The 105,675-nt window shown below is 39.6% G+C and overlaps 2 protein-coding genes and 3 long non-coding RNA genes across 7 annotated transcripts; 2 read left to right on the top strand and 3 right to left on the bottom strand.

The window, feature by feature from the left end:
* Positions 1 to 2,959: 2,959 nt before the first annotated feature.
* Positions 2,960 to 34,031, bottom strand: mapkap1 (MAPK associated protein 1). 2 transcript variants are annotated; one of them, XM_028026588.1, is made up of 12 exons: positions 33,772 to 34,030; positions 32,605 to 33,065; positions 18,310 to 18,399; positions 15,523 to 15,671; positions 14,105 to 14,277; positions 13,816 to 13,992; positions 13,293 to 13,402; positions 11,207 to 11,314; positions 10,765 to 10,905; positions 6,804 to 6,929; positions 4,272 to 4,369; positions 2,960 to 3,718 (listed from the first exon to the last, which is right to left on the bottom strand). In XM_028026588.1, the coding sequence occupies exons 2-12, from the start codon at positions 32,885 to 32,887 to the stop codon at positions 3,596 to 3,598; spliced, it is 1,578 nt and encodes a 525-aa protein (XP_027882389.1). In that variant the 5' UTR covers positions 32,888 to 33,065; positions 33,772 to 34,030; the 3' UTR covers positions 2,960 to 3,595. The 2 variants fall into 2 exon arrangements, with proteins under 2 accessions (XP_027882389.1, XP_027882390.1); XM_028026589.1 differs by lacking the exon at positions 6,804 to 6,929 and having other exon boundaries at positions 33,772 to 34,031.
* A 2,078-nt stretch (positions 34,032 to 36,109) lies between these two features.
* Positions 36,110 to 55,879, top strand: LOC114150245 (uncharacterized). Its single transcript, XR_003596691.1, has 3 exons — positions 36,110 to 36,727; positions 38,134 to 38,138; positions 55,869 to 55,879. It is a non-coding gene; the product is annotated as an uncharacterized LOC114150245 (long non-coding RNA).
* LOC114150247 (uncharacterized) lies at positions 41,313 to 42,911 on the bottom strand. Its single transcript, XR_003596692.1, has 2 exons — positions 42,879 to 42,911; positions 41,313 to 42,515 (listed from the first exon to the last, which is right to left on the bottom strand). It is a non-coding gene; the product is annotated as an uncharacterized LOC114150247 (long non-coding RNA).
* Positions 51,814 to 55,249, bottom strand: LOC114150244 (uncharacterized). The gene is made up of 2 exons (XR_003596690.1): positions 54,258 to 55,249; positions 51,814 to 53,065 (listed from the first exon to the last, which is right to left on the bottom strand). It is a non-coding gene; the product is annotated as an uncharacterized LOC114150244 (long non-coding RNA).
* A 1,132-nt stretch (positions 55,880 to 57,011) lies between the features above and the next one.
* mvb12ba (multivesicular body subunit 12Ba) lies at positions 57,012 to 94,570 on the top strand. 2 transcript variants are annotated; one of them, XM_028024717.1, is made up of 10 exons: positions 57,012 to 57,261; positions 62,641 to 62,763; positions 63,227 to 63,334; positions 72,419 to 72,515; positions 79,577 to 79,706; positions 81,593 to 81,730; positions 83,963 to 84,057; positions 88,831 to 88,886; positions 89,226 to 89,285; positions 92,694 to 94,570. In XM_028024717.1, the coding sequence occupies exons 2-10, from the start codon at positions 62,653 to 62,655 to the stop codon at positions 92,703 to 92,705; spliced, it is 807 nt and encodes a 268-aa protein (XP_027880518.1). In that variant the 5' UTR covers positions 57,012 to 57,261; positions 62,641 to 62,652; the 3' UTR covers positions 92,706 to 94,570. The 2 variants fall into 2 exon arrangements, with proteins under 2 accessions (XP_027880518.1, XP_027880516.1); XM_028024715.1 differs by having other exon boundaries at positions 57,013 to 57,261; positions 92,683 to 94,570.
* The last annotated feature ends 11,105 nt before the right edge of the window (positions 94,571 to 105,675 follow it).

Raw genomic sequence — 105,675 nt, 5'->3', positions numbered from 1 at the left:
AGAAAAGAAAAGTAAACACTCTTCAAACCTGCCAAAAAACCCCAAGTCACTACACAATATATTTAGTGACTAGAATTTTATATATAATAGAAAGGTAAATCTGACTGGTATCACCCAGTGAGAAATAAAGTTCACATCCTTTGATGAACCTTTGATGGCATTTTTACTACCAGCCCTTTACTAGTAAAACATATTAAGAGATGCTCTCTTTGAGAGGCCCCTGATTCCTGAGGGTTTTTTTTACATTCAAATTCATTCTTTACCTACAGTTTGTTAAACTCTGTAATGGGTAAGTTCCTTTTAATTTCGCCACTGTGTGTGTTCAATCTTCGTATGGGCCAGACCATTAGAAGGATATACAGCATCAGGTAAAGTAGGGCAGACCTCCATCTTCTTTTGTGAATTCTGGAACTCCTAAAAGACAGTAGAGGCTCAAGTGTAATATAAGTGTTATTAGACAAGATGTATGTGGAAGGAAATTTAAGGTAAAACATTTCCAAATGCAATTTACAGATAAAGAAATAGTTTAAATAGCAGATAAAGGATTTGTTGCATTTTGATGGATTTGGTTTTAGTAAGATTCAACTATAAAGGTTCATAACCTGGGATCAGTGAAATAAGCTCTTTAAAAAGTCCATCCATTTTCTGCACACCCTTGTCCCTAGTGGGGTCGGGCAGGGTGCTGGTGCCTATCTCCAGCAAACAGGTTGCCAGTCTGCAACACAGAGACAGACAGGACAAACAACCATACACACACACTCACACCTAGGGAGAATTTAGAGAGACCAATTTACTTAACAGTCATGTTTTTGGACAGTGGGAGAAAGCCGGAGTATCCAGTGAGAGCCCACACATGCACAGGGAGAACATGCAAACTCCAGGCAGAAAGACCCCTGGCCGGAAATTGAACCCAGGACCTTCTTGCTATCAACTGCGCCACTGTGCAGCCTTCTTTAAAAACTGAATTTGAATAATCCTCCATCTCTGCCCTTTATTCTTATGACCCACAAATGGAAGTAGAAATATTAAACAATCTGTACTTGGTCAATAAGCAGTTTAAGTAAGACAGCACAAACAAGCTGATATAATGATGGTGAAGTATGCATTACATCAAACTTGAAATCTAAAGTGTCTTATATTCAGCAAGTCTAAATGTTGAGGGTCATAAAGGAAGAGGCCAGCAGAGGGCAGTGTACCTGCTTTTAAACATCACTACAACATGCATGTTCCTAGTTACTAGCAGTTACTCCTGTGACCAACTCACTGGTAACAGCTAACAAATAAATGCCCAACGACCGGAAACCTGTCGTTGGGCCTTACATCAATACAATGTAATCACATTGAAAATAATTCCCTGATGTTTTTGCCCTTCTAAAAATTCAGTCAATATTTTCCATAGTTAGACTTGATCTTGATAAGCTACTGTATGCACTTTTTACTGTATTATAGAAAAATAAACCCACAAGGTCAAATTTAGCTAAGGGTGAACAACCCATAATAATCTGAACTCAAACAGAACTAAAAAAAGATTTGCAGTTTGTTTCCCCTGGTGTTTGTTACTACATATAATCCATATACTTGCATTGATATGTATTGTTATCCAAATCCCACTGTTATAAATCCTACAATATCTAGAAAAGGCTGATGTAAACGACCATGTTTTTTTAATCAGAACTCCTGCATTGCATTTCAATATTTCCAACACACACATACATCTAATGACTGCTGGACAGCTCAATTAAGGTTAATTTGACAATTGTACCTCGCAATTTGCATGAAGGAAGAGGGAGTGTCATTATTAAAAAGCACAGAAAACATTAGTTGCAATCTGTGCAATATCAAGGATTTGACTACCTCCAGCTTTTCAGATGAAATCTTCTTCTATTCTGCTCCTTCAGGGACTCTCTGCTCCAGCCTCCTGAATCAATGACTGGCTGGTTAGCAGGCCTCTGCAGAGCTGGCTGACTGACAAGGGAATTCAGCCGCTTGATTTAGGCGTGGTAGGGGTTTATCTAAAATATGCAGGAGAAGACTGGAGGTGGACACTCCTGTGCTAATTGATAATTAACAAGTACAGTAAATCATATTTGAAAGAGAGATAAAATAATTTTGAACATTTTCATTTTGTGAATATGGATTACTATGGCTAAGAAATATTAAAGCAATTTTGTTCATGTGGTATTGATGCCAGGAACAAAGTAGACTTCATGAAGCGAAATGGAACATTTCTTACATGATGGATACAGGTGCTGCAATTTTTGTACAAGCTGATACACATTTCTTCAGCAGAATTTTATACATTCATGTATGACATATATGCCTTGTGAAAGTATTCGGCCCCCTTAAACTTTTCAACCTTTTGCCACTTTTCAGGCTTCAAACATAAAAATCTAAAATTTTTATTATTTTGTGAAGAATCAACAAGTGGGGCACAATCATGAGGTGGAACAAAATTTATTGGATATTGTAAACTTTTTTAGTTTTTTTAAATGGGAAAATGTGGCGTGCAATATTATTTGGCCCCTTGCGTTAATGCTTTGTAGCGCCACCTTTTGCTGCGATTACTGCTGCAAGTCGCATGGGGTATGTCTTTCAGTTTTGCACATGGAGAGACTGAAATTCTTGCCCATTCTTCCTTGCAAAACAGCTGGAGCTCAGTGAGGTTGGATGGAGAGCGCTTGTGAACAGCAGTTTTCAGCTCCTTCCACAGATTCTCAATTGGATTCAGGTCTGGACTTTAACTTGGCCATTCTAAGACCTGGATATATTTATTTGTGAACCATTTTATTGTAGGTTTTACTTTATGTTTGGGATCATTGTTTTGTTGGAAGATAAATCTCTGTCCCAGTCTCAGGTCTTTTGCAGACTCCAACAGGTTTTCTTCCAGAACGGTCCTGTATTTGTTGATTCTTCACAAAATAATTAAAATTTTAGACATACATACACACACACACATTTCTTGGAAGCAGATCTTGGGGTGTTAATGGAAATTTTGCAAACCGAGAAGATTCATCACAATTAAGAAGAACAGAACTTCACAACAGTACAGTTGAAAAACCTAACAGGCAATGCTGTTCTAGACAGACAGGAGTAAAATGACTGCAAAATGTGGGTGATTCAAGGAAGAAGTGGAAAAAAAAGCCAAACTGGCTAATATAATTTGATGTTATTTAATTTTCTGATTATAAAATTTGTATATACTATACATAAAATGATGAGGATTCAAATCTGTTAACAAAAGAGAAGTGAAACTAATGTTCAACGTGTAACTTTAACAACTTGCTTGAGCAGTACTCGCATACAGAGGCAACAAGTGAAGAATCAGAGCACAGCAGCTAATCTGTCCAAAAGTCAACATGCAAGTTCCTTCTAGTTATGAAATCTGCTCCTTCATTGGGCTACAGAGGTTTTCAATCTGCACCAGCTGAAGAACAACTTTTGTTTTCTGCCATATCTTTAGTCTTTAACTTGACTTTATATCAGATTCTACATCTGAAATCTTGAACTACATCCAAGATGCTCTTTGTACAGGAGTGAAAGGCGTCTGGCCGATGGACCTGTGTAGCCTCAGTGGAGTGGTTTCAGAAGTGTGCATCTACTGCCCAGTTTTCTTCTCCTTCTGGAAACTAAAGCTTGTCCTGCGGCTAAGTTTGCGTTGCTTTTGGGCAAAGTAATCTGCCCGGGAGGTGCTGGCCCGAGACTCCAGGATGTAGTTCACCTAGCAAAAGGAAAAAAAAAAAGTGATTAGTATTTCAACTTTTTAGTCATAAAGTTTACCTTAGACTTAGCAATTGCAATGATTAACGGGTTAGGCATTAGCTAAAGAAATATTGTTAGAAAACCTTTGTTTGTTCCTCACTAAGAGTAGCAGTAATTTACACACAACTTTGTCTACAGTGCAGATAATCACAAACAATGGAAGGACTCTGGAACAATTTCAGTGATAACGATGAGGGGAAAGAACTGGATAACTGAGCTGAATAGCTGTGAACTGTTTATGTGATTCTATAGAATGTTGATTATTGTTGAAAGGATTAATTTAAGATACTTTTTTCAGGCACTACAGAATGAAGCTGTGAGTCAGGACAAAATTCCAACCTTCTGACCAAAAGGTTGGAAGGCTGGGAATTTGGGTGGGTGCAAGTCACAATACGGTCATGTGTGAATAAATCATGCAACCAGAGATGTAGTAGATCAGAGTGTATATATGAGCACGCCACACAGATTACAGTATAGGAGCTGCAGGGTCACATCATTCATGTAGAACTCACCTTCAGCACAATTTCATTGACAGTAGCAGCATCAGACTCAAAGTACAAAGCCTTGTAGTCATGGTTGCTGTGATAAGTAATCTTAAAAATGGCATGACCTGTAGAACAGAAAACACGTTCAACTGGTCAAAAAAGCACACAAATCAACCAGTCTCTCCTTGTCATACATCATGGGTCATGCATTTGTATAATTCCAGGAAAAATAAATAAATCAAAGATGGAAAATTAAAGAAAAAAAAATCTCTTATTGATCGAGTGGTTTCATTTGTAAGAATAACACACCCGAGATGAGAGGAAGTGGCATATCTAATAAAACTTTATCTGGATAAAACATATAAAAGCTAAGCTAGTGTAAATAGGCAGTATTTGTGCCAGATGTCAGAGAAAATGTAAGCCAGAAAACAAGGAAGGCTATTGCTTCTTATTGTTATATTGTGTACAGATTGAAAAGTCACTGCCTTGGTCTGAAAATGATGTCACATTCCTGTGAATCTACGAGACTTTAGTTGTTGTGGAGCTACCATTAGCCAAAGAACATAATGTTCTGTGTGTGTATTAATGAAAGCTATAACCATAAACATCTTGTACTACGGACACTTGTTCTGGTCAGGAATAAATATTGTTATATTAGTTAACTGATTGTTGATTTATAAATGTACAGAAAGGAGGTTGCAGCTCCAACACATCCAATTACGCAACATCATTCTAATAGGGCCTCTATTCCTCTCAAAGGCAGCTTTGAGAGAGAGGAATGACAGAAAGTTATGTTCTGACATACAGAAAATGTAACTTAGACTGAATTGATTGGCTACATATCAAAAGTTTGCTTATAACTGAGTGAAACTTTTTAGTCAAGGTATTTTAAAGCTGCAGTATGTAACTTTTATAAAATATATTATTTTACATATTTGTCATCATGTCATGACAGTATGGTATCAGACAGATAATCTGTGAAAAAAAACTGAGTTTATCTGCCTTCTCCCAGTTCTAACTGAAAACAACCAATCAGAGCCCGGAGGATGTTAATCACAATCTCATGTGCCGCTGCTCTTCCCCACACCTCTTCCTCTCTGCTACCGCTACAGCTTTTTCCCCATTCAGCAGATCCTGTGAAATCTAAAAACATCATCAGTGGCTGATGATGGCAGATAAACGGTTTTCCTGTAACGATAAAATGTTTCTCTGCCATTTGCACCTCATGCAGAGAGTACATGAGAGTTTGACAGCGTTGCGTTCCTGGCTCTGATTGGTTGGTCCTAGCCGAAAGCGGTGCATTTCTTCAGATGGCAATAAAAGCTGAAGGAGGAGGTAGATGAAGTCAGTTGTTTCACAGATTATTAGTCTTGCAACCTACTGTCATGACTGGGGGTCGCACAACTTAATATTTTTTAAAGTCGGACTCAACATGGTAAAAGTTCAGTTGACATCGACTTGTCACAGTGACGTCAGAAACGTAATCAAAAAGCATCTGACATTTTTGATATATATATATATTTTTCAAACACCAATGTTGCATGAGACCGTGAGCAGAATTTGATTTAGGGGTCCCTCTTGTTGCTAAGAACATCAGCACCAGACAGCATGTCATCATGGATTTAGTGAAATCTGGGACATGGGGCCTCGTTTAATTGGCCGAGCACTCAATTACAATTGTAGTTTACTTAGATGTATTTGTGAAATTTGCTAAAACTCAAAGATTAAACTAAGAGTATCAGATTCTAATTGTGGTAACAAAACAACCCAATTATAAAGATTGTTCTTTGAACTTTTACAAAGTAAACTTGCCAACTCCTTAGCATCTTAAATTTAAATGTTAAACAATTTAAAATCTTTTAATTTATCTATGCTGAAAACATTAAATCAAATTTGATATTCTCTTAGTTCACTTTTGCTTTGGGCCGGTGCTAAATGTGATCAGCATTACATCATGTTTTTAGAGCCACTAACTGATTACTTAATCTGGATTTATCAGAAGTGCAAATAATTGATATTTATTTTAAATGTATTTTTTTATTTTTATTTGTTGTTTTTAAGATTCTATAGTTGTGAGTTTAAGTATTGTCGGCAATGTATTCCCGTAACATATAATTACCCAGTAATATTTTACATTTCCTGTCAACTTAACATCTTTTAATACAAAACCCTGGTAGACCGTCTCGGTGAACCGACCACCAGGCTTAGCAAGTTTTCTGGGGGAAACCCTGAACAAATTGACAAAAATATAAATACAAAATTATAAAGGTTTCATACTGCAGCTATAAGGACTTCAAATTAGCCAAAAAAGGGGGAGTGAAATCAGTGTTCCATTACACAAAAATACAGTTGGTGGCCTTTTAGAATCATTAGGACCCAATCATTCTACTCTTTCCTATCCATGCCTAAAAAATGCTAAGACCTTCTGATGAGATGTGAAATCATTTTGCAGTTGTAATTACACAGTTCATTTCTAAAACATTACACAATCAGAAACCATCAATTTATAAGGAAGACCAGACAGGGGCTCACTTTAGAGAACCTCATGAGAACACTTACTGGGACTTCTCTCCTCAACAAGGTCACATGCACAAAGGTGGTCCGAGTCAATAGAGATGGGTTTTTGGCGAATCCAAAACTTCTGACTTGTGACAGGATCGATTTCCACTTTTTCACCTGAAATGCCTGCAAGGACAGTTTTGGATGGTGGAAATATTTAAGGTAAAAAAAAAAGCTAATAGGATTGGGTTATGTGGTAAAAGCACTTATTTTTAAGTAAACATTAAGAGCATGATTTATCCAGAGCATCTGCATAAAATCATAAAATCAAAATAAAATGTGAAAAACTCAATTAAAAGGCCAACAACTGTAGCACCACAGAGATAACGTGTCCTGTTGTAACATAAAATCTAATGGATCTGCAGAAGCACTGAAAAGCAATGTGCAATTTGTGGCCTAGAGACAATACCACAAGATAAGATGCAAATGGTCAACTAATTCTAACATCCAAACCCCCTACAAGCAACATAATTCACTAATGACGTCTGTTCACTTTAGCTCAGCAAATAAAAACAGCCCTGGTATATACTGTACATTGACTTGTACAAGACAGCATGCTGTGGATGTTGCAGATCTGCTGTGATGCAGATGCTTGTTTATAACAACAATGCAGACATGCCTGCTGCTGTGAGACTCCTGTCTGCAAACTGATCATTATGTTTGTCAAAAAGAACAGAACATTTATTGTGATTTATTGTGTCATCTGTATGTTGCACAGAAATTGTTTTCTGATATATACCGGTACTTGAAAAAAAGTCAACCAGTCAAAAACCAACCAGGCATGATTAAAACACTTGTGATGGGTGATTTGAGTACAACTGGAATAAAATAAAAGTAAAATATATTAAACATTCCTGGATAATTAGATTTATTCAGAAAGCTCTAAATGAAAATAAAGCCATGTAAAGTACAGCTGTTTTAATAGCTCGAAATAAATAGACGAGTCAGCTTTCTTTTAACTTTGAGAGATTCAGGTAGTATTTGCCGATTGATGGGAGTAACATTAGGTCACTGGCTGGGTCAGCAGAGAAAACTTGTTTTACACATCACACTAAAAACAAACATTACATAAAAGGTGTAGTTTGCAGGTGGGACCATCAAAGTTGGTCACGCTGACTACCTTCCTCAGTCTGCTATCTTCTTCTTCTACTACTCTCCAATTTGCATCATTTGCTGTTGACTTTGTATTCTCAGTTATTTTTCATGCCATTGAAGCTACACCCGGTGTTTCGTTTAGCTGCAATTTCTTCCTGGAGGAGAACATCGGCAAAGATAATGAGCCCATCATCTAATCAATCTCCCTGTCCCGCTATAAACTTTTTACTTTTTATTAACATAGAAAAAGTCTTGAAGCAGTTTTGTTTCTACTTGTGTATTCTGCTCCATCTTCTAAACATCTAAATAATACACAAAAATACACAAACAGTTAGATCTGCAAGACAACTCTGCCGTAGGGCAGAACAAAAATGGCGTAAAACTCAACTCCACGTTCATTGTGACATCTATAAAGAAAGACTACGTAACTATCATTTAACACTAAAACATGCAAGAGAAGCTTTTCTTTGCAGATGTCATAAACAAAAACATTAACAACATTGACAGAATCACAAACCTTCCTGTGACGTTACCACCTGAATTCCAATGTATTGCCGCCTGCAACCAGTTTTCCAGCTTCTTCTCAGAGAAAATTCAAAAAATCAGAGGATTAATCTGTACATCCACTATAAAGTCAGTACCAATGCTGTGCCCAAACAAAACAAATACAGGAAAAATGACCCAATTCCAACTACTTAATTATAAAACCCTACAGGAAATTATAAGTCAACTAAGCTCCAGTTCCTGCTGTCTGGATGTTTTACCCTCACATTTCTTTAAGAAAGTCCTGCCTGTTATTGCTGATGACCTGATCCAAAGAGTAAACTCATCGCTCTCATCAAGCGTTTTCCCCCAGGCTTTGAAAACAGCAGTAATCAAACCACTTATAAAAAAGAACAATCTGGACAAATCACTAATGCAGAATTACAGGCCGACCTCTGACCTCCCATTCATCAGCAAAGTTATTGAAAAAGCTGTGTGTAAACAGTTAACTAGCTTCCTAACTATAACCAACCTCTTTGACTCCTTCTAGTCTGGTTTTCGTGCTCACCACAGCACAGAGACCACCCTCGTAAAAGTGTTCAATGACATCCATATAAATACGGACTGTGGCAAAACCACAGTGCTGGTTCTGTTGGACCTCAGTGCAGCTTTTGACACTGTTGACCATGACATATTACTGAATTGACTGGAGAGTTGGGTTGGACTCTCCGGTCCAGTGCTAAACTGGTTTGAATCCTACATAAAGAACAGGGATTTCTTTGTTTCAATTGAAAACTTTTCATCAAAGAGGTCAAAGGTCACATGTGGGGTACCCCAAGGTTCAATCCTAGGGCCCCTTTTATTCAATATTTATATGCTCCCACTAGCTCAGGTTATAACAGGAAATAATATTAGCTACCATAACTATGCAGATGACACACAGCTCTACATTACGATGTCACCAGGTGACTCAGAGCCCATCCAATCACTGAACAGATGCTTAGAACAGATAAATGTGTGGATGTGCCAAAACTTTCTCCAGCTGAACAGAAACAAAACTGAAGTTATTATTTTTGGACCTAAAGAGGAACGACCTAGAGTTATAGATCTAGAGTCAATGCACAGCTTCAGTTATTACAACTGAAAACCAGCGATCAGGCCTGAAATCTGGGAGTAGTGATGGACTCTGACCTGAACCTCCAGAGCCACATAAAGACAGTTACAAAGTCGGCCTTCTATCACCTGAAGAACATTTCCAGGATTAAAGGACTAATGTCTCAGCCAGATCTAGAGAAACTCATCCATGTGTTTATCTTCAGTCGTATTGATTATTGCAACAGCGTCTTCACAGGTCTGTCCAACAAATCAATCAAACAGCTGCAGCTGATCCAGAATGCTGCTGCTTGCGTTCTCACTAAAACCAGGAAGATAGAGCACATAACACCAGTTTTAAAGTCCCTCCACTGGCTCCCTGTAGCTCAAAGAATAGACTTTAAAATACTGTTGTTAGTTTATAAATCACTGAACGGCTTCGCACCACAATACATTAAAGATCTGCTTTTATTGTATCAACCTTCCAGACCTCTCAGGTCTTCCGGTTCTGGTCTGCTCTGCATCCCCAGAACCAGAACCAAACGAGGAGAAGCAGCTTTCAGCATCTATGCACCACAAATTTGGAACAAACTTCCAGAAAACTGTAAAACAGCTGAAACACTGACTTCTTTTAAATCTCAACTGAAAACCCACCTGTTTAGAATTGTATTTGAAATGTAATCAATTACAAATTTATTGATGGAACTTGACTTAATGATTGATTCTATATTGCATTGTGATTCTGTGTTTGTAATGATGTAAAGCACTTTGAAATGCCTTGCTGCTGAAATGTGCTATACAAATAAAATTTGATTGATTGATTGAAATACCATGTGTAAAGACACACAAGAAGATGCACTCTATACTCCCAGGTCCAGGTAACGATTCCCCAGAGGAACAGCCAGCCCCTGGTGTCCTTCTTTCTGGGATGTAGACAAGTGTGTTCAATCATTCCAATTCTTTACCTATAACTTTAATTGTGGATTTTTTTTCTACATTTATTTGCATGTGTAGACTACTTGAGTTGTTGCTCATATGAACAGTCCTCTGGAACTATCATGTTCCACACTGCCCTGAGTGGAGACAGGCACAGAGTGAGTCTGTATCATTTTCCATTAGTTTTAAAAGTACTGCCTCCATCAAGAATCCTTCAGCATATCTTGTCATTATTGGTCAACGTTTCACACATTTAACTGTCTTTTTAAAACAGACTTTATACACAAGAATCAGTACAAACAAAAACATTTTCATATCTGGAAAAGACAGCAGCACCTCACTGAGTAGCATGTACCTAGCTGGACATCTGTAGTGAAACGCAGCTTATGAATCAAGCTGATCTTGAAGGACTTGTAGTGGTGACTGCTCAACATGTCTTGGACTGTGGTTATATCAATAGTAGGGTCCTCCTCAGAGCTCTCCTCACCTCTGGAGCCTGTAAAATGAATAAGCCGAGTTAAGAAAAGAAGTCTAAATAAAACACAAGAGCTCCTGATAATAAGATCTCTGCTCATTCACAAAACTTTCACTTTTCCTTATAGAGTTTTTAGTGGGCCTGCGTTTGGTCTAAACTTGCTATATACTGTATATATGGCATAGAAATTATTTGAAGAATATTTCATTTGGTGAAGCAGCAGCAGCCGACAACATTCTGGGATGGTGAATTGCCACAACAGTCACTGAAATGAAGTTTGCAGCAGACCTCATATTTAAACCTTCATGCCGAGTTCACTCACTGTTTTCTCTGACCAGGCAAAACTCCAGGGTGTTCTGGCTTTCCAGAGTAGAATCCAGGTCGACTGCAACATTCGGCTCCATCTGCTTCTCCAGACGATACATGGGCCCTGTAGGAGTGTCAAGGGATCACTTTCATTTACCATTCAGTTCCTTGTAGTTGTTCACAGTCTGTAAGTCAGTTGTCAGGGAATTTTTCTTGATGATTTGCATTAACTGTAAGGGCTGATTCATATATAGTGAAGGGCTGATTCACTATATCAGGCCTTCACACAGATACCTCCAAACAGAGGCATCTGTTTTGGAGTTTTTACAGTGCATACATTAACTGATTATTTCAAGTTTAAATGTTAGGGCAGAGGAAGCAAAGACCATGTCTTTAGTACTCAGTGGAGAAGTGTTCTCTAAAATGACTAATACTGCCTCTATATGCCAAATCAAAGCGAGCCACCGGAGTAGCTTGAGAGTATGAGGGAGCAATAATTGATGACAAATGGTACCAGTTGGCTGCAGAACTAAAGAGGATACAGTGCATCTTTGAAGCTCACGTGTGTTCCACAACAACTAACTGGATGTTTTTGGCGAAGACAGCAGAGACCGCTCAGATTTTTAAGAGTGGACAACAGCCAAACACCTTTTGTGTGGGTTGTTATGAATTGAAAAATAGACTTATGTGCACAACACACATGAAATGAATGAAAATGTCTAAGAAATTACACATGCTTCATTTAAGACTGACATAACCAAGTTCCACTCTACGCCTACTGTAGTCCTGAGAAAACAGCTGCCTGGGAGCTCATACCTACCCTGCTTTAACAAGGATCCTCTAAAGCAGGGGTGGGCAACTCCAGGCCTCGAGGGTCGGTCTCCTGCAACTTTTAGATGCGTCTCTACTTCAACACACCTGAGTCAAATAATGAGGTCATTAGCAGGACTCTGGAGAACTTGACTGCACTTAGAAGGTGATTCAGCTGTTGGATTCAAGTGTGTTGGACCAGGGAGACATCTAAGGACACCGGCTCTCGAGGACCAGGATTGCCCACCCCTGCTCTAAAGGCACTTTTCCACTAGCCCGTCTCTTACCGATTTGGTCCCAGTCATTCCCGACCAGAGTTATTTTTCATTAGCAAATCCGGCGCTGTTCTGCCCAGCTGTTCTCATGTATTGATACCTACTTCAGGGGTAGTACTAGCCACACCGAGCCGAGTACAGCACCAAACCAATTTGAGTTGGTTTGGTCTGATGACCTCACATCAAACTCCAAAACAACATTATAGTTTAGCTGTGAACAGCAGACATGCCATTTGCTATCAGAGAGCTGCTCAGTATGGAGGAACAATTATGAATTTAATCACAAGCAGAACCAGGAACACATGCAGAAAGTTTTGGAATGACTGATTTAACAGCGCTGCAGCAGCTTGTCTCACTGAGGAACAGGCAGCAATAAAGGAGAGAGAAACGGTTCTCTTAGAGCTGTAATTTTGCACCGACAGTGTGAAATGCCGGAACGACATAATATTAGCTTGTGATGTAAAATTTAATTTTCTTTGGATTCTTTCTTAAACAAACTTAAACATAAAATACTTGAAAATGAGACACCAGACAAGTGAATCACAGTAATGTCATCAGTCAGTGTAACGCTGAACTGATGCGGTGAAGCTACCAGTAGCAGGACCGCGGAGCTGAGACGAGAAGCTACAAACACTGAAGAGATCGATACAGTCTAGCCAAGCATGTTTAATTTTACACAGTACAAGTTTAACAATTTGCTCAAAGTCTAAATTGGTATTGTTGTGCATTTAAGGTGTAAAGTTTACCTTTGAGCAAACACCCCCCAAAGGAATCCCCGCTCCCCCCTTTTGCAAAAATTTCCGCCAGCGCCCCCTGCCGTCCTCTGAACGTCCCCCGGGGGGCGGTACCGCCCCCGTTGAGAAATGCTAGGTTAGAGTGAGACTTGCCAGTGCGAAAGAGTTTTTTGTGGTTACATTTTTAAAAATTTAACCCCAAAACAACCATCGCATCATAACGACCAAAAACAAACACTACGCACACCACACCAAGAACTTTGAGCGACCAAAGCATCATTACCTGACCCTTTCTGTGAACCCTTTCTCTTCTTGAGTGCTTTTTGGAGAATCTCCTTCATGGTTACTTTCAGACTATCCACAGGAATTAAAGAGAAACCATGAGCAGCATTTCTAAAAAGAAAAAGATGGAAACAGAGAGGTATGGACAGTCCAACTATAAATGCACAGCAAAAGTTTCAAAGCCTGAAAATGGCATCATTATTCTGTGTTAGAACAAACAAATGATGACTGATACCATCATCATTTGTTCATTCTAAAACACAACATTAGTTAATAATCAATTTTATTTTTAGTTCACTTCTAATATCAAATTGAGATGTCAAAGGACACATTCACACACTGATAATGGATAGTAGCAATAGCTGCCCTTTGGCAGTCTGACAGAAGCCAGGCTGCCATTTTGTGCCATTGGCTCTTCTGACCAACATCAGCAGGCAAGGTGCATGAAGTGCCTTGCCCAGTGACAAACAACCAGACTGGGTGGAGCGCCCTATAATATTGCTTCTGCACATTTTCATACTTACATTCTGACAAACAGTGACTGTCTAGAAGTCAAGCCAGGTGAAGAGTATTTCTCCACCAATGCTAGCGTGCTAAAGCCAAACTTATGGATTGGCTCATTGGAATCAAGTGGTGGGAAGTCAGTATCCACCTCACCATCATCCTCAGCAATGTGAAGGCAATAGGCCTCCACATTCTCACTGTAAGCAAAATAACAGTGTTAATGCCCTGTACATAACAACATAGGTGAACAGGAAACACTGTTAATGAAGAGCTTCAACATAAAACTATTTGGAATTTGTTTGTACTCACCTGAGTTTGGGTTCTCGTCCCTCGCTTGTGTACTGCCAGCAGATGAGTCCAATGAGGTCATGAACACGAGCGTTTGCAATGGTGACCACTGTCATCGGATGCACTTTCTCCTGAGTCATCTGCATTGAGAGGTAGACATCTATCTTCTTGGTAGCTGTGGTACCTATGTGACCCTTCAGATAAAGAGAGAAAAGACTGTATATTAGGGGTGCACCGATTTCCTTAATATTGGGTGATCGGTGATAGGCCGATTGTTTTTTTCTCCATTTTTTTCTCCGAAGAGTTTTTGCGGCGCTAGTGGCTCGTATTTTTTCGACAGTAGGCAGACAGGAAGGAGGGTGAGGAGAGGGGGTAAGACATGCGGCAAAGGTCGTCGGGACCGGGAATCGAACCCGCGATGTCCTCGTCGAGGACTAAGGCCTCCAAACGTGGGGCGTGCTAACCCCCTGCTCCACCACAGCACGCCCCATAGGCCGATTTTTACATGTGAAGCAGATCTTATCCACCGATGTCATCAACCTCGGCAAAGGTCTAAAAATCAACCACTGTGCTTTTCTTTTCTCCCGTGAGAAAGGTTTGACTGACAAACTGGCCGACCAAGTCATGTCTGCACATTTACAGTTAACAATAGTCACCCCATTGTTGCCAATTCAGGAACCTTCTTGATATATTGAGCAACATTTCAAACAAAAATTGGTATCAACCAAAATCGGAATCAGTAAGTTCGGCTTTTTAAAAGATCGGTAATCGGTGATTGGCCAGAAAACTGCAATAGGTGCATCCCTACAGGTGATGCTGAAAGAAAACATCAAAATTTTGTATTTACTCTATGTAGTATCTCTCTTACAGCATGTAATGTTTAAAAAAAAAAAGGCAAACTTTGCTACAATGGAGTTACTAAATAAATACAATATTTTGATATTTAGCTCACCACCATCAGCATGTGAATGATTGAATGTACTTTGAAGAGCTTTGGGGTCCTCTCAATTTGATACAGTGCTATTCAAGTACAGAGCATTTACCATTTAATGGAGTACAACATCAACATTTTGTTTCTAAATATAACCGAATAAAGTGCATAAGTTACAGCTAATGAGTCAGTGTACCTTAACTTGTTAAAAACTGGTGCAGCTTAAAAACAAGTTTCACTTATCAAATTTTTAGAACTTGGACAAAATACTTATTGATAAAAATTTGAAAAATAGTATTAGATTCCATGGCACCGTCATGTTCTTCGTTTTACATTAAACAAAGATATACATTTTATTTTTTACAAATAATTACATTAGCAGCTTATAAAATGCATTTAATAAGCTGAATAGATGTCATTATTTGGCAGTGATCAAAGCTTCATCGCAGTTTCATCACAAACATATACCAAAGCCCTTCAATCAATCCATGGCTCTCCATGAGCTTACCTTGCCATCAAATTTAGAGTATTCATTAAAGGGGTTGTTGAGCTGCTGTGGACACTGTTCCAGCCGTAGTGATAAGGTGGATTTGGCCCCAGCTGTTCGCGGCCTGTCTTTGTAGTCCCGCTTTTCAAACAGAGATCCCAAATCTTCCGCTGGACAGAAACAAAAAAGCAACAAAATTTGGAAAAGAAAAGAAAACAACATTCAGCAAACATAACTCAAGTAAACTCAAAGAATTAAAAAAGATCAGAGTAACTTTATTCAGTCTTAACTACCTAGATTGGCAGCCAACACACTCCTATTTCTTTTGTACATTTACACATAAGCTTTTTGTTTAAATATGTACAGGAAACAAATCCTAAAACAGATAATTAGGTCTACTTTAAAAGTGCATTTTGATTGGCTGTATACTACAGAAATAAGATTGAACTTTTGCCCTGTAATGCATATAGTGGCTTTTCAAAGTGCAATTTTAGAGTGTTCACATGCACATTAACAAATTACAGCTTACTATGTTTTCACATATAATCTTCCAAACATATCTGCTCATTCTTCAGTTGGTCTGTGCAGATTAAATGTCACATTATAAGAGATAAAATGGCTGTGAAATAATTTATCATGGTCTCAAACAGTTGGAATTTTCACCAGGGTGTTTACACTTTTGTGAACTAAATACAAAATACTTAATGTGTCTGTGTTTAGTTCTTGATATTTGTTTTATATAGTCTTGATGCTGCACAACTCAGTTATAGCTTAAATGTACATTAGCTGATAAGTTTCCACTTAATTTTATTTAGAGATCATGGGGAATTATCATTGAAGGAACAAGTTTTTAATAATAAGGCTGCACCAATTGCAGTTTTCTGGTCATTAAAAAGCCTGACCTGCAATTCCGATTTTGGCTGATACCGATTTTTTTTGTCTGAAATGTCACAAAATGTAGCAAGAAAGTTGCTGAGTTGGCAACATTGGGGTGATTATTGTTAACTGCAAACCTGCAGGCATGAACTGGTGGGCTGGCAAGTAAGTAAAGCTTAATTATAAAGTGCTTTTCACAGACATAAAATCACAAGGCGTAGTAAAATAAAAATCAACCTTAAACTATGCAAAGCATAAAACAAACATAACAATAAAATCATGACATAAAAGCCTGGAAAAATAAAACCGTTTCCAGTTGCTTTTCAAAAACATCCACAGTGTGCAAAACGGAGCAGCAAGGGAAAACTGTTCCACAGTCTTGGGGCCACTAACTGAAAGAGCAACCAAGGAGCAACCAAGAGATGTAGTGTTTGGAACGAAGACCACGAGCAGCAGAGAATTTAGTTAAAAGCTGACAAAGATGATCTGGAGTCTGACCATTTAAAGCTCAGTACATCAGCACAAGTACTTTAAGACGAATTCTAAATTCGACCGGTAGCCAGTGTAGAGAATATAACCAGAGTGATATGACTGAATTTACTGGATTTGGTGAGAAGTCTAGCTGCTGCATTCTGTATTGATTGCAAACATGAAATTGGGAACCTATCCAGGCAGGTAAAAATGGCATTACAGTAGTCCAGATGAGATGACACAAAAGGATGAATGATTTTCAACTCTGGAGACCTATTTTAGAAAATGGAAAAAAAAAAAAAAGAATGGAAAAAAAGTCTTAAATCCGATCTTTTTCTAGTGGGCCAAAAAAATTTTACTCAGCTGATTTTTACCCGTTAAGCTTAGAAAACCAATTTGAGGTTGGTTTTCTAAGGCTTGGGTGGTTGCTGAGGCAAAAACTTGGGCATGGGAGGAGTTTGGAGAAGCCAAGGAGAAAGACTTCCATACGGCTTCGAGGCGATTCTGGTCTGCCATCCGGCATCTCAAGAGGAGGAAGCAGTGCAGCACCAACACTGTTGATAGTGGGGATGGTGTGCTGCTGACCTCAACTCGGGATGTTGTGGGCCGGTGGGCAGAATACTTCGAAGACCTCCTCAATCCCACCAACATTGAGGAAGCTGAGCCTGGGGACTCTGGGTCGGGCTCTCCAATCTCTGGGGACGAGGCCACCTACGTGGTTAAAAAGCTCCTCGGTGGCAAGGCCCAGTGGGTGGATGAAATTCATCCTGGGTTTCTTAAGGAACTGGATGTTGTAGGGTTGTGTTGGCTGACGCGACTCTGCAATATTGCAAGTACATCAGAGCCAGTTTTTCTCTCTCTGTTTTTTTAAATTTTTATTTATTGTTATATAAAAATTAAAGACAGATTAAGAAGAATTGTTAGGTGTACCTTGGCAAGGAGTTGGTAATTATCCTGATGCTGTATGTCCAGTTGTTGTTTACAGTGGTCATTATTACTATTATTATTATTATTATTATTAATATATTTTCTTGTCTTGTTATGAGAGTTAGTTGTAACAATTTTGTCTATGTAATATAATTTATTTGTTGGCTCTTTAGCCCAGTATATTGATCAAGCACATGAATATTATAATATGGTTTTAATTACAATTTTCATTGAGTCAGTAGTAATATATTTCATTAAACTGAAATAAGAAGTAGGACTGAAAAAGTGTTCACTTCTTCCTACTCCTTTTCAAACAGAAAAGTAGTGGTACACAAAATATTTTGTTCTTGGTTATGTATGCACATGTATCCTCTGTCCTAATGATTGCTTTTTTCTTGTTTTTAAAAACCTGTCTGAAGTAAATAAATCATATCAAATTTAAACCAACGACCTTCTTGCTGCAAGACAACAGTGGTAACATGGATTTGCTCAAATATTTTGATATTGGAAGCAGAAAAATTGAAGGATCCATACCAGAATGAGAGCTTGTCCTTTCCTTCCACTGAACATTTTTACATTTGATTTGATTTTGCCGTTCTTTTCTGAGTCTTTCAAGTCTTTGTGCTGCAAAGAAAAACAAATTTTACATTTCTTTTACATGCAAACATTTCCAAGCTAGTACAAATCTGTGGAATAAAATTCATAGTTTATGTAAATCACACCATGACAGTCACAGTCGACTGAACCATTTACATTAAAGCATCTTCAGTTTCTACTAAAGCCACATTATCCATCTATGTAATAACTATGAATTAAAATATCTAGTTTAAAACAACAAATTAAAGATGCTAATGATTGTTTTAACTTTAAGGAATAATAACCCCAATACATATTTACATTGTATAAAATGGACACAGTACAGTATACAAACAGTGTACACATTCAAATGTGAAATACAGTGGAGAACAGCAATGTCTTGATTTTGGGCATATACACAAAAACATCAATTATGTCAAGAAACCCCCCCCAAAAAAACATAGGACTTATTACCAAGGTATTGGTTTACCCCACTCATCTTACCAGCAGCACCAGGCTTTTCACAGCTTTCCTGTTGGAATCCTGATGAGACAGCCACCACAGGTCAGTATTTAAATCTAAGTGCAAAACCTGAGAGGAATGTAGAATACTACCCCATTCCCAGAACCCTGAGCTTCACACCACCAAACAGTTTACAACTATCAAGAGAGTCAAAAGGAAAGGTGATCTCTACCTTTGGACTCCCTCGTGGCAAAACCATATTCACCTTTTAAGGACAAGTCGCTTGAGGCAGATTTAATTCTACCCCTTTAATTGGGGCTCACTAAATGGAGATTTCTGCATCACATCAAATCAGAGATGCACCGATCATTCAGGGAGGAACTAGGCCAGTTTATTCTGGTCAACTTTCACAGGTAGACCATTTTGGTCCTGTCAAGAGTCAGAACCCCTTTAGGACTCTGAAGCTTTACCTTCCATTGCCTTACACATGCTTTGAACTTTTTCTCCATTTTGTTACATTATGGATTCAACTTCAGTGCATTCCACAATACGTTGTACATAATTTCAAAGTTGAAAATAAAAAGTAAAAGTAAAACCTCATTGTGTATAAGTTAACAAACCACTTACACATGCTTTTTCGTATCTGCAGATTGGCTCAGACCCAGTGAGACTGGATGGAAAGTATCCGTAAAAATCAGTTTTTAACTCTTGACAGAAATTTTGTTGGATTTAGGTCTGGACTTTTAATGGCTACTCTGTCATATAAGAACATGCTGCGATCTAAACCATTTAATTACTTAGTTGTGCTAGTAACATAGGGAAAGCGTGATCCAGGTGTAGTAATTTTCAGTTCTACATGTAGACCAAAAAGTTGACATTTGTCCAGAGCAACTTCCTTGGCTTGTAGCATACTACAAACAGAACTTCTTATGGGTTTTTTTCAGAAATTACTTTGTTCTAGAGTAATAGGTAAAGTTCAGATTTGTTGAGTGCAAGACTGAAAACCAATCATCTCACCTGACCTTTGCAGCTAAAAGATATATACAGCATGGAATATATAATTTGCTAACCTAATCCTGCTTTAAACTTCCCCACAGCTTCCCTGACCTGTCTACAGTGTTCCTTGGTCATGATGCTGGTTATTCTCCATAAAACCTCAGAGGACAGAAACACAGATTAAATTACACAATAGTAAACTGTACTTGCTTAGGTGACCTCTGGAGAAGAGTTTATATTTTGAGTGTAATTATCAGAATACAGCTGAATATTAATGCTGAATATTAATGCAAAACACTCAATGTTTTTCTTTTCAACTTTGAATTTCTGCATTATCTTGATATAACAAATAATATCCCAGTAAAATATATTTACGTTCATAGTTTTAACATGACAAAACAAGACATATTAAAAGTTCACAGCATGTAAACATTATAAGAAACCGTGAATGTGTTGCATCACAGTCAATAACAAAACAGTCAGTGCGATTCCATTGTCTGCATGATCAAGACTCCAAATATGTACTTCATACAGACTGAAATTACTGTAGTTTACAATGAAAACTGGGTCCATTTGAAATAAAAATCTATTGGGTCAACCAGATTTGAACCATTCTATCGGTGCATCTCTGCATCAAACAAACCCATATCCCATCTTAAGCACAATGATGAATGATTTGAGGATTAGCTTAAATGGCAGATTTGGTATTCTGACAATCAAATAGAAAGTCTTACACTTCTCATCATGGTATCAAACAGGTTATATTGTAAATTCAATGACATTCAGGCAACAGCTTCAAAATTTGCTGACTGAATCAATGAGACCATTTCCAGGTATACTGTCTAAAGACACTTTAAAAGAAGGGAGTTACTAAGCAAAAACAGGGAAACCTGTAATATGCTAATATTTTACATTTTTGTGTATTAAATACTTAAGATAAAATGAGACAGGGGTTGCATGCAAATATGCTTGTCTAGTTTGGGTTATTCTATTCTTTCTTCATTTGTCAAGATGAAAGGTCTGGCAGGTCAAGAAAACAGCATTCATAATATCTCACAATTTAGAATCAATTCTTTCTCCACTTGATCCAAACCCACCATATGCTGTTCATAAAGAATAACAAAGCAGAAGCAGTGTGTGAAAAGGTACCTTTGATCAAGCTGGTTCCTCAGTGGTAAATTTATGCTGTAATATATTCATACCCATGGCAGGTTTAGCTCATAAGTTAGCTTTAATTTTACAAACACATTTTTTCTGACTAGAAGCAGAATCAATGTTTGTACCGCCCCAGATTGACTCAACGCTTAACCCTCCTGTTATGTTCGTTTCTAGGGCACAGCAAAAATGTTCGTGGGTCAATTTGACCCGGGGAGTGTTTAATCATGCCATAGTGTCAGAAACCAAAAAATTCCTCCAAAACATTTTTGTATCTAATTATTAACTCCAATACTAACCATTTCTATCAATATTTGTGCAATGATGTTTTTTTATTTCTCAGAAATTAAGGATCAGTGACAACAACCTACTCATTTACTTATTTGGACATAGAAAATGGAATTTACATTTTTAATGTCCACTGAAAAGACACAAAAAAATATAATTTTCTTGAAATGATCTTTGGTAATTTTTTCTATATTACACTTCTTTTTTTTTTAATGGGTGATCTTTATAATTGAATTTGAGACACACAAACTGTTCAGGGTCAAATTGACCCGCTGATTAAAATCAAGACAAATGAGTCATGCAGAGAGTATTTATGTTTCCCTCCACTTCTGCTGAGTGTCACTCAGTGTGGGTGGAGTTTGTCCACAAGAACAGAAAATATTCCTGACAAAAGTTGTCTGCTTTCTCGCAGTTTCCTAGTGAAGTAAAGAGAGTGGTGAGAAAGTGGGCGTGTGTGTGTCGGCGTGTGCAGGGTTGTGTGTGGTGAAATATGGTTCATAGCTGCAAGGAAACATATAGAAATGGACATTTTTAATCTTTTTTTGCACTTTAACCTGACTGCCGGGTCAAATTGACCCGAACAGTATCTATGTAAAAAGTAGACCTAGGGGTTGGTACAGATGTGTAAAATGAATTAATTTTCAATTTATATGTAGAGTGCACCTTTTAGGACAAATAGAAAAAGTTTCATGCAAAAAAAATACTTCCAACTATTTTAAAAAATTTATTTAACTTTAAAACGGGTCAATTCGACCCGGAACATAACAGGAGGGTTAAGAGGCAAAGAGGCTTTCCAGACTCTCAGCCAAGTGTTTTCATTCATTACTCAATGGCTTATTTCAAAAATACAATTGTAAAAAAAAAAACAGATGATTTTATTTCAAGATTGATACTCATTTAAGATATTTTGTAAGCCTTGTTATTGAGAGCACCGCCTCTTCTGCCGTCATCTGTTGGGGAAGCAGCATCAGAACTGCTCAACCTGATAAAGAAGGCTGGCTCTGTCCTGGGGATGACCGTGGAGCCTCTGGAGATGATGATGCAAAGGAGGATTCTTCATAAAATTAAGAAAATTATGGACAACTCTGGACACTGTATTTCCCTTTGGGATCACCAAAGTATTTTTGAATTTGAAACAAATTTGAATTTTGTTATGATTTGATCAGAGCATATTTTATCTATAAGAAAGAAAAACTTCTCAGCTGAATGAAAGTAAATTCTAATATAAGGCTGCAGGTATGTGTGTGAATATTTGGGACATCAATGTAAATGACAGTCTTTTAAAAACATCAATTTGCAACTCTATAGAATTCTGGAAGATGGTCAATTCCAGAATATAATACATGAAAAATTACTAAGCAAAATTTAAAAAAAACAACAACTACTGACTTAGACTTAGACTGACTTTATTGTCATTTTGCATACACAGGGTGTATACAGAACGAAATTTCGTTGCATACGGCTCAGGACAATGTTTTGAGGTTCCAATGTTGTGAGGTTACTCCAGAATAAAATAAAATACAGGATAAAATATGAATATAAAATATAAAGTGCAGGACTGACAGTAAAATGGAAGTAATTTTGCTATGTATATGTGCAAGGTATGAAGTGGAGACCAGTTTTTGAGTGCAGTCCAGTTAAGAGTTCAGCAGTCTGATGGCAAGTGGGAAAAAGCTGTTTCGGAATCTGGTAGACCTGCACCGGATGCTGCCGAACCTCTTTCCAGAGGGCAGCAGGGAGAACAGTCCATGGTGGGGGTGTGAGTGGTCACTGACGATGTTTCGGCCTCGGGACACGCATCGCTGGGATGAAATGTCCTGAATGGAGGGAAGGGGGGCCCCGATGATCCTTTCTGCTGTCCGCACCACTCTCCTCACGTTCTTCCAGTCGGAGGCGCGGCAGCCTCCACACCACACAGAGAGGCAGCTGGTCAGAATGCTCTCTATGGTGCTTCTGTAGAACGTCTTGAGGATGGGCGGGGGCAGGTGTGCTCTTCTCATCCTCCGCAGGAAATACAAGCGTTTCTGTGCCCTCTTGACCAGAGACGTGGTGTTCACAGTCCAGGTGAGGTCGTTTGTGATGTGCACCCCCAGGAATTTGGTGCTGCTGGCCACCTCCACAGCCGAGCTGTTGGTGACCAGTGGAGCGTGGCTGGGCCGGTTCTTCCTGAAGTCGACGATCATCTCCTTCGTCTTGTCAACGTTCAGGATCAGGCTGTTGTCTCTGCACCAGTCCACCAGCTGCTCCACCTCCTCTCTGTAGTCCAGGTCGTTGTCGTCTCTGATGAGGCCCACCACCGTTGTGTCGTCCGCGAACTTCACGATGTGATTGGTGGCGAACCTGGGGACGCAGTCGTGTGTCATCAGAGTGAACAGCAGAGGGCTCAGGACGCAGCCCTGAGGGGAGCCTGTGCTGAGGGTGATGACATCGGAGGTGTGTTGTCCGATCCGGACTGACTGAGGTCTGTCGGTGAGGAAGTCTAGCAGCCAGTTGCACAGGGGGGTGCTGAAGCCCAGGTGTCCCAGTTTTTCTGCCAGATGCTGTGGGATGATTGTGTTGAACGCTGAGCTGAAGTCCAGGAACAACATCCGCACATGAGTGTTCTTCTCCTCCAGGTGAGCCAGGCTCAGGTGTAGGGCGGAGGAGATGGCATCCTCAGTGGAGCGGTTTCGGCGGTAGGCAAACTGGAACGGGTCGAATGTGGAGGGGAGTCTGGAGACGATGTGTTCTTTTACCAGCCTTTCAAAGCACTTCATCATGATGGGAGTCAGTGCCACAGGCCGGCAATCGTTGAAAGAGGTGACTTGAGGTTTCTTTGGCACCGGAATGATGGAGGCAGTTTTGAGACAGGCTGGCACTGTGGCTTGGTCCAGTGAGGTGTTAAAAATGTCTGTTAGGACACCAGCCAGCTGACCTGCGCATTTCCTGAACACCCGCCCAGGTATGTTGTCGGGGCCTGGGGCCTTCCGTGGGTTGACTCTTTTCAGAGTCTTCAACACATCGGCTGTGTCCAGGCAGAGTGCCTCCTCTTCCTGGTGGGGAACAGTTTTCTTTGCCGGAGTACTGTTCAGTGCCTCGAACCTCCCAAAGAAGTTATTGAGTCCATTTAGAAAGTCAGCATCAACTTCACCCACTGGAGGGGAGGATGGATTGTAATCTGTGATCGCCTTTATGCCTTGCCACATACTCCTGGTGTTGCTGGTGTCGTGGAAGAACTCCTGTATTTTCTGACTGTGGGTTCGCTTTGCTAACCTGATAGCACGGTTCAAGTTGGCTCTCGCTGTCCTCAGTGCCTCCTTGTCGCCAGACTTGAAGGCTGAGTTCCGTGCTTTTAGCATTTCCCGTACCTCCTTAGTCATCCAGGGTTTTTGGTTGGCCCGGGTGATAATGTTCTTAGTGATGCTGACGTCCTCTGTGCATTTGTTGATGTAGGCTGACACAGTCATGGCGTACTCATCGATGTTGATCTGGTCGTTGTAAGTGGCTGCTGCCTTGAACATCTCCCAGTCAGAGCACTCAAAACAGTCCTGAAGTGCCTCCATGGCCCCCTCAGTCCACACTCTCACCTGCCTCACTGTAGGTTTTGTTCTGATCAGCAGGGGCTTGTATGCAGGAATTAGCATAACAGATAGGTGGTCTGAAGAGCCAAGGTGGGGGCGGGGGGCTGCTCTGAATGCTTCTTTGATGTTGGTGTAGGCCAAGTCTAGAGTATTTCCTCCCCTGGTTGGAAAATCCACATACTGGTTGAAGTGAGGGAGAACAGTCTTCATGTTGGCCTGGTTAAAATCCCCAGCAATGATGAAAACGCCTTCTGTGTGTGAGGATTACAACTCACTGATGGTCCGGTAGAGAACACTCATAGCCTCTTTAGTGTTAGCACTGGGAGGCACATACATAGCAGTGATGCTAACAACAGTAAACTCCCTGGGCAGGTAGAATGGTCTGCAGTTAACAGTCAGAAGCTCGATGTCCGGGGAGCAGTAACTGGCAACATTCATGGCATTTTTACACCAGTTGTTGTTGATGTAAATACACAGCCCCCCTCCTCGGGTTTTACCACTGAGAGTGCTGCTCCTGTCTGCGCGGAATGTAGCGAGCCCCTGCAGGCTAACAACGTTGTCCGGTATGGACGAGTTGAGCTATGTCTCCATCAGAATGAGAGCGCAGCAGTTCCTCAACTCTCTCTTTGTAGACAGTTCTAGTTGCAGATGGTCTATTTTGTTGTCCAGAGAGCGGACGTTGGAGAGGAAGATGGACAGAAGCGGCGATCTGTGGGGGTTAGTGTTTAGCTTAGCTGTTAGTCCACTTCGACAGCCGCGCGTCCGCTGCCGGTCGCACCGCCTTCGCTTTCTCCTCCTCCGACTAGTGCTGCTACGCGAGTCCGCTGCGCTGTGGGCCGCTGGGTCTTGCTTCCATAGCAGACAGTACTGAATAGGTATTACTCAATTAGAAGGGTCACTTTTTGTCTAGGAAAAAAAATGCTGCAGATAGAAAAGCAGAAATGTATGCCTTTATTTCTTACCATTTTCAATATAGAGCTTCTAAAACCACGAGCACATAAAAAATCTGGATATTTTTCTATAAAAACCTTGGTGCTTGGAGTGTTAAGTTTAACTTATGAAACTTCCCAGATTTTCATTATTTCTACCTACCTTTTGGTTCTCAGCCAAGCTAATCGTAAATAGACAGCTATTATTCTGGAGGAATAGTTTAAACAGCTGAAGGCGTTGCTCAGCTGGAACTGACAGCAACACTATGTCAACGGGACTTTCCATCCACAAGCAGAATGTTGGTGGGGGGTTGATGATGTGGGCTTGCTTTGCAGTCTTTTATGTATAAAAGTATTCTAGAGTCAAATGTGATTCCGAGTACAATAACAGATTTACAACAGAATGGGTGAGATATAAATTAAATTAAGTATTACAGTGTCTCAAAATTCAAATTCGTTTCAAATTCAAAAATACTTTAGTGATCGATCCCAAAGGGAAATACAGTGTCCAGAGTTGTAAATAATTTTATGAAGAATCCTCCTTTGCATCATCATCTCCAGAGGTTCCATGGTCGTCCCCAGAACAGGGCCAGAACAGAGCCAGTCTTCTTTATCAGGTTGAGCAGTTCTGATGCTGCTTCCCCAACAGATGACGGCAGAAGCGGTGGCGCACTCAATAACAAGGCTTACAAAATATCTTAAATGAGTATCAATCTTGAAAAAAAAAATCATCTGTTTTTTTTTACAATTGTATTTTAAAAATAAGCCATTGAGTAATGAATGAAAACACTTGTCTGAGAGTCTGGAAAGCCTCTTTGCCTCTTAACCATTGAGTCAATCTGGGGCAGTACAAACATTGATTCTGCTTCTGCTCTTGGCTCCCACACATTGAGCTGTCGGCTAGGTGTAGTGATCAGTCCCTCCGTTTCAAACTCTTACTAATGTAAGAGTTAAAGAGCTAAATGTAACTGATATTTGCTACCTTCGACAAACAAAGCTAAGTCTATCAAAGCAATCCAGCCAATTTTGCTAGATTTGATTTCCAAGGCATAATTCAGCCAAATTAATGAAATAAACTGTAGTCTGATTTTTATTGTTAATGTGTTTCTTATTATTGTGCAGTGAAAGTAAATAAAAGGTGTTACATCTTTTGCTCCAACTTACTGGAGGGTTTTTTGTTTGTGCTGCAGGGCCACAGCTAACTCCTCTCTTTAGCGGCTCTGACAGAGCCTGTGCAGCATTGCTGTTGCTCCTTTTAAACTTTGGACTGAACCATTGTTCTAATAATGGCGGGGGTTTGTAAAAATTCATTCTTATTTTTTTCAGTCATGTATGGCAAATTTATTTCATTCCGTTTTTTTCGCCTTTTCATATTCATATTGTTTAAATACAAAGGTTTCTTTTATAATTTTTTTTTTGTGGGGGACAATTCTAAACTTTTCTATTATCACCCCCACCCCGGGATTTCCCCCCGTGTATGCTCGTTTCATTGTGTGGACAAAAAGCCAAAGGAAAAAAATCCACATCCGAAGCAACTGTGTCAGTGAAGTAGCTAAATATGCTAGTGCGGGTTATTTGCGGCCGCTTCTTTCACCATCCCACCCTGCAATAGCTGTAGCAGTGACGTGCGGTCAGGGGAGTCATCATGGAAAAATAATATGTAATGGTAAGATAATTTATATTGCTATTTTTACCCTGTGGTTTGTATTATAAAGTTTTTATTTTTCATTTTGTTTAACCAATTAAAAACATTTTTTCACAATTGTTGAATTTTCGCAATTTCCCATTCAAATGCTCGGAAGCATAGCTGGTGAGGCAGCAGCGAGCTAAGCCTCATCTTGGATTGCGCAACCTCTGAGTAAGTTGGCTGGCTGTCATTTGATGAGAGCATGTTCCTCCTGTCTGTATGTCGCCAATAAAATGGTTAAAAAACATTTAATATACGAAATGATTTTCCATAATTTAGCTTATGTATAGCCCTGTGACAGACTGGCAACCTGTCCAGGGTGTAACCCACCTCTCGCCCGAAAGGTAAATAGGTACCAACACTCATCCCAACCCCACTAGGGACAAGGGTGTACAGAAAATGGATGGATGGATAGCTTATGTACAGTATATAATGTACAGTGTTTTTGTCAACTGTGTGTGTGTAACGTGCTTTGTGTGCGGAGGAGTGATCCTAAAAGGCAGAGAATAGGTTCGAGGTGAGGCAGACAGTTTTCTTGCCTCATAGCAAGGGGCGCTTATGATTCCAGACACTGGTCTTGTGACTCCACGTCTGCAGAGTAAGTGACAGCGAGCTAGCCACACAGTAAATAAGTCAAGTGCAGTGATATATTGTTTCCTCCTCTCTTCTGACTTCAACATGGATGACTACATTTCTACACTTAAGCAATTTTCTAAAGTGAATTTTCAATCAAAGCAGGAAATTACTAAATTAAGACCAATACCTGAGCTGAAAGGTTTGCTTCAAACTACGAGACAAAATGGTAAAATGGCTGCTGTTTCAAATGGAAAGAAAAGACAGGCTTTGTGGATGTCCTGCCTTCTTTGCCATCCTTTCTCAACTTGTGTAGAGGATAGACTTGGCTTTGGAGCCAAGTACATCTGATATTTTTGTGCAGAATAAGTGGCGCATGGACTTCAATTATATGTAAAGGTAAGACGGCAATACATTTTTTTTGTTTAGTTTATTAATTAAATGTGCGTTTTGTGAGCTACAGCTTGTATTTGTAAAGAATACAGAAAAGAAACAACCCACAAACTGTTGTGCTACAGGGATTCCCCCAGTGTATTATACGCCTGGTGGGCCACCAAGCTTTACTTGTGTCCCCACCAAGCTAAGCATCGCTTATTTTTTAAAGTCCTTTTAAAATGTGTGGATTTTTAAGACTTTATAGTTGGTGTTCAGGTATTAATCTTCAAATCTTTTAATAACACATAATTACCAAGTGATATTTTCAAATTTCCTCTCAACCATAAACATTTTTTAACTCAAAAACACGACAGGCCGCTGGATGAATGACTGCCCTTGGGAAGGGAAACCTTGAGTTAGATTAGCAGCGGTAGCTATAATCTACAACAGCAATCACTTATTAATAATTGCAAAATAAACAGTAAGCCTAAAATCATGCTCCTGCAACAGACTTAATGTTCAGTTCTTTATGTGGGAAATATTTGAGTGTTCTTTTGGTGTTGTCTCCTGAAGTATAAAGTGCCATTGTTGTCAGTTGCTATGGCAACGAGTCTGTGTGTAGCTTGGCTGATATAGAGAGTGAGAAAGAATTGGTTTTGAGTTGTACTTTAACTGTTTTTCCCTTTGGTGTGGAGCATAGCACTAAATTAATAATACCTACATTTCCAAGTTTCATTGAGTTAAAATTATTCTACCACGGCAGCACAGCTATGGATGGCATGTAAAGGGATAGTGTTTTTGCTCTCCAGCGTTGTCCGCATGCATGAAATTTCTGTATGTAAACAACAACATTCAGGAGGGTCTATATTTGCAAATCTGATTATTATTAAGTCAGTGCCTCACCAGCTATGAACTTTACCGCACGTCACTGAGCTGTCGGCAGGGTTAAAACAATACTGTCACATTTAAGGTGTGATAGCTGGTGTTCCCATATATTTCATAGCCTAAAGGCTCTGACGAAAGCCGGCTAGTAAGTTGCTAAAATGTAAACAAATGACGATTCAGGTTTGCGACGGAAGTCAAGCCCATAGTTTACGCAAAGCCTCATGGGGGCTAGGAATAAGGTGGATAGCACTTATTTTATTGAGTTTGCTAAGATCCATCCATCCATCCATCCATCTTCTTCCGCTTATCCGAGGTCGGGTCGCGGGGGTAGCAGCTTCAGAAGGGAGGCCCAGACTTCCCTCTCCCCAGCCACTTCTTCCAGCTCCTCCGGGGGAATCCCGAGGCGTTCCCAGGCCAGCCGAGAGACATAGTCCCTCCAGCGTGTCCTGGGTCTTCCCCGGGGCCTCCTCCCGGTGGGACGTGCCCGGAACACCTCACCAGGGAGGCGTCCAGGAGGCATCCTGACCAGATGCCCAAGCCACCTCAACTGGCTCCTCTCGATGTGAAGGAGCAGCGGCTCTACTCTGAGTCCCTCCCGGATGACTGAGCTTCTCACCCTATCTCTAAGGGAGAGCCCAGCCACCCTACGGAGAAAACCCATTTCGGCCGCTTGTATCCGCGATCTCGTTCTTTCGGTCATGACCCAAAGCTCATGACCATAGATGAGGGTGGGAACGTAGATCGACCGGTAAATCGAGAGCTTCGCTTTTTGGCTCAGCTCTCTCTTCACCACGACGGACCGGTACAGCGCCCGCTTGACAGCAGACGCTGCGCCAATCCGCCTGTCGATCTCCCGCTCCCTTCTTCCCCCATTCGTGAACAAGATCCCGAGATACTTAAACTCCTCCACTTGGGGCAGGACACCCCCCCTGACCCGGAGAAGGCACTCTACCCTTTTCCGGCTCAAGACCATGGCCTCGGATTTGGAGGCACTGATCCCCATCCCGGCCGCTTCACACTCGGCTGCGAACCGAGTGTTTGCTAAGATGTGTTCACTTTATATGCAATGTCATTTTAACTTTTCGATCAACAACCAATCAAAGTTAGCTCAGTGCTTGCCTGCTGTGGATTTTAAGTAACATGAGCTAGGCCTGTCGCGATAAACGATAAATCAATTAATCGTACGATAAATTAAAACTATCCACGTCATTTTAATTATCGGCATTATCGTCTCTTCCGACCTTTTTCTCTTTCTGTTAATGACACTGAATGAAAAAAGGCTCAACTCCGGTGCTCTCCACTGACTCCTCCCTTCCTCATTTCCTTAGTGTAAAACCCAGCGCACACTACACGATTTTAGAGCTGTCGTTCCATTGTCGGCCCATTTTCAAAACCTGACAGACCACACATTAGTCGACAGAAATCCTAGGTATAACGGTTCGATCGGGTTCGTTCCTGCCGTGTGGTGTCCAACAATGGGCACCAATTAATGGCTACAAGTCCAGTGAACTAATTTTAAAACCAGGCATTAATCAATGCTTTACTACAATCTACCTGCAATGCCACTGACATGTGGCTAGTGTCAGTCCTGACTGAATGAAAATCACTAGAACATATTTACGTCACGTTAACGAAGAACAGCTGAAAAGTTACTGGGTTTATCAACTGCGGTAGCAATTTCGCTCCAACTCCTCCCCTTGTCATTTCTATATTCTTTGCATGTTGAATAAACATTAATGTTGTTTCCACATATCATCTCCGATGTCAGCTGGACTTCGGGTTGCGCCGTGTCAGCTGTTTGGGATTCCCCTTTGTAATTTCCCCTCAGAAAGCGTGGAGGAGAATCCGTGCTTTCTGATTGGCTACCTGTCACATTCAACAGGTGTAGTTAGGGCTCCCAGTCGGGGAAAACCCTGATTTAGATCGGAGCGGCTGGTCTTAGAAAGACCAACGTTCTAAGATTGTCATGAGGGGAAAAATAGGAGCAATAAATCTGCAGTGTGAACTATTGCATCAGGTAGTTGGATGTGCCCGTCTTCTCTATTTAAATCTAATTATTACTGAAGGGCAATATAATATACACACTTCATAATCTGCACTCTTTTGGTTGAATGCAGTATTTATTTCCACTTTGGCTTTATGTTGTTTAGGTTTTTTTCCAGTACATTTTTTGTTAATGGAGACTGAGAATCCATTTTATTTTTGTTTTTGGTTGTTTTGTTTATCAGCTCCAGTGTTTAGTGTTCTTTTGAAAATAAAGTGTATCTATCTTTGGCAAGAAATCGCATGCATTATTACGTCATTTCCATTAAATCAGTGTAAAAAGGTCTTCAAACAATATTATTGTTTATCGCAATAATTTTTGAGACAATTAATCGTTCAGCAAAATTTGCTATCGTGACAGGCCTAAACATGACACAACAACACACACTCAACGATGACACCAACAGTTTGATAACTAGGATCAAATTGGTATGGATGGAATTGACCTTGGATCTGCCTGTATGACTTCATTACGTTGACTTTTTTCTACAGTGACTTGAGACAATGTTATGAGTTGGCTCTATATAAATAAACTGAACCAGTCCTGCTTGTCTAAAATTGGCTACTTCCAGTTTCATCTAGTCCAGTGGTTCTCAAATGGGGGTACGCGTACCCCTGGGGGTACGTGGAGGTACTGCAGGGGGTACGTGAAGCTTTTCAAAATATCTTTAAAAAATCAGTAGGCTCTTCATAATAAGTCTTGGGAAAAATTATTTTGTAAAAAGTTTGATAAAATATAAATGTGTGTTCATGCACTGAAATTTATATTCAGTACTTAGTTTCAATATCCTTTAAAATAAAACAGTTTGACTGGTTTTATACCTTCCTGGTGGTCACCGTCTTCTGTTTGTCTTTTTTGTTTAACCATGCAATGTTTGTAATATGGATGTATTTGTCAGGTTCACTGATATAAGTTGTTTTGCTTTAATAAATCATACAGTGATTTTACAGCACTGTACCTCTTTTTAATTCCAAAAATGTTTTGCCCGTGTCAGGGGGTACTTGACTAAAAATATATTCTTAAGGGGGTACATCACTGAAAAAAGTTTGAGAACCACTGATTTAGTCCACTCTCCACATTTCACTGAATGATTTTTATATAGCTAACATACATCTGATCCCATGATTTCACCACAACAGCAATCATTTTCAATGACCCATAAGAGTCACAGATTGGACACAGCATCACAGAACTACAGAGGAACGGGCTTTCTGGCTGCCTGAGCTGTACGACCTGTTACAACTGGGCCCAACAGAAAGCCTGCCCAAACAACCAGCAAGCGCCTGCAGATGGGTTTACCTGTGTTGGAGCGTCGGCGGATGCCAAAGTCCCAGCTAGAAGTGATGTCCATGGACTGAGAGAGGTCACAAGTATGACTGTCCACCATGGTACCACTATCTTCACTGAGAGAGGTGGACTCAGATGACCCATAGCTGCCGCTGGTTACCAGAGTAAGCTGGCACTTCTCCAGATCCACATCCTGGTCTATTAAAACCATCTCACACATTCCTGTATCATCACTGGTCACATGGGACTGTCTGATGTGGGCCAGGATAATTGCTGGATTGTCCAGGAAAGCCATTTCCTGAGTCTTACAAAGCAGAGCCTAAGGCTTAGGGAGGTTTGGCTTTCTTTTACCTTAGGGCTCCTTTCCAAAACAGTTCCTGTTGAATGGCGTTAAAGCAGTGGATTATGATGAAGCCTCAACTCCTCCTGCTGCTCTAACTACTGATTCAGCTCCATCGTAGAACTATCAGCACCTGGTTGGAGTGAGAAGGCTGTTAGCATGAAGCAGGCTGGAGAACAGGGCTCAGTGCTGTTATTCACACAGACAACATGATCCTGATGAGGACCAGGTTTTGTGAAACAGAACAGCAATCAGTGATAAACTCTCAAGGAACTTAAGCAACAACATTAGTGACTTAGTACTTGTAGTTCAGACACTTTCCAGTTAGACATGAGGGAACAGCAAACATAAACTATAAAAGTTAACCATTAACACAAGGCTGTCTACAATTTCAACAAATGTTGCTGTTGGAATGGAGAAATCAGATCCAACGGAATGACTGTGTTCCAGACAGCAGTTCTAACAGGAGGCATTAATAAGCAGCTGAACTCAGCTTAGAAAGTCTCAGTAATCTCATCAAACTGATGTTCAGGAAAGATTTAGTGTCAAGTTTTTGTTAACAACTGTTGAAATGTTTTAGCCCAGACGATTTCATGGTGAGCGCGTAAATAAAGCATGTTGCTATATGTTTAGACTAATGCTCAAAAATAATCAACTGACCAGGCTGATGTTAGCAGAGGGCTATTGCTGAGCCTTCTAATCTAACCTTGCAAAGTAGTTGCGTTAAAACTTCTAAAAATAAAATAGCTTGCACATTTAGCACCAAGGTACACGTCACACACTTCAACATGTCACTGTACACAAAAAGGCTACAAACAGCATTTGATGGATTTAGTTACCTCGTAAACCAACCCGGGGATCACGGAGACTGGATCTGGTTAGCTGGCTGTAGTTAGCCGCTATCAGAACCTCTTAAAATCCCACCTTCAGAACTGACAGCCAACAGCGGGAACAAAGGTCTACGACAGCGCATTATCCGTGGTAACTTGAGATAAAGCAAATAGTTATTTTCAGTGTTAACAAATACCATATAACAGAATCACAACGTTACTCCCGGACAATTCCTTATATTTTGGTGCGTTTAGTTTGCCTCGGAAATTGGAACTTTATTATAGAAATGACGTCACACCAAAATACTTTGAAGTTGGAAATCTTAATCTGCCATCTAAACCTGATCTTTATTACTGTGCAAAGTGTCTACATCAATCACGGTTAGCGATATAGGTCGAATCCTTAAGCATGTCTTTCATCCTATGACTAGATGAAAGACTAGAGGGACTACGTGACAAAATAATACACAGTATTGGTGAAACTTAATTAATGACATACAGACCAGATGTTGAGCTAATGAACAGTTTGTCAATGCTGAATTTGAATTAGATGTAGGAGTTGGTAAGTTTTTTTTTTGTTTTTTGTTTTTTTTTTCGGTTTGTAAATGAAAATTCCAACATTTGAATACAACTGTAACACAGCATTCTTCTTCTGGACTTCTTCTGCTTCTTTGGTTTCGGGCATCAAGGGCAAATTGCTGCCATCTCCTGTTCATTGTGAACGGGAGATGTCAGCTATGCACAATCTAGAATCTACACACTTGAATTAAAAGGCTGTACTATGGACTATTTTCACTCCATACTGAACTGCCTCACTTAGCATGCAGACAGGCTTTACAGAGCTCTGCTAATAGTTAATATTGGATCCAGGTGTGCTGAAGCAGAGACATCTAAAAGTTGCAGGATACCAGCCTTTCAGAGACCACTGTCAAAGAACATAAAAAAATTCAAAAGGTAGGTAAGATTTAACATAGACTTTGGTTGTATAGTTTACAGTTCAGCGGCTAAAACTCATCTAGCCAAATTAGACATTATTCAGCGTCAGGCATTCAGATTGTGCACAGGAACATTTAGAACTACATCAACAGCAGCAACAGAAGTAGAAATGGGAGAAACCCCTTTAGGTTTAAGAAGAACAAAACTAATAAATTATTGGTTAAATTTACAAGGCAGTAACTTGGATCATCCAACATGGGAAATTTTAAATCCATGCTGGGAAAAAGAAAAAAGAGAAATGAGCAGTTTTGGATGGACAATTGAAAAGAAAAGAAAAGAATTTAAAATATGTAGCTTAGTCAAACAACACCAATATCAATTATACCACCCTGGATCCTACCAGAATCAATAGTAGATTTATCATTAATGGTTAAAAAAAAGATACATCTTGTGTCATAGATAATTATTCAGTACAATTATATGTAAACAATTATTATCAATATACAATATTGAAATATTTATAGATGCATCAAAAATAACTGAAAAAATAGGAATAGCATTTGTAGAACCAGAATTTAATATAAAAATAGGAAAACAAATAACAGATGGATCATCACCCTAGTGAAAAAATACTTAAGTATATTTCAAATATACTTACATTCGTGTAAGTACATTTTAAGTATACTAAGTATTAAGTGTGCTACCTATAAATATATACAAAGTATACTAAAGGCATGCTTGTACCAATTTTGACATTATAACTTTAAACCAGGGGTGCCCAAAGTCGGTACTAGTTCTCTCCCTGGTGGTAGTAACAACCTTTTCACCATGTCTATATTCTTCCTAGACATCCGAGCCATCATTTGATCCAGGTGTGTTAAACCAGGGAGAGAACTAAAAGTTGCAGCATTCTGGCCCTCCAGGACCGACTTTGAGTACCCTTGCTTTAAACATACTTAAATATAATTGTACCAAAATACACTTTTAAGAAATATATTAAATAAAAGTATACTTTAAGTGAACAAAATATGTATTTGCTCAAGTGTAAATATATACTTCCTCAAGTGTATATTTAAAAGATATTTTAAATATCTTTAAAATATATGTTTTAAAGATATTTAAAAGATATCTGAGCATATATTTTTAAAATATATCCTCAAAATAGAATTTTTTAAAATTCACTTAACGCTTACTTAAAATGATTAATTTCAGTATGTTTAAATTATATCTCAGTGTATACTTTAGGCTAATAAAGTATGCCATTTTAGGTCCCTTAATAATCTTTTACAATTTTTGTTAAAATGTCAAAGAATTAAAAAAATAACAGTCCTTAGTGTGGCACTAGGAAAGTGAGGCATGAAACTAGCCGCCCCCCCCCACCCCCCACCCCCCCCTCTAATAAACATAACAATGTTTATTAGAGTTAATGTTTATTAGATTTAACAATGTTTTGGTTTCGCCATCGGAGGGCGCTCAGTACCACATGCAACAGCGGGTGACCCTCTGGCAGGCTGTAGGAGTCCGCCATTGCCGAGAGGACAGCTTGTTGCAGCGGATGTTGGGAGCGCTACTGTAACCGCTGTATATTCTTTTTACAGGTAAGCTGAGTATTAGAATGTATAGCTCGTAACGCCAGTAGCCTCCGATGGGTACGGAATGACACAACAAAGGCGCTTCAGTATAGCTGCATTACTGAGCTAGATATAAAGCAGGAGTTAGCACCAGGCTAAAGTAGCGAGGCTAACGGCTCACGCTTGGCTCGCGCTTATGTGGGCTCGGTGGGTCGGCTTAATAGGGCCGCAACATGTGTTTTAAACTTATGTATTGTTTGAGTTCAGTTGAGTTAATGAAAGTATGTTGGATGTAGATGTACAGTGATGTCAGTAGAGAGCATGTGTATTTGTTGTAGTACCACATGCAACAGCGGGTGACCCTCTGGCAGGCTGTAGGAGTCCGCCATTGCCGAGAGGACAGCTTGTTGCAGCGGATGTTGGGAGCGCTACTGTAACCGCTGTATTTTCTTTTTACAGTTTAAACTGAATAAATATGTTACACAGCAGGTGAACCCTGCCTCTCATCTTTTGACTGCTGGAGATGGGCACCACTAGCCCCAATCACCACCCTGCAAGGATCAACGTGTTCAAATCATGGATGGAAAGCTTTTAAGGTAGTTTGTCTCCCTTAAGTCCACACTTAAAACAGCTTCATAGTTAATGCCAAATACATCAACTGATTCTATGATATTGCTGACTATTTTTTCTACTTCTAACATAAACAGGCAAAGAAGACATCCAGTCCCAATCATCATCAGTTCTGATGATATCACATACATAGCGAGTCCACAACGCTATGCTAAAATTGTAAGTCTTACTTTTTTCTTTGCTGTTTTTCTGCACTCTTTAAAATACAACTACTTTCTCTGTTTAATTGCCCTATTGTTCTCTTTTGTAGGTTTCTGTAAAGTGTAGTCGTGCAGTGAATCTTAGGAAGGAGAAATTTCAGTTTGTCTGGAGTAATTCTGGAATACTTTGACGTTACAACGTCAAAGTATTCCAGAATTACTTAAAACAATACTCTGTCCTTGTTGAAATATTTTTCACATGCCCTCTAAAGTGTACGGATTGTTTTATTGTGCTAATTTTCATAAGCATGTTGTCTGTAAACTTTGAATGTGTTGACAATTGTACAATGCCGTTATAGTATATTGGCAATGTACTCTTGAAAAATGTGGGTAACACTTTATTTGACAGGATGTGCATAAGACTGACATGATACTGTCATAAACATGACATAACACCTGTTAGGAACATACTAACAGGTGTCATGAAATGTCATTCAGTAAATAATGGGAGAACTTCCACTGTTGTGAGGCGGCGGCTTGGCAACAGAAGAAACAGAAGATAAGTGGCGACACTGTTATAAAATGTATTTAGTTATTAGCGGCTCCCTTGATAGAAGCACAAGGCATGTTTATTTTGTAACAGAATATTTCTAATATTGATCAATTGTAATTGTAATTTTTGCTTTATTGTAATCAAGTACAGTATAGTTTTTGAATCGGTTGATGTTATTAGTAGTGAACGTTGTTTTCAAACGTTATGGTTGTAAGAGAGTGTTACACTGTCTTTTTGTGTTTGTGTTTGTGCTACAGCTCTTACGGTGAAACTCAGGATTTACTTCCAATAAGCCTCACTGTTCATCAGTAAAGCCAAAATCCTTCACTTGAGGGGGGGTCCGCTACACCAGTCATCCCATTTTTAAAGCAAATTCTCATTAAAAGTGTCATTTACTGAATGACACTTCATGACACCTGTTAATATGTTCCTAACAGGTGTTATGTCATGTTTAAGACAGTATCATGTCAGTTTTCTGCACACCTGACCATTTGTAGTCCTTTATGACATCTGTCATTGTGATGGACCGAGTTAAAAACAGGAGGAGTCACAGGACATATTAGAAAAATAGGGTTTTTTATTTTAACCCAAAGATGATAAATAACAAAAGATAAACTGAGCTCATAAAAGAGGTCAAAGAAACAGAATTGAACTCAGGCAAAAAATTTAAACAAACTGGCTGCACAAACAAACATAACTGACCTAACAGAAATGACACACAGGGGTTTATATACTGGCTGATCAGACCAATTAAGACACAATAGGGGTAACTAAACAGAATACAATTACAAATAACACAAAACGGGCTGATACGGGCTGTCAGGTCCCTGTATGACCGGTGTCAGAGTCTGGTCCGCATTGCCGGCAGTAAGTCGGGCTCGTTTCCGGTGAGAGTTGGACTCCGCCAGGGCTGCCCTTTGTCACCGATTCTGTTAATCACTTTTATGGACAGAATTTCTAGGCGCAGCCAAGGTGTTGAGGGGATCCGATTTGGTGGCCTTAGGATCTCATCTCTGCTTTTCGCAGACGATGTGGTCCTTTTGGCTTCATCAGATCGTGATCTGCAGCTCTCGCTGGAGCGGTTCGCAGCCGAGTGTGAAGCGGCCGGGATGGGGATCAGTGCCTCCAAATCCGAGGCCATGGTCTTGAGCCGGAAAAGGGTAGAGTGCCTTCTCCGGGTCAGGGGGGGTGTCCTGCCCCAAGTGGAGGAGTTTAAGTATCTCGGGATCTTGTTCACGAATGGGGGAAGAAGGGAGCGGGAGATCGACAGGCGGATTGGCGCAGCGTCTGCTGTCAAGCGGGCGCTGTACCGGTCCGTCGTGAAGAGAGAGCTGAGCCAAAAAGCGAAGCTCTCGATTTACCGGTCGATCTACGTTCCCACCCTCATCTATGGTCATGAGCTTTGGGTCATGACCGAAAGAACGAGATCGCGGATACAAGCGGCCGAAATGGGTTTTCTCCGTAGGGTGGCTGGGCTCTCCCTTAGAGATAGGGTGAGAAGCTCAGTCATCCGGGAGGGACTCAGAGTAGAGCCGCTGCTCCTTCACATCGAGAGGAGCCAGTTGAGGTGGCTTGGGCATCTGGTCAGGATGCCTCCTGGACGCCTCCCTGGTGAGGTGTTCCGGGCACGTCCCACCGGGAGGAGGCCCCGGGGAAGACCCAGGACACGCTGGAGAGACTATGTCTCTCGGCTGGCCTGGGAACGCCTCGGGATTCCCCCGGAAGAGCTGGAAGAAGTGGCCGGGGAGAGGGAAGTCTGGGCCTCCCTTCTGAAGCTGCTACCCCCGCGACCCGACCTCGGATAAGCGGAAGAAGATGGATGGATGGATGGACAAAACCAATAACAGTACAGCTAAGTTTGGCTAAACTAAAGACCCAAAACTGAAAATCAAAAATATTAAACTTTAAATACTAACATTTACTTAAACACAAAACTTATCTAAACAAAGAAACTACAAATTCCCCCTGCCAGCAGGAACTAGTGGTGCAGTCCAATCAGCATGTAAGCCTGCTGAGCCCTGGCCCCCATCCTTTGTCTGGCAACTAGAAGGAAGGTAAGTACCGGTGGGAAAACAAACAGAATTAATCTTAAGCGAACAAAATTAACTTTAAGTTGATATAAATACATATGCTAACTAAATGTGCGCGCTAACAAATAGAACAAATGCATTCAAATCAACTAATTTTTATTGAAACTAAAGTGTTGTTGTGTTTGTATGAAAAAATAAACTGTGCATAAAACAGTTACAGACATCAGAGTGTGGCCATGGATTTGGCTATCACAGTCCTAATGAAAAAATACAATGATAAAATAATTTATATTGCTATTTTCACCCTGTGGTTTGTACTGTAAAGCAGTAGTCCGCGGACAAATTGGTACCGGGCCGCGCAAGAAATAATGAACTACTTCCGGATGTTTTATTTTTAAAATCCTAAACCGGATTTTACCAGTTACGTCTTGCGCGTCAAAATTGAGCCAACTTGTAGCAAGTACACCTCGCTGCAGCAAACAGAATGGGGCGGGGACAGACCACTGTCAGTCTCATACCTAATATGGAAATGGGACTATTTAATTCCGGAAATGAAGGGGGCGCTAGTGACACTATTTCCTGTACCAACCGTGTTATAATAATTATACTAATAATAACGTATTTTATTTGACAACGCCTTTTAAAACACCCAAGAACACTTTCAACATTAAAAATACAAATTAAATAGTAAAGAAATGGCTACAAAACGTGATATGTCACGTGGTAAGTCACTTTTTTATTTCCAAATCTTTATTAAACCTTTATTTAAAATTATATTAGTAACAAACAATCTAGAATAAGCGACAATAAGGAAACATTATGGAGATGTATTTATCTATCCTTACACCCAATCTATCTCAAACAAAAGTAATAAAACATGAATCAAATCAATATTTTGGAGACAAATGTACATTACATTAAGAGCACATTTATCCATCCATTAATTATCATGAATTATCCCTATAGTGGGGTCATGAGGGCTGCTGACCCTGGACAGATCGCCAGTCCGTCGCAGATTAAGAAAACAGATATAAACAAATGAAGTTCAAATAATATATTTTGATGTTGTGAATGGTACTCTTAAAATAAATAAGTTAAAATCTAAAATATAATGGCCTCTGGCTTATTAAATAAGAACTAGATGGAAAAGAGGTTTGGTCGGTAAAACATTTAGTCAACAATTTTGGCCAACTTTGTACGTCCGTTCACAGCGCACTTTTGTTGCTTATTTGCCAAATATTTTTCTTATTATTCACATTGTGAATATAATTTACAAACAAACCAAAGGACTTCTGAACTTCTAACAAGTGCCATTCAGAAAACTAGAATATTTTTGGTTGCTGGTGACCTGGCTCAGCTATTATCATTGTTTACCATAATGTCTCATTGGAAACTTTTGCTATAAGGACTCCAGTTCAACCAGTAAACTGATTTGTGTCCCACTATTCCATTTTTATAAATTCCATATCAATTCTATCAATTGCAATCAAGTCATAAAATAAAGACCTTAAATATCCAATTGTTGCAAAACCCAAAGAGATTAATTAAAACTTTAAATGTAGCTTCAACCTGGAAAGACTCACACAGAGAGAAAGTTTTAGAAGGTTTATTTGACAAGAAATAATCTTTGGCGCTCGGACGCCGGCAGTAGACACTGCGCTGGTAACTGCCAGAGAGAATGATCTTTTTTCTATATGAAAACCTTTTTGAATAAAGTCACTGGTTACATAAATTAAACCAATGTGTAAATTCTAACTATAACTGTCTTCATCTCACCTGCTCAGCCAATCACCTGATCATGTGTCTCCATCCCAGTCTAACGGCGCCGGGCTCATCTCCTCCACCCTTCATAAAGTCCGGCTTGATGTGTGCAACTGCTCCTCATCTGAGCTTCCATCACCTCCACCCCGACTACACCTTCGCTCTGCTCGTTTAATCTTGTTTGTATCTGAACAATATGTTTCTGTATGTGCTTGCTTTATTACAAAAAAACCCCAAGTTGATTCTGACTGTTAAAACATAAACAACTTAGCTGTATGTCAGGTTTGTAAAAAAAATTTGTATTGATTCCAGTCATTGTTCAAAAAGTATAGGAAACATTGTATTTACACATATAAAATATTGCAAGTTATTAGCATTTAAAATTTTTAAAACAAGGTTATCCTATTGTTAAACAACGCTGTTACAATATATTTACAACTACTTTATTGGTTCTACTCTCTCCAACAAATTACAGCCACAATGTAACTTTGTGTGGAAACGGCACCATTTCTATGAAAACTAAATAATGTAAATCAACTGAGCTACAACAAAAGGAACATTCAAAAATGTAAATAATATTGAAAGAACACATTATTAAAAAGGATGACTGCACAAGTCAAAAGGCAAATATTCTTTAGCAGAAATGATTTAAAATGGCTTGTCACAAAAAAAACGAACAATGTGTGACAACTGAAATGTGTGAAAGACTGTGGAAAGCAACTAATATTCTCATTCAGTATTGACAGTCAGTGCTGTGTCCAGGTCGGCCATCACAGTAGTAACCAGGGTACTCTCCTCGTCTTCCATCGCTGGTGAAGCCCACAGTCTTTATATTACCGGTGGCAGGAAAAACACGTTACAACCGCAAAAGGAATCCGGTTTTCTGCCTTGAATGTTTTTGAAAATTTGCCCCAGTTGATCTCACCTGTTAATGAAAAATCGATTTCATGTAGTTGAAATCTAATTTCACATGTTTTAGGTGAAAAAAGTCAAAGTGAGTCTTCTTCCTGAAAACTGGCTCAGACACAAGGGCTTCAAAGCACTTGCAGGTCAATGCCAAGGTGAGGTAAGCTGAGTCTCCCTGTGCCGGTATCACCTCCTGGAGAACAGCTTCAAGAACATTCAGAGGCATCTGAAAAAAACAAAAAACCAAACAAAATAAAAAATCACATTACACATTATGATCAGTAAAACAGTAGTTAATAATAGCTATTTCACCAAATACTTTGTTACTCTTACTAGTGTAGTTTATTGCAGTTACTTACTAAAACTATATTGAAGTAGTGCTACTCGTCATTTGAGTATCACATCTGGGTACTACACCCACCTATAATGGCAGCTGTTAGTTTATACAATATATTAGACTTTCCAGAAATTTAACATTGGTGTACAAAACATATATTTAAAAAAGATTAACCTTTACAAATAAAAGAGAAACACTAAAAAACTGGTATGTAAAAAATATTTTATATTTTTCAAGTGTAGTTTTACATACTGTTATGTTGAACCATAGCAGTTTGTGCTATATTGTTTGTATTAGCAAAGGGAACAGCAATATTTATGTTCATGTTGCAAATAGATACGTGGATCTGTATAATGAAAATAAAAAACAGTTTGAGCATAAAATACATTTCTCAATTATACATGTTATCTACTTTTCTATTTCTATCTAATGGTGCCCAGCGGGATAATAATTAGCTATGCTACATGCTAAAATTAGCCTTCCCCTGTATGAATTACGAATTTCACTAGTTTACAGCTGTTAATTGTATTTTCAACCTAATCTAGAAAAGCGTATTGATTTACTGTGAAAAAATTTAAGAAGGTAAAAATACCTTTTGTTGACTTTGTGAGTTTTGCATTGATCCGTGATCGTGCGCCGAACACCAGTGGAAGAACCTCTCAAACTTCTTTCTTTCTTCTTCCGTTCCTCTTAACTCCGCGTCTTAAGGTATTTAAACTAGTGATTATGAAAATAGCGCCCCCTTTATTTCCGGAATGCAATAGTCCCATTTCCAAATAAGGTATGGGACTGACGGAAAGGTCCGTCCCCGCCCCTTTCTGTTTGTTGCAGCGAGGTCCTTCTCACTTGTAGCAGAATGAGTAACAAAACAGAGCCGAGATGGCGGCTGGCGTTTAGACGTTATTCGGAACTTTCCTCCAACTTTATTCTTCTCCTGTCGGAACAGATATATTTGTAATGTCTTCATCCTCTACAACAAAACGCAAAACTGAAGGTCATCTAGAACTTACTCCTACGAAGTCACCGTCTACCAAGAAAGGTAAAATGGAGCAAGCCACAACAGAGAACGTGATAGTGGTGCTAAAGCTAGCTATCGAGGAGCAAGGGACATCTATTGGGAAATCCATCGATGACTTGAAGTCTACTATAAATTTTCTCTCCGCTGACATACAAGATATTAAAAGCACACAGCACACCACGGTCAGCCGAGTCAGCAAAGCTGAGGAAAAGATTCAAGCATTGGAAAACAAAGTCCTGGAGCTAACACGCGAGAAGAAGCGGTGGAATCTGCGGCTCCGTGGCATGCCCGAAGAAGGGACGGAGGATGTAAGGCTCAAGGTAGTGGAGGTATGTCAGAATATAATCCCAAATTACAAAGAGAAGATTCTGGAGGTGATTGATTCAGTATATCGGCTATCCAATCAAGTCACACCCTAGAGATATCGTCATCCAATTCTCTATGCAGCATTTCCGCAACATGATCTGGAAAATGGCAAAGAATTCTGGCTACTTGAAGCAAAGAAATCTCCTGTTCAAAGAAGATATTTCTGTGGAAGACCGCGAGAAACGGAGCCGGCTGTGGCCAGTAATCCAACAACCCTGCAAGGATAAGAAGATCGCGTACTTTGTAGGAGGACGAGCTTTTGTGGACGGCAAGGAAATTGAATAACTGTTTCGTCGGATCCCATTCAACCTATTAAGGAGGAAAAGTTCTATGTTCCCAGTTAAGTTTGACTAAAACTCAGACACTTATCTTGTTTGTTTATTACTATGTTAAAGTTCTTCTCAGTTAATGTTCGAGGACTGAGGGATATCACTAAAAGAAAAGCTTTATTTCTATTTGCCAAAAATTGTGGTGCTGATTTTTGTTTGCTTCAAGAGACTCATTCCATTGATAGTGACTATAAACTTTGGAAAGCTCAGTGGGGAGAAGATTTGTGGATGGCCCATGGAGCTCACTGTGCAGCAGGTACATTAACTTTGAAACACTAATTTAATAGCAGCATCATCTTCACCGAAACCGACCCAGCTGGACACTATATTCTCACAGTTATCAAATGTGATAATTCTTTCTTTCTTATTGGTAACATTTATGGTTATAACGACACCAAGGAAAATGTCATGCTGTTTGAAACTTTGAACTCCAGTATTGATGCTCTTGTTAAAAAATGTAATGATATTAAGATAATTTTAGGAGGAGATTTCAACATTACTGTCATGTTGGATGCTATTCGCTTAACCCACATGCAGAACACAAACAGGTGATGGAGGAATCGGATAAATAAAATTTATTGATGAACAGATCAACAGTAGTGAAATTTGAGTAAGTTCGAGACCCCACTGGATCCGGGCGTCAGTGATTTGAGGACTGCAGAGATGACAGGTAAGTGGGTAGTAGGAATTATGGGGAAGGAGGAATGGAGCGGGCTTACTGGGAGAGATGAAGAGGATTCGCCAGGGAGGTAGGTCGTAGAGAGGCTGGAGTCCAGGTTCTTGCACAAGAGAGGGGTTCCGATGGCGGGGAGTAGCCGAAGGGAGGCACGTCGGAGGGCGGGCAGGTAGTCGGACCGTAGTCGACCGAGGGACGGTTCCACGGGAGGAATCCTGAGAGAAGGTCAGAGGAAAAAGGCTCAGATTAGCAGAGTACACGAATTAATTCTCAGAGAACTACGCTCAGAGGGGCTCAGGGTACCAAAACAGGTATAACACTCCAGCTCCGGCGAACTGGCCACCCGCTCCTCTTATGCTGGTGTAGATGAGGCTGATAACGCACAGGTGCGCGGTGACCATCCTCCTCCAGAAGCCTCCTTGTGGCTCCCCCTGGTGGACAAAACAGCTCTCTACAAAAACTCCAGCCTCTAACAATTACTGTGAATGATGAGGTTGACCGATGGCCTAGCAGGCAAAGAATAAATTCTCACATTGTTGACTTTATGAATGAACGAAGTTTAATAGACATTTGGAGGCTAAATAATCCAAACACAAAAATCTTTACATGGAAAAACAAAGCTGGTTCGCAACACTCAAGAATTGATTTTTAGCTAATATCTGACTTCTTACAACATTCAAATTGCAAAGCTGAGATTATTCAAGCACCTCTTACTGATCATAAAGGCATTTTGTTAGAGGTTTGTATTTCCCCTAATAGAACTACTAAAAGGAACCCTGCATATTGGAAGATGAATAACTCCCTTCTTAACGACAAATTTGTCTGTTTATCAATTAAAAACAAAATTGCAGAGCTCTTAAAACTAGCACAATTTGAAAATAATTATGGACGTTACTGGGAGCTTTTAAAATATGAATTAAGAAAGATCTTAAGTAAAGCTGGGGCAAATAGAATAAAAAATAGCATAAAGGAGGAAACATGCTTGGTCTCTGAGTTGATTTCATTATCATCTACTCTTCCTGAAAATCCATCTGAACAACAGAGAGCCATGTTACAAACCCTTCAGCTTAAACTTGATCAAATTTATATTAATAAAGCAAAAGGAGCTTTTATAAGTTCACGGGCCAAATGGTTAGAAGAGGGGGAACAAAACTCTAGCTATTTCTTCAAACTTGAAAAGCAAAGACAAACAAAAAATGGAATTACTAAACTTAATTCAAATGGCACAATTATTGATGACCCCAAAATGATTGCCAATATATGTGAAAGGTTTTACAAATCATTGTACGAGTCTAGACATTCTCCTGAGGAACATAATTATTTCTTTAACTCCGTAAGTGGTATAGAAACAATTGGTGACCAAAACTGTAATGTTAAAAGCAGAATCAGCCAGAACCCAAAACGCAGCCACAACAAGAGGATGGTAACCAAAAGGTTTTATTACAAAAAGTAAATGGTGTTGAAGGGTGTGGTAAGACTGGTGGGTCGGAGACGAGGAATCCACAGGGGTCAGGAGTCCAGCCGGGGGAGGGTAAGGGGAATGGACAAGGGGAGATCTGTGGGGGTCTCAGGGGTCAAACAGACGACAAGGACAAAATCCACCAACCGGAGGCTAAGTCGTAAAACGGTCCAGGGTCATGCACGGGAGGTTCTCAGGCAGTGAAAATCCAAAATCCAGAAGGCAGGAGGCAGGGTCAGAAACAGGCAGGGTTCAGCAACAGGACTCTCTACAGCAGAAGGATTAGGCAAAAATCTGTGGTCAAAAAACAGGCAGGATCAGAAACCAGACAACTCTTTGAAACATGAGATAACAAAGGCTTGAAAGCTGTGACAGGGGCAACAGACGATCTCACACTGAGCTGGTGACGAGCAGCTGTTTAAGTAGGGACCAGCTCAGTGCAGGTGAGGGCAATAAGCAATCAGCACAGCCAAGGCAGAGCTGAAGGGCTGGAATCATGACACAAACAAAATATTATGTGACTCTCCAATCACACCTGATGAAATTAAAGAAGCTATTAATAGTCTTAAATCAAATAAATCACCTGGTACAGATGGACTTACATCAGAACTTTATAAGACGTTCTCAGAAGAACTCACTCCATTTTTACATTCTGTATTTATTGAAAGCATTAGGAATGAAAGACTCCCCCCATCACTTTCTCAAAGTCTAATTACTCTAATCCCAAAACCTCAGAAGGATGCATTAATTTTGGATAATTGGCGTCCTATTCCTTTACTTAACAGTGATTACAAAATCGTAGCCAGTTGTTTGGCTAAAAAAATTAAAACAGTTCTTAGTGATATTATAGAGGAATCTCAGAAAGGCTTTATGGCCGGAAGGCATATTATTGATAATATATGATTGGTTCTTGATATCTTAGACTATCCAGAAATGGTTTCAGCTAACAGTGTTATTTTATTTTTAGATTTTCAAAAGGCTTTTGACTCGATAGAACATGAGTTCATCTTCAAAACCCTCAGCTTATTTGGCTTTGGAGAGAATTTTCAACAATCAATCCGCACTCTTTATGCTTATGGAAATAGCTCAATAAAATTACCCCATGGAACTACCAAAAGATTTAAAATAGAACGTGGGATTCGTCAGGGATGCCCTGTATCACCCTTTTTGTTTCTTCTCCCTATGCAAATTCTAGCTATTTTTATTAAAAATAGTGATCTCAAAGGAATCTCAGTTGCAGGAAAAACTATACTATTGAGTCAACTAGCTGATGATACGACTTTGTTCTTACAAGATACGTTTCAAATTGATGTTGCACTTAAACTTTTAAATACATTTTCAGTAGCTTCTGGTCTTAAACTTAACTTATCTAAATGTGAAATTCTTCCAATCAATAGTTGTAATGAATTATCTTTGTCAGGAATTCCTGTGAAATCTGAAATTAAATACCTTGGGATGACTATAGTTAAAGAGCAAACAGCAAGAATTAATAAAAACTTTGATCCATTTATACCCTCTTGCCAACAAAGATTTAATCTATGGTTACAAAGAGACCTGACAATCACTGGTCGAGTCCTGCTGGCCAAAACCGAAGGTCTTTCTCGTCTTGTCTATGCTCGTTCAGCTCTTAATGTCCCAAACAGCCTTTGCACTAAAATTGATAAAATACTCTTTGATTTCATTTGGGAAAAAAGCCCCATCTTATTAAGAAGAATGTTATGATAAATAGACTAAGTTCGGGTGGTTTCAATGTTCTGGACTTTAATACCCTACATTCTACATTCAAAGTTAGGTGCATCCAAAGATATTTGAAAAATCCTAATTCAATGTGGCATTGGATTCCTACACAAGTCTTTAAATCCTTGGGTGGCCTAGACTTTTTATTAAGATGTAATTACAAAATAGAAAAACTCCCTGTTAATTTATCTAGTTTCCATAAACAATTACTTTTATTCTATGGACATTGGTTTATATACATAACTTTTCCCCTCACAACTGTTTTATTTGGAATAACCAAAATATTTGCTTCAAGCATAAGTCCCTATTTCTTAAGAACTGGGTGGATAATGATATTCTATCTGTAAAACAATTGTTTAATGAGGATGGTCAACTGTTTAATTATGGTGAATTTCTTTGTAAATATAAATTCCCTGTGACCCCTAAAGAATTTGCTGTTGTTTTCGATGCTATTCCAGCAGGTTTGAAATTTCTTATATCAACCTCAGGTACAGCCCATGTCCAATATCCCAGATTTCCAGAGTTATTTATTGGTAATTCAGATCCTTTCCGCAGTATTAAAACTGGAAATAAACATATTAGAGAAAGAATCCAGAGGAATACTATTAGCAAACCTGCTTCAATCTTTTTTTGGAACAATCTTTATACAGATATTGATTGGGAACAAACATGGTTATTGCCAAGAAAGTTTTTTGTCTCAAATAAAGTATGAGAGGTGTCTCTTAAAATTCTACACAGGTGTTACCCAGTAAATTCAGCACTGACTAAATATATTCCAAATATTGATCCTCTTTGTTCCTTTTTGTCACATCGAAAAAGAAACATTAACCCACCTTTTTTGGGAATGCTCTTTCAGCAAAATGTTTTGGTGTGACTTCAATATTTTCTTCAGTCAGAAATGTAATATATTTATTCCTTTGAATGTTAAACATGTTTTCTTTGGTATTTCCAATAACAGTATGTCTGGGAAAGAATATATTCTAAACTTTCTTATTCTGTTGGCTAAATTCCACATACATGCCTGTAAATTTGCTAAAAACAAACCTAACCTCACTGTTTTTAGAGCTTATGTAAGATGTTTTTTGGACTCTTTAAGATTGTGCACCAACTCTAAAGCTATGAAACTTATAACCTTAAGCAATGAATTTGATTTGTAATCTGTTATTTTATTTAGATTTTTTTTTCCTTTTCTTTCTTGGAATCCTATGGATTTGTTACCCCAGCACCTACTGTCTGCAATTGTACTGCGCGTGCATGGAGAGAGCAAGGAAGACGTGGTTTTGAATTGTACTTTGGCGGTTTTCCCCCTTTGCTGTACGAAATTAATAATACCTAAATTTCCAAGTTTCATTGAGTTAACACTAGAACTACCAAAGATTCCCAAAATGGGAATCTTCGTCCAGGTACCAGAGAGGGGCCAGTTTGGCCCTGTCCCTAGAGCTACCAGAGAGGGGCCAGTTTGGCCCTCCAAGAGAGGGTGTGAAGAGGCGCCTTTGTTATGTAAATAAGGCCATTACTATCCTGTTCCAAGGACAATCAGCGTGAAAGTTGATGTAGTGAGTTTGGCTCTCCTCCCCCCTGCTCATCTACAGGGATGCTAATTGCTAATGCTTTTTCTGTGCAATCCTTTCTGTGGTATCGGCTGCTTCAACCCAAATGCAGTATATTTCAAGTCCCATGTATAGTTTCTCTTTGCATGGTAATTCTTACAACAAATCCTGATGTTGTTTTCTAAGTTTTGTCCCTCTAGTATCTTGTCTTGACTCTCAATTTTCTTTTTTAAACAACATGTTAACCAGTTTAATAGCAGATGCGCTCTAAAACTTTGTATATTTTGCATCCTTTGTTTACGGCTTTTTTTTTTTTGCAAACTTTACAACAAAATTAAATGTCTTTTCTTAGTGGTTAAATTATCAGCTAATAAACAGTTCATGATCTACTGCATACGTTTTGTTAGGTCAGTTGTTAACCTAACAAGCAACAACAACTGCACCATTTAATTGATTTTAAATGTGTACTATAGGCAGAAATGTCTGTCCACTAGCCTATATTAATTATTTAGTAATAAGCTGTTGTAGTGACTGGTGGATGGTTATGGTCTTTTCTACCCCTGCACTGCGGCTATGAATGGCATGTAAAAGAATAGTCTTTTTGCTCTCCAGCATTGTCCGCATGCGGGAAATTTCTTTATGTAAACAATAACATGCAGGTGGTCTACATTTGTGACAGATAGTCAGACGACCTCTCTCCACTGTTCTGATGTGTCTCTAGAAACTGAATATACAGCTCTTCCCCTCCTGTAACATTACCATATGATTTCTCTAATTCTTGAAAATAAGTACCTGGTGTGGCTTGGACTCCAATGAAAAGAGTCACATTTAAAGGCAGGGGTAAATAAGCCATTGAGTATCATATGGGGCTGCTGCCCTTCCGATGGGCTAATGTTGATCACTTGCTTAGCTCGAAGCCGCCATATGCTAAAATCTTTTTCTGTAGGAAGTTTTGGAATGTTGCCAGAGAAAAACCCTAGCTCTCTTGGAGGAAGCTGGTGCACTGGTGAGTCCTGTTTTACAATATATTCTACTATAACTTTTTGGACATCAGCAGGCAAAGGGCTGATTAATACAGTCTCATTTGCTGCCTGTGTACGATTTGATGTTTTCATCATCTAAGACAGTTGGACTTGAATGTTGGGTTTTGAGTGCAGATGCTGGAGTTGATGAATGATGATACAAGGTTTCTTCCATCATGTTTTCTACAAATACGACTTGCAGCTACCCGACTTATTGTAGCAGGGTCCATTTTGTATTTTAGGGCCAACTTGTGTATTTGTTCCTGAAAACTCAGGAAAAAGAGTCATGTTACCAATGGCACGTGCAAGTGGTATTACTTCCTGACTGAATGATTCATTTTCACATTTAGAAATGCTCTGAACTTCAACCCCATTATAGAAAATGTGCAAAAAAAACCCCAAAACAACCAAATTATTGGCTTCAAAAATTTATCAATTCGAGGAAAAATTTTGTTAGCAAAAGCAGAAGGCATTTCCCGTTTAACTTATCCAGCTTTGTCTCTTTCTGTAAATAAACAAACAACTGAGATCATTGATAAAATGCTTTACAGATATTTATGGAAAATAGGATTCATTATATCAGAAAATCAGTCTTAATGAACTCATATGAACTTGGTGGCCTTGATTTTCTTTTTTTTTCAACATAAAACAATATGTTCAAAATAAATTGGATAAAACAATTTCTTAAAAATTCATCCCCAATCTGAAATTTGTGATTCTTGAGATAAGGGACAAAATGGTTTTAAAATTCTTCCACCAAAAATGTTATTTATTCCTGAAGTTATGTATTCATACATGACAAATAATGTTTTGGGAATGTAAATATGTTAAGGTGCAGGCTCCCAGCTGCAGCATTTTCTTTTAAATTACATTTTTACTGGATCTGACTGAGAAATTTGTCAACACCATCAGACAAAAATAAATTGGTATAAAATTATTTTTTAATGAACTTATGACTGATATTTTTACTCTCTGTGGTGTCTTAATTATTTTAATTATGTCCATGTTTTTTAAATTAATCATACCACAATTTAAACATTTATTTAGTCTGTATTTAATTACTCCAGTTCAATTGATACAAAAAACAATTTTGAAAGTAATCACCACAATGAACAGTGTCATTTATTAGTAAAAAACACATATGCACCAAATACATGAATTCAGACATTTCACAAACAAATGCCTATCAAGAAACAAAATAAATATTATTTTAAACAAAATGCAACATAAACTACATCTGACAGAGTTGACGGCACATGACGGTGTTGACACAAAACTGATGGTGGTGACAAACTAGTAAGTAAAAAGAAAACACTGAACTTGAAATGACATTTAAGAAGAATTAAATGCTGAAATGTTGTAGAATGTGAAGATATGAAGAAAAAATGTGAAATAACCATATTTAGATTTCAAGGAACATCTAAATTTTTGAGAATGTACCTTTGTCACTGAAGTCATCAACCAGGACGATTTTCAATCAAAATGTAAAAGATGAATACAAACAAAAATATACACGACAGAACTTTTTGAAATATATTGTGAACTAATTCATATCTTTCTAAATCGCTTAAAAGTCAGAATATTTAATCCCCAGGCAATAGACGTGTCACATATTCTCCTTCAATAAAATCCATAACAGCTGGTGAAATGCGGTATACACCCCTGGTGCTGCTTGTGCGGACTGGTGAGGATGGTTTTCTCAGCCTAACTAGGACATCCGAAAATGGCACAAAGCAGATATCCCGACGACCTTGTTTTTGCTTGAAGCTAAGAGTTGGTCCATGAGGATGAAAAAATTCCACTTGTACATCTTCGTGCTCTTTGTCAATTTGTAAGGCTTTAGCCAGCCACCATTTTCCATCATACATCACAACAAGCCAGTCTTCACTTTGGACATCACAAGGATCTATCAGGGTTGTTGTTCCTTTAGGTGTCTTGCTCGGCTCCTTCTCCATTTCCTCCATCAGCATTTCCAGAGGATTTTGAACTTTAGCAGTGGTTGAACTTTCATGGACATCTGGGTCCTGTGTTGTGTTGCCAAAAGAGTGAATGGTGGGACTGAAGCACTTGCAAATCTGTGGCTCTCCGCAAAAACATGAAAGGAACCTACAATGGATGACATTCCCCTGAGCTAGCACTTGGTGAATGTTTCTTGTTCCTGGAATTGATTTCAGGGTTTGCAGGAGGAGAGAGTCATAAGACTGAAAAATCTTCATTTGTCACAAATTGCAGCTTGACACCACTTAAGCTGTTGGACACCTTGTCAAAGAATAATTTGCCATCTATGATATCCTGACCTCTCAGCACAATACTGTCAGCACATCTCTTCACCGTCGCCCCAATGCCATCTGGAGCGCCTTTGCCATGTGATGTTGGGAAGAAATTCCATGTAGCTTTCTCAAATCCCAGACGTTGCGGGACAACACAGAGGAGAAAGAAGTTCTTCTTATTTTTATATTGTTTGCTTGGACCATCAGTTCCAACTTCTGTTTGCTCCTCTACGCGTTTCCACTGTGACCATTTTACTGGTGTTGTCCCTTTTTCTGGAGAAAGACTTGAGCATTTGTTTAAACAGCGGGAGCAAGCACGCAAAAGACAAGACTCACTTGCTGGAGAACAACAGATAAGTTTGAAACTCTCTTCAAGGTTGCTGGTTGCCACAGCATTGAATGATTTCAAGACCTCAAGCATCAACATGGCATTCTCATGGTACTGACACAGACAGGTTTTTCGATCTGAGGCTCTGATAGGTGTGATGTGGAAAGGACGCAAGGCACAGAATGATGAGTAACTAAGCTTAATATTTGGGTTTTGTTGGAGAAATACACCATGAAGGTTTTGCATAGTATTAGTTAGAATCATTCTTTGACGTTTTACTTTATTTCTGGTGATGGTGTCTTGCTTGTCAGTCGTCACCCTTGAATTGTTTTCCAAAAACATGTGCACACTCCGGGAGATGCGCTGGAGAAAGCTAGGCTTCCTTTGTTTTTGCATTTTTTCTCTCAGTGTTTTGTAAGTCAAGCCAAACTCATGAACCCGATGAAGTAGCCGATATTTCTTGAGAATTCTACCAGACAAAGAAAGTTGTGCGTGCTTTGCTACAAGTTTGCTTCTTCTGGGAATATGATGGGCATTGCTTTTCAACTCTGCAGTCAAGGCATGGTGGAAAACTAATGATCTTTTGATTAATGGATTCCTTAGTTTGCTCCCTTGAAGCATCTTTTTGGTCTTAGTCTGAGGTGAGTCTTTTGTTTTTTTCTTTTTACGTCTGTTTTTTTCTTTTATGCGTACAAGTCGCTTTTTTAGAGTGCTTCTCTCTTTTGATAACTTGTGAATTTTGTCTTTTAGTTCTTTGACCTGTCTTGAATGCCTTTTCCTCATTTTAGATCTTTCCCTTTCCCCTGCTGCCCGCTGCCTAGTGCTCCTTGGTTCTTCAAAATTTAAATCTACAGGACTCTGCGGTGGGGTATCTACACTTTTCTGGCCTTCCTTTGCTCTGTTTCTGCGTTCTCTTGCCTCCTTTTGTTTTTGCTTCCAAAGTCTTCTCTTACGTCTCTTATCTCTTTCACCCAGATTATTGATATGTTTTATTTTTCCCTCTTCCACTCTCTGTCTGCATCTTTTCCTTTCCTTTCTTAAAAACTCTTCCTTCAGCTCAGGCTGGCTATTTATTTTTTCTCTCCTTCTTTTCTGATACTCCCTGTTCCTTCTCTTGCGCTCCTCCACTGACAGCTTTTCTCTGGCCATTGTAGCCTGAAATATAGGCAATTATCATCAGTACACTGCTTGTCATGGGATAAACATACCCTTCCCTTACAAAATAAACTACATCTTATTAATTTTAAAGGACTAATAAAATTGTATTAAATTTAAACCATTAAACTTTACAAGTTGCTGAAAATAATCAGAAACATTTTTAAAAAGAAATACATGATGAATGTGAAGTGCTGTCAATTATGTAAAATACAGTAAAATGAATTAACTGCACACTTAAGTGACATTTGTCAACACCATCACTAAGAGAGTCAACACCGTCAGTTAAAAAATCTGATGGAGTTGACATCTGACGGAGTTGACAAAACGCCATGCTAACTTCATTTATATGATGATATTCTGAAGGAGGCCATATTGTAGCTCATCAGTTCTTTTAAATCCTTAAAATATACTAAAATTAAGCATTTATTTAACAAAATTTCATCAAAATTTTGAAAAATGTTACTTATGGTGTTGACACTTTATGGTTGTGACAAACAACTTAGGAATAAAAAAGAAGAAAAAACAAAAGAATAATATAAGCTTACCAGAGCTGCTTATCCCCCCAAGCACAGGAAGAGAAAGGAAGTGGTCATGGGGTCCTCAGAATTTCTGGTGCCCTTCAATAATGCCTGATTTTTTTCACATTCTTTCTATGTCTGACGGTGTTGACAAAAACTGAGGACACAATTTCAATTGAATTTGAAAATACATTAAATAACTTTTAATTGCATTCATTGATAGTTATGAAGTTAGTTGTTTGAATACTTATAAAATAATATATTATGACAACTAAATATAATTATTTTAGTTCTTTTAAACTATGATAATGTATTGAGTTCTACACCAGGACAAGGGCTTTTACAGACACCATTCACCTACTACAATGTTTAAAATAAAAAAATATTCAGCAAACACCAGGAAAACATACATTGTTGTGCTCAGATGACCCAGGTTAGTTTAGTCAGATATTTAAAAAATATATATTTGGTGTATATTTTATTCAAATTTTGTACTTTATCCATGGGACCTGTTTTGTCCCTATTCTCAAGAATCACTGTATACCTAATTACTTTTCTTAAAATTTGGTGGCCTTGGGGTGTGCTGTGGTGGCGCACGGGGTTAGCACACCCCACGTTTGGAGGCCTTAGTCCTCACGTCGCGGGTTCAACTCCCGGTCCCGACGACCTTTACCGCATGTCTTCTCCTCACCCTCCTTCCTGTCTGCCTACTGTACAAAAAATATGAGCCACTAGCACCGCAAAAACTCTTCGGAGAGAAAAAAAATAAAATTTGGTAAATAAAATCAATATCATCTTTGGAACAATGGAGACTCCAACAAAATGGAGACATTTTGTACAAACATAAGTCTTTTTTTCTTGGAAAATTGGTTTGAACATGGAATCATCTTAGTTCAGCAGCTTTTTAATCCCGATGGTGTCTTAATGTCTCATTCTGAACTTCAAGAAAAGTTTGGTCTTCCCTTATCACCAAAGAAATATGCGTTTGTTTTTGATGCTATCTCATCTGGTAATATAATGCTTCTTAAATCCTCTATAATTTCTGTACTGAATTTACCAAGTCTAGACCCTGCTGAAATTTGTGTTGGTCAAATCTGTTTTCCCACTAAAAAGCAAAGGAACAACCTTAAGAAATAAAAAAAATATATTTAAAATGTTCAGAAAAGGGGATAAAAATGTGAAATCAGAGGATTTTTATTAGCATTAACATTGTACGTGCCTTATTAAGTATAAGTACGTGCCTTATTCCGGAAGGACATTGTCTCTGTTTCAAATGTTCTCTCTTATTGGAATAACTTTGCCTCCAAACTCAACTAGAAAAAAGTCTGGTGTCTTCCGACTAACTATTTAATTGTTAATAAGGTCAAAATAGTGTCTTTTAAGGTGATCCATCGTTTTATCCCTGCAAGTTTTTTCTTCAACATTACAAACAAGACATGAACTGTTCATTCCGCCAACCATATGAAGAAGATCTCTGTCATTTATTTTGGACATGCCATTTCTCATGTATTGTTTGTGAAAATATCTGTACATTTATTTCCCCAAAAATTCTTGGTGACTTTTCCCTCACTTATGTAAATATGTTGTTTAGATTCTTCTCCTATCCCACTTATAAAACAAAACATTTTTATATTATTAACCTAATTTTATTAGTTGCAAAAAATGTATGCAGAGATCTAAATTCTCAAATCATAAACCTTGCTTTTCAGCCTTTAAAGAGGAATTCAAACATTATATTAGAACTCTCCGCAATTCAAAAAACAGAAAAGCCATTAAAACAGCAGATATGTGCGCTCACTTTAACATCTTTCTGAGTTAACTTTTTATTTATATATATATACTTTTCATTTTATTTGTGCTTGCTATATAACCCCCTGACATTGTCTTCTCCGTTTTATTTGTTAGTGTTGTTAATTTTGCTGTTTGTAAACCCCTTTTATATCAATAAAGAAAAAAAAAGGTAAGGAAAGGCTCTTCCAGTTCTCCCAGGACTTAGCTGTGCTCATGGTTTACCTCTGATACCGCTAGCTGGAGATCCAGTATGCAGATATTCACAAAGCAACACTTGTTTCGGACTACTTCGTTGAACATGAAAATTTCCTAGGTACACAAATCTCACAGGAGCTGTCAGAAGGCGCAGAAAAGGAAAACACTGGAGAAAATATCAGTAGGCCGGTGTAATCCAAGTGCTCCCCTTTTGCTAGGTAAGTAGTTGTTCCCCAAAGCTAATAAGCTAACATAGGAGGCTACTGCGCAGTCGGTATTTAGGAACGTCTGTCTATCTGCTGCAAGTTTACTTACTGAGATACGCTTATGAAGGAAGCGGCTTAGTTAAGTTCCTACAGCTTAGTAATAACAATACACTTGGCCAACAATTATTATTTACAGGGTAAACGGTGCCCTACAGTGAAAACAAGCTGGTTAGCCTGTTGTAGCTGATCTGTGGCTAGCATGCTAGCTTACTTGATCGTCATCGTTAGTTCTGATGCTGCTCGTCAGCTTCTTGGCCAAAACAATCCACATCAAACGGGTTGAAACTCTAAGGATTGTTTCTATTTTTTGTATATAAAAAAGGATCAGAAAAAAGGATCAGTTAAGTTAATTAAATGTATGGCCAGTTACATTAAATCGATATATTAGACATATCAACAATTATAGCTGAATATATTATTCCAATTGATATTGAGGTTAAGTGGTATAATAATCAATGCTCACATGGTCCGCCACTTTAAATAATTATTTCAGTCGAGCTTTTAAAATACTTTCTCCAATAACTTGGTGGAAGAAATAATTAACAAAGTTACAAAAATCAGCAAAAATTTAGGCTTTCCATTTGTTGTGTTTTATCTTGACTTTCAAGAAATGTAGATTTGTTGTCAGCTAGAACTTAAAAGCTGTATTTAATGTTGATTTAGTTTGGGGACTTCACATTTGAAAAACAGCTCAGGGTTAGGAGAATTAGATAAGATAAGATAAGATTTATTTGTCATTGTCATCAACAGATTACAACGAGATTGAGATTTGCTCGACTCGAGTTAAGATGCAGGTTATGTGTATATACGTAATATACCAAGATAAAGAAATGAATAGTACAAAATGAAAAATAAACTTAGACATCAGATGGTTGCAGCGCCTGGAGGTGTCGCAACAGAATTTACATTTATAACAAAGTGGTGTCAAGAGCAGAAGCCTTTGAATTTAGTGCCATGATTGCCATCGGGTAAAAACTGTTTTTTAGGCGATTTGTCCTGGGTTTTTTTGCTCTGTATCTCTTGCCTGATGGCAGCAGCTGGAAGAGACCATGGCCAGGGTGTGAAGAGTCCGTTTTGGATGTCCGTTTTGTTCTTCCTGAAGTCGATCACCAGCTCCTTTGTTTTGGAGGTGTTGAGGAGCAGGTTATTGACTTTGCACCACTCTGACAGCTGCTTCACCTCATCCCTGTACTCCAGCTCCCCCTTCCCGCCTGAGATGAGACCAACAACAGTCGTGTCATCTGCAAACTTTATGATCTTGTTGCTGAGGTGGTTGGAGACACAGTCATGAGTGTAGAGGGTGTAGAGAAGTGGGCTGAGCACGCAACCCTGTGGCGATCCGGTGTTCAGGCTCAGAGCAGTGGAGGTGTGGGGGCCCAGTCTGACCCTCTGAGAGCGACCTGTTAGGAAGTCCAGGATCCAACTGCAGGTGGCTGATGGGAGCCCAAGGTTTGCTAGCTTGGACACCAGACGTTTGGGGAAGTATAGTATTAAATGCTGAGCTGAAGTCCACAAAGAGCATTCTGACGTAGCTCCCCTGCTTCTCTAAGTGGGTCAGGGCAGCATGAAGTGCAGTGGATACAGCGTCCTCTGTGGACCTCTTTGCTTTGTAGGCAAATTGGAGAGGGTCCAGCTCAGCAGGCAGGCCAGCGAGGATGTGACTCCGCACCAGTCTCTCGAAGTACTTCATGATGATCGGTGTGAGTGCCACTGGACGGTAGTCGTTCAGGGTGTTGATGTTGGTTCTTTTCGGCAGGGGGACAATGGTAGAGGACTTTAGGCAGGGAGGGACAGTGGCTTGAGACAGGGACTGGTTAAAAATCTTTGTGAAGATTCCAGCCAGTTGGTCTGCACAGTCTTTAAGCACCCGTCCCGACACACCGTCAGGTCCCGCAGCCTTCCTTGGGTTCACCTTCCTCATCACCTGCCTCACCTCACACTCCTCTACTGTGAGAGCAGAGCTGCTGTGGACAGGCAGCTGTGATGGAGCTGTGGTAGGTGTCGCCTCAAAGCGGGCAAAGAAGATATTCATCTCCTCTGCCAGACTGACTGATTTCAGATCAGCATGATTAAAGTCCCCAGAGACGATGTGAACAGCCTTGGGGTACTTGTTCTGGTTGTTGCTGATAGTATCATGCAGGAGTCCCACGGCCGAGCTAGCGTTAGCATCCGGTGCTATGTAAACCGCAGTGAGTAGAATGGCGTTAAACTCACGTGGGAGGTATCGGGGTCTGCATTTAATTGTGATGAACTCCACGCCTGGAGAACAGTGGCTAACAACTACTGTGGAGTTCGTACACCAGCTGTTATTTACATAAACGCATAGTCCGCCTTCTCTTTTCTTACCAGAGCTCGCCGATCGATCCTGTCGGTGTGCTGTGTAGCCTGCTAGCTCGATCTCCGGGTCCAGTATAGTTGGATTTAACCACGTCTCCGTGATCAACAGAATGCAGCATTCCCGGATGAGGTTGTCAGTTGCAATCCACAGCTTCCATTCGTCCAGTTTGTTAGCGAGAGACCTCACGTTGGAGAGAAAGATGCTTGGTAGCGGTGGTTTGTGTGGCTGTTTCCTGAGCCTCGCTAACACGCCGCTGCGACACCCCCTCTTTTGTTTACGATCTCTGCGCCGTCGTCTTGTCGTAGTTACTGGGATTGTAATCCAGGGAGAGCCCGGTGTCCGTGCAATATCGACCGGAATGTTGTTGTGGACACGGAAAAGCTCCTGTGACAGACTTCCCCCGATTGCTTGACCAATGGCCAGTAAATCTTGTCGGTTGTAGGTGTTTTTAACCGAGCAAAGTGGAAAAGACGAACTTCGAGTCGGTGAGCACAGAGCCGCTGCGTCTATGCGTGCCGCCATCTTGAGAAAAAAAAAAATTACACATGGGGCCAGAATGGTTTCAGTAACTTTTTACTTTAATGAATGTAATAATTTGAAAAGTGCTTTTTTGTATTTATTTAGGTTATCTTGATCCCATATTAATATTTATTTTATAATCTAAAACATTCAAATGTTGAAAAAAAAGCAAAATCAGAAGAAACATGTAAGCTGCATGCACTTTTTAACTGTAGTGTGGGGCCCTACTCCTTTTAGAGGCTTACTGTCTGTGAATACATGGGAGATTAATAACAATTCACTTGGCCAACAATTAGTAGGCAAGTAAGTATTTTAACCACATCCTAATTTTTTTTAATTAAAGTCTTTTATTTTTTTTATTTAAACAACACAGTACAATCCCAAAGACACACCTACCACACTCCTACAATACCAGATCTATTAAACCAACCTGTACACATCTTATTCTCTTAAAACTACCATTGCAAGTTTCAGGTTTGTGCATAAACTACTAACTGCAAATACCAGATGTTCAGAACTTGGAGGCATGGACAGGTAAGGCAAGCTAAAACCCGACCACCACTGTACAAGAACACAGAAGTGTCCAGACTGGTAGTGATGGGCAGATGAGGCCTCACTGGGTGCACATTTCCCAAACTGTGTCGACACTGTAGAACTGTGTTGCCGGGTCACATGCAGTGACATCTACTGGATTTAGAAAGCCATTGCAGGCAAATTCAACAAAGGCGGGAGTGTTAACCGATTCCTCCCCCTCCTGGTGGGCACGATGATGCCTCAGCATCGTGAAAGTGCTCCAGTTACATTAAGACAAAACTTGGGAGCAAATCCCACATTTTTCACCTACAGTATAAATAAAAGTTAACCATGTAAATTAACTGACCATGTAAACAAATTCATGGAAAGGAATTTGAATAATCTGAAAGAAAAATTATCAAAAATGGGAATGACAACTGAATAATTATTTTCCGTTATGAGATCAAAATGATCCCACACAGGAGAAAACTTTCTCTTCCTTGGTTGATCCGTACCGGTAGTCAAATACGAGCCAATGCCAACGCAAAGAACACAAAGTATCTCTATCCAACAAAACCTACAAATGTGTCGACACAGTTTCTCCCTCATCAGTACAGTTTTGCGCGGTCACATACAAACGACACAGGAATTGTATCGGTCATGTGGTTTTCCTTAAAGTGATACGCGCAGACACAGGGTTTCATCTTGTTTGCTCACCGCATGTGCCGAGGTTTCTGTGTCATCTGGCCCATCACTAAAGACTGGGCCAAGAAATATTTGAAGACAGATTTTAAGGTTTAAGGATGGATTGAGAGGATCAGATGGATAGTGCTGTGGGTGGATCAGTAACAGTCAGAGAGCTCCACTTCTAGTCAGATGCCAGCAAGGTGGAGGTGGGGTACTAGTCTGGGTTGTATTACTAAAGCTGGTTGGACCTTTTTGGGTTAATATGGACTCAAAATCAACTAAACCTCCTGCCAGTTTTTAGAGGTTTTAGAGACTCTTAAAGTAGTGGTTCAGGAAGATGTCTCATCCTTCAATTCAATAAGAGAATTTTTAAATAATGCACCATCACATACAGTAATAGTTTAGGAGTTATTTCTCTATTTTCAGTTAAATCTTAGAATTTAGATTATTTAATTTATTTTTATTTGCCTATTTTGTGGCTGATTTACAATTAGAAATTTTGTTTAATTCTAGTTATTTAGAATATGTTTTTTTGGCTAGTAATTCACTTAATCAGTTCATTTTCATTTTGGGATGTGGGTGTTTCACATATAAATACCTAGAGATTAGGTAGCTATTTATGCACATGGGTGGTCACATGGTTTTTTACCAGTTACTTTGACAGTCTGTCCATCCAGTCAGTGAGTCGTCAGTCACCTGGTGAGACAATTAGGTAGCCAAACAATAGAGTTCTGGTGATGTTTGTACCATGCTTTACCTGCATCTATGGAATAAACATAGAACTACATTTTTGACTTTTGATCCTTTTTGGAATCAAAAACACTGTGCCAGAAACCCACAGTGCATCAAGTGTCTATTTGAGTTGAATTCACTTTTGCTCTGATCACCTTGAAGTTTTTTGATTTTTGGATTTTGAGTTTTTGGACAAATAGTCACTAAAAATAGTGTTGAAGATAAGAAACATGGCCCCCTTCTTCACCTGACCTGAACCCAATTGAAAGCTTATGCTCAGTAAGACAGGAATTAAGTTTACTTAAATAATAATCATAATAACCCAATTATGTTGAAGATGAAGTCAGTAATATATTGAATTTTGCATCTAAAAATGGGTTTTGTTTCAGAGTTCCCTTTAATGGGAGGAAGCTATGCAAAGTTGTATATATTTTAAGCTCTTTTTTTTAAAACATCACATTCAGTTTTATTGTTGGACTTTCTGCTTCCACTACCTTTCCTCAGCTTAAGTTTATTCATTTGAGTAATTTACTTTGTTGCAGAACACTGCAGAGATGCCTGAGGTCCGGGACCTTTCAGAGGCCTTGCCAGAGATGTCTATGGATCCAATCACTGGAGTTGGAGTAGTGGCTTCCAGGAATAGGGCCCCCTCTGGATATGATGTGGTAAACTATGAAGCACGCCTGGAACATATGAAATGATATATAAATTTGAGCAATTCTGCAAAGTAAAAAAAAAAAAGAGTAGAAAATATTTTTCATATTTAACAGGCAAAAAAAAATTTCTACATGTAAATTATGATCTAGAACTGAGTAAAATGTGTACAGCCTTCTTTTTAAATTTCCAAGTGAACATGTAGAGCATAAACTTTTGAGCCCTGTGTGTTTGTAACTCTCCTAGCTAAGCCATTTAATGTGTTGCTTTAAATAGTTAAAATTGTTTAGTGGTGGTGTTTTCTTGCAACACCTATCAATATGATCTATATGTCTTCTAAAGATATTCATTCTTTAGAAGAAAACAAGAAGCTGTGCCACTCCAAAGATACTGTTGTGACTGCTTTGGCAAACAGTTGGATGAATCATTGTCTCAGGTCAGTGATTCCTCCACTCTCCAATTTTCCTTTTCTAGATATCTATAACAACAGATGGCCTGGATGCAGACTTGTGGAAAGATGGCCTTTTCAAATCCAAGGTGACCCGTTACCTGTGTTTCACCAGAGTTTTCTCTAAAGAAAATGTAAGTCAGCTCCCTTTATCAACAAACACAAAGAAAATATTCAGTATGTATGAACACTTTTAATCTGTCTCTCAAATCAGAAGAGTAACAGAGTTTTCAATGTCTATGGCAGTACTTCTCAAATAGTGGAGCGCGCCCCCCAGGGGGGCATGGTGAAGTGTCAGGGGGGGCGCGAGAAGCAGGACTTTATAATAGCCTATATGCCACAAGTGGTGGTGACGTATTTTCGTTTAAATTTTCGCCACATAGATCGCTTCCAGGTACCGCTTGCTCCTACTGTTTTTAGCCATATCTGTAAGAGCTGTACCATGAACAAGACGCAGAAGTTAATATATCTTCGAGCTACTGGTACAACAACTGAGTTTTGTTGTGTGCCGTTGTGACCAATAATTAGCCAGTACAATCCAGTGCTTAGTTTTTTCATTTTCCTGCTGATATCAAGGTGACAACGGACTGTATCCAAAACGTAGCCACTAAAGCTAACACACGGTTTGTAGCTGCCTGGTATTTCAAAACTTGAGGATATTGTAGATCCAGCGTCAGAAATGGGAAGACGGACATTCGTATGTGCTTCGTTCACTGGAATAATTTGTTGGAGGAAAATAATGCGGGAAGAAATCCACTGCTACAGTAACAGGGTGAGAATAGAGGCAGCAATTCGGCACAAGGTAAGTCAATGTGTGTGTGTTGATATATGCGTTTGTATACCAAGTATTCAATTATTTTTAGGTAAGTCCTTAGTTTTTTTTTTTTTTTTTTAATATTACATTTATATAAAATACACTTAACATGGAGTCAGAGCAGCCCTCTGATACCTAGCAAGGTAATTTAAGAACAGCTGAGGGCAGCAACGCTTCAGTATGAAAATTATTCCGTCTTTCTGTTCTACCAACACCGAGCAACACGATCCAAACCACACAGGTAGCCAGTCAAATTAAAGTCAAAAAACCTTCCCTTTCTAGTGTCACCTCTCCACATAAAAATCCCACAGAACAAGTCACTCTACGAACAGCAAAGAAGGGCTTATTTCCTGAATCCCAAAAATATCATCATCATCAATCACTTTATTTTGTTAAATTGTCCACATTAAACACAGAAAACAACAAAAGAAAAAAAAAAACAACAATAAGCAAACCCATAATTTACCAAAAATGTAATAGGCTGAAGTAAAGCTTATTCTTGCCTACCCTTTTTTTATACCTAACAATCTACCAAGATATCTCCACAAAACATATACAGGTCCTTCTTAAAATATTAGCATATTGTGATAAAGTTAATTATTTTCCATAATGTAATAATAAAAATTGAACATTCATATATTTTAGATTCATTGCACACTAACTGAAATATTTCAGGTCTTTTATTGTCTTAATATGGATGATTTTGGCATACAGCTCATGAAAATCCAAAATTCCTATCTCACAAAATTAGCATATCATGAAAAGGGTCTCTAAACAAGCTATGAACCTAATCATCTGAAGCAACAAATTAACTTAAACACCTTCCTGAGGCCTTTAAAACTCCCAGCCTGGTTCATCACTCAAAACCCCAATCATGGGTAAGACTGCCAACTTGACTGCTGTCCAGAAGGCCATCATTGAATAAAGAGTTTATCAGTTGGTTCATGGTATCCCACTTTATTAGTAAGCCTTATAGCTTTTTTTGCAACTTAATTAATATATCAATGGTTGTTTTACTTGCATTTCCCCAGATTTCTGAGCAATAAGACAAATAAGGCATAGCCAAAGAAGAATATATAATATGCAAGCCTTTAATATTTATTAAATCTTTTATTTTAAACAATGTTCCAATAGTTTTTGCAACTTTATTTTTAATATATTCTATGTGAAGGCTTCCAACTAAGTTTATTGTCTATAATAATCCCTAAAAATTTTGTCTCAGACTCTTTTGATTTCAACTCCATAAAACTTTACATTATTATAGATCTAATTACCAGAGAATACCATGAATTTAGTTTTTTCTTCATTTAACGTCAACTTAATGTAATCAAACCATGTTTTCAACTCAGCTAACTCTTTTTCTACTGTTTTTTATTATTTCATCCATATTTTTTCCAAAAGAAAAGAAATTTGTATCGTAAGCAAACATTATAAACTTTAAAATACTGGATACTGCAAAAATATTGTTTAAATAAAGTATAAATAATTTAGGTCTTAGGACTGAGCCTTGAGGAAGACCACATCTTGTTATGTCTGTTTGTGACTTTGTGTTGTTAATTTGTACATATTGTAATCTATTACTCAAACAACTCTTTAACCACTGGTATGTAACCCCCGTAGGCCATACAGTTGCCTAATAGTCGTGCATGGTCAATAGTATCAAATGCCTTACATAGGTTAATAAACACACCTACGGTATTAAGCTTCTGGTCAACTGCTGTAGCAATGTGCTCCACAAACTCCATCACAGCTAAAGTTGGGGAGCAGTTGTTCCTGAAGCTGTACTGGTGCCCATTCATTATATTATTTTTATTATGAAAGGAGTCCAGCCTTTTTATGAATAATTAATCCAAAATTTTTGAAAATTGTGGTAGCAATGATATCGGCCTGTAATTTCTTAATATTTGATTGTCGCCACTTTTATGGACTGGAAAAACCTTTGCTATCTTCATTTTGTCAGAAAAAGTTCCAGTTAAGAATGATCTGTTACAAATATAGGTGAGAGGTTTAATAATAATATAAATGACCTCTTTCACGATCGCCATATCAATATCTTTACAATCTTTGGATTTCTTATTTTTTAATTTTTTAACTACGTCTATTACCTCACTTTCACTCACTATTCCCAGGAACATTGTATTAATATTATTCAATTTATAATTATGTTTTCCATCTCTAACCTTTGGCAATTCGTTTACTAAATTAGGACCAATATTAACAAAGGACTTATTAAAAACTTCAACAATATCCTCTTTTTTTCCACTATAATGTTATTGTATTTAACACATATTGGGGAATCTCTATCTTTATTATTAATTATATTCCAGGTTAGTGTCATTGCAGTATTTTTGCAGTAGCCTATCATAATGATCCTGCTTTTGCTTTCTCAGCACTAATGTTAACTTATTTTTATATATTTTATATTTTTCTTCTTTTTCCTGAGTTGGGCACTTAATGAAATCCTTATATAATATGACATCGTACCTTTGCTGTTTGTTTCATAATTATAATCCACATTAGTGTAAATTTTTCCATTTGTTTGCTATAGATTTTTCTTGCGTTACACAGACGTAATTCCTCTTTTTTCGCTTTTTTTATCTCTGAGATTCTGCTTAGAAAAATTATGCTATGGTTACATCACCCTTCTGCTTTTTATTATTAAATGGTAAATTTAGGTTTGCCTGGACTTTTATAAACTAATAACCAGTGGCAGCACCAGGGGGGTGTTAGGGAGTGCTATAGCTCCCCCTGGAAAAGTCATAGCACCCCCAGAAAATATTAGATTTGCTTCCATCTGATTTAACATTACCGTATTTTCCGCATTATAAGGCGCACCTAAAAACTTTCAATTTTCTCAAAAGCCGAGAGTGCGCCTTATAATCCGGTGCGCCTTATATATGGACCAATATTGAGCCACAACAGGTCTCGCAACTACGGTAAGCAGCCTCGTCTTCATTTTCCCCCATAGAAGAACAAGCGCGCGGTGTATGGTGGGATATATGACTGCGCGATTTGTGTGTTTGTGTAAAGACCCCAAAATGGCTCCTATTAAGAGACACGCTTATGACGCAAATTTTAAACTCAAGGCGATCAGTCACGCAGTAGAACACTGGAATAGAGCAGCAGCGAGAGAATTTAACATTAACGAATCAATGGTGCGGACGTGGAGGAAGCAACAGCTGTTTATTCATTTTGGGAATGAACGGAGTTGTCAGAACGCTGGTTTGTAATCTATTAATAAAGTTTGACTGACCTATCTGACTGTTTTGTTGACATTCCCTTTAGCGCAGCTCCATTTAATGGATGCATAACGTAACCCCAGCCTCTACTGTAGCGTCTATTCTATGCGCCTTATACGGCGGTGCGCCTTATATATAAAAAAAGTTTTAAAATAGGCCATTCATTGAAGGATCACCTTATAATGTGGTGCGCCTTATAGTGCGGAAAATACGGTACTTATATGTAGTTGTTGCGGCATTTTCATCAAAAGGCACAAAATAGAAACAAACTATTATATACTGAGTTAAAAAAAAAACATCACACAAGAGGATTTAAACTTTGTCTATGCGTATTATCACTTCTGTGACATGATGCCGGCTCCTCCCCCATGCACACATATAGCAATCCTCCCCCAATTATTCCAGGGCATTTGTCAGCAACTGACCAATCGGCTATCGCAATTTGTCAGAAAGTGTACATCCCTTATCTAGATGGACTGTCAACACAATATTGACAGTGTTTATCATAGCAAACTACCATATGTTAGTCAGCACGAAGTTAATTGGTAGTAAGCATAAAAACTTTTATCATAAGGACACTTATTGATAGTCAAATCAAGCTTTGTAGCGGTTAAGTAGGCAATTAAATAAACACAAGAAAAAAAGCGACATAAATATGACAATATGACCCTTTGCACATCACATCACTGTCTCCACCACGATGGATGTCCAAACCTATGATCTCCTGTATAAAACTTGTCAAAATACGTACATGTGGTAGCCTAATATCGCTTTTATTTAGTTGATTTCGCAGTAAAATGGTCACAAGGTGCTGCGCGATCGGCTGCACAGACAGACAAGGGTCGAAACCAAGCTTGTCATTTTATTTATTTATTTTTTTTTTTAAAGGTTTTGTTGGCTCTAGTGGCCTTTATTTGAAAGTAGTTTGACAGGAAACAGGGTAATCAGAGAGGGGGAAGACATGCGGCAAATGTCGTCAGGCAGGGAATCGAACCTACGACCACCGCTACAAGACTAAGGCCTCAACGTGGGTCATACTTTGCCCCTGCGCCACCACAGCACCCCATTGTCATTTTATTTTAACGAGGAAAGATTCGGCGATGGATAGCAGCTGTCAATCATAAAGACTAGCAGCTCTCGGTGTAACTGCGGATTTACAGCGAACACTTTATACAAGGTAAGCAGATTAATGTTCATATACTTTATAAGTAAGTATGATTAGAAAGATATCAAACATCGCATTATGGAGACGATAGCGTCTGACCATCAGTAACCATGGAAACAATGTCACGCCGTCATGTAGTCTAGCATGTATGGAAAAAAATGATTAGCGTCTCGTCTTTTGTACTTTTTTAAGGCTGCTCCAGTTTAAGGGGAAACGCTGTTTATGACACAATGACGTAAATCATGTGGTGTGAGTTCAGGCAAAGTCGGCTAATTCAGGCTAATTTGATCAACACGTCAGAAGGCAGGAGATATGGGTCGGTTTCTAAGCTAGCTGTTTCAGGCTTCTGTAAATACTGCGATCTATGAGCCCCAACCAGGTGTGTTACATTCACAGACAAATTAGCTTGACTTGAACAAATAGAAGCCATGAATAAACACAAAAACAACTTGGGAAAACAACTTCAGCCGCTCAGTACAATACTCCAGATTCTCACTTCCGAACTACATCATGGCACTTCGAATGATTAAGTAAGGGGTCAATACTTGGGTATCCCTTTTGTCATAAATGCTGTTTTAACCTAAACAATGTGTATTATCTGGAAGTATTCTGGCTAATGACTCAAAGCTTTGTGCTGACGTCTAAGGGTCAAATAAACGCAAATCAGTCTGATTAAAATAGCAATACTAATGCGTGTGTTGATAACTATAGGGTAAAAAGATCCGTCAGAATCCTCAGTAAAATACTTAGTTTCCCCTTAGCACCTGCAGGAAAAAAATTCTGGAGCCGCCACTGCTAATAACTCTCCTATGCATAATTTTTTTGTATTACTGTTGGTACAGATAATAGGCAAACCCTGTGTTGCGTCTGCTAGTAGTTTATATTAATTTCAGCTACAGACTTTCAAAAGAATATTCAGATTTTCACATGCATTTTCTAAGTAGTAAATATTTCAGTTTACTCTTACTCAGTAACTTCACTGTTGTTAGATCTCTGAAATATTTTTTGCAGTTTATTTAATTGTGATACAGGAACTGTTTCACTTAAATATTTAATTTCCTGAGATATTGTCAATTTATTTTCAAGCAAAACTCTCAAAAAGAGATTAGGGTTTATTAGTTTTTGATTACATTGTGTGGCTAAGTATGAACACTTATTATTTTTTTAAAATTGTTTTTAATTTTTCAGGTTTGCATGGTAACACTACGTGTTTCTGAGCCATGATTGAGCCGCTCTACCATTACCTTTCCCTTGGATCCAAGCACCTGGACCTGCTGACTGGTACGGTGTCCATCATTCCACGGTCTGCCAGATCATCACAGCATGTACCAACTTTTTATTTACAGTACTCAGTTAAATTAGGATCTGGAAACTGGAGGACCAGATATGCAAAAAGCTACCTGCAGACTTTATTGGCTGCCCTGACACTGCAGTGATCCTGCATTGAGCTATGCCAGTCTTCCTCTCCTCCAGAGTGACGTGTTTTTATCATCAATAAAAGCAAACAAGTCTGATGTCTGAGTAACTGCTGTTCATTTTGTTATCCTGTTTGTACTTACAATAAAATTGAATCTCTTTTGTAATACTCTGCATTTCACAAACATTTTTTTCCCCTTTTCTCAGTGTTTACATTATATCAAGTATTTGCATGTAGATTCAAGTGGGATATTAACATGCAACACTTTTAAGTAATACCAGCAAAAAATTTGAATATTAAGTAATATGCAGTCAGTCAGGTGATTCAATATACTGAATAAGGCTGGATGATATGACAAGTTTTTTTTTCATACCAGATTTGATTTTAATCGATTCCTCCCCGTCCTCAATTTCTATAAAAAATACAAATAATTACAAAAAATACTTTCAGAAGTGCCTTTTTTTTAAAGTCATCTCTTCTATGAGTTGTATAAGGAAGCATTTTGGCCAGGTTACAAGAATTTTTAATTACGAGAACGCAGTCATCATAACAGCAGAATAAAGATGCAATTTTATAACAATGTCTTAAAATTACAAGAAGTCGTTTTCATGAGAAATAAAGATTCAGATTGATCTGACATAACCTCAGTCCATGTGGTTCTGACACATTTGTCAGTTATCAAGAGGATGTACAGTACATTGCCACTTCAATTGATCAGGTAAGCATTAAGGTAAAAATACTTAATAGAGCAAATATACAAAATGGAAATAGAGCTACAAAATGGAAACAGAGCTATAGGTAGGAATACTTTCTATATAACGAAAAGCAAAGAGGTTAATAGCAGGAGACTGAAAAGTTGTTGGCAGCATTAGCTCAGCCGATGCCTCCCTCCAGGAAGCCACTAAATAGAACTCCAGTCCAACTCCAGCTATAATAAAGATAAAAAAAGAAATAAAACAGAAAGGTAAAATAACAAATAATGCCAATTTCGTAATTCAGATCTAATGCGTTCCAGATGCAAAAAACATTCTGAAATTTATTATTGATATTTTACAAATTTCACAAATCAATTAGAAGGTTTCACAAATGTTTTATTTATTCTGCTATTAGAGCAGAATAATTTAGTTAGGTTTAAATGTCTGGGTGTTGTAGGTTTTAAAATACAACACATTAAGAATAGTGAAAAGTAAATGTAATCGTTTAGCTATTTTCCGAATTAGAAGCTACATTTGGAAGCTAACTTCAGCTTCGACTGATAGCTCTTGGGTACTATATACTGTATATATAGATAGATGTATAGATGTATATGTATGTAGATGTAGATACATACACATCTATCTATAGCTAGATAGATATAGATAGATGTCTGTCTGTATCTATCTATCTATCTGTCTGTCTGTCTGTCTGTCTGTCTGTCTCTGTCTGTCTGTCTGTCTGTCTGTCTGTCTGTCTGTCTGTCTGTCTGTCTGTCATCGCACACATAATCAAAACACTTAACGTTTACATAGCATCTTTGTAAGATTGTCCCTGTTAGCTACATGAGGCATTATGGTGAATACAAACAATTTATTAACTTACCTTTGAAGTTATTGTGAAGTTTGACACATACAGCTTAAATCCCTTTGTTGTTGGTGGTGCGTTTCAGGACGTCTGAATAGTTCTATCAGCATCATTAACAGTCCTGCAACGACAGAGAAGCCATTGTTAACATACTGTTGCCTGCGCCCGGAAGTGATCTATGTGGCAAAAAAATGCGGAAGTGCTAAAACGGAAGTCCGTGGCATATAGGCTATTGATATTAATTTTAATTGAATTTTTCGGTTTGTTGTTTTTAAGACTAGTTGTGGGTTAAAATACCGTTTCACTGGCGATGTTTTCCCGTAACATATAATTACCCAGTAATATTTGTACTTGTCCTGTCTATTTAACATCTTTTAATACAAAAACACGGTGGACCGCCTTGGCGCTCCGACCACCAGGCTTAGCAAGTTTTCTGGGGGAAACCCTGAGTAATGTTTTTAGATGGCAATGTTATTTTTTAGATGGCAATATTATCTTTCTCACCAATATACTTACCTCTCTCCACAATAATTAAATGCTGCACTAACGAAAATTTTATCGGCACAAACCTGCACTAACGGAGCACTAAAAAAGTAGATCACTTTGGTTTGTTTTGGAGCAAGATGGGAAGCTGGTGATGTCATTGGCCAAAATTATAACTTTTGACCTAAAAAATAATTTTTAATATCTCAGAAACAAAGTAGCACAAACGAAAATGTTAAGGGCACAAACTGCACTAATCACTCAGGCTTTTTGCTGGAATTTTTCATGTGAGTGGGATATCGGCTTCACTTAGCTTAGCTTAAAAATATTGCATACAAACAGTTATTTTAGGATCTTGATATTTTGCAGATTATATAAATAACAACTACTAAAGGATCATTCTGTAATCTGTCCTTAATCTGTGGAGACATTAACAACTTTTAAAAATCTTTCTCTATTAAATTTCATAATGATATATATATCTATCCTTGTAAGCACTGATGCAGCTCTCTCTGATGTGCTCTGCTTCTGTCACTCTAGAGCCATTTAGGCAATGTTCTTGTAGACATGAAGCTGATTGATATAAAGGACACTTTGCCAGTGGGCTTCATCCCAATCCAGGAGACTGTCGACACTCGTAAGTCATCAACCAGCCAATGGCATCAAAAGTCTAAAAATTATTTTGATCTTCAAATGTTTGTGTTGAAACTCAATAATCACAGTAACCGTATGTGATTACTGTGATTATCATATACGGTGATAATCACAGTATCACCGCTCTGTAATAAATTAGTCCTTTATTACAGAGCTCCCTTGGGGGCATGGGGAATTGTTTTTTCCTTTTGCTTTCCCTCGCAATAATGTACTTATCAGTTTATGCGGCATAATTGAATACTGTAAGCCTTTTCTTACGATGGACGCCATACTTTCTGCTTTAAAATAAGGTTATGTGTGAGAGACACAGAATTTATGAGTTTATTTATTTATTTTACTGTTCATGTGTGTTATAGTTCACAGGTACCCCACCCAGTTTGTTTTGTTTATTACAATAAGTTCATTCAGTCTTCATTGTAGCTTGTTCATTCCTTCAGAACTTGGTTTTGTGTCTGTCTTGGTACTGATATGTCCTATATGTCATATGTGTTCCTCGAACACACATGTATCAATGTTTTACGTGTGTTCGTTTGCAAGGCAGTCCATTGTTTTCGTTCTCCTGAGGAGTGTTAGGCACCGAGTGTGACAAGCTGAGTTTTTGTATTAAGATGAATAAAACCTTTTTTTTTTTATCATCTGTGCTTGAGCCCAGCAACATATAATGGCGAGCCAGCCAGGATAGATGTTTTAAAAGGATTTTCGGCGCAAAAAACGGAGACTTTTAGAACCGTTGGAAGGTAACTGTAGCGTTGTGCGCCTGTCAAGGAAAACTCTTTCCGACTATCGGACCTGAGATCTAAGGGATTTAAAAACAGTTTTCATTCAAGGGGTATAAGAACATTTTGTGAGTCCCCATAATGGAACTGGAATCTGCGAGACAAAGTCACAGCCGCGCTTTGTCAGTTAAGCTGTAATCGGCTGTTGGAGGTCAGTTATCAACTGAAATGCTTTGCTACAGAGGAAGAGCCCACGAAAGGCAGTACCAGACGCCAGCTGATGAAAGTTGTAGAAAATAAGCTGAATGAAGTTGAAAGCAGCTATACATCAACTGACGCTGTGCAGTTTGTAAAAGAACTTTTATGGGTCCTGGGCCGACCGGGAGCTAAAGAGGAGCATCGTGGAATTCTCTGCTCGTTCGATACAAGTAACAAATATGAAGAGCTGCAAGAAGAGATCAAAGCCATAGCGGAGAAACTCAGACTAACGGAAGCCGCTGCCAGCTTCGGACTGAGCTCATCAGCCAAAGTACAGGAGGTAAGTATTCGTTGTGAGTTTCGCATCTGTGGTCAAATAGGAGGGAGTGGGCAGCGTGATCGGCTGTCCTACACTAGCCTGCTGCACTAGATAGAAAATGGACTCCGCAACGGCCACAGTGAGCTAGAAGTTATTGAAGCGGTGATGAGAGCAATTAACCCTGGTCTCAAGCTGCGTGATATGCTGGAAATAAAGACTGATTTGACGCTCCCACAGCTAACGACAATATTAAAAGGACATTACAGAGAAGATGACACATCTGACTTGTACCAAAAACTGGTTAATCTTTCCCAGTCTGTTGGGGCTGCAGAACCTGCCAGAGCAATGGAAAAGGAGACAACTGCACCCATTGCTTCAAATGTGGCCAGCTGGGTCACATCTCCAGAGGATGCAGAGCTCCACATCAGCAGCAGAAAAACATCGGCGGGCCACTGTCATGGGACCAGCAGTGACCCGGCTACCACATGAGGAGTCCCGCCGCTGCCTTTTCTGCCACCGGGAAGAATCAGTTGACGCTCCACTCCAGAGGTGTTTAGGTTGCTCAGCTGCCATGTATTGCTCCAAAGCATGTCAGACACAAAACTGGCACAAACATAACCACGCATGTAAAGCTGTGAGACTAGCTGAACAATATCTGGGTGAAAAAAATTAAGAGTTGTTTTTGAGGAAATTTGGACATTTCCTCAGATAAACAGGGCAAGAAATTAGTAAAACTAATTGGTAGTTGTAAAATGGTGAGCTGCACTTTTGACAATCTACTAGTTGTAGCGCTATGGGACACAGGTGCACAGGCTACAGTGATAAATGACAATTGGAGGGCGGAGCACTTACCTCACACCACTATTAGGGGTATAGATGAGCTCTTAGGATCTTAACCATAAATGGGCTTGCTGCTAATCAAACAGAAATACCATTTATAGGGTGGATTCCCATCTTTAATCCCACAGGGATAAAACGTCTAGCTCTAGCCTTCGCCTGTGCTTATCCCTAGTGACCCAAATGTGGCTCAGGATCCTATTATCGGATACAATGTGATAGAGGAAGTCATCAAAGAGCAATTAAAGCAACAGGGCAATAAAAACAATGATATTGCTAACATAGTAAGCAGTGCTTTTGACATTGATGTTGGATCTGCAAAGACTGTTATCCAGTTAATACAGACATCCCAGAGCCCTCAAAAGGAGATTCAAGTTAAAACAGGACAGAGTAAAGTCATTCTAGGCTCTGATGAAACTCTTAACTATTCGCTGTCAAACTCACATCCAGGCTGACGAGGACACCATAATGTTTTGTCCTACTCTGAACACCAGCAATCCAGAAGGACTTCATGTGCAAGAGTTACTGTTTAAAGTGAAAAGGGGCAACTCAGCCATGGTCCCAGTGTCTGTCACCAACACCACTGGTCATAATGCAACTTTAAAACCACGTCTCATTCTGGGCCACATTGTGGCAGTAAAAGCAATATATCCAGCCGCTTTGCAACCTGTAGAGAACCAACAAACTAACATGACAAGTGATGCAGATGTTAAACAGCAGTGACACGAGTGATATTTGGGATCCTCCTGTACAGATAGATCATTTAACTGGTGAGCAGCAGCTTGCAGTGAAAACAATGCTCAGGGAGGAGTGTAAAGCTTTTGCCAAAGATGAAAATGATGTTGGTTGTATTCCCAGTCTTGGCATTCACATTACTCTCAAAGATCAGACACTTGTTCAAAAGACCTACATGAGTGTGCCTAAACCACTGCATCAGGAAGTAAAATCCTACCTGCAGGACTTGACAACCAGAGGCTGGGATACAAAATCAAAGTCATCCTATTCTTCGTCGATAGTCTGTGTGAGGAAAAAATCAGGCGAGCTCAGACTTTGTGTAGATTATCGAGAACTTAATCGCAAATCAGTACCTGACAGACATCCTATTCCCAGAATACAAGACATGCTGGACAGCCTTACAGGTAGCTCCTGGTTTACAGTATTGGACCAGGGAAAGGCTTATCACGCACTAGCTCCGGCTCCTTCCCCACCAGAGAGGTGACATTCCACGTCCCAAGAGCCAGTTTCTGCAACCGAGGATCGGACCGCCAGGGTCCCCTCCCTTGGCCGCCACCCATCACACAGTGCACCCGACCCCTTTGGCCCCTCCCACGGGTGGTGGGCCCATGGGAGGGGGGGCCCATGTTTCCTCTTCGGGCTGAGCCCGGCCGGGCTCCATGGGTAAAAGCCCGGCCACCAGACGCTCGCCATCGTGCCCCCCCTCCAGGCCTGGCTCCAGAGTGGGGCCCCGGTGACCCGCGTCCGGGCGAGGGAACACCAAGTCCAAGGTTTTCCTTCATCATTGGGGTCTTCGGGCTGCACTTTGTCTGGTCCCTCACCTTGTCTGGTGGGGAAGGAGCCGGAGCTAGTGCGTGAGGTCGAGAGGTTCCGGCTAGAAATAGTCGGTCTCACCTCGACGCATGGCTCTGGTTCTGGAACCAGTCTCCTTGAGAGGGGCTGGACATACTTCCACTCTGGAGTTGCCCAGGGAGAGAGACGTCGGGCAGGAGTGGGCATACTTGTTGCTCCCCATCTCGGCGCCTGTACGTTGGGGTTTACCCCGGTGAACGAGAGGGTAGGATCCCTCCGCCTACGGGTGGGGGGACGGGTTCTGACTGTCGTTTGTGCTTACGGGCCGAACGACAGTTCAGATTACCCACCCTTTTTGGAGTCCTTAGAGGGGGTACTGGAGAGTGCTCCTCCTGGGGACTCCCTTGTTCTGCTGGGGGACTTCAACGCTCACGTGGGCAACGACAGTGAGACCTGGAGGGGCGTGGTTGGGAGGAACGGCCCACCCGACCTGAACTCGAGCGGTGTTCTGTTTCTGGACTTCTGTGCTCGCCATGGATTGTCCATAACGAACACCATGTTCAAGCATAAGGGTGTCCATATGTGCACTTGGCACCAGGACACCCTAGGCCGCAGTTCGATGATCGACTTTGTCATCGTTTCATCGGATCTGCGGCCGTATGTCTTGGACACTCGGGTGAAGAGAGGTACGGAGCTGTCCACTGACCACTACCTGGTGGTGAGTTGGCTCCGGTGGCGGGGGCGAAAGCCGGTCAGACCTGGCAGGCCCAAACGTGTTGTGAGGGTCTGCTGGGAACGTCTGGCGGAATCCCCTGTGAGACGGAGCTTTAACTCCCATCTCCGGCAAAACTTCGAACACGTCCCGGGGGAGGTGGGGGACATGGAGTCTGAGTGGACCGTGTTCCGTGCCTCCATTGTCGAGGCGGCCGATCGGAGCTGTGGCCGCAAGGTTGTCGGTGCCTGTCGCGGCGGCAACCCTCGAACCCGTTGGTGGACACCTTCGGTGAGGGATGCCGTCAGGCTGAAGAAGGAGTCCTATCGAGCCTTTTTGGCCTGTGGGACTCCGGAAGCAGCTGATGGGTACCGGCGGGCGAAGCGGCATGCGGCTTGGGCGGTTGCTGAGGCAAAAACTCGGGTGTGGGAGGAGTTTGGAGAGGCCATGGAGAAAGACTTCCGCACGGCTTCGAGGCGATTCTGGTCCACCATCCGGCGTCTCGGGGGGGGGGAAGCGGTGCAGCACCAACACTGTTTATAGTGGGGATGGTGTGCTGCTGACCTCTACTCGGGACGTTGTGGGCCGGTGGGCAGAGTACTTCGAAGACCTCCTCAATCCCACCAACATGCCTTCCACTGAGGAAGCGGAGCCTGGGGACTCTGGGTTGGGCTCTCCAATCTCTGGGGGCGAGGTCGCCGAGGTGGTTAAAAAGCTCCGCGGTGGCAAGGCCCCGGGGGTGGATGAGATCCGCCCGGAGTTCCTTAAGGCTCTGGATGTTGTAGGGTTGTGTTGGTTGACGCGACTCTGCAATATCGCATGGACATCGGGGGCAGTTCCCCTGGATTGGCAGACTGGGGTGGTGGTCCCCCTGTTCAAAAAGGGGGACCGGAGGGTGTGCTCCAATTATAGAGGGGTCACACTCTTAAGCCTCCCTGGCAAGGTCTATTCAGGGGTCCTGGAGAGGAGGGTCCGTCGGATAGTCGAACCTCGGATTCAGGAAGAGCAGTGTGGTTTTCGTCCTGGTCGTGGAACACTGGACCAGCTCTACACCCTCAGCAGGGTCCTGGAGGGTGCATGGGAGTTCGCCCAACCAGTCTACATGTGTTTTGTGGACTTGGAGAAGGCGTTCGACCGTGTCCCTCGGGGAGCCCTGTGGGGGGTTCTCCGGGAGTATGGGGTACCGGGCCCTTTGATACGGGCTGTCAGGTCCCTGTATGACCGGTGTCAGAGTCTGGTCCGCATTGCCGGCAGTAAGTCGGGCTCGTTTCCGGTGAGAGTTGGACTCCGCCAGGGCTGCCCTTTGTCACCGATTCTGTTAATCACTTTTATGGACAGAATTTCTAGGCGCAGCCAAGGTGTTGAGGGGATCCGATTTGGTGGCCTTAGGATCTCATCTCTGCTTTTCGCAGACGATGTGGTCCTTTTGGCTTCATCAGATCGTGATCTGCAGCTCTCGCTGGAGCGGTTCGCAGCCGAGTGTGAAGCGGCCGGGATGGGGATCAGTGCCTCCAAATCCGAGGCCATGGTCTTGAGCCGGAAAAGGGTAGAGTGCCTTCTCCGGGTCAGGGGGGGTGTCCTGCCCCAAGTGGAGGAGTTTAAGTATCTCGGGATCTTGTTCACGAATGGGGGAAGAAGGGAGCGGGAGATCGACAGGCGGATTGGCGCAGCGTCTGCTGTCAAGCGGGCGCTGTACCGGTCCGTCGTGAAGAGAGAGCTGAGCCAAAAAGCGAAGCTCTCGATTTACCGGTCGATCTACGTTCCCACCCTCATCTATGGTCATGAGCTTTGGGTCATGACCGAAAGAACGAGATCGCGGATACAAGCGGCCGAAATGGGTTTTCTCCGTAGGGTGGCTGGGCTCTCCCTTAGAGATAGGGTGAGAAGCTCAGTCATCCGGGAGGGACTCAGAGTAGAGCCGCTGCTCCTTCACATCGAGAGGAGCCAGTTGAGGTGGCTTGGGCATCTGGTCAGGATGCCTCCTGGACGCCTCCCTGGTGAGGTGTTCCGGGCACGTCCCACCGGGAGGAGGCCCCGGGGAAGACCCAGGACACGCTGGAGGGACTATGTCTCTCGGCTGGCCTGGGAACGCCTCGGGATTCCCCCGGAGGAGCTGGAAGAAGTGGCCGGGGAGAGGGAAGTCTGGGCCTCCCTTCTGAAGCTGCTACCCCCGCGACCCGACCTCGGATAAGCGGAAGAAGATGGATGGATGGATGGATGAAAGGCTTATCATCAGGGGTTTTTAGATGAGGACAGCCAGCCACTCACAGCATTTATTACTCCATGGGGTTTATACCAATGGACTGGAATCCCATTTGGACTCAGTTCAGCCCCAGCAGAATTTCAGAGAAGCATGGAGGAGTGTTTGTGGGGTTTGCGTGATGATGTCTGCCTACCTTACCTTGATGACAATGTCTGTTCACAAACAGACATAAACATGCAGTGAATAAATTGAATTTCAATCAGTTTTTGCACCAAAGAGTTGAGAATAAACACTGAGGCTCTTTAAATGTGTATATATTTGAAATTTGAAATTGACCTTTGTGACAGTATACAAAATAGACCAGCAAATATCGCAGTCAGCATATTGCGAGGGAACGCAAAAAGTATTGCGAGGTAACGTAAAAAATTTTTCCCCGTGTCCCCTAGGGGGCTCTGTACTTTATCACTTTTTTGTATTTATTAGAGATTGTTTTGGTAGTACAGCGATGATATGTCTTTTTTGTCCCTTACAGAGGAACAGGCTTTCAGAAAGAGGCGGCTTTGTATCAAGTTTATTCCGAGAGATTCAACAGAGGCAGCTATCTGTGACATCCGTATCTTGGGACGAACCAAACAGGCCCCTCCTCAGTATACCTTTATTGGGTGAGCAATCTGATATCGGTTGTCAACCTTTGGGCAACAAATTACCAAGAAAAAGAAGTCTGGGCTAAATTATTGTTTTTCACACAAATATTTAGCCAGGAAATGTATTGTAGCTGATGAGTTGTCACACTCATCAGAGTTCTGGTAGAAGTGAATTGATAAAGCTGTCTGCAACTGCAGCACCCATCAACTGTATGTTTTGTTGGTGTCAATGTTTTGCATGTGCAACGGAATACCCTGCTGTTAACATTTTATAGTCATAAAATATGAGAAACTTTGAAATTGCATTGCCATTGTTGGTCACATGAGGAACATTGTTGTTTGTTTTTAGTATCCTAAAAATATACGAAACTTTCAGATGTGAGATCTAAAAAAAACTAGAAAATGTTCTCATTGGCATTGTAAAAATATTCTGTCCCTGAGCTGCTCCAGGTTGAATCACTAGAAAGCTACACAGCGTAAAAGGGCATGCTGTGGCTGTCTCTGGGATAGCAAACAGGACCTGAGGGAAGTTCTTCAAATCTAATAAAATTTGTTTCAAACATTTGTGCTACGTTGGTGCTGGGTTGTGCAGCAAAAATTTTCAGTTGTGCCGCTATCATTTTAAAGATATTAGGAAATGTTTCCAGAGGTCATAAAAGGTCAACCAGCCCACCACCGTCTTCAAATCAGACAAAATTGGTGTCAAACAACTCGACTATGTTTGTGCAGTAAAGATTTTCATGTTTTTCAGGGGTTTTCAGAGATCAACCACCCCTTTTGCTCCTTGGTCACATTTGCAAAAATAAATAAATTTGGTGTCAATAAACTCGGCAAAGTCTGTCCTGGTTTGTGCAGCAAAAGTTTTTGTTTGTGCCGGTATCATTTTAAAGATAATAAAAAAGTGTCCAGAAGTCATCAAAGGTCAATGAAAATCTATTCATGTTGGAACTGTGAATTTCATTTAAAAATGCTTAGGTGTGACCAACCAGCACAAACTTAGCCGAGTTGAGTGACACAAAATTTGTTTATTTTATTTATTTGTTTATTTTGGAAATGTAAATAGGGGTTGGAGATGGTCAACCTCAGATGACCTCTGATGAGCCCTGGAAACATTTTTATTATTATCTTTAAAATGATACTGGGAAAAACAAAAACAAATTTTTTTTCTGCACAAACTTTGTCGAGTTGATTTACACCAAATTTGTTTGAATTCATAAAAGTGTGTGTGGGGGGCTGGTTGACCTTTCATGGCCTCTGGAAACATTTCTTTATATCTTCATAAAGATAGAGGCACAAACAAAAAATTTTGCTGCACAAAACCAGCACCAATGTAGCACAAACATTTAAGACGAATTTTGTTAGATTTGAAGAAGGTGAGTGGGGCAACTTCACTCAAGTAGAAACGGGGACAGTAACTAGAGACTTTTCAACTTATCACTAATTAAAAATCCAAATGACGTTAGCAAAACTTGATTTCATTTCTTCATAATATGATGTAAACTTGGCACAATATTGGTGCTGAAAAGTGCTATGTTAGTATCAGTTGTGATTAACCCACATTTTCATCTTTTTTCTTTCCATTGTCTTGGTATCCCCATTGTTCTCACTCACTAAAATCTGCATTTAGTTATGAAAAAAAAAGGCAGCGGAAATCTGTCCATTTGGGCAAATATTTTTTTTACCAAATAGGGTATGAATTTATAACAACTGAAAAATATTCTCCTGAAAATTTTGTACCTTAGTGCCATTGTTAATGGCAGTTAATATTTAACATATTCAACTTACCTACTGTAGACTAGTTCACTTCAATTTTTATTTTTGGTAATTGAGAGTTTTGTTGTGTGGGCTATTTAATTGGATAAGGTTTTTCTTCTGTTGTCTCTCTGTGTTCCATTTGATTGCAGGGAGCTCAACAACATGGGAATCTGGTATCGCATGGGGAATGTTCCTCGTGCTCCAGACTCGACGCACACACCAACAACCAACAATGTCCAAAATGCTAATTCCTCCACTGTTCCAATCTCATCTACTCCTATGCCCAAGTATGTCCAGTGAACTCAGGGTTTCTCCCAGAAAACATGCTAAGTAGGGCAGCTAAGGCAGTCCACAATGCTCCACTGTGTTTTTGTTTTAAAAATGTTACTAATAGCCAGAAAATGTGAAAATAAGATTAGGTAATTATGTGTTATTTCAAGACTTTATTGACAACACTCAAAACACTAAATATAGAGTATTAAAAAGGCAAACATAAAAAGAATACAATATAAATATTTTTTTGCACTTCAGTTAAATCCTAAAGACATAGTCAGTCAGTGGATCTTAAATCAAGCTATGCTTAATTTAAGATCTCATTTAGAAGTGAAATAAGTTAAAAGAAATATTACATAAAATCGAACCCTGATGAGTAGGCCTGTCACGATCGCAAATTTTGCTCAACAATTAATTGTCTCAAAAATTAATGCGATAAACGATAATATTGTTTGAAGACCTTTTTACACTGATTTAATGGAAATGACGTAATAATGCATGTGATTTCCTGCCAAAGATAGATACACTTTATTTTCAAAAGAACACTTAACACTGGAACTGATAAACAAAATAAACAAAACAACCAAAAACAAAAATAAAATGGATTCTCAGTCTCCATGAACAAAAAACTCACTTGAAAAAAAAAAACTAAACAACATAAAGCCAAAGTGGAAATAAATACTGCATTCAACCAAAAGATTATGAAGTCTGTATATTATGTTGCCCTTCAGTAATAATTAGATTTAAATAGAGAAGATGGGCACATCGACCACCTGATGCAATAGTTCACACTACATGATTTTTGCTCCTATTTTTCCCCTTAACACAATCTTAAAACGTTGGTCTTTCTAAGATTGTGTGGTGTGTTATGGTAGATCGTCGTTGCCGCTCCGATCTAAATTGTCCCCGACTGGGAGCTTTAACGCAACCTGTTGAATGTGACAGGTAGCCAATCAGAAAGCGCGGATTTTCCTCCGCTCTTTCTGAGGGGAAATTACAGAGGGGAATCCCAAACAGCTGACACGATGCAACCCGAAGTCCAGCGGACATCGGAGATGATACGTGGAAACAACATTAATGTTTATTCAACATGCAAAGAATATAGAAATGACAAGGGGAGGAGTTGGAGCGAAATTGCTACCTCAGTTGATAAACCCGGTAACTTTTCAGCTGTTCTTCGTTAACGTGACGTAAATAGGTTAGAATGATTTTCATTCAGTCAGGACTGACACTAGCCACATGCATTGCAGGTAGATTGTAGTAAAGCATTGATTAATGCCTGGTTTTAAAATTAGTTCACTGAACTTGTAGCCATTATTTTGTGCCCATTGTTGGACACCACACGGCAGGAACGAACCCGATCGAACCGTTATACCTAGGATTTCTGTCGGCTAATGTGTGATCTGTCAGGTTTTGAAAATGGGCCGACAATCGGCTGACAGCTCTAAGGTCGTGCAGGATAAGATAGTGTGCGCTGGGCTTTACACTAAGGAAATGAGGAAGGGAGGAGTCAGTGGAGAGAGCTGGAGTTGAGCCTTTTTTCACTTGGTGTCATCAACAGAAAGAGAAAAAGGCCGAAAGAGACGATAATGCCGATAATTAAAATGACGTCGATAGTTTTAATTTATCGTACGATTAATTGATTTACCGTTTATCGCGACAGGCCTACTGATGAGTCAGAATGTTTGTATGCTTAGCTAAATATTCTTAGGGTACCAAATTCAAGTATGTATTGTATTGTATTAAATATTCGGGTGTTTTCCTAAATCCTAGAGTTTTTTTAAAGGCACATTACCTCTTACTAAAAATATTAAAAAATCTATAATTTTCTGAAAATGAGCCCTTGTAGATGCCCTGCGACAGACTGGCGACCTGTCCAGGGTGTACCCCGCCTCTCGCCCGGAATGTAGCTGGAGATGGGCACCAGCAACCCTCCCGACCCCATTAGGGACAAGGGTGAACGGAAAATGGATGGATGGATGGATGGAGCCCTTGTAGATTTGATGGATGTGACTGCTGGCTGAACAGATAAGGCTCCAGGAATAACAAAGCCTTGCTGTTAGCCTGGTCTGGAGCAGGCTAGCTGCACAGGATAAATTGCCATGGTAACTTATGTGTTGCCACTTTTGTGACACTGAATCAAGGCTTAATTAAGCCAGGATATCTGGAAAATCCTGGCCTAATCTGCTATCCTGGTTTTGTGAAATAGCCCTCAGGAAGGCAAACTTCTTTGGTCATTTTTGCAGGCATATTTCCATGACCCTGCCAGCTAGCTTCAGAGGAAAGAACACCACCAGACCAGACTATGAGCACCAGAACTCCAATCTGTATGCTATCTCAGGTCTGTAAGACTTTCTTCTTTGTTTTTTAAGTCCAAATTATTTTCCTGGATTAAAATGGTAACCAGGGAATAGTTTGATTTATTCCATGATTTTAGATTCTTTGTCTAGAACGGGTCGGCAACCAATGGCTCCGGAGCCACGTGTGGCTCTTTCATCCTTCTGTTGTGGCTCCCAGTGACTTTGGGAAATAGAATATTTTATTAAAATTAAATCATTAAAAAATTATAAATTAAAATCATTTTAAAATAAATTTCTAAATCTGAAGATTATGGTAAACTTGTAACATTAAAACAAAAGTTTTGAAAATTTTTAGCACCCAAAATATACGTCATGTCCGCCGATGTGCGACAGGCATTCCTGGCATACCCCACATGTCTGGCAGATCGCATATTTTTAGCACACTGATTTATTGACTTTTTGATCCTTGCCTGGAAGATACATCATGAATAAATCCAAGAAAAGGAAACATTCTGAAGATGGCAGGACATTTAATGCTACGTGAACAGATCATTTTGCTTTCACCGCTGATGAAACTGGTTCACCAGTCAGCTTAATATGTGGTGAAAGACTGGCAAACAACAAGAAGTCAAATGTTGAAAGACATTTCAAGAGCAAACACTCTGTCTTTGCTAAAAAATATCCTGAGGGAGAGGAGAGAAAAAAGGCCGTTTCGGAGCTGATGCGAAAGGCTGAAGCGTTCGGAGCCCCCTAGGAGACATGGGGAATTTTTTTTCTTTTGCGTTACCTCGCAAAACTTTTGCGTTCCCTCGCAATACTGTACTGGTCAGTTATGCAGCATAATTGAATACTGTAAGCCTTTCTTACGGTGGGCGCCGTACTTTATGCTTTAATATAAGGTTATGTGAGGTTTTTCCATGAATGTTAGTATCTTTTTGTGAAATATCTGAAGTTTTATATCTTTCTTTAGGATAGAAAGGCACAAACCTACGATATAAACAGAAACCTAGGAAAGAAATAAAAACACATTATAATTTGGACTATTTCTGAGTTATTATCGCGAGTAATAAGTCATCTGACAGTTTTGATTGTGTCTCTGTTGTGTTCTAGTCTGAATGGTTTAAAGAGCTGCTTTCAGTGCTGCTCCATCTTAGCCTTAACAGACATAAACAGGCAGTAAAAAATAAATCGATTTTCAATCAGTGTTTTGCACCGAACAGTTAATAATAATAAACAAGTTTTCACTGAGGCTCTGTAAGAGCCATATGAATGAAATAAGTAATTATTGATATGACGGGAGCAGGCGGCTTTGACACTTAGGTGTGTCGACGTGACGTCACCAGGTATGAATGGGAAGGATACTGGCTTTGTGTGTATGAGGAAGCGGTGAGCGGGGCGGTCAGTCCTTGCAAAGTTTGGAGCATAATCATCAAAATGGAATAAATCGATAATTGTGACAGAACAAAGAAGAGGTTTGGAGTTGATTGATACACGGACAGATGAGATTCCCCGAGTTAACCCAGTGCGGCCCTTTACCATCATTAGTTTGTCGTGTTTTTAATAATAAAAACTTGTAAATAGTAAAAATTGTTTGGTGCAAAACACTGATTGAAAATCGATTAATTTTTTACTGTATGTTTATGTCTGTTAAGGCTAAGATGGAGCAGCACTGAAAGCAGCTCTTTAAACCATTCAGACTATTTACACAACAGAGACACAATCAAAACTGTCAGATGATTTATTAACCGCGATAGTAACTCAGAAATAGTCGAAATTAGGATGTATTTTTATTTCTTTCCTACTTACGGAAGGTTTCTGTTTATATCGTAGGTTTGTGGTGCCTTTCTATCCTAAAGAAAGATATAAAACTTCAGCTATTTCACAAAAAAATAGGCTGCTAACATTTATGGAAAAACCTCACATAACCATTAAAGCAGAAAATGCGGCGCCCACCATAAGAAAGGCCTACAGTATTCAATTATGCTGCATAACTGACCAGTATGCGAGGTAACGCAAAAGGTTTTGCGAGGGAACGCAAAAGAAAAACATTCCCCATGTCTCCTAGAGTAGTGGTCCCCAACCACCGGGCCAATTGGTACTGGGCCGCGCAGGAAATAATGAACTACTTCCGGATCTTTTATTATGAAAATCCTTAACCGGATTTTACCGGTTACGTCTTGCGCGTCAAAATTGAGCCAACTTGCAGCAGAATGAGTAAGAAAACAACATCAGAGTACAGTGAACCCTCGCTATTTCGCAGTTCACCTTTCGCGGTCTAGCTGCTTCACGGATTTGCATCGTGCATTGTGTTCTTCATTCTGATTGGCTAACCAGTCTCTCTGCTTCTTCTCTACCTGTGTGTCAACAACGTTACGGTTTAATATGTACACATACGTAAAACAGCTTGCCATATTTAACATAATCGATGGTGGCATGTCGGTTTATAAGAATCTTTTTGCCCAGAAGAAAAAAGAGCGACAACAGCTACCGATAACTATGTTCTTCTCTCGAAAAAAACACACCTGCACCGCGGGCGTTAGAAGAAAAAAACCCAAAACGCTACAGAGCGGAGTCAGGATGCAGCGGCTCAGTTAGAAGAGCAGTGAAATACTCGTGAGTCACTATTTGTGCTACTGTACTTTTTTTGTTTGTTTGTTTTTTCATAATATTTTTTTATTTTCTCCCTTTCTAATCCAATGACTCAGGTCGCGGTGGGGCGGCACTGATCTCCGCAATTTGGGCACGGGAATCCGCTTTCAGTTCATTATTATTTTACAGTACAGTAGTTATTTGTAAAAAAAAAAAAAAAAAGTTTATACAGTACTTTTTATTTGTTAAACAAATGTTTGGGCCTGTAAAGAGGTTTTGTTCTTTGGTTTCAATGTATTATGGAGTATTTTATTGTATAATAATTGTAAAAAAAATAAAATAAAGGTTCCTACTTCGCGGATTTCGCCTATCACGGGTTCTTTTTGGAACGTAACCACCGCGAAAAACGAGGGGGTTACCCCCCCGCCCAACCCCCGGACTCGATACTTACGACGCGCCCCCCCAGTCCACATCAAAATTACAAAGGGCTGACCGGTCCACCCGGCTAAAAAGGTTGGGGACCACTACCCTAGAGGGCTCTGTACCGTACTACGGGACGGACACAGAAGCAGACTGCGCATTTTTAGGTTTGCTTGGTTTGTTCAGTGCCGGTGGATAATATTTGGATAAGTTTTGATTTTTATCTCCTGAATAAGAGGAGGACAGGTGACTGCATTCTCTTTCTATTTTTCCTTCAGTGCGGGTTGGGTAAGTTTCGATTTTTATTTCTTAAATACAAAGACCCAAATAGACAGAGGGTATTTTGTTTGAAATTGAGCATCAACAAAGTGTAAAATGCGTTTTGTTACATGCAGAAATAAAATTTTGTGTTCTCTGCAGCAGTTTGTTGATTTCATAAACGCAACATAGTATCGATTTTTGTACATAGCGTATAGGTTTTATATATATGAAGTCAAAATGGGTTGTGGCTCCAAGTGCTTTCTTTTTATTGGGAGGCGGTCCCAAATGGCTCTTTGAATAGAAAAGGTTGCCGACCCCTGGTCTAGAACAACCCTGCCCAAGGAGTTTAGTTGGGAGGCATTGGCTTCTTTTTAGGGGCAGACTAAACAAGCTTTTACTTTCATATAAATACATAAACAAACCTGTATATAACCTTTCAAATATAATAACCAGATTTATTAATACAAAATAAACAATAAGGGTGTAAATATTGACATGTATAAAATGTTGAGTAATTATGCTGAAATTTGCATAAGCTTAGAGTTCTTAGAGTTCTGCTCATACGTTGCAGAACTCTAAGAATCTAATGTTTCCAAGACTTCTTTAGATGCAAAATCAATCTACTCAAGTAAGAGTAGCAATACTAATACCGTATTAGTCAAGTAAAAGAAAAAAGTAAATCTACTCTTATAACTACATATTGTCTCAAAAAGTTACTCAAGTAAATGTAACCAGCATTACGGGCTTTTGAACATGAATAACAATAATATTAGTATCCTGCACTTGTTAACAAGCTTAATGTGATATATTGGCATTAGCTAGTTATCACATATCAAACATTATCTGTATCCAGCAGCATTACTCAGCTATCAATTGTTAGTTTGGGTGAAAAAAACCTTCAAAGTTCTCCGCATTTTGCTGGTTTGGTGCCATGATTCTAACACACCTGCACAGCTCTGAATAGCAGCAGCATGTTTCTGTTGCTTGCTGCACAGGTGTAAAACCGGCACGAGCATCTTATCACTCATGTTGCGTTTAAAGGTGGCTCGGAAAAACACGTTGCAACATCTAAACAATGGATTAAACTGTTGAAACGGCTGAAAAGAGTGTGGTACAGAGGGCACAGATATGGGAAGTGCAGGAGCCCTTACTGTATCAAATCGAGATGGGAATGATAGAAAGTTGGCCACTCTGATAAAAAGGAAAAAAAAAGCTTCCAGTTCTGGGAGTGGGGCACAGCTGCCTCGGTGGGCGCACAATGGCCCATGCCACTGGGCCTGGTTTAGATATTCAGTTGAGGTCAGTATTCAATTGTCACTGTTGGTTTAATCAGTTTGTATTATTATGAGACATTTTTTGAAATGAAAATGTTTGAGGCAGATTGTACCAATACCAGCTCTGGAGTATTTGACATATCATAAAACATTCTTTAGTAATTCAATTTTGAAGAACTAAAGTGATTCTATTGTATCATTTCTAGCTTGAGCCATCTCTTTGTTATGACTGTAAAAGCTGCAGGGTTATAAGAATTTTCTCTCTTTCAGCTATGGATGGAGTGCCCTTTATGATTTCTGAGAAGTTTGCCTGCACCTCTCCTGAAGTAAGTAGTTGGAGATGAAAGATCTCGGTGACAAGTTGATTTATGGATACCAGATTCTGTACATCTTTAGCTGTGAACCTAAACTTGAGCTTTAAAAATGTTGTTCCAAGTTTTAGAACAGAATGTGTAAAACAATGCCTTCCTGTGAGACTGCCACATGTCAAAACATGTTAAGAACATTATGATGTGGGTAAAATGGGAAAAGGATTGTGTGATACTGCTGACATCTGTATTAAATTAATTGTTTAATGGATTAAAAAATATTCGGGTAGGAAAGGCAAGAAGTGAAACGTGGGATAGAGCTGGTGTATCTAACGAGCCTTCTGTGTCCTGTTCCAGCTGCAGCAGGTGGATCTGATGGGCATTACTATCAAGTCTCTAGCTGAGATTGAAAAAGAGGTGAGGAAAGAAACTGTTTCTTAATTTCATGTTTGCTATTATTTTATTCTATTTATCTTAATTTTTAGCATATTTTCACACATTTCTTGACAATGATTCACAAGAAGTGTATTTAAAACAGACATCAAATACAAAATAGCAGATCAGCCTCTATGGGAAGAAACCTACAGTATATAATAGAGACTTTTCACTTCATTTGCTTAGAGGAGTTCTTTAGTACGGAGGCCCTTAAGGGACATAGGCAAAAATACATTCTGTTGAGAGTCTTCGCAAAAGTATTGCGTTCCTTCACAATAAATTAGCAAATATACCCTGGTTTATTTTATATACAGTAACAGTGATAAATGTCAGTTTAAAATTACATACATATTTAAAGAGCCTGGTGAAAACATTCTTAAGTCTATGGTGCAACAAAACTTTGAAAATCGATCTGCATGTTCATGTTAGTTTGTGTAAGCTTGAGATGGGGCTCCACATGAAAACGGCCCTTTATTAACCACTCAGGCTACCAACATGAAAAAGACACAATCAAAACTAATAGATGACTTTTCTACCAATACTCAAAAATAGTCCAAATAGTTTGAATGCATTTTTTCTGTCTGTCCTTCTTAGGGAAAGTTTTAGTTTATGTCTTAAAAGGGATGGAAAGAGATGAAAAGCCAATTACCTGTTTTACTTTTGAATCTTGCACATAGATTTGTGGTGCATTGTTATCCTCAAGAAAGAGATATAAAACTTAAGATATCTCAGAAATGTAATATTAACATACATGGAAAAACCTCACAAAAGTCTTATATTATAGCAAAAAGACTTTAATTATGCCGAATAAATGGACTAGTACATTATTGCAAGAGAACGCAAAGATTTTTATCAGGTATCACAAAAGAGTAAAAATTCCCAACTGCTCCTTTGGGGCTCCATACCTTAGAAATATCTAGAACAGGTGACAGTTTATATTGAGTCTAAATACTCATCTTTTGGTCCTTATTTATTATATACAATGCTTTGCTAAAGTATTCGGCATCTTTGAACTTTTTAACCTTTTGCCGTTTTTCAGGCTTCAAACATAAAGATCTAAAGTTTTTATTGTGAAGAATCAACAAGTTGGACACAATCATGAGGTGGAATGAAACTTATTGGATATTTTAAACTTTTTTAATAAATAAAAAACTACTGCAATATTATTTGGCCCCCTTGCGTTAGTACTTTGTAGCGCCACCTTTTGCTGCGATTACTGCTGCAAGTCGCATGGGGTATATCTATCAGTTTCGCACATCGAGAGACTGAAATTCTTGCCCATTCTTCCTTGCAAAATAGCTGGAGCTCAGTGAGGTTGGATGGAGAGCGCTTGTGAACAGCAGTTTTCAGTTCTTTCCACAGATTCTCGATTGGATTCAGATCTGGACTTTGACTTGGGCATTCTAACACCTGGATATATTTATTTATGAACCATTCCATTGTAGGTTTTGCTTTATGTTTGGGATCATTGTCTTGTTGGAAGATAAATCTCCGTCCCAGTCTCTGGTCTTTTGCAGACTCCAACAGGTTTTCTTCCAGAATGGTCCTGTATTTGGGTCCATCCATCCATCTTCCCATCAATTTTAACCATCTTCCCTGTCCCTGCTGAAGAAAAGCAGGCCCAAACCATGATGCTGCCACCACCATGTTTGACAGTGGGGATGGTGTGTTCAGGGTGATGAGCTGTGTTGCTTTTACGCCAAGCATATCGTTTTGCATTGTGGCCAAAAAGTTTGATTTTGCTTTCATCTGACCAGAGCACCTTCTTCCACATATTTGATGTGTCTCCCAGGTGGCTTGTGGCCAGTGATGGCATAGTTACTTTAAAAAAGTAACTTTAATCGGATTATTGATTACTCCTTGAAAATGTAACTTAGTTTGATTACCGATTACTTGATTTGGAAAGCAACTAAGTTACATTAAAAGTGACTTTTTTTAGTTACTTTCAGCAACTGCTAAAAACAATTCTCCGCCAACTGTGAAAATTACATTGATCTTTGCCAATGCTTAATTGCAAGTTATTTTATAATGGTAACATCAACAACGTATCTCCAATTATATGGTTGAAATGAAGGGGAGATTGTTTAATGGTTACAACAGTACAAAAAAAAAAAACGTTAGTAATTTGCGCATGTTTTTTTGTGTTCCTGTATTGTCTGGAAAACTAAATAGGATTTTAGATCCTCCCCCCTCTTCCTGACCCATCGTCCAGGTTCTGTGTTGTGGCCCTGCGTTTGGTGTCAGAGAGCAGCACACAGCGCTCCTCCTGCCGCTCCACAACTCAGATATCCCGCTGCACAGATTTGTGATCTTAATATTAATAATTATAATGGCATTTTGTTGCACAACTTTACGGACTCGTTTATTCGTGATTGTTTTCACGTTTATTGCGCTGTTCATATTAGTCTCAATGTTTGCAGTTTTCTGGAGAGCAGCACGAAGCTTGACGTCATTCATATATTACCTTGAATTAACAAAGACACAGAGGGACGGATCATCCGGGAAATTATAGACAGGGAGAGTCTGACTAAAACTAACTAACTATCTTTTTGTATCCAAATCTGGCTTTAAATTTCTCCACAACAATATCTCGGACCTCCCTGGTGTGTTCCTTGGTCTTCATGATGTTCTCTGCACTTTAAACACAACCCTGAGACTATCACAGAGCAGGTGCATTTATACAGGGACTTGATTACACACAGGTGGATTCTGTTTATCATCATCAGTTATTTAGGACAACATTGGATCATTCAGAGGTCCTCACTGAACTTCTGGAGTGAGTTTGGTACTTCACTGAAAGTAAAGGGGCCGAATAACATTGCACGCCCCACTTTGCAGTTTATTTGTTAAAAAAAGTTTAAAATATCCAATAAATTTCGTTCCACCTCACAGTTGTGTCCCATTTGTTGTTTATTCTTCACAAAATAATAACAATTTTAGATCTTTATGTTTGAAGCCTGAAAAGCGGCAAAAGGTTTAAAGTTCAAGGGGGCCAAATACTTTTGCAAAGCAAACAGTCGAAATATAGATATTTGCAACTGTAAGGACATATCAACAGACATGTTAAATATGCTTAGATGCCATTATTTGATGGTATTTTTTAAGTAAATTGAATATCAGCTATCAAATAGTGTAATGTCTCTGTTTTTGATTATTGACGCCTGCTGTGTCTATAAGTAAATGAGGATTAATAAATCTTCCTCGTAGTTACACATTACGTCCATAAGATGCCACTTGGTAGTACCAACACTCACAACAAAACTAAACCAACATTTATTTACCAAATATAATTGTGTAATTGATGTGTTGTTGACCAATACTGACACATTTTTTGGAGGTAAAAAATTTGCTTTTTTTTGTTGCTATTTTTATCTTTTAGTATGATTACAGCTTCCGCACTGAGCACAGTGCAGCCGCTCGCCTCCCTCCCAGTCCAACACGAACCTCCTTGAGCTCTGAAGCCTGATGCTCCAGTCCTTAGCAACTCTCTAGGCAATAAATTTCAACAAGAGAGACACAGCTACTGAATACCTGCCCACACCAAACAGTGAACCACCAACCTCTCTAAGATGAAGCTGGAGCCAAGCATGGTGCTGACTGAAAACACTGCATACAACACAGAGGAGCTGGCTGTTGGAGGACTGAGATTATGGATTTGTTTTGCTACAAATGTAGGAGAATCTCAGTCATACACATTACATCCAAAGCAAAGGATGTTTTATAAACATGGTGAAAGGATCCCATATAGTAATGGAGAACGTCTGTTGAGCTTTTATTATTCTCTAAAAGCAGATGTGCCAACTTCTAAAGTACCTGCTGCTGTGTTCTGAATCAACGCATCAAAAGGGAAGTTCAAGTTTTTCTGGTCTGTATGGGAAAATACATTGTCCTCTTCTTGTTACTGTTGTATACTGGTTTGACTGTAAGTGCACTTTGTGTTCGGGACTTTTAGTGTGCTTCCTTTTTGCCTGAGATATCCTGTAACCACTTTCGATATTTTTTACGAGCCAACATATTGTGAGCCACTGTTACAGTTTGCTAACTCCTATCATGGCTTCCACTGCTTAGTTACCAAAACCACTACAAAGTCTCAGCTAAATTGGCTGAATACTAAATGTGGCTGACTATTCCATTAGAATAAATACATTGCCTTCATTATACATTTTTTCTTCATTCTGAAGGGAAAAAATTGCATTTTTGTTTTACTGGTTAAATAACTTCCTGAGGTGACTTCAACTGCCCTGTTATGTATTTTAGTATGTCTCTAAACAGTTAAAAAGACTTTTCAGAATATGTATTTTTAATTGTTAAACAACTGAGTTTATGGATCCTTTTTGGAAAAAAACATGCCTCGACTTTGGATTCAGATTTCACCTTCTAAAGCTTATGTTTGTTTATAATCCCCAAATTTCTTACGATCATCTGTAATATTTATATATGGATCATATCTGATATTATAGGAATTTGTAACAATAGCAAGAGGCCAAAGGGGTTTTCAGTTACTACTCCCTTGTAACAATTATTAACAGCATTTAAAGGAGTAGATTCATTCACTGACAGATTTTTTTGTTATTTAATGCTACAATCTGCTGCTGAGGGAGACATCATATACCTTGTTTTTCAGTTGTCTGTTTAAACTTTGGATTCTTATGCTCATGCTTTTAGGAGCTCACAGCCACACTGAGTTAGTCTGTGAATATGAGCACTGTATTTACTGTGTTTTAATGTATTTCAACTCCAAGCGTATTGGTAATAATCTGACAATTTTCTATTACTTAACTCACTCCAAATACTTAAGTGTTAAATGTTTGGTATTTGCAGTTTTATCAAGTCACTAGCACAGAATAACAAATTTTTCTATTGTCTGTATAATTTATTAGTTTATTGTGACCATGTTTTCTGTTAGGCTCACTTCTGTTCATTAGAGAAAACAAAACCTAGAAAAAAGCCCTTGGTTCCCTTGATATTATCAGGTTAAAAAAAAGTCTGTGCTTGCTCTCTGTTAAGCTATGTATTATTTTTTAGATTTAGTGTTCACTTCAAAGACTGGCTAAACAATTAACAGCTCACTAACTCTGTTTTCAAAGTGTTTCTTAGTCTGTTTGCATGGTGACACAATGAAGCATCAGAAGATTTAGAATGTGTTTTAGGGTAATAAAATAAGATTTTGTTTCTCAAACAGATTTTATTCTTTATGTATAAACAAATCAACTTTAGTGGAAATTGTGTTACAAGGATGGTCTATTAAACTGTGATAAGCATTGATATATCAAGGGTTTTTTTTCTTTTCACAAAAGAACAGATGAAGATCTGATAAAGTTGAGCCCTTCATTTCTATGTATTTCAGTTAATATTTTTCATACACACCCAAGCAGCTAGACCTTTTCATAATTTTTGGTTTATTCCACATAACTATATTGCCAAGATTATTTGCTCACCTGCCTTGACTCACAGATGAGCTTAAGTAATATCTTTTCCTAATCCATGGGGTTCAGTTTCATGTAGGGCCTCCCTTTGCAGCTAGAAAGGCTTAAACTATTCTGGGAAGGTTTAGGAGTGTTTATGGGGATTTTTGACCATTCCTCCAGGAGCGCATTTGTAAGGTTAAACTGATGTTGGACAAGAAGGCCTGGCTCTCAGGCTCTGCTATAATTCATCCCAAAGGTTTTCTATCAGGTTGAGATCAGGACTCTGTGCAGACCAGTCAAGTTTATCCACACCAGACTCTGCCATCCATGTCTTTAAGGACTTTGCTTTGTGTACTGGTGCACAGTCATGTTGGAAGAGGAAGGGGCCAGCTGCAAACTGTTCCCACAAAGTTGGGACCATGGAATTGTCAAAAATATCTTGGTATGCTGAAGCATTCAGAGTTCCTTTCACTAGAACTAAGGAGTAAATCCCAGCTCCTGAAAATCAACCCCACACTATAATGCCCCTCCACCAAACTTTACACTTGGCACAATGGTGTTACAATTTTGACTGGAACACAATCTTGCAAATATGTTCACATACTTACAATATGTGAGCAAATATGCATATTTGCTCACATATTGCCAAAAGTAAGCAAATACCTTTGGCAATAAAGTCTCTAACATTAATGGAAAAGAAAAAAGATGAAGCTTACATCATAATCATTCAGTACAATTATATAATATATATTAATATATTCTAATCTATACATATGCATCAAAAACTGAAAAAATAAGAATAGCATTTGTGATAATAGAATTTAACTTAAAATAGGAAAACAAATCAGATGGATTATCAGTAGAAATGTTGGCAATATTATTAGATGTACAATGGGTAGAAGACATAAAATCATTTACAAACAATAATTTGTTTAGACTCGAGCTCTGCATTAAGTTTAAAATATAATCAATCAGACAGACATTTTGTGAGACATATTACATACATTATTTAGAATACAAAATATGGGTTTAACAGTAACATTTGTGTGCGTACCAGCACATGTTGGAGTAGAAGGAAATGAGATGGCAGATAACATGGCAATTCAAAATCCTGTTAGTTTTCTAGGAAGAACAAGTAAATCTGAAAGAAAGAGTATTATCAAGCAAAACCTGATGAAAGAATGGCAAAACAAAACCAAGAAAGAAAAGGAAGATGGATTCATAAAATTCAAAAAATAATAGGAGAAAGGAGGGAACAGTAATAGCAAGATTGAGATTTGGACATACACTTTTTAAATACAAAAGCATAATACTGGTAAATGTGAACACTGAAAAACATGAAACAGTAGAGCATGAATATCAGAACATCATAAATATGAAAAAGTATATGAGGAGTTTGCAAAAGGTTAATTTAGTAGATACATTATGAACTTAGGTAATGTAATGATTATTTGATCTTTTAAAAAAACATTAAATTGTTTCAGAATTTGTTTATATGTAGTATACTTACTGTATGTGTGTGTGAATATGGGTGGGTAGATGGATGGATGGATGGATGGATGGATCTTTATTGGCATTGTCACAAGGACAACGAAATTTATAAGGTGCCATCAGTCAGTGCATATGCTTAAAAACAAAAAATAACCGTCTCACAATTTACCCACAATGTGAGAATTAACAAATAACTGGTAACCCCCCCCCCCCCCCCCCCCCCCCCCCCCCCCCCAAAAAAAACCTACTAAATAAGAATAGCCACATTCTCACATACATCATTCATGATGATTAATGGTTGTTTTTGATTGCATTTAGTTTTGTTATTGCTAGATGGTAGAAACTGTCTCTGAGACGGTTGGTTCTTGTTCTAATTGCTCTGTATCTTCTGCCTGAAGGCAGCAGTGTGAACAGAGAATGTCTGGGGTGAGAAGTGTCCTTTGTGATGTGTTGTGCTTTTCTTAGACAGCGGTCGCTGTGCAGGTCCTCCAGTGAGGGGAGAGGGCAGCCAATGATTTTTTGGGCTGTATTCACAACCCTTTGGAGAGCTTTCCTTTGAGCCGTAGTGCTGCTGTTATACCATACGCAGATACAGTAGGTCAGTATGCTCTCTATGCATATCTATCTCTAGATAGATAGATAGATAGATAGATAGATAGATTGACTTAGACTTAGACTTAGACTTACTTTATTATCATTTTGCATGCACAGGGTGTATACAGAACGAAATTTCGTTGCATACGGCTCAGAACAATGTTTTGAGGTTCTAATGTTATGAGGTTACTCCGGAATATAAATCTAAATATAAAATATAAAGCGCAGGAATGACAGTAAAATAGAAGTTATTTAGCTCTGTACATGTGCAAGGTAAGTGGAGACCAGTTTTTGAGTGCAGTCCAGTTAAGAGTTCAGCAGTCTGATGGCAAGTGGGAAAAAGCTGTTTCGGAACCTGGTGGACCTGCACCGGATGCTGCGGAACCTCTTTCCAGAGGGCAGCAGGGAGAACAGTCCATGGTGGGGGTGTGAGTGGTCACTGACGATGTTTCAGCCTCGAGACACGCAGCGCTGGGATGAAATGTCCTGAATGGAGGGAAGGGGGGCCCCAAAAATAGTTGATGCTGGTTACCTGTGCAGTGGTGGGTGTGCCTGGAAGCAGCCTATCGGCAATCTTTACCTGTCAAGCTGGTGGAACGAACGCCTAAAAGGTGGAGGACTCAGAGTGCGGGTAGAAGACCGAGGGACAGGCACGTGCACAGGGAGGAGAGGGCTTAAGCCACTGCCCCTTTTATCCTTGATGCCCCTAGTGCCCTTTTTGAGTTTTTTTCTCTCAATTTTTTTATTTTTCATTTTTATCTGTGTGTCAGGAGGCTTGCTTGTGTCCCTCAACAATAATATTGAGCTAAATAGAACAATTTGGCAAAATAAATGAGTCCGGCTGACTCATTTCCTCAGTTCCTCTGCCTCCATGTTGTTCAGACACTGGGCCCATTGTGAGGAGGAGGGGAGCGGATCTGCGTCCACGCTCTAACTATCAAATTATGGGCAAGGATATTTTTTCCGGGCTGCACAGTGGCGCAGTTGGTAGCACTGTTGCTTTGCAGCAAGAAGGTCCTGGGTTCGATTCCCGGCCGGGGTCTTTCTGCATGGAGTTTGCATGTTCTCCCTGTGCATGCGTGGGTTCTCTCCGGGTACTCCGGCTTCCTCCCACAGTCCAAAAACATGACTGTCAGGTCAATTGGTTTCTCTAAATTCTCCCTAGGTGTGAGTGTGTGTGTGAATGGTTGTTTGTCCTGTATGTCTCTGTGTTGCCCTGCGACAGACTGGCGACCTGTCCAGGGTGTACCCCGCCTCTCGCCCGGAATGTAGCTGGAGATAGGCACCAGCAACCCTCCCGACCCCATTAGGGACAAGGGTGAACGGAAAATGGATGGATGGATGGATATTTTTTCCCAGCATACACTTGTTTGTGAATAAAAACGTAGCTCTGATGTAGTTATAAAAACAGTTTCTATTTATTTTTTGTAACTGTCCTCGCAATAGAGGATGAAGCCTCCTCGCCTCTAAACACAGTTACTGAGTTTTCTTTCCCTTGATATCTCTGTCTTACAATTCTAGATCTCAGAGATGCTAACTTCATAAAATAATGTAGAGTTAACCACCCCTGAGCTTTTTCTGATCTATAAAGCAGTCTGCACTTTAGGTTGTTATAGAACTTTAAGTTGCTATACAGGTTAAACAGAAGTAGTAGGACTTATGTATTAAAATAGCAGCAAATTTTCTTATTTCATAACATGCCTCATAACCAGCGACCTCTGTCCTATGGTCCTTTTAGCAGCAGAAACAGCAATATTAATTCTGTCAGGAAAAACAGACTACATTTGCTTTACATTGCTCCCACATGATGACAATGATACAGTATGATCCAATTAGATATTAGATTCTTGATTAATATGGGTTGTTGCTATGTTGTTGTACGGTGTTTTAAGATCTTGTTCAATGTGCCCCTTTTTAACTTTAAGCCCTTGCCCCTCCAAAGGGCTCTGTACGGCCCTGTGACTGAGGACATTTTGGAACAATTTTACTGTACAGTTTTTAACAAAAGAGAACAGAACTTTTTTCATTCCTTTGGTGCTGCAGCTGAGAATAAAATTGTTTATTTTAAACTCTTGGTGGTCATGGGTTCTGACTCACTAATTCCCCCCTGTTGTCATTAAAATTGTTGGCATGACACAAGGCCATATTAACCTGGTGCTTACAGATGCATAATATTATCAGTATGGTATCTGTATCGGCCGATATTGGTGGTAAAATTTAATATCGGACATTGGCTATTCCGTCAAAATAATTCACAGATATAAAAGGCAAATTATAGAATCTACATCACTAGATTCCCAGAGGATCGGTGAATTCTAAACCAGGTTCTAACTGTTTGTTGGATCTGTTTTCATGAGTAGGCAGGCCAAAATGCCTCGGAAGCATCTTGTCTGTATCAGACATTAGGGATACAGAAAAACCACTCTGTCCACACTCAGACCTATTGAACATTTTATCCAAACACAAAAAGAACAAGTTTGTTTCACTGACTGGTGTAGATAGGGCCAAATTACTGCCCTATATGCTCTCTGCATATTGATAAGATTCTTCAGGCCTCAACAGGAATCTCTTTGTTCAACTTGCCATATGAATTTCAACTGATGGGGGTCTTTGGTTCTTCTGAAAGAGTAAAATTGTGACCTTGCTTCTGTCAGCCTGCTCCAGGGCCGCTGTAGCTACAGTCCCCTGTAGCTTCCCATCATCAGCGTGTGAATGTTCCCTTTGAGACTTCAATTTGAAATATAAAGGGTATTATAAATAAAGCTGATGGTAGCTCTTAATTCACCAACTCCAGCTTCTGTCCACTCTTGTGATCAACCCAGTTCCTGCACCTTTTCCTTACACATTTCTTCCTTTCGCTGAACTACCTATGAACATAATTGGGTACAGCAGTAACTTCTTTAGCAATGACTTTGTGGCTTGTGGAGAGTGTCAGTGACTTTCTTCTGCCCATCTGTCCAGTCAGCAGTCTTCCCCGTGCTGACCCAGACAGAGAGACTATTAAAGCTCAGGAAATCTTTGCAGGTGTTTTGAGGTAATCAGCTGATTCCCAATACTTAACTTCTTCACAATAATCAAATTTTCTCAGACACTGAGTTTTGGGTTTTCATTATCTGTACATCATGATCATCACAATTACAAGAATTAAAGGATTGAAATATTGAGATACTCTATACATAATGTTTGGACCTTCAATTGCATGAATTATATAATGCAACTGGAGGATTATATATATAAGCTATACATAATGAATTTCACTCTACATCACTCATTATACATATTGAGTGACACTTTTCAGAAATTGTCACTCTTTTCACTTTCTGAAAAGTGAAATTTTTTTGTCAATTAAATTGACATTTATTTTTTTTTGTTGTACTTGCACTCTGCCAGTGACTGAAATGATGCTACAAGATTTTAGTGTTTTTTTCTGTCAATGTTGGAAGATGGCTTCTGTTGTTACTTTGAGCTACCCAAATAAAGTGAAGGGAAGAGAAAACTGTGTTCATGTGACACCTTGTTAAGGGCTTACAGAGCTTGTTTGCTCAACAGCTGTTTAATGAAAAGTTTATGGTTAAGGAAAGAAACACAGCACAGTTAATGTTGGGAACCATCAAATACTATTTACACCCTGTAAAAGTAATGAGGCACATGTATACAGATGGGGAAAAGACTGAAGAGTCTTTGATCAGATGTGCCCCACACATTCACTGCTGTCATTTCAGACAAAAGGAACTTTTGTCAAAGTTGTAAAATGTTGTTATGGGAAATAAACAGGAGCTGATGTCGTAAACATCATTTTTAGCATGTAGTCTGTGTGATGCGTCTTAGATGTTTTATAGGCTGTGGTATGAAACAGCCCTCTTAAAGCAGTTGGAGTGGAAAAAAGACAGTTTTATGATGTCAAATGTGCAGCATAACAATGTTCTTCAAGATAGAAAATAGAAGTTATGATAATCATGTTTAAATAATTTTAGGCTCTACAATGGTTGCATGGTCAGCAGACTAGCCTGACCTGAAACTCATAGAGAATCTATTGAGTATGGTCAAGAGGAAGATGAGACCCCAGAACCAACAAAGCAGATGACCTGAAGGCAGCTATTTAAGCTACATGGACATCCTGAACACCTTGGCAGAACCACTGGCTAATCTCATTCACTCAAGCTGCATTGATACAATAATCCATGCAACTGGAGGCCCAAACATTTTTTATGTAGCTGTATTAGTATTACTATTCAAAATTATAATTTGATCCAGTTAAATTTATAGTTTAAAAATCAAATTCAGGACAAATAATCAGTGACTAACATGCACGGTCTCTTCTGAAGCCGTCCTAGTTTGATCTTTTCTTAGTGCTATGGACATGAATTGTAACATTCATCAAGCTGATTGGTAGTGTGTCAGATGTGGCTTTTGCCTGTCTCTGTCATATCTCAGAGCTGTGCAAAGTCTGAGCTCAGAGTGAACAGACAGGTTCACTGCTAGGAAGACACGTTGCTGTACTGAGTGTTCTCCATGGTTTCATACAATTCTTCCCAGACTGAGAAATATCAACAGCTGTTTCCCTTTGATCACCGCTAATCTATGTCCTCCCTGACATTGTGTTGTCAAATACCTGTATGATACAGATCAACAACCTGCAATAAGGTTTACTGTTATAAAGCTGTCCACACCCGCTGGTGAATTATTAATCCATGACTGCAATATACAGCGGTTCCTCCTGTTAACTCTGCTGAATCATCTGGAAACAGGAAGAGTGACTTTTGTCTTTCTCTTACTGTTTCTATCATGTGGTGTGATTGTCTTGATGGTGGACCAAAATGCACACAGGAGGTGGGAGCATGGTTAATGTTGAAAAAATGTTTTAATGAAAAAATTAGTAAACTTACAAAGGCAGGGTAGAAACAAAAAGTAGTTCACAAGGAGAACACAGGAAGCAACAGGATTAGACGGGAGAAACAAGCAAGGAAGAACTGGAAATGAGATGTGTATATACCCTGACTGCTGATTACTGAACAAGAAACAGAAACTGGTTGTAGGTGTGAGGGGAGAGAGCAGCACGCAGGCTAAGGTGAGAGAGAAAGAAAATGGCACAGTGGACGAGGGAGAGTCGTCCCCTGTATTATTCCGAGGGATTAGGAAAGAAATCTAAGAGTAAATTATAACTAGACTTAAGAAATATAATAAAACCTAGAGTAACTAGGACTAGACACCAGGAATAAACAATATTAGCTAGAATCAGTAAGAAGGAACTGAAGTAAAAATAGAAACAATGCAGAAAGAAGTAAGGAACATAAATAACAAAACCTAAAACAAACTCAAACAACCCAAGATCCTGACAGTTTCTGTGTTTTGGCTTAATTTATGTCAACTGAATAATTACAAAGGGTAATTTGACCTGCTGTTACCCTGAGGTTGAATTTACCTCACTTTTAGATTATTGAGAACCAGATGTGTTTTTTATATGTTGACATGCAACACTGTGTGAAATTGAGTGACCTGGTTTTATAACAACTATAAAGCTTTCAGACCCAGTTTGATCTTTTATAGGATTCACATGTGACATAAATGCAGTAGGTTCCAGTACAACGGTGGAAACACAGACACCACATCACAGCAAGCCCTATCAAAGCACTAATTGTGGACTGTTAAATAAAAAAATTGCCAGACAGATTTACAACAAACTTAATAGTTTGGGATGTTGTGAGCCGGTGGGCAGAATACTTCGAAAACCTCCTCAATCCCACCAACATGCCTTCCATTGAGGAAGCTGAGCCTGGGGACTCTGGGTTGGGCTCTCCAATCTCTGGAACGAGGTTGCCGAGGTGGATAAAAAGCTCCTCGGTTGCAAGGCCCTGGGGGTGGATGAGATTCGCCCGGAGTTCCTTAAGGTTCTGGATGTTGTAGGGTTGTGTTAGCTGATGCGACTCTGCAATATCGCATGGACATCAGGGGCAATATCGTGGGGTCCTCCGGGAGTATGGGGCAGTTCCCCTGGATTGGCAGGCCCCTGTCCCCCTGTTCAAAAAGGGGGATTGGAGGGTGTGCTCCAATTACATGGGGGTCACACTCTTAAGCCTCCCTGGCAAAGTCTATTCAGGAGACCTGGAGAGAAGGGTCTGTCGGATAGTCAAACCTCGGATTCAGGAAGAGCAGTGTGGTTTTTGTCCTGGTCGTGGGACACTGAACCAGCTCTACACCCTCAGCAAGGTTCTGGTGGGTACATGGGAGTTTGCCAAACCGGTCTACATGTGTGTTACTCAGGGAGTCCTGTGTGGGGTCCTCTGGGAGAATGGGGTACCAGGCCCTTTGATATGGGCTGTCAGGTCCCTGTATGATCGGTGTCAGAGTCTGGTCCGCATTGCCGGCAGTAATTCGGGCTCATTTCCGGTGAGAGTTGGACTCCGCCACGGCTGCCCTTTGTCACCGATTCTGTTTATTACTTTTATGGACAGAATTTCTAGGCAAAGCCAAGGTGTTGAGGGGATCCGTTTTGGTGGCCTTAGGATCGCATCTCTGCTTTTTGAGGATGATGTGGTCCTATTGCCTTCATCAGGCCATGATCTGCATCATCTCGGCTGTGAACCGCTGGAACGGTTCACAGCCGAGTGTGAAGCGGCCGGGATGAGGATCAGTACCTCCAAATCCGAGGCCATGGTCTTGAGCCAGAAAAGGGTAGAGTGCCTTCTCCGGGTCGGGGGGTGGGGGTATCCTGCCCCAAGTGGAGGAGTTCAAGTATCTCGAGATCTTGTTCACAAATGAGGGAAGAAAGGAGCGGGAGATCGACAGGCAGATTGGTGCAGAGTCTGCTGTCAAGCTGTACCGGTCTGTCGTGGTGAAGAGAGAGCTGAGCCAAAAAGCGAAGCTCTCGATTTACCAGTTGACCTACGTTCCCACCCTCATCTATGGTCATGAGCTTTGGGTCATGACCGAAAGAACGAGATCGCGGATACAAGGGGTCAAAATGGGTTTTCTCTTAGAGAACATCTGATGTTCTCTGATCAGATGTTCTTTGATGTTCTCTAACACCGTAAGGTGTCTGGGCTCTCCCAGCCCAGACACCAGGGTGAGAAGCTCAGTCATCCGGGAGGGACTCAGAGTAGTTGTTGCTCCTTCACATCAAGAGGAGCCAGCAGAGGTGGATCGGATATCTGGTTAGGATGCCTCATGGTTAGGATGCCTCCCTGTTGAGGTGTTCCATGCCTGTCCCACCGGGAGGATGCCCTGGGTAAGACCCAGGACACACTGGAGGGATTATGTCTCTCGGCTGGCCTGGGAATGCCTTGGGATTTCCCCGGAGGAGCTGGAACAAGTGGCTGGGGAGAGGGAAGTCTGGGCCTCCCTTCTGAAGCTGCTACCCCCGCGACCCGACCCTGGATAAGTGGAAGAAAATGGATGGATGGATGGCCAGACAGATTTACAAGAAACTTAATTAATTTTATTAGCCATACATTTGACATGCTGTTATCATTTTTCTGTCAGATTGTTTTGTAATCTCATCCTGCCTAATCTTTTTCACAACTTCTGTCCTGACCTGCTGTTTGTTTGTTTTAATGATGCTGTTTGTTCTCTGATGTTCTCTAAGAAATATACAATATCATATAAACCATTTTCCTCATTTTACAATTATGCTCTCCTTTGTCTTGATGTATTTTTATATATGTTGTTAAATATGGTGTAAACTGTCTCATTAATGTTTAAATCCATGGCATTGTATCTTAATAACAAAAAACAGCCAAGAATTGGTGTGTTATTTTAAAAAGATATCATAATGATGGTAGTAGCAGCAGCCTGACTGAGCAAATTTGTTTCGATGTGAATGAGCAGTTTTTCTCTGGACAAACCTGCTGTGGATCTGACCAGACTTTCAATTAATTTTCTTCATACTCCCTAAAATTGTATAAGAAAATAAATTAGGGCAAATTTTAAAGACGAAATAATGCTTTTTTCCAAGATCCTAAAACCCATTACTAAAACTTTGATATGTATTAGTGGAAATTTTTAATTAATAAAAGAAAAGGTAATTCACTTTAAGTTGAAGACTGAGATTTTGTGATTAATCTGATGAACATTTGAATTCAGTTATATGTAGATTCTTCGATTTTCTTACCTTTTTAAAATTATTTTGTTTTCTACCAGAAGATGGTTGATGCTTTCAATAAATCATATTAGCCGTCTTTACAACTCTCGTTATGCTGTTTTTAATCCAGTCTATTTTCGAACTCTGCAGTCCATTCGCTCTCACGTTAGACTCAGAAATGTGAAAAGATCCTAACAGAACCTCTCAACGCCTCAATTTTATGCTTTCTGCTGGCGAGCTGGCTACTCCATTTCATCTGGATGCGCTCCGCCCGATGAAGATCATTAGTCAGATTAAAAGAATAACCCGAACAGCTAAATATTTACATAGCAGTAAGCAGAAAATTCTCATAAATAACAGAAATAAAAGCTTGAACACACATGCACCCCCCCACACACACACACATATCTATCTATCTATCTATCTATCTATCTATCTATCTATCTATCTATCTATCTATCTATCTATCTATCTATCTATCTATCTATCTATCTATCTATCTATCTATCTATCTACATTGCATATGTATCTCTATGCAGAGAGCCATTCATCTATTTTTTACATATACATTTTTGGATATTTTTGATATTCTGTGTCTCGGGGAAGGCAAAGGTTTATGTAATGTTTAATGTTTTGGGTTCCCCCGTTGTGTTCTCTCGGGAAGTATATATAAGTCGGCATATAGACTATATGCTCTCTTTGGAATGAATAAAAACATTTTTTGTGAAAAGCGAACGTGAGGACAGCAGAGTAATAGTGGATCTCATTAACATTTTGATTTAATCTCGGCTCTGTGCTGTTC

This window comes from Xiphophorus couchianus, chromosome 8 (genome assembly GCF_001444195.1).
Source record: "Xiphophorus couchianus chromosome 8, X_couchianus-1.0, whole genome shotgun sequence".
NCBI lineage: Eukaryota > Metazoa > Chordata > Actinopteri > Cyprinodontiformes > Poeciliidae > Xiphophorus > Xiphophorus couchianus.
The sequence above is the reverse complement of the archived record's forward strand: the minus strand, read 5'-3'. Positions and strand labels throughout refer to the sequence as shown.

Coding starts and splice junctions, on each gene's coding strand:
- mapkap1 (XM_028026588.1), bottom strand. CDS start 32,887: ATGGCTTTCCTGGACAATCCAGCAATTATCCTGGCCCACATCAGACAG. Junction 15,672..18,309: donor AAGGACAAGCTCTCATTCTG/GTATGGATCCTT, acceptor GTTTCTGTCCAG/CGGAAGATTTGGGATCTCTG. Junction 13,403..13,815: donor CAGTCACTGTTTGTCAGAAT/GTAAGTATGAAA, acceptor TTTTCTTTTTAG/AAATGCTGCTCATGGTTTCT.
- mvb12ba (XM_028024715.1), top strand. CDS start 62,653: ATGCCTGAGGTCCGGGACCTTTCAGAGGCCTTGCCAGAGATGTCTATG. Junction 63,335..72,418: donor GAGTTTTCTCTAAAGAAAAT/GTAAGTCAGCTC, acceptor CTGTCACTCTAG/AGCCATTTAGGCAATGTTCT. Junction 84,058..88,830: donor CAATCTGTATGCTATCTCAG/GTCTGTAAGACT, acceptor TCTCTCTTTCAG/CTATGGATGGAGTGCCCTTT.